Source organism: Hakea prostrata, chromosome 5, assembly GCF_041222555.1.
Source record: "Hakea prostrata isolate BN-2017 chromosome 5, UWA_Hpros_2, whole genome shotgun sequence".
Taxonomy (NCBI): Eukaryota; Viridiplantae; Streptophyta; class Magnoliopsida; order Proteales; family Proteaceae; genus Hakea; species Hakea prostrata.
In genome coordinates this window covers 51,560,309-51,704,487 of record NC_142604.1, presented here as the reverse complement: position 1 = coordinate 51,704,487, position 144,179 = coordinate 51,560,309, and the positions used below count along the sequence as shown (strand labels likewise).

The 144,179-nt window shown below is 37.6% G+C and overlaps 5 protein-coding genes and 4 pseudogenes across 16 annotated transcripts; 4 read left to right on the top strand and 5 right to left on the bottom strand.

Moving 5' to 3' along the window:
* Positions 1-304: 304 nt before the first annotated feature.
* Positions 305-2,551, bottom strand: LOC149016462 (L-type lectin-domain containing receptor kinase IX.1 pseudogene; annotated as a pseudogene).
* A 4,358-nt stretch (positions 2,552-6,909) lies between these two features.
* On the top strand, positions 6,910-7,452 carry LOC149016461 (uncharacterized). The gene has a single exon (XM_089156759.1). It carries the CDS (start codon positions 6,910-6,912, stop codon positions 7,450-7,452), a length of 543 nt encoding a protein of 180 aa, XP_089012885.1.
* Positions 7,453-23,738: 16,286 nt separating this feature from the next.
* LOC149016460 (L-type lectin-domain containing receptor kinase IX.1 pseudogene) lies at positions 23,739-32,127 on the bottom strand (annotated as a pseudogene).
* Positions 32,128-34,633: 2,506 nt separating this feature from the next.
* LOC149016459 (protein CURVATURE THYLAKOID 1D, chloroplastic-like) lies at positions 34,634-43,973 on the bottom strand. Its single transcript, XM_089154592.1, has 5 exons — positions 43,738-43,973; positions 41,682-41,905; positions 35,399-35,503; positions 35,229-35,300; positions 34,634-35,142 (listed from the first exon to the last, which is right to left on the bottom strand). The coding sequence occupies exons 1-5, from the start codon at positions 43,865-43,867 to the stop codon at positions 35,071-35,073; spliced, it is 603 nt and encodes a 200-aa protein (XP_089010718.1). The 5' UTR covers positions 43,868-43,973; the 3' UTR covers positions 34,634-35,070.
* A 585-nt stretch (positions 43,974-44,558) lies between these two features.
* LOC149016458 (NDR1/HIN1-like protein 13) lies at positions 44,559-60,125 on the bottom strand (annotated as a pseudogene).
* LOC149016457 (14-3-3 protein 1) lies at positions 59,975-64,951 on the top strand. The gene is made up of 4 exons (XM_089154591.1): positions 59,975-60,638; positions 60,851-60,973; positions 64,411-64,524; positions 64,699-64,951. The coding sequence occupies exons 1-4, from the start codon at positions 60,141-60,143 to the stop codon at positions 64,717-64,719; spliced, it is 756 nt and encodes a 251-aa protein (XP_089010717.1). The 5' UTR covers positions 59,975-60,140; the 3' UTR covers positions 64,720-64,951.
* Positions 64,952-66,663: 1,712 nt separating this feature from the next.
* Positions 66,664-73,244, bottom strand: CUTA (Nitrogen regulatory PII-like, alpha/beta). 2 transcript variants are annotated; one of them, XM_089154590.1, is made up of 6 exons: positions 72,939-73,244; positions 72,533-72,648; positions 71,824-71,886; positions 69,087-69,118; positions 68,683-68,777; positions 66,664-67,247 (listed from the first exon to the last, which is right to left on the bottom strand). In XM_089154590.1, exons 1-6 carry the CDS (start codon positions 73,097-73,099, stop codon positions 67,166-67,168), a joined length of 549 nt encoding a protein of 182 aa, XP_089010716.1. In that variant the 5' UTR covers positions 73,100-73,244; the 3' UTR covers positions 66,664-67,165. The 2 variants fall into 2 exon arrangements, with proteins under 2 accessions (XP_089010716.1, XP_089010715.1); XM_089154589.1 differs by having other exon boundaries at positions 66,665-67,247; positions 72,903-73,244.
* Positions 73,245-92,165: 18,921 nt separating this feature from the next.
* On the top strand, positions 92,166-102,557 carry LOC149016455 (putative disease resistance protein RGA3; annotated as a pseudogene). Its single transcript, XR_016173342.1, has 12 exons — positions 92,166-92,274; positions 92,449-96,450; positions 97,022-97,773; positions 98,327-98,529; positions 98,649-98,781; positions 98,887-99,252; positions 99,652-99,788; positions 100,120-100,275; positions 100,410-100,555; positions 101,114-101,271; positions 101,366-101,515; positions 101,730-102,557. The product of XR_016173342.1 is annotated as a putative disease resistance protein RGA3 (transcript).
* A 7,672-nt stretch (positions 102,558-110,229) lies between these two features.
* Positions 110,230-134,199, top strand: LOC149016454 (putative disease resistance protein RGA4). Of its 10 annotated transcripts, none has more exons than XM_089154585.1 (12): positions 110,230-110,313; positions 112,985-116,768; positions 118,056-119,023; positions 121,476-121,677; positions 121,799-121,918; positions 121,995-122,090; positions 122,185-122,249; positions 122,628-123,258; positions 123,392-123,539; positions 124,141-124,300; positions 124,395-124,513; positions 124,760-125,246. In XM_089154585.1, exons 1-3 carry the CDS (start codon positions 110,286-110,288, stop codon positions 118,060-118,062), a joined length of 3,819 nt encoding a protein of 1,272 aa, XP_089010711.1. In that variant the 5' UTR covers positions 110,230-110,285; the 3' UTR covers positions 118,063-119,023; positions 121,476-121,677; positions 121,799-121,918; positions 121,995-122,090; positions 122,185-122,249; positions 122,628-123,258; positions 123,392-123,539; positions 124,141-124,300; positions 124,395-124,513; positions 124,760-125,246. The 10 variants fall into 10 exon arrangements, 9 of the variants coding, with proteins under 9 accessions (XP_089010711.1, XP_089010708.1, XP_089010710.1 ...); XM_089154582.1 differs by having other exon boundaries at positions 121,799-122,090; positions 122,628-122,765; positions 123,099-123,258; XM_089154584.1 differs by having other exon boundaries at positions 121,799-122,090; positions 122,628-122,765; positions 123,095-123,258.
* Positions 134,200-144,179: the final 9,980 nt, after the last annotated feature.

Genomic DNA, 144,179 nt, shown 5'->3' with positions numbered 1-144,179 from the left:
GAATCCATAAAAATTGGATATTGGCAGGAGGATTCATCTTTTGGGTTAAGTCAATAGAAGGATCATGCCTTATTACTATGACTATCATAAGAATGTCATCTATTATGGGAATACTACACAAAGAAACTCAGTGGAGGGAATGGTACAAATACAATCACAATGTTACAACAATTAGAGTATCTACTAATAAAATGATATGCAAGGTTGTAAGAAAGAAACCTAAATGAGAAATGCAATACAAAAGTACATTGGAGAGTTTTTTTTTTTTTTTTTCTTTCCTTTTTTTAGGGGGCAGGGGGGAGGCTGCAATATTAATGAACATCAGACATTAGATATCTACTTAACGTGGATTACTCAAGAGTGATATAGCAGGAGAAGATGAATCAACTGATGACCTGTTCAATTTGAACGAACTAGTAGTGGTGCCCCTGCTGGATGAAGGTTGAGATGATGCAATTGCAAATGTAGACATATTGAAAGGAAGAGGGGGTATATTTGTGGGCACAGGCATCTCAGGTGGAAGAATGGGCAATGCAGCAGCAAATTGGAGAACATGATTGGCTTCTTTAATGGAAGGTCGGTGATTGGGGTCTGGATGAGCGCACCATAGGCCAACAACTATCAGACGCTCAACTTGTCTCTTATCAAAATCCATACATTGACTAGAGTCAACAGCTTCAAGATGCTTTTGTGCTCCATAGAACTTCCAAACCCAGTTTACCAAATTCACTTCATTCGGGTCTGCTCTAATCTCAATTGGCCTTCTCCCACAAGCAATTTCTAAGAGAACAATGCCAAAGCTATAGATATCAGATTCTTTGGTAGCCTTACCACTATTTAAATATTCCGGAGCCATGTATCCCATGGTACCAGCTATATTGGTCGTTTGTGTTTGTAGCACTGTAGTATTGTCTCCTGTGTTACCAACAGCAATTATTGTTGCTTGTGGGTACCCCTCCTCATGTTCCACAAGCCTAGCCAAACCGAAATCCCCAAGTTTAGCATTGAAATGGGAATCTAGAATTACATTGCTGGATTTGATATCCCTATGAACAACGCATTGTTCCCACTCTTCATGCAAATACTGCAATGCAGAGGCTAAGTCAAGAGATATTTTGTACCTTAGATCCCATGCCAAGGAACCCCTATTTCGGAATAGATGGAAATCCAAACTACCATTCGACAGGAACTCGTATACAAGTAGTAGCTCTTTCTTTTGGTGGCACCATCCAATAAGTTGCACAAGCTTCCTATGCCGCAATCGACTAATAATCTTCACTTCAGATGCATATTCCCTTGTCCCCTGTTTAGACCCTTTAGAGATCCTCTTCACAGCAATATCCTTGTTGATATCACTCAAGAAGCCTTTATAAACTCCTCCAAATCCTCCCTCTCCAAGCTTTTGTTCCTCATCAAAGTCCCTAGTTGCTCGAGCCAATTCAGCAAATGTGAACTCCCTAGGTCCCATCGGCAAATCCAATATTACATCATCATCATCATCTTCTTCTTCTTCAGCTTTGCTTTCTTGTTTCTTTCTTCGCCTGATAAACAAAATCAAACCCAATACAGTAACAATCACAGCAACACCTCCACCTACAGCCAATCCGACTGACGCTACCATCCCAATTTTTCGTTTCCGAGTAACTTCTATTTGTGGTGGGGGGAAGCCAGTCTCAATAATCTCCAAACTCGAACTGAATTCCCAGGAGTTGAGCTGATGTAGCTCAGAGGAAGACCCGGTGCTTGCAGAGAACCCAACTGTTACATTTTCTGGAAGATATTTCCTGAGATCAATAATATAATCGACGCTACAGGCCTCACAAGAAAGAGATTTGTTAGCACAAGTCAATACCACACTCAGGTTTTGGGAACTTGAATCATAACTAACCCATGCCTCCCAAGGTTCACTATTAGTTCTCATCCAAGTCCAGAGAGAATAATTACATGATTTATTACTTACAGATATGACGGAAGAGATGTCGATGCCTATGTGACTTGGATTTGGATCCCACTCCTCATTCCAAAAGGTATCGAACTCCACTGCAATGATAGAACTATTTCTTGGTGTTGTAGTAATTGTGTTGAAAAGACCAAAACCACCACCCTTGTATTCCCTATTGATTACGGAATTATTGGGAGCAATGAAGAAAGTAAGCCCATCTCCATAGCATTGATAACGAGATGTATCGCAGTCTGTTTTGGCATCTCTAAAGGTGAAGACGAAATGGCTAGTGAAATTGGTTTGGTTTCCTGTCTTCTTGTCCCAAATCTGAATTGAAGTATTATAAAATACCCCACCCACACTGTTAGTAACGACTTCATCCAGTCGATTTGTTGTGAGGTCAATTAATTGATTAGAGACCGCTGCATCTGCCACCGTGACAAGGTCATGAAGTTCTGATCCATTCAAACTGAAGCTCAGTGATGTTGCAGGAGGGACTATACTGACAACCAAAAGCAAGAAGTGAAGCGAACCCTGAAAGAGAGTGCGATACATCTTTGGAAATTCCAATAGTAGATATTTGCAATTCACCGATGGGATGAGAGCCATGATTTTGGTTTGAAGATTTTTGGAACTGAAGCTGTATACAAATTGTGTGGACGCTTGAGTTAGAGAGATGGTGGAGAACGTCAAGTCAAGAGCAGTGGTTTTGATTTTGAAAGCGTCTTGGCGGCTGAATTTGAAAGCGTATTGGCACCTTCTTCCACACGTTGGCTGAGAAAGGGTCAGAGAGATGAAGTGATTTTCACCTTCTTCCCGAGAAGCAAGCTGGTACCTTCTGGGTTGATTATTCTGAGTTGATAACCAAAGGTGAGAGGAATCTAAAAAAACAAACGATGGGAATTGACTAAGTTATAGATAGAAGGTGAATAACAGGGTTCTTGGTGTGGTAAAAGAAAATTCCTTGGGTGCTTCAACATTGGAGTTGTGACTCTGTTTAGATGATATACAATTAAAAATTTCTTACAACTGAAGGGAAGCAAATACACGCAGTCAGCTTTGGACAAAATTCAAAGGGCCTATGTAAAATTGCCCAGTCAAGGAAGAAAATTCCTTGAAAGGGATGTTCAAAGGCCATCGGAGTTTCAAACCTAGTAATGTTTTGGTGATTAAATGCCTAAATTGAGTGCAGATCCCCTCTCCTCAACCACATGTCCTCCCATCCCCCAATTCTCACACATGGGCTTTATCTCAAGCCTTATGTGATTGTGGGGGGATTGGAGGACGGCCTACCTTGGTGGAGAGAATCTCCACTCTATAAATATTCTCTTCGTTTTGATAGTAATATCATATTTATAAAAAAAAATAAAAATAAAAAAACACTACTTATTGGAGGAGACTGCTAACTAATTGTAGTTAGAAGGTTGTATTCTCCTGAAATTGTTTGGGTGCTGCGCAATTAATGAGCAACACCTGCAGCAAACGGTCAAGATCAAGATCGAGATTTCAATTTCGACCGTCCATTTTCAAAAAATGTGTGTTTTTACACTTTTGAGAAATGAATAGTCGAAATCTCACAGTACTAAAGTCAAGCTTTGTGCTCTCCTCACCTCCCCTTAGGATTCATTTAGACTATCAAGAAATGGGTTCTCTTCATAAATGCATAGTGAAAGTATCGAAAAAACACAATTTTCTACCGCGATCCTAATTTTGCTAGCCACTCATATTTAATTTTTGGAATAGCTCAAGCTGCAAAGAATTTGCTAACCACCTATGCTTATTATAATGAAATCATGTATTTGCATTTTGTACTTTATAGAATTACTATTTTCCTCCTCATTTCAAACCAAGTGGCTATTAATTGCTAGTGTACAATGACCATTTTGTCCTTTAAATTTAAGTATTAAAGTATTGTTGTGGAGAATAAAGGTCCCGACTACCCCCCCCCCCTCGGGAGAGATACACACCCCTCTCGGGAAGATGTATCTCTCCCTCCTCAAAGGTCCCGACTGCCTCACTTGAGAGAGATACACCCCCTTAGGCAGGCTCATTTCTTCGTTGGAGAAGGGTCCCGAGTGTCTCACTCGGGAAAGATATATATCCAACTCAAGCAGTTCTCAGAAGACTGTCTTGACCAAGTCAAAAAGAGTTAGTTACGCATAAACACCCAGCATTTCTGTTCCGAGAATGGGGGAGAAGAGTCAGCGAGATAATGGCTCTATCTGCGACAAAGGAGGAGCCATTATTCCACTACTCCACTCACTCCTCAACTATCGATCCGAAACTTAAGGAATCGCCGCCTCCAGGTAACCTCTATATAAACCCACATCCTACATGGAGAAAGGTACGAGAACTTCATCTGAGTAATTACTCATTACGTTCTTGAGAACTCTCTCAAGAACCATTATTGTTGTCTAGGCTGACTTGGGCGCCGGAGGTGGTTCCCTCGGCCAAAACTTGGCCGGACCGTTCTTGCTTTCTTTGTGTGTGCAGGCATCCCAGTTATTCCACTTGGCCAGAGAGCTCTTAAGAAGGTCATCTCAACATCCGGCCCTCGAAGAAGTTCTAGACGCAACAACTATAAAGCTCATTTTATCCATTATCTAAATGAGATATATGTACCACTTTGCCTTCATTGCAGAGCCATGAAATTGAGAAAAGATGAAATGGGTTACGTATACAACTATACAAGTGCTAATGAATGAAGGCTTCTGGGTGTCCCAGGTAATTGGCTAAGTTAACTTAGAAAGGATTCATTACTTAATGCAACTACACAGTCGTGTGGTGTGTTCTCTGCCTTTTATTTCTTTCTGAACCTTCATTAATGAAGTACAGTGGGTTTTGTACCAGTCGTCTTCCTCTCAGTCCTCATGGAACGCATGGCTCATAGGGAATTCAAATTGGAATTCGAAGATTTTGATTCCCATCCACTTTCTTGCTTTTCAATCACTATCTAGGGTTGCAACAAGACGGGATTGGGTTGGATATATCACTCTATCTGCAGGAGTGATGCACACTCACTACCAACTGAAACATCATTGAAAACAGTAATCATTTTCACCCAAGCATTAGTTTAGAAACCTATTCCTTTCTCCTCAATACAGAATATAATTACAAAAGTGTCTTGTTCATACAGAAATATGGGAAACAACTTCAAGCTCCAAAAGCGCAAATAAAACAAGACATGCAATCCAAATGTACATCAAAATTTTTAAACAGAATTTTTCTTTTTCTTTCAACTACACAATCGTGGTGTGTTCTCTCCGCCTTTTGTTTCTTTCTCAAGCTTCATTAATGAGATGCAGTCATTGCTGCATGCAGCCAATGGTGTAGATTACACCACGTAATCAAAATAAAATCGAACGGTGCAGAATCAAGGGGCCGGAGTTTAATTATAAATACTATTTTTATTTTTACCTTATAAGGTTTTAATAGTTTACTAATTTATAAAATCAAACCCCTCCATTTACCCGACTCTTAAATCTCTCTATTTCGTTTGATTCATTGGTTGCGGATGCCAAACCTGGAGGAGACCCTTTCTTCAATGGCAAGCTACCCGCTGCCACCTCCACCCTCATCTGCTCAATTCTATCTTCTCATTTTATTCTTATCACCATGTCACCTTAACCTCAGCCGTCATCCCTGTAAATCTCAATCATCACATCCCTAATTACATCCTCTTCACTTCCTTTGCCAAAATATACTCTTTCTTTGCATATTTGCCTGCTCTCATTGGTGTCAATCTCACTCTAAGAGATGAAATCAACATTCCCAAGATACCGACCCTACACAGAACATCTTTATCTTTGTTTCTTCTACCTAATCCCTTCACTCCCAGTCCATTCAAGATGATGAATTAATCGTGATATCAAATGGGATTCTCATCAACACGTTTGAGTCATTAGAGCCTTAGACAATGGCAGTGTTGAATGAGGGAAAGGTAAGAAAGAAATGGGCTACCGCTGGTGATCCCAATTGGGCCACTAATCCTATGAGAATGCAAGTCAAAGCTACGTGAATCATCATTGATAACAAAATTGTTGGATACGTAGGAGAAGGGTTCGGAGTGGTTGCGGATTCATTTGGGTGGTGAAGGACAGGAAAGTGGATAGAGAAGCGGAATACATAGTGGAAGAAGTGGTGGGAAAGGAGTTGATGCAGAGGATTCTCAAGGACACGAAGGGTTTGGTGGTGAAGAATTGGGTGGATCAAGAGGCGATACTAAATCTCGTTGAGGGACTTCGTGAGTCAGGTAAATAAAGGCTCCTAACCTTCTCCGTATTTGATAGATGTGGAGACCTGGTGACCCATATGAGTTGTTACCAGCAAATGATGGCGGTAGCTAGGAATTTGGATGAGATCTTGTTCAGGGTGTTCGGGTCTCACTAATAGGAGTAGCCCAAAAGTGGTTCTCGAACCTACCCTCGAGAAAGATAACTGATTTCCATGAGCTCGCCCAAAAATTCATCAGTCAATTCCAAAGTGGAAGACAAACTAAGAAAATCGAAGAAACTCTTTTCACTGTCAAACAAGTAAAGAATGAGTCCACTTGGGATTAGCTACAGAGACTCAATAAGGTGACAATGGAGATTGAGAATCTTGATGAACATGTAGCGAAAACAACCCTTTTTACAGGACTTTCTAACAGGCTTTTTTTTGAGTTGTTGCTACAGGACATGCCGACCACCTACATCGAACTCGTTCAAAGATGTCAAAAGCAGGCAAAAGTTATAGAAATTCTTGATGCCCGACAAGGAGAGGCAAAGGTGGCCCACCAAGGAGCAAAAGGCTCTTGAAAAAGGTCAGGGTTCGAGAGGACAAAGCAATGATCGAGAGAACAAGGGATGACCATGTTGGAGACAACATTCGCCCAATCACGTTGAATACACCCCCCCCCCCTAAATGTTCAACGATCAGATATTTTGATGCAGATCAAGGATCGGAACATATTAAGATGGCCGCCCAAAATGGCTTCCAAACCCAAAGAAAGAAACATTAACAAATACTTCCAATTCCACAGGGATTATGGACATTACATTGACGAATGCAAACATTTGAAGGCAGATATTGAGAGATTAATATCTCAAGGGCATTTGGCAAGTTATGTGAAGTGTAGAGAAGATGATCAGAAAAGGAAAATAGCTAGTGAGAAAAGAAGGGAACGGTCGGGAAGTAAAGATCATAGACCTGAAGCTTCCAACCCAAAGAAAGGAAAAGAGATGGTGGGGGCAAACCAATCCTCGATCCTCACGACATTTGGAGGATCAGAGCTTGAATCACTCAGAAAGCTAAAGATGAAGTCAAAGTTCATGGGATCAAGGGAAGTAATCAAGAATAAAAAAAGACCAAGCTTTAAGGGAACAATCACATTCAACAAGGGAGATGAAAAAGGAGTATGTACACCTAATGATGATGTGATCATGATAAAGGTGGAGATCGGTCGTCGGGAGGTGCACCAAGTGCTTGTGGACACAGGATCCTCGACAGATCTTTTATCCTATGAGGCATAGTATAAATACAACACTTGTACCGTGCTTGGATTTGTAACCAAATCCAACCTACATCCAAAACTGGATAGCCCTGTACACCCTCTCTCAACACACACTCTCAACCCTTGAAGAGTTTCAAACCCACTACTCCAACATAGACACACTTCACTCAGCTCTCAGAACTTTGAACTTGATGAGTTCTCTCGCTCATTTGCATTATCTTTAGGCAAACCCGGGGAGGAGAGCAATTAGAGAAATTTCTCTCATTAGTTGCATTTATCTCTTGCAATTACTTCTCCCCCTTCAGCCCACCTTTAACACATGGTTTTCCTCCTTGTCAACAAAGAGGGTTGAGAAGCAACAAATTTGGTGTATCTTCTTGTGAAGAGGACACAACAATTAGCTGGAGAGGCAACAGTTGGCAAGGACACGCTAGGAAAATTAGTTACAGATTTGCCACATATCGGTGATCTCTAACAGTTAGTTAGATCTAGATAAGGATTAGGTTTCTGATCATCGAAAGGACTGAAGGAGACTAATACCGGTGGCGAATCAACAGTGAGAATAGAAGCTGCTTGTTCAATCAATCTAGCAGAAGGAAACAGATGCACAAAGATTGGAACCAAATCAGACAAAAGGAAACAATTCACAGAGATAAGCATTAGAACAGCCATGATCGTGTTCTTGTTCATGATGAAGCTTATCCACATACTTCTGATCACATCTATGATCTTCATGATCTAGTAAACCATAGTAACAACAAAAGGAAGGTAATCTTTCATACTTCACCTGAATCATAAAGAGCACCGCACCATGTCGCCTAACCGGAATCTGATAAACCAAAGGTTGTGAGACATCAATCTCAACTCTACAGTGAAGATATTCATGGATCTCACCAAATTGAACTCCAAAAGTTAAAATTCCTTGACTAGGATTTCCAATCTGAGAAGCCATCTTCCGAGCAAAATCTTCAGAAAGAAGCTCATTAGGTATGCCGAGAAGCTAGATCCAAAAAACAGCAGAGGTTAAAGGTGGATCACCAACCACCTAGGGACCAAGAAGCAACATATTTCAGCAACAGTCCAAGGTTTCACATTCTGAAAATTAACATCGTGATAGAATTTAAAAGAAACTTATTATTCAAAAGTGGAGTAACATCAACTCCCTGCTTAGTGTTCCAGCATCGCAGCAAAGCCTCTAGAGCAAAGATGATGGAAGGCTAAACAATATGCTATTGTAAATTAAAGTAACAAAAACAACAATAATGGATTAAGCATTCAACAAACAAACCACAACATACACACAGGAATTTTGAAGGTGGAAAAACCTGCAAGGAAAAAAACTACGGGGACATTATCGGAGTCCACCAAACTTCCACTATCACCAAATGATAATAATAATGGGATACACAATCAATATCCCATTTCTAGATAACATTAGAGGAACACAAAGTCACAACTACATCATCAAAGAAATGGAAATCTGAGAGAATGGAGAAAAGTCACCATTTCCTTCAATCTGGGATAGAATGATATTCTGACCGTTGGATATGAAGAGCTAGATGCCATGACCATTCCCTTCAAATTTTATCTCATTCCAGCAATGTTTCACCGTCAGATTCGTCAGAGAAAACTAGAAACCCTTTTCTTCTTCCTCCCGTTTATGTTTCTATTTCTGTTTCAGAAAGAGAACGAAGAAGAAGAAGTTACATCTGGAAGAAAGAGAGCAAACTTCCATCTCTCTGGTATATCCCGATTAAAATTCGTTGTGATCTGGAAGCTAGATCTGGAGTCGCGAACTTGAAAAAGAAGAAGCTAGATCTAGAGTCGCGAACTTGAAAAAGAAGAAGCTATGTTGGGTTTAGTGATGAAAATCACTTTATCTTTGTTTGAATTCAAATTTGAATTTGGTGGGTCCCACTTAGTGTTAAACATGGGTAGGTGTTTGGTATCATTAAGAGGGCCTTGGGAGAGGTAAATGGTGAGAGAAAAAGTGAGTTTCTAGGGACTTCTAAAGTGGTTTTTGTCCAAAAACGGGATTGGCTTTGTTGGTCTTCTTCTTCTTGTGGTTTTGCAAGAAAAATGTTTCTTCTCTCTTATGTTCTTATCCATTGCAACTCCATTGAAGCTTGAGCTTGGATTGAAAGGTTTTCTTCAAGAGCTTAAGGTGGAAGGGTATTCTAAGGAGCTTTGAGAGGTTATGTGACCGGTTGAGGTAACATTGTATCACATTCAAATCTTGTACTATTTTGAAGATTAAAATAGTGAAATCCCTCCCCGTGGATGTAGCTAATCTCGAATATTTCGGATTAGTGAACCACGTAAAATTCTTGTGTGTTGTTTGCATTTTTTTTTCATTCTTGTGGTGGTTTGTTGTTTATTTACTTTGTGATTGTCTTTCAATTTATATTTGCACAAGATCCTTGGTTTATTTTGTTCATTTGGGTGATTTGTTTAATCATCGGTTCCATGGATTTGGTCTTGTCTTCTACAAGCTAGATCTAGAGTCATGAACTTGAAGATGCTCGATTTGGAGTCGAAAATTAATTTCTGGGGTGTTCAGGAAAACACACACCCAGAAATACAATTCGGGGACTCTTTTCCAATCTTTGCTTGTATAAATAATCAGTCTACTATAAAGATACTGGCACCAAAATTGGGGTCTTTGGCTTTTTTATATGGTATCGCATTTAGGTGAAGACAGTTATACCTCTCTAATGTCCGGTGAATCCTTCAAATAGAAAAATAAGAAAGATCTGAGTGATTACTTCTTTTCTTTCTTCTCCTCAGCTGGTAGTGATTAATCCTTTAGAGGATCTCGAAACTTTCTTCTATGTTTCAATTTTGGATTCTTTGGGTTTTGTTGTTTAAATCTCTTTAAGGCATATATGAGTACACATCTTTGTGTTTCCTCCATATTTCTCTCTCCTTTCTCTTAAATCAGCTATTGATAGGATTGTTAATCAGACCAGACATCTCAGATCTACTCCTTTGTTTTTGTTTAAGATCTCAAATCTACTCTATTGTTGACTCTGTAAAAAGAAAAAAGTAGTCTGATTATTGTATACCTATTCGGAAAAAACCATATACACTTCCCCCACTACCAACACCAAGAAAAAGAAAAGTAAAAAAACCAAAACCGAGCCAACGAGGTGCTGCCGACGGCCCTGATTTGGCCACGTCAGCGATGTGAGAATGAGTGGTTAAAATTTAAACATTCAGGATTATTTAAACATTCAGGATTGATGTGTAAATATTAATTTTTTTTTTTTACATTTTAAAGGATTTAATTTTATTAATTTACAAAACTAATTCTCTTATTCACTCGATACCCAAAACCGAGCCCACGAATCTCAGATGCTCTTCCTCTGTACCTTACCAATGGCAGCTTCTTCACACTCTTCTTCTCTGTTGCTTACTTCCTTCTCCACCATTGGGGTGACAAGATCAGCAGTTCCATCCCTCTCCATTTCGTAATCTTTGGTGAAATTGTAGCCATTTTCTGCCTCATTGCTTCCTTCATCTACTTGCTTGGTTTCTTCGGTATCATTTCGTTCAATCCTTTCAGTATCTTTCTGATCTCACGTCAATACGGTCCATGAGGGGAGGACACAACATTGGCAAAATCATAGCCAAGGAGCTTTCTAGCGGGCACCCCGCGTAGCAAAAATCCTGTCATTGATAGTAAAGCAGTTCTTCACCGAGGGGGGCCATACCCCCGGATTTTTTAAATTTTAAGCAGTTCTTCACCAAGGGGGGCCAAACCCCGGATTTTTTAAATTTTATACGAATTCCCTTAATTCTCTTGATTTTTCCTGTTTTTTTTCTTATGGTATGTGAAATGTCACTATTTGGCCCCTCAATATTGAGAACAATTTTTCAATTTTTTAAAGTAAAATAATGGATACAAATATCATTCCTAATTAAAAATTAATTCCTCAATCCCTATTTATTCTCCCCGCTCTTATCTCTCATCTTTTCTTCCTATTTATTCCCCGTTCTTCTCAATCCCTATTTATTCTCCCCGCTCTTATCTCTCATCTTTTCTTCCTATTTATTCCCCACTCTTCTCTCTATTTATTTTCTTCTGTTCTATAAACGTGGATAAATGAAATTCTAAAAAAATATCTTATTAGGTATTCAAAAATCAAAACGTCAATCGTAATTAGAAACTAACTCTTCAATCCCTATTTTTCGTCTCCTCTTTTCTTCCTATTCATTATCTTCCCTTTCTTTTTTCCTATTTATTTTCTTCCCTTTCTATAAGGGTGGTTTAAGAAAATTATCATTTCTTTTTTTTTTCTTTTCTATTTTATTATTCTTTTTATTTGATTTTAAAAAACCATTAGTTGTTCCCCAACAAGAATGTTATTTGGCTTTCATTCTTCGCCCCCCTCCCCCCCCAATATTACATCCTGGTTCTGCCCCTGATGTCAAGCATCTAACATTGTGGATTGAAATTTTCTCTTTTTATGTGGGTAAAGGATCCAAAGTGTGAGACTTGCAAAAAACGGATGCTTGGAAATTTAACAATTCCTCGAGCAAAGGAATGAAAACAGACCACTGTACTTGCAATCAACCAGGCATTCGTATTAGAATCAAAGGATTTACATTTACCATAGTAGAATCCACCATTAGATGATCAGCGATAAACAGAACAAGGGGTTTTTTTCCATTGGGTAGTAAGCCAATTGACCCCTGCATATCTTCTTTTAAATGGAAAAACAGTAGAGGACAACTTACCAAAATGGCATACGGATGAAGGTCTTAGAGATCAAATTAAAATAAATAAACAAACGTCAAGGTGAGTTGATAATAATACAATTTTTTTTTTTTTGGGTAATGATGATAATAATACAAATTGAATCATATCCATATGAAAAATAGGAAGGGGATCAGAAATGCGGATGAACTTTTATTAGGTTTTTATAAAATATGATATACATTACATAAAATCTACATATTATAATAAAATAAAATTTTATTTTATAAAAATTACTGAAAGAACGATGCCTAGGAATATTAGAGATGTTTCAATTAACAGAATATGTCTCCAAATGCATAAAGTCTTCGAATATTAGAGATGTTTCAATTAACAGAATATGTCTCCAAATGCATAAAGTCTTCAATTATGGTTTGGGCGTCTTGGGGGAGGGGGCTATTAGGTTTGTGAAGGATAAACCTCAGAGTCTAATACAACATCTAGACTATCCAACCCCTCTGTTGGCCGATATGACAACCATTGCTTCTCTGGTGAGGATATGCTTAAATGACTACTTTCTTCCAATGATCACATATTATAACACCCTTCAAGTAAAGAACACTCAGTCGATCTCATACACAAAAAACATGGCCGCTATCCGATCTCTAGTTCATGGATGTTTTTCATAGGAGTTTAACACATTGAATAAAGATGCTTGCTTCAGTTTGTACAAAGAAACAAAAATAGAAAAGGAATTTTCTTTATCAAGGTATATGTTTAAATTTATGGGTGGGTTTAAATAAAATTCAAATTTAGTTTAAATTAGATAACCTTTGGATTACTTAAATGCCACGTGGTACAATGGTACAATCCTATGAGGGAATTACAGGGAATTGTAGGGAAAGGAATTACAGAAGATGTGGATCCCAAAAAATGGCAAAATGGCATACGGTGGAAGGTGAGTTGATAATAATACAAATTTTTTTTTTGGGTAATGATGATAATAATACAAATTGAATCATATCCATATGAAAAATAGGAAGGGGTCATAAATGCGGATGAACTTTTATTAGGTTTTAAAAATATGATATACATTACATAAAATCTACATATTATAATAAAATAAAATTTTATTTTATAAAAATTACTGAAAGAACGATGCCTAGGAATATTAGAGATGTTTCAATTAACAGAATATGTCTCCAAATGCATAAAGTCTTCAATTATGGTTTGGGCGTCTTGGGGGAGGGGGCTATTAGGTTTGTGAAGGATCAACCTCAGAGTCTAATACAACATCTAGACTATCCAACCCCTCTGGTGGCCGATATGACAACCATTGCTTCTCTGGTGAGGATATGCTTAAATGACTATTTTCTTCCAATGATCACATATTATAACACCCTTCAAGTAAAGAACACTCAGTCGATCTCATGCACAAAAAACATGGCCGCTATCCGATCTCTAGTTCATGGATGTCATAGGAGTTTAACACATTGAATAAATCTCTAGTTCATGGATGTCACAGGAGTTTAACACATTGAATAAAGATGTTTGCTTCAGTATGTTCTACCTTGGATCTCAAGCAATGCCATTCATGGTTTTTGCTAGGGTAGCAAACTTCATATACAAACAAATTAGAACTCCAGGCCATTTATTATTATTTTTTTAAGGAAAGGTAACTCTATTAAATTAATAAAGAAACATTAGAAGTTAAAATGTCTTATCATTTGCATAAGACTGAAAAATATTCACTAATGTTTAAAGAAGAGCATTAGGACTTAAATAAATTTTCTACGTGAATTATACAAAGCAAGCCAAAAAATCAACATAATAGTTTACTTCCCTCACAAGATGTTCAAGAATGATTTTTATATAGACCAAGTAAGAATGAAAAATCATAACAAGAAGAACCCAAACGATTTATATTAAAATATTCATGAATACATTCATCCTTTTCTACCCAAAAATAAAAAATAAATAAAACACAGATAAATTTTTTTGACCTTAGTTCAACTAAACCCTAATGAAAGACGAAATTCCTTAATGATAAAGGTATATGAAATCTTCCTCCTCTATCTTGGATGACATGCCGGTAAGGATGATGTCTGCAACTAGTAATAGGACTAATAGTTGTTCCTCCTTATGTTCAGGACCGATTTTAATAGAACTCCTAATTGAACAATATAGGCTAGTAATAGAACAATAGTGATAATTGTTAATAAGACGAGTTTGACCGTCTTCAACGTTTGATCTTTTCTGGTAAACATCACATCTAGAGACCTGAGACAATTGGAGACGGAGGTCTTGATGGTGAAAAGTTTTGAGTCACGAGGACGAACACGACTTCTTCCCTTGTTGCTAGGGTTGAAGAAGTACCGGTTGATGAAGTACCAGTAGAAAACTGTGAATGCGAACAAAGTGAAGATCTGGGCACCTTTGGACTGCAAGATTGAAAACCAGCTTCCGATTCCAAACAAGCCACAGAGCTCAATCCAGCTTGGAATCAAGCGACAGAACTCAATCCAGCTTCTGATTCCAAAACAAGCCACAGATAAATCCAAAATAGCCAGAGACTATTCCTAAAAAGCCAAACAAGCAAGAGATTACCAACATATCCGGTATTTGTGGCTGGTTGCTCTCTTCCTTTGGTTTCATCTCTTCTTGCTCCTGCACTTCCTTTGATCAGAGAGAAGAGAGAGATCAGAGAGAAGATGAGAGACCGCTGTTCAAGTTTATATAGAGAAACCCTGTAGCGTTGAAGTGGTTCACGACTCCTCATGATTTGTGCTAGTAATTTGAAGTTGGTTATTAAACTAAATCATGTTTTGAACGGCTGGATTTAATAAAATTTAGGTAACGTGTATCCAACGGTGGATAGCAAAATCCAAATTTATGAGAACTCTCACGCTTAACTGTTTTGAGTTATTGTCTAACTGCAGGTTTGACTTTTTCAGGTATTGTGATCACATCTAAACTCTTTTGAAAAAGGGAGAACAAAAATAAACTCTAAAAAAAGATCCAAATTAGGTTTCCACCCGATGCCTAATTCTTTGCTAGTGGGAGATAAAGAGCCACAGTTTATTTATTCTATATTTTTATTAAGCTTCTTTTTCCAAAATAAATTTATTTAAGGGGCAATATCTTTGGATTTGCTACTTTCCTAGGAGGAAATTTCCACTTGAGTACCAAATCAAAGATGAGTTGCCACACGTAAACATTTTAATCTAAATGCATCTATTGATTTATCTAGCTTTTAAATTAAAATATTCCACATGGATATATCCTATTAAGACTCCTGTGATATTTCTTCAAGGGAGCTAGAGGATTCAAACTTGGCAAAATCCTCTCCTTACATGGAGAGGAAAATCTTCAATCTACATAGTTGGATGCTTGATGCACATTCTGATTTAAAAACAAAATCATCATTTTTACAAAAGAAGAGAGAAATTTTATCTCCAGTGTTTGACCCACTTGACATTAAGTTTAAATTTTGAATTCTTCAACAATTTGTGATCAAGTTGAATGCTAGATTTGAAGGTTTCCGTCTCTTTTTCACATCTTAGTAGGGATGTAAACAGATAATCGAAAATTCAAATAGTTGATTTATGTTTGTATCCGTTCAAAAGCATCAGACTTTGATTTTTTCAAATTTGAATTTGGATGACCCGAATTGGATGGGAATTCCATTTAAATTTGGATAATCGAACTAATATTCGAATATGTCAATTTCAAGTCGGATACCATCCGGATTTGATTTGACAAATATTATTTGTGATTCACAGGTTAAAGTTTAATTTTGGAGAATACATCATTATCCCTTCATTAATTTTCATTTATAAGCTACCAATAATTACTCTAATCGGATGTTGGATATTCAAACTACATCCGGATATTTTTATCCATCCGATTATTTTGAATTCGAATGGAATATTATCTAAAAATTTGATTATGGTTATAAATTTACATATATGACGGATATATCACATTTGAATTAGGATAATTTGTTTAATAATCAGATTCAGATTAAGATGTTACTATATTCATGCCGAATTCAAGCCCTTTACATCCCTACCTCTTAGCCAATGAGAGATAAGTCGCCACTTTAATAGAAAATTTTCTTGATTTATTGTATTTGATAAGGTTAGTTAGAAAATGTTCTACATAAGTAGAATTTGATTTTTAAAAGAATTAACTTAACCCATATTTTGATGCCTATCTTTGGGGCAAACAACAATTTGAAGAAAACTATATCTAAGTTTTCCCTAGCACTATTTGTTTGTTGGAATAAAGGTGGGTGGAAAAAAGTTTGAAATTTTTTTCCCCTCATGAAATCCCAAAGTGTGGTTTATTTGGTTTACAGGGGGTAAAAAAGTTGGCAGACAAACTTCTTTAAATTAAGAAAGCATGTCAGTTGAGGTAACATACTAACTAGGGGTGCAAGTTTGGCCCTGACCCGCCCTAAGCCCGAATAGGGCTTGGGCTAAAGATTTTGGCCCTAAGGGCGGGTTAGGGCCAAAATATTCTGGCCCTGAACTAGGGCCAAGGGCGGGCCTGGGATTACTCTCTGGCCCGCCCAGCCCGTCCCTGATTTTTGGCCCTGACCCAGGCCCTGATTTTGGCCCTGATCTTGGCCCTGACCCAAGCCCTGATCTTGGCCCTGACCCAAGCCCTGATCTAGGCCCTGACCCAGGCCCTGATCTTGGCCCTGATCCTGGCCCTGATTTTGGCCCTGATCCTGGCCCTGATTTTGGCCCTGATCCTGGCCCTGATCTTGGCCCTAATCTTGGCCTTAATCTTGGCCCTGATATTAGCTCTGATCCTGACCCTGATCCTGGCCCTGATTTGAGTCTAAAGACTCTAGACCCTCCACCCACATGGAGAAGAATTAATTGTAATACATATAGGTGAATACTTGACACATGTCAAATTTTAGAAACATGATCATGTTTTGTAGAAAATTAATAAAAATAAATTATAACCTCATTACCAATGTAATAAGCATCTATTTGATTTTGGCCATGATCCTGACTCTAATTTTGGCTCTAATCTTAATATTAATTTGACGATGATCATGTACTACAGTACTAGATTTTTACCCTGATCTTCATACTAACGTTGATATGAGTATTGATTTTGACATTTAGTCACTTTGATCATATTAGACTATAAATTCACTTTTTATATTATTTTTAAGGTAATTTTTATTTTCCAACAAAGTCATTTTTAGTTCAATAAAATATTGATTTTGTTTTTTGACTAAGGCGAGATAATAAATTATAAATAATAAAAATTATTACATAAAGAATTAATATCTAACAAATCTATACCCCAACTTCTCATCATGAATGTCTAACAAATCTACTGTGATATTTCAAAATTTTTTATTAAAAACATATAGCTATATTTGTAACTAAAACATCATTTTCTTTAACTATGAAAAAAATACTTTTTTTTTGTCGAATACTAAATTATCGTCGATTTACTTGTTAACAAGGTTTTGAATATGATTTTTTTTGTATTGAATAAAGATATCAATTTATTGAACAGTTGTAAATGAAAACATATCTACCTACGGCTTAAGTTCTTGACTTTGAAGATAAAATTTTCATTTATCAGATTCCTTTTGAATTCTGAATCTTTGATGTTTCTAAGTTTACAAAAAGAGTTTGTGTAACATTCTCTATAATTGACTTGACTTTCAAATATGCCTAAATTTAATTACAATTCTTCTCTCTATTTATTCTATTTCATGAATAATTTTAACTTTTTGCTGCTGCAGAAAAACCAAAGGAAAAAATAGAATAGAAAGAGAGAGAGAGAGAGAGAGAGAGAGAGAGAGAGAGAGAGAGAGAGAGAAACTTGGGGGAAAGACAAATTGGAAATTTGGAATGAAGTTTTACCATTGTCTTAGAAGCTAGAAATTAATTGAGAATTGAGATAAATCTTTTTTTTTTTCCTTCGAGCTTACATATAATAACCATAATTTTCATCGAATAGCAAATTAAAAAACCCTAGAAATTTGGATTTCTCTATTTCTCTAAAATCTAAATGGGTATAAATAGTTAAATACATATTGAATATAAGTTTTGGATTATTTGTTGACATCTTTACTATTTTATTTTTCAGAACTGAGTTTGGAATTTAAGTATTTAATTACTTTAATATGTATTTTAATTACTACCTGTCTTACATTTGATATTTACGACCAAAGATATGGCCAATTAAAGCTAGGGACAAGGCCAATTAGGGCCTGGGCCAATCAGGGCCAGGGACAAGGTCAATCAAGGCCAGGGACGAGGCCAATTAGGGCATAGGCCAATCAGGGCCAGGGACGAGGCCAATTAGGGCATGGGCCAATCAGGGCCTGGGACAGGGCCAATCAGGGCCAGGGACGGGGCCAATCAGGGCCAGGGACGGGGCCAATCAGGGCTAGGGACGGGGCCAATCAGGGCCAGGGACAGGGCCAATTAGAGCCAAGGACAGGGCCAATCAGGGCTAATCAAGGCCAATCAGAGTCAACCATCCCGACCCAACCCAACTAGGGCCAATTAGGGCGGGAATGGGCTTGGCTTGGCCCTGTAGGGCTTAGGGCCAGGGACAATAATCATTGGCCTTGAACTAGGGCCAGGGCGGGAATGGGCTCAAATTATACCATATAGGGCTCAGCTTGGGATTGCAAAAGCCCGGCCCAGTTGCAGCCCTAATACTAACTTTCCCACATCATGCATTTTCAAGATTCTACAAAATAGGTGAAATTTTATGGAAAAGTGTGTAAAACAATAAAATGTGACATATATTTAACATTTTTCCACAAAATCCTTTCTTTCATTTCCTTCTCCCTCACCCCATTACTTGTGGGCCCACATGTTTAATTTTTCCAGCCCACCTTTCCAAACAAATCCAGCCATAAGGTTACCAAAAAAAGGTTTTCCTAACTCAATTATGAAATTTAGAATAAGTTTACATATACAACCCTTAGGTTTCAATTAATTACGTTTCTATCACCTAAATTTATTCTATTACAAATGTCCTATCGTTAGCTTTAAATATTAAAAACATACTTTGCTACCAATGGGAGTTGGTCCAAGTGGTAAGCAGCTTGGTTCGCTTAAACAAGGTTCCGGTATAATATCCTTGTGGATGCAAAAAATCCCCGCTCGGAGACTCACCCACCACAGCCAGGCGTCGGGTCGAACACTGGTTTATAAAAAACCGGGTTTGGCAAACCACAAAAAAAAAAAAGAAAACATACTTTGCCCTTATTGAATGTTAGAAATTTGAAAACATTTGATTTCTATGGTGAATCGATTTTTTGTAATGCAAAATAGAAAAATAATTTGTCGTTGGATGTTAGGAATATCCTGAGCATAGGGCGAAAATTTAATGAATTTCGGTCCAAATAGTGCATAGTGCGAAACTTCAGCTGAAATATGGCCAGATTTCAACCCTCCATTTCAAGAGTATTCTAGGGCCTGTTTGGTTACATGAGTTTGGAGATTTCATATATCTAGATATTTCAAATCTATATATTTCAAATCTATGGAGTCATAATTTATAAAATTAACTGTTTGGTTAACCAAATATGTGGAATGAAATATGTGGATTCATCAGTGAATTTTGTGAATGCGCAAATGTTTAGCGTTTTTATTGTAGGAATGAAATCTCTGGATTTCACCCCATACCCATAAATCTACAGATTCATGTTTTTAGTGTAAAAATATGAATCTCTAGATTTCATGAATCTAGAGATTTTCACAACCAAACGGGTATAAATCTCACATTCATGAATCTAGAGATTTAAATTCATTTAGGCCCTTAAGTCATTTAGGCCCCAAATTTGATGTCTATCCTAATTTGATGCCAATAAACATATTAGAATTACTAGTTTTGCCTAAAACCTCACCTAAATTAGTGTTCTTAATTGGCACATATTCAATTGTATATAGGCAAAACTAGAATATTATTTGAAACAATTAAACCAAAATAAATATGCATAAGGACAATAGACATCATTGTAAAATACTAGTATACAAATACAACTAAGTATATACTTGAGCTGACACCACCAGTATCATGTCAATTCCAAGTACTATGCCTCAATGGATCCATCTGTTGTGAGTCATATGACTCAAATCTCATGCTAGAAAGCTCAAAAGCTATAGTTATGAGCTCTCCTCCATAATATTTTTAAAGTCAATCAATGACATTTCATACTGATTATTGCAAACAATGCTATACTAGTCAAAAATGAACCAAAACCAATTCTATATGTCAAAGATCGAAGAAAAATATAGCAAAAATGCAAGAAGTAGGAGAGAAAAGGTCTAGGGAGCTCTGGAGAAGAGAGAGAAAATCAGGAAAAATAGGTTTGAAATTCCATCAAAATTTCAGCGACTTTTTATCCGTGTCGATTTCGCTCTAAAAAAATCACTAAACGCCAAAATTTAGCGAATTTTGCCCAATGTTTGGTGAAATATTTTTCCTCCCTTGTGATAACTCCTTGACATTAATTGAATATGATATTTATTATTTGCTCATTGATTATGTTATTATGTAGAATGGTTATGATTGCACGGTAAGCTTGATCTTGTGACTGTGGTTCACTCTCATAGGTATTTGGGTAGATTTGATACCGGCTGAGTGAATGTTATAGATGAGCTGTTTCCAATAAGGTGTAGGAAGAAGATGGGTGATCCTTTCACCCACCTAAGGTTTGGGTAGGAGAGGAGAGTGTGATGAGAGTGATGGGGTCATTTTGGTCATTTCACCTAAAGGTAGAATTGTCATTCATTATAACTCACTAAAAGAATTATGGTTAAAAACTAACAGTGGGTTACAAGTAATATCGGATTTTGTTGAAGTGGGTCACAAGTAATTTTTCTCACTTAAGGGGGGAGACCAAAGTTTCACCTCCACTTAAGGTGGGCAACAGTAAAAACCTCAAATGAAAATTAGGGTAGCCTATCAGCTATTGAAAATAAAATCAGTTCCAAATTTGAAAACCATTTAGGGCCTGTTTGGTTACATGAGTCTAGAGATTTTAAATATCTAGATCTCAAATCTATAGATTTTAAATCTATGGAGTTATAATTCATAAAATTAATTGTTTGGTTAACCTGAATCAATGGAATGAAATCTATGGATGCATTTGTGATTTTTGTGAATGTACAAATGTCTAGCACTTTTATAATAGAGGTGAAATCTCTGGATTTAACCACATACCTATAAATCTTCAAATTCACATTTTTAGTGTAAAAAAATGAATCTCTAGATTTCATGAATCCAGAGATTTTCACAACCAAACGGGTATAAATCTCACATTCATGAATTCAAATATTTGAAATCTCTAGATTCATGTAACCAAACAGGCCCTTAAGGATTTTAGCTCTCCAATCAAATCCTCCACATCAACAAGCCAAAATAGGGTTTCTAGATTCCAACCAAATGAATGATAGCTTTAGAAAGTACACAATTTTAAATATAGGAACAGAAACTGGCTACAACCATGTTAATTCTTGAGGAAGAAATTAAAAGAGTTTAAGTCAGAATAATTGTTAGTGAGCATAAGTAGAGGGGAAACAAAGGGGAAAATAAAAACAATAAATTGATGCTAAAACGTATTGGTGATTGCAAAAATTGGTACAACATCACCTATGATTCGAGTCCAAATCCTTTCCACCCAGGCAAGTCGTCCTTGCGTCCTCCCACACTTGCATATGGCCTACACATGACATGGGCAAGCCCTGTGTTAGGCCTTATGTGAGTATAGGAGGATGGAAGGACTTTCCCTTGGGTAGAGAGGATCTCCACTTCTATGAGTCTGGGGCTTCTTTAGTTTTAAAAGTTTGGAAGCTAGAACAAAAACTATATAGGTGGTGGTCAGGTTTTTTGTAGTAGGTGAAGGAAGAATATGGATGAAGGGCTATAAAGGTTAAGGTATGGACGTAAACTTGTAATTTCATTTTTTTAATTTAAGATGACGGTACTATAGTCCTTTCATGTCTAACAATAACACCCATGTGACTATTAGCTTCAATAAGACCTAGACATAATTTTGGTAACAATAAAGATCCAACCCGAGTTTTACCCAAGAAGTAGGAACTCTGGCATAAAATTCTCTTTAGAAAAAAAAACATAAAGGTATGTTAGTCTATGATTGCGTGTCCTCCATTGAGGCAAATACAAGATGTCAATTTTTTTTAATGGTTTAAAAATGACTTGGGTCAAACTTTTGGTCCAAATGAAAGTTACCCAAAAGAAAAGATAATTTTACTCCATCAGAGCTATTCGCTTGGCAAAAACCATAACAAAGAAGAGGTCTGGAGCTTTAACCACGCGATTTTAATATCGAGTATCACATGGATCTGATTTAACAAGGGGGTGGAGACAAGTGCTGATAGCTTTCAGTAAGGGGCTTTTCACGAACAATTGGCTGGATTGAATAGAACATCTCATGGAGTTTGCAGGTCTCAAGACTCATCTGACAAAGAATTGCATTGACGGCGTTGAATTTCTTGGATAAACTAGCTTGTTAACGTTAGTGGAGTAAGTCAAGAGGTTTCATTGAAGCCCCTTTGAGTGGCCACCATGTTAAAGGTCTCTAAGGCTCCTTCTGGATCTTTGTCACGTTTGATCATCGAGATGGCGGTTTCATGGATATGAACTTGGGTTTTGTCTGCAATTCTTGTATTGGAGATTGTTGGGTAGGAGGGTCTATTTTTGGGGTAGTAGACTTGAGATACCACAGAGTAGAGATCCATAGAAGCAAAGACAAACATAATGAAGAAGAGAACTGACACTAATGATTGATCTTAACTTCCATTGAAGTAGGTGGGAAGTACTCAAAGCTTGAATGGGAGATACAAGTATAACCCAATTGATGGGGATTTTTTTTTTTTTTTTTTTTTTTGGAAGTTGAAGAGTTTATATATAGGGGGAGAATATTATTAATATAGGTGCCACCAAATGCGTGCGAACCCAGGACCTCCTTGTGGGAGGGTGGAGGGTGGGCTTTTAACTGCTCTACTAATCCACAGAGTAGAGAATTGATGGGGATTGCTAGCCATTAATATTAAGTTGCACAACAACTCTTCAATAATATGAGTAACAGGAGAAGCAGGTCCATAATCATTAAAGCGCAAAAAGCACTAATACCATACAATTCAAATTACATTGGATCAAATGGGTCAAGTCAATAACTTGGATCTCTCGCATATTCATTCGTTGTCCCAGTTACTCTCTCTCTCCAATGCTTCCCTATTTCTCATTCGGTATCCATAAAAATTGGATATTGGCAGGAGGATTCTTCTTTTGGGTTAAGTCAATAGAAGGATCACGCCTTATTACTATGACTATCATAAGAATGTCATCTACTATGGGAATACCTACACAAAGAAACTCAGTGGAGAGAATGGTAAAAAATCCAAAATACAATCACAATATTACAACAATTAGAGTATCCTACTAATAAAATGATATGCTAGGTTGTAAGAAAGAAACCTAAATGAGAAATGCAACACAAAAGTACATTGGAGAGAGTTATTTTCTACTTTTTTTTAGGGGGGGGAGGCTTCAATATTAATGAACATCAGACATTAGATATCGACTTAACGTGGATTATTCAAGAGTGATATAGCAGGAGAAGATGAATCAACTGATGACTTGTTCAACTTGGAAGAACTAGTGGTGCCGTTGCTGGATGAAGGTTGAGATGATGCAATTGCAAATGTAGACACATTGAAAGGAAGAGGGGGTATATTTGTGGGCACAGGCATCTTAGGTGGAAGAATGGGCAATGCAGCAGCAAATTGGAGAACATGATTAGCTTCTTTAATGGAAGGTCGGTGATTGGGGTCTAGATGAGCGCACCATGGGCCAACAACTATCAGACGTTCAACTTGTCTCTTATCAAAATCCATACATTGACTTGAGTCAGCAGCTTCAAGATGCTTTTGTGCTCCATAGAGCTCCCAAACCCAGTTTACCAAATTCACTTCATTTGGGTGTGTCTAATCTCAATTGGCCTTCTCCCACAAGCAATTTCTAAGAGAACAATGCCAAAGCTATAGATGTCAGATTCTTTGGTAGCCTTACCACTATTTAAATATTCCGGAGCCATGTGTCCCATGGTACCAGCTATATTGGTCGTTTGTGTTTGTAGCGCTGTAGTATTGTCTCCTGTGTTACCAACAGCAATTATTGTTGCTTGTGGGTACCCCTCATCATGTTCCACAAGCCTAGCCAAACCGAAATCCCCAAGCTTAGCATTGAAATGGGTATCTAGAATTACATTGCTAGATTTGATATCCCTATGAACAACGCATTGTTCCCACTCGTCATGCAAATACTGCAATGCAGAGGCCAAGTCAAGAGATATTTTGTACCTTAGATCCCATGCCAAGGAACCCCTGTTTCGGAATAGATGCAAATCCAAACTTCCATTGGACAAGAACTCATAGACAAGTAGTAGCTCTTTCTTTTGGTGGCACCATCCAATAAGTTGCACAAGCTTCCTATGCCGTAATCGGCTAATGATCTTCACTTCAGATGCATATTTCCTTTTCCCTTGTTTAGACACTTTTAGAGCTAGATCCTCTTCACAGCAATATCCTTGTTGATATCACTCAAGAAGCCCCTATAAACCCCTCCAAATCCTCCCTCTCCAAGCTTTTGTTCCTCATCAAAGTCCTTAGTTGCTCGAGCCAATTCAGCGAATGTAAACTCCCTAGGTCCCATCGGCAAATCTAATATCACATCATCATTTGCATTGTTTTCTTGTTTCTTTCTTCGCCTGATAAACAGAATCAAACCCAGTACAATAGCAATCACAACAAAACCTCCACCTATGGCGAATCTGACTAACGCTGCCATCCCAATTTTTCCTTTCTGAATAACTTCAATTGGTGGTGGCCCTGGTGGGGGAAGCCAACCGTTTCATTGGGTCCCCCATCCGTTACAAATGGTCCAGTATTATTGGAAGTCTCAATAATCTCCAAACTCGAACTAAATTCCCAGTAGTTGAGCTGATGTAGCTCAGAAAATTCTCCTGTGCTTGCAGAGAAGCCAACAAATACATTTTCTGGAAGATATCCCCTCAGATCAATGGTATAGTCGAGGCTACAGGTCTCACAATTAGAAAGAGATTTATTAGCACAAGTCAATACCACACTCAGGTTTTGGGAACTTGAATCATAACTAACCCATGCCTCTCAAGGTTCACTATTAGTTCTCATCCAAGTCCAAAGAGAATAATTACATGATTTATTACTTACAGATACGACGGAAGAGATGTCGATGCCTATGTGACTTGGATCTGGATCCCACTCACTTAGCACAAAAAGTATCGAACTCCACTGCAATGATAGAACTATTTCTTGGTGTTGTAGTATGACGGTTGAAAAGACCAAAACCACCACCCTTGTATTCCCTATTGATTACGGAATCATTGGGAAGAAAGTAAAGCCCATCTCCATAGCAGCGATTTTGGCATCTCCAATGGTGAAGACGAAATGGCTAGTGAAATTGGTCTGGTTTCCTGTCTTCTTGTCGCAAATTTGAATTGAAGTATTATAAAACACCCCACCCACACTATTAGTAACGACTTTATCCCGTCGATTTGTTGTGAGGTCGATTAATTGATCATAGACCGCTCCATCTGCCACCGTGACAAGGTCATGAAGTTATGATCCATTCAAACTGAAGCTCAGTGATGTTGCATGAGGGACTATACTGACAATCAAAAGTAAGAAGTGAAGCGAACCCTGAAAGAGAGTGCTGCGATACATCTTTGGAAATTCCAGTAGTAGATATTTGCAATTCACCGATGAGATGAGATGAGAGCCATGATTTTGGTTTGAAAATTTTTGGAACTGAAACTGTATACACTTCGTGTGGATGCTTGACTTGGAGACAGAGTGGACAGAGTCAACTCAAGGATACAAGGAAGTAAAGGAGACCGATCAGTGGTTCCTTGAATTTGAAAGCGTGCTGGAACGTTCTTCCACACGTTGGCTGAATTTAACGGGTCAGAAGAGAGATGAAGTGATTTTCACGTTCTCCCCGAGAAGCAAGCTGATACCTTCTGGGTTGATTATTCTGAATTGATAACCAAAGCTGGGAGGAATCAAAAAAAAAAGGGAAGGATGGGAATTGATAAATTATAGATGGAAGGTGAATAATAGTGTTCTTGGTGTGGTAAAAGAAAATTCCTTGGTGCTTCAACATTGGAATCGTCATGACTTTCTGTTTAGATGATATACCATGAAAAATCTCCTACAACTAAAGGGAAGCAAATACGTACGCAGTCAGGTTTCTAGATAAGAGCAGCTAGCAAATGACAAAATTCAAGGGCCTGTGTTGAATGGCCAGTCATTGTTAATTAAAACAGAGGTCGAAAGGGATGTTCAAGGCCATCTGAGTTTCAAACTTCAGTAATATTTTGGCAATTAAATGCCTAAATTGATTGCAGATCCTCCCCCCTCAACAACCCGTCCTCCTATCCTCCAACCTTCACACATGGGCCTGCATGCATCTGTACCACGAACAACCCAATCTCAAGCTTTATGTGAGTGTGGGGGATTGGGGACGGCCTACCTAGGTGGAGAGGATCTCCACTATATAAATATTATCTTCCTTTCGATAGTGATACCATATTTTTTTTTAAATAACTATTTATTGGGGGGGGGCTACTTATTGGGGGGGGGGGCTGTCAACTAATTGTAGGTAGAAGGTTGTGTTATCCTGAAATTGCTTGAGTATTGCGCATTAATTAATGCACAGCACCTATAGCGACCGGACGAGATCGAGATCAAGATCTCAATCGAGATTTCAATCTCAATCGTCCATTTCTCAAAAGATAGCTACTTTTAAAAAATAACTACTTTTGAGAAATGGACGATCTCGACCATTTGCAGCACTGAAGTCGAACTCTGTGTTGTCCTCACGTCCCCTTAGCATTCATCTAGATTGTCAAGAAATGGGTTCCCTTTGTTTGATCTCGACCATTCGCAGCACTAAAGTGAGCTATGTGTTGTCCTCACATTGCCTTAGCATTCGTCTAGATTGTCAAGAAATGGGTTCTCTTCGTAAATATATAGTGAAAATGTGGGAAAAACACAGTTTTCTACCAGCGATCCTAAATTTTGCTAGCCACTCAATTTAATTTTTGGAATAGCTCAAGCTGTACAGAATTTGCTAACCACCTATGTTTATTATAATGAAATCATGTATCGAATTTTGTACTCATTAGAATTACTATTGTCGTCCTCAATCCAGAACAAGTGGCTATTAATTGCTAGTGTACAATGACCATTTTGTCCTTTAAATTCTTGAAACTGAAAAAATATGAAGTGGGTTAAGCATACATGGTGCTAAAAAAAAAGAAACCAACAACAGAAGAAACGATCTTCAGCACTCTATCTTAGTCTCTGTTTTTCTTCAATTGGATCACCATTAAAATAACGACGCATGCTACGCCTAGCCGGAAGGCCCGCAACCACCATCACGAGCTTCAGCCTTCGTCTCTACGAGTCTGCAACCACCATGACGAAAGGATAAAAAACACCTCTAACAAAAAGTGAATTTCATTCTTCAACATTTTTTTTTTTTTTTGTCAACACATTTAATGCAACTCATGCATTTTGTTTGTTGTGTTCAGGTGAGACTGTCAGCTTTTGATTTTTAAATATTTAATGAGTAGAAAATTGAGTAATGAATTATGAATGTTCATCAAATTTGTAAAGAGTGTTATTTCAGTATTTAAATACTCAGTTTTCATTAATTGACAGGATATCAAGGATAACCACAGCAATTTTAAAATATTTAATGAATAACGAGATTGAGGATTTCAACTGTGGCCTTTTTTTCGTCGACGAATTTGGGCGGGTTCGTTTGGTTCTCCCAACTCCAGAGATTTCATTTCATATATTCCGTTGACAAAAGAGTTAATTTTATAAATTATAACCTCATAAATTTGAAATCTCTATATATATGAAATCTCTAAACTCATGTAATCAAACAGGTCCTAAATACTCTTAAAATGGAGGGTCGAAATTTGGCCATATTACGGCTGAAGTTTTGCACTATGCTCTATTTTGACTGAAATTCGTTGAAGTTTCGCACTATGCTCAAGATATTCTTAAGTTAATGATAGGACATTTCTTATAGAATAAATTGATGTGATAGAAACGTAATTAATTGAAAACCTAAGGATTGTATATGTAAATTAATTCTAAATTTCATAACTGAGTTAGAAAAACCATTTTTTGGTAACCTTATAGTTGCATTTATTTGGAAAGGTGGGGTGGAAAAATTAAACATGTGGGCCCACAAGTAATGGGGTGAGGAAGAAAGAAAAGAAATGAAATGATTTTGTGGAAAAATATTAAATGTAGGTCATTGTTTTCCACATTTTTCCACAAAATTTCACCTGTTTTGTAGAATTTTGAAAATGTATGATAGGGGAAAGTTAGTATGTTATTTCAACAGACAAGTTTTCTTAATTTAAAGAAGCTTGTCTGCCAACTTTTTTTTACCCCCAGTAAATCAAATAAATTACACTTTAGGGATATTTCATGAGGTGGGGGAAAAAATTTTCAAACATTCCCACCCACTTTTATTCCAACAAACAAACGGTGCTAGGGAAAACTTAGATATAGTTTTCATCAAATTGTTTGTTTGCCCCAAAGATAGACATCAAAATATGGGTTAATTTAATTCTTTTAAAAATCAAATTCTACTTGTGTAGAACATTTTCTAACTAACCGTATCAATACAATAAATCAAGAAAATTTTCTATTAAAGTTGCGACTTATCTCTCATTGGCTAAGAGGTAGGAATGTAAAGGGCTTGAATTTGGCATGAGTATAGTAACATCTTAGTTCAAATCGAATTATTAAACAAATTATCCTAATTTGAATCTGATATCCATCGTATACATAAATTTATAACAAAATTCGAATTTGTTTAGATAATCGAATTTTTAGATAATATTCTATCCGAATTCAAAGTAATCGGATGGATAAAAATATCCGGATGTAGTTTGAACTTTGAATATCCAACATCCGATTAGAGTAATTATTTGTAGCTTAATGTAATTAGTTACTATAAATGAAAATTAATGAAGGGATAATGATCTATTCCCCCAAATTAAACTTTAACCTGATACAGATAGTAATTGTTAGATTATCCAAATTCAAATTGAATTCCCATCCGATTATTAATCGGGTCATCTAAATTCAAATCCGAATTCAAAAAAATCAAAGTCTAATGCTCTTGAACGGATACAAATACAAATCAAATTCGAATTTTCAATTATCTGTTTAAATATCTACTAAGATGTGAAAAAGAGACGGAAACCGACATTATGAATCTTCTATGGAAACCTTCAAATTTAGCGTTCAACTAGGTCACAAATTATTGAAGAATTCAAAATTTAAACTTAATGCCAAGTGGATCAAACAGGGGAGATAAATTCCATCAACATAGTTGGATGTTTGACATGTGTTTATCTAAAAATAAGATCTAGGAAAAGAAAATAAATTTCTCTCGAAAGAGGAGTTAAACGAGTGAAGGAGAGGAGCAAGGAACCCTCTCTGAAGAAAACACAAAGAGCAATGAGTAGGGAAACCAGAGAAATGAACAAAGAGATAAACAAGGGGCTCGATAAAAGTTAGGGGGCTACTTATTTGATTTGGTACCCGGGAGATTCCCCTAGGAAGGTGCAAATTCAAAGATTTTGATTTTGCCCCTAAAATAAATTTACTTTTCCAAAAGAAAAGTTGCTAATAAAAATATAGATAAAGTAAAATCTTTTCCAAATCAGATTCTATTATATATTAACGTAAAACCTTCTCAAAGTAACCTTATCATTAATACAATAAATCAAAGAAATTTACAAATAAACTGCGGCTCTTTATCTCCCACTAGCAAAGAGTTAGGCATCAAAGTGGAAACCCAATTCTCGATTTCTTTTAGATTTTATTTTTGTTCTCCCTCTTTCTGAAGAGTTCAGATGTGATCACAATAACAGTTAGACAATAACTCGAAAAACGGTTAAGCATGAGAGTACTCCACCACCACCACCGTTGGATACAGCCATTGAAAACATGATTTAGTTTAATAACCAACCTCAAATTGCTAGCACAAATCATGAGGAGTCGTGAACCACCTCAACTCTATAGGGTCTATATATATAAACTTGGAAACGTCTCTCTGCTCACGTTAATTTCTCTTTGATCCTCTCTCAAATCCATGGAGATGGAAGCAAAGGAAGTGCAGGAACAAGAGGAGATGAAACCAACAATGCAGGAAGACCAGAAAGTGCAGATGGAAGCAAAGGAAGAGAGCAACCAGCCACAGGTATGCAAATATAATGTAGCGGATATGTTGGTAATCTGCTGTAGCTTGTTTGGGTTGTTTGGAATCCGAAGCTGGTTCTCATTATCAACCGTAATAACAAGGGAAAGAGTGCATTTAACCTTGGATTTCAAAGGCGGCTGGACTTTCACTTTGTTCACACTCACCGTTTTATACTGGTACTTCTTCCACCACCGTAGCAACAAGGGAAGAAGAAGTGGTGGTCGTCGTCGTGGTTCATGGCTTGCTCCGCTTGCTTGGATGCTTTCTTTGACGGTCAAACTCATTTTATTTGTAATTATAAATAAATTTCTAATGCACCTCATCAACATGCTCATTTACTTGGGCAAAATGATCGATTACTAGTTCTATTACTAGTTGCAGACATCATCATGTCCTCCAAGATAGAGGAAGAAGATTTTATATACCTTTATCATTACTTACGGAATTTCGTCTTTCATTTTTGTCTAGGGTTTAGTTGAGCCAAGGTAAAAAAAAAAAAAAAATGTTATTTGTGTTTTATTTCTTTTTGGATAGACAAGCAGTTTGGGCTCTTCTTGTTGTGATTTTTCATTCTTATTTTGTCTATATAAAAATCATTATTCTTGAACATCTTTTGTGGGGGAAGTAAACTATCATGCTGATTTCTTGGCTTGCTTGGTACAATCCACGAATAAAATTTATTTTAGTCCTAATGCTCCTAATGCTCTTCTTTTAACATTAGCAAATATTAATTATTCAGCCTGATGCAAATGGTAAGACATCCATGAACTAGAGATCAGATAGTGGCCGGCCATGTTTATTGTGCAGGTGACTGAGTCCTCTTTACTTGGGGGGTGTTATAATATGTGATCACTACAAGAAAGTAGTCATTTCAGTATATCCTCACCAGAGAAGCAATGGTTATCATATCGGCCACGTTGTTTGCTTTAGGAGAGGGGTTGGATAGTCTCAGAGTTTCAGAGTAGCTCGGTGGTCTCGGTTGATCCCTAAAGGTGTAAATGGATAACCGAAATCCACTTTCGTTCCTTGCGTATATCGTATATCGTATCGGTTGTATCCAATATATATAAGTATCAACTAGTATATATCATGTCATAGGATACTTTAAACCTTGATCATGTGGGAGGAGATCTTGATACCTATGCTACTAGCAAGGATCCCAGTGCTCATTTCAAAACGTATAGAACTTCACCTGATGGAATTATTGGTTGGTTTTGTACCAGTAGTTGTAGAACTGTTGTCCGGTAGTTTGCTGAAAAGACCAAAACCACCACCCTTGTATCCCCAGTGATTTCTGAATCATTGGGAGCAAGGGAGAAAGGAAGCCCATGCATCTCCAAAGCAATTCATAATAGTTGTCTATATTGCAGATTAATGTTATGGCATCACCAAATGCGAAGGAGAAATGAGTATTGAAATTAGTTGCAATTCCTGTCTTGTTGTCCCAGAGCTAAACTCGAGTATTATAAACCACACCACTCGATCACACTATCACTAGTGACAATACCATATATGAGATTCTGATCCACTAAAACTAGAAAAATTGAAGCACAGTGATGTTGCAGGAGGGACAATATTGACAGCCAAAAATAAGAAATAAAGTGAACCCTGAAAGAGACTGCAAAGACTGCAATACATTTTTGAAAATAAAAAATATTTGAAATTGAGAGTTGGGATGAGAGCCATGATTTTGATTAGAAGCTCTTTCGAACTGAAGCCTGTAAAATTGCAAAAAAGCTTGTATCTTGCACATTTAATGCGCAGGATCATCAAGCCAAAATTTCGGCCGGAGGATCCAAAATTTCGGTCGAGATTTCGATTTCGACCGTTGAATTTTAAAGGTCGAGATCGAAATTTCGACCGAAATTCTGATCCCACCGCCCAAAGTGCATGGTTTGATGGTCCTACGCATTTATGGCGCAGGACCCAAGCAAGGTCCGTAAAATTGTGGCTTGACTTGGGACTCCAATATTTTGACAGAAGAGACTTCGACTCTAAAAGAACATCAAGACCCAACTAACATCATTCCTTTCGTGAGCCTAGTCATGGTTCCAAATTTGAAAGCATGTATTTGTATAATCTTGCTTGGGTTATGCGCATTAATTGTCAAGTGAGATTTTGGACCATCAAATCCGAAATTTCAATCAAAATTTAATTTCAACCGTTGAATTTGAATGGTCGAGAAATTTCGCTCTCGAGGCCCGAAATTCTTTGCTTAATCGTCTTGGGCATTAAATGCACAGGACTGAAGCAAAGTCCGTTCTTCCACCTTCCACATAGGACTTTTCTTCAGTCCTATGCATTTAATGCGCAAGACGATTAAGAAAAGCATTTTGGATCGTTAGATCAAAATTTCGATCCTGGCCATTCAAAATCAACTGTTGAAATTTAATTTCGACAAAAATGTTGGATTTGATGGTCTGAAATCTTGCTTGACGGTAATGACCTAAGCAAAATTATTCCACATGTTGGCTTTAAAAGGGTAAGAGAGAAAAAGTGCCTTTCACCTTAGCAGCGAGCACAAGAAAGCAGATATATCGACCATCCTTTCCCAAGAAAGAAGCTCCTAACTTCTTGGTTAGGTAGAAAAGTGATAACCAAATTAAGGTTGGAGGAATCATAAAAAGCAAAGAATGGGAATTGATAAATTATAGATAGAAGCTGATGTATAATGTTATGTTGTTTCAACCAAAAAGTATAATGTTATGCTGTGACAGTGACAGGGCACAAATGTCTATAAAAGAAGATATGATCAATACGTTATAATCGTTATAATCCACGCTTTTGATCATACCAATACAAATAGATAGAATATTTATGCACCCCTTTTGGTGCGTTTGGTAACATTCTTAGAAAACATTTTTGGTGTTTGAAAATAGTAGAGTGGATTAGAGGCATTTGTTAAGGGCCTGTTTGGTTATATAAATCCAAATATTTCAAATCTCTAGATTCATGAATCTGAGAATTATACCCGTTTGGTTGTAAAAATCTCTAAATTCATGAAATCTAAAGATTCACCTTTTTACACTAAAAACGTGAATCTGTAGATTTATGGGTAAGGGGTGAAATCCAGAGATTTTGAAAAACCTATACATTTGCACATTCACAAAAATCATGTCGATCAAATAGTTTTTTAGGATGAATCCACATATTTCATTCCACAACCAAACATCTAATTTTATAAATTATAACTATATAGATTTTAAATCTATAGATTTGAAATCTCTAGATATTTAAAATCTTTAGACTCATGTAACCAAACAAACCCTAAAATAATTTGTTTTTCTGTTCTTTAAGAATAGATCAATCAGAAAAGTTGTGTGAAGAACATCTTTTGCAAAATATCAAAAAGATGTTTTTACTAAAGAACATAAACAAAGTGATAAAATTGATCCAATTGAAACCTTAGAACAAATTTATCAAACACCAACTTATTCTAAAAGTGCTTTGGAAATATTTCAAAATAGATTTATCAAACGCCCATTCCCCGCAAAGAACGTTCTTTAGCATAGAAACATTAAAAAATGATTTTACATAAAAATTGGTCTCTCATACTGAAAACGTTACCAACTGCATATTTTACTTCTTAAAATTCTCTTTCTATTAATTGCCATACTGCCCAAATGAGTCATGTTCAAATGAGTCCTGTTTGGATTGAGACAGTCACTCCCTTAACATTTCTTCACCACACAATAAAGCTAAAACTCACCTCTAAATGCTAACAAGATGACTTATAGGTGAAACCCAATAGACCCCATCTTTACTATATGATGAATTAATATCAAAACACAACCAGGAACCTTGACAAGTAGAGGATTCAAACTCCTACCAAACTTATCTTTTCATATAATTAAAGATTCTCTTTTTCTAATTACAAAAAGTTTTATATATTAAAAATAGAGGTAATACATAAAATAAGCTAGGAATTCGACCCTAGCCACGTGATATTCGAACTTTTTGACCTCCTACTTGGAGACGTTGATTTTCTATGGAGCCACCCCTCGGGGTTTACTAGAGATCTTTAAATATCCATTAATCAGATTCATCAAGTTGATGATTTTCATTTATTTATTTATATATCCATTAATCAGATTCATCAAGTTGATGATTTTCATTTATTTATTTATTTATTTATTTATTTATTTATTTATTTATTTATTTTCAATGCATCATCCCTGACGAATCCTAATTTAAACTTTTTTTTTTAAAATTTACAATACACTCAAATTTTACCCAACTGGGAGTTCTGTGACTTGGGGAAATAAAACGACCGTGTCCAAGCCCTGTCAAAGCATGAATGTCTTAAATCTCCGACTACACCAATTTCCCACCTATGGAGAGAAGTCATCCAACGACCAGGTGCAGCACTAATCACGACAGTCCTTGTTGCCAAGTCAAGATTTCTGCAAGGTCAGATGCTAACACAATTTTCTTTCTTTTACTACGGTAGCTAGTTGTTACTGTAAATAATATAAACTATGAAGAATTCTTTTCCATTTGACAAAAAAAAACAACTTAGCTCCTCCACAAAGCCAACAAAAGAGTGTATGAAAAGATGACTAACATCAAACTTCAGGTTGATCAATCGCTGGTTGATCCGAGAATCTCCTGCTTAAGTTCTTCAATTTTAGCAAAAAACTCATCCCTATTTTTCTGCACAAAGTAAAACAAACAAAAACTAATCAGTAGGACTTTTTCATTAATGGACAAGTTTAAAGTGATATTCACAAGGGTTTCACCTTAAAGATCAAATAGCGGGAACTGAACCAGACCGTGTAGCCAAGACCCACAACTTCCAACAGCTTTGGAAACTGTAACACAGGAAGATGAACATCTCAGCAGGGGAAGAAAAATCTCCACCACCAATACAGAAAATTGTAATTCCAACGAAAAGCCACAGAAATCTTACCAGAGGAATAGAATCAATGGCACCGATCAAAGCCGATAGTAACCACAGCACAACCAAAGCACCACTTCCATATAGGACTAGTGGGTATGCATCTTCCGAGTCCAACTGCAATAGTTTTTCACACAAGTAGATACCAATGAGATAACCTTGTAACTAAAGAGCACAAATGAGATTTTCAAAAACCTAATAGTTGAGACAGATACTGGTATGCATGATCACAAAAGAAACATACCCAGCAAGAAACTCAACAGAATAGGTGTTAGTAATGAAGTGTCGTAAGAACATCACATAAGTCTCTATCTTGACATAATGCATTTTGATGTCATTTTGGTATTTCAGAAACAGCACACAAGTTTTTAATGCTCTAAATACCATGATATAAACTAAAAAACTACAGATGGGGAGTACAAATATACCATGAAAAACTCATATAAATAAGCAGAACTCTAATCCTTTCTCATGGTGAATTCTACCTAAAATCGACCATGACATGTAATAATTAGATACCATCCATCAAACAGATCTATAGGCCCGAGAGAAGTCCTAAACTAATAAGTACAAATCTACACCGACTTGTCTCTCCCTCGCATGGAACAATGTCAAACTAATGCCAGTGGGGAAAAACGAAAATCTGGAAACAAGACCTTGAAGCAGAAAAAAAATACAAAACCCCTTCACTTCTAGCTGGGTTTGATAAGCAGTAGCCATTAACTCAATGGATAAACTGGACCAGTAAACACTTCCAAAGGTCTATTTTAAGAAAAATAATTGATGGATGCAAGCTAAAGTTCCCCATAGAGATGCATAAGATTAGGCTTTGAATTCCCCACAAGAATTTTGCCCAGAAACATTTCCATAAGATTGTAATGAGTAGCTCCTGAAAGCATTACGGTTGAAAACCCAAAGAACATGTAAGGTGGGTACCCTGACACTCCCTCCTCCAATATCTTGGTTACCTTCCAACAAGAACCCTTTAGTATGTGATTTGAATTAAAGAAGAAATCTTTTGGTATCTAATTGTGTAGTTCCGAACCAGGAAAAAAATTCATTCAAAATTCTCAAATCTTCACCATACCTGCACGAAGCCAACTCAAAAAGGGGCAAGAAACCAGTAAGTGGGATAGAACATCATGCTGTACAACAGTAGTCAACCATAAGGTAAACCTTATAAGGAAAATTTAAGAGACACCCCAAGATATATGGTAAAAAGCACAGGCATCCCAAAAGTATGTCAAATTGATATAGTCACCCAAAAATATAACATAAAATTATACAATAGTGCACTCTATTAGCATTTTATGTTAAGTCATGATTGGATAATTCATAATTCCGAACTATCCTTATTCTTATCTGAGTTTATCTTCTTAACCTTAGTAAAGAAGCATTAATATTTTCTCATTGAAAATAGCTGATGTTTTGGCATCAAGATCGTCACTTCCATCCTTCTTGATGTAGTTTGTTCTTACAATTAGGGAATATTTTAGGCATCAAGATCGTCACTTCTATCCTTCTTGCTGCATTTTGTTCTTGCAATTAGAGAATGTCATAGGCATCAAGATTGCCACTTCCATTCTTGCTGATGAGTCTAATAAAATATTTCAAGGTTTGAAGCTGCCGATTATCATCCCAGATCCTGGTTTCAACAAGCCCTAAAAGCTATGGTGCTCCGTTCAAGTTCATCCTACACCTGTTAGGATTTTGTGTAGATACGAAGTTTGTAAGAAATGGTTGGAAGCTTTGGAAGTTGCTAATTAGATTGCCAGTTCTAGGTTTCAAGAAGCCCTAAAAGCAAAGGTGTTTGCAAGATCTTTTCACATCCCCTCCTTCTCCTCCTTTGAATGCTCCACTTGTATCTCCTCGACAGTTCTATAAGATAATCAGTTCATTCTAGCTCCATTAGCAATGTTAAAAAATACAACAACAACAACAACAAGCTTTGTCCAACTACATGGATCATTTCCTTCCAATCAGCTTTGTTTGAGGCCATGCTAGATAAAAGGCTTAAGCTATGCATATTCTTCCTCACCACTTCTCTTAAGACTATATTAGGTCTGCCCTAGCTGTTTTAAGTCCTTCAATCTGGATGATACCGCTTCTCAGTATAATGACATTTACACTTTACAGGCCTCCGTTGAACATGACCATGCCACCTCATTACCCTTCATAATCCCTAAAATGGTTGAGATGATTTAAAAAAAGAGAGAAAAAAAATAAGCTTAAATGTGAGTTGGAAAAAGGATTAAGTAAAATAAAAATAAAAATAAGAAGGATAGAAAGGTCTTTTCATAATTAAACTTGACCATTCTAATAGAAAACGGGATGGTTGCCGGTATTACATACTTGTGGGGTGTCTACTTTTTACCATGTAAGTTCGGCATCACTGAGATTTTCCCAATTTTTTGAAACCCAACAAGTAGTTCAGAAAACTAGAACCAGCCAATAGCCTGCTTGAATTGGATTTATATCCTTTAACCTATACAATATGGATCACCAGTATACTATATAAACCTGGAACCAATGTGAACTGGATCTAGGACCACCCAAAGATGGCTCAAGGAGGTTGCTAGTACCCTACGGCCTAGTAAGTAACCCAGCAAAACTCAGCCATCATAGGGGCATTTTAGTCATTCCTAGCCCAACCCAGTTTGATCTTTAGCCCAAATCAGAATCTTGTTAAAAGTCCAAGCCTATCTTTATTTTATTATATGAGTCCTTTGTTAAGTTATGAAAGAGTCCTTAGTCTAGCTAGGAGTCCTAATTAGAGAGGGATTCCTCCAATAGTAGCCCAAATATTGGGAAAAAGGTTTTTTTTTTTTTTTTTTTTTTGGGGGGGGGGGGTACATTATTAAAGAGTCCTAGTCAACTTACAAGTCCCATTTAGAGAGGGATTCCCTTATTTGTATTCCAATTTCTACAAGTAGTGTAGTCCTACACATGTTTGTAATTTCATTCATCTTAGGAGGATAAATCAGAGTCCTTGTTAGAATGGAGTCCTAAAGTCCAATAAGAGTCCTAGTGTGAATCACCTTCTAATGTTGAGTCCCAGTATAAGTCTAGTCATGTAAGGCTACAAATATAGCCCCTATCTTGTAGAGAGGACAAATTTTGAATATTGAATAAACTTGATGATGGAAACCCAACCCAAATTTAGGTTAAAGGTTCCTAGATGGTCTCCCTAATATTAAGGGTTTGCCCAGAATCTTCTGGCAAATAAATCTAAAATTGTATAGGGTGTTTATGGGCTTCTAAGAAAGTTGTGGGAATCTCTCAAGAGTGATATGGATTGATGGGGATAAACTAAGGAAGTTACCAAATTTCCATGGGATGATTTGGAAGATAAGAATAAATCATCCTAAGAATAATGGGATTAATATGGGTAGGTGTAGAGAATATTGTGGGGATGATTCCTGGATGAACCAATAGAGAAGATTTTAGGGGTCTGGGAATGGATCTTGGGTAGGGTTTTCAAGATCTTGGGCAATCTTTCAATTCTTTATTTCCTATTCTTCTTTTCTTTCTTTCTCTTGTTTCTTTTTACTTTCTTCTTGTTTCTTGTTTTTACTTTCTTCAAGATCTTGAGCAATCTTTCAATTCTTCTTCTTCTTCTTCTTCTTCTTCAAGATCTTGGGCAATCTTTTCCTGATGATTGACAAGTCAGAAAGAGGGGTGGGAGGGGAGCTGACAGAGAAAAGAAGGGGAAAGAGTGAGCTGCAGGGGAGGGGAGAGGCAGGGGAGGGGCTGGAAAGGATTGCAGGGGGTAGGGGAAGGGTTCAGGCTGTTGGGTGTTGAGGAAGGTGCTGCCAGGGGTGTGACAGCAAGGGAGGAGGGACTCTGGGTTTGCGCAAGCAGGGGAAGAGGGGCTGGGGTTGGTGCGATGGTCTTAGGAGGTTGTGGGAGGGGATGGGGGCCTGCTGCACTTACTTGGAAGCTGCTTTAATGTCTTGTAGACTTGTAGTTGCTGGAGACTGGAAGAAGAGTGGTAGAAGCTTGAAGATGGTGCAGATCTTGAAGAAGAACTCTCAATTTCTACTCCACCGTGGCCTTCTTGATCCTTAACTCAAACTCAATTCTTATTCAATAATCAGACTTGACAATACAATGAAAAGACTAGGATTTTTTAGCCTTCTAAAGACTCAAATCTAATTGGGAATCATTTATAGTTTAGGATCTCCCTTACAACTAATTTCAGCCACACAAATAAAAGATTTTAACTTAAACTAAACAACTAATGGAATCTTCTTGAAAATAGATTTCCCTAAGACGCTAGGACTCCAACATAAAGAAAAGAACTCTTCTAGTAATAAAAAACTCACAAGAGTCCTTCTTTACAGAATTACTCCTAAGGACTCAAGAACTCAACCTCAAATCGAAACAAGACTTCTAAACTAAACAAGACTCTTGAAAATTAAGAAATAGATTCTGAAATTCAGTTCCAGCAGATATCAAGGGCTGGAATTGACCCAAATACCCCTTTAGGAGGGAGGGTCCAGCCAGCCCTGGGTGCGACACTTTGGAGTGGCCTTGGGGCCCACTCCAGGGTTTCAGCTAGGGGGAGCACTTGTTCACATCACTTGAGATTGAAGGTGAATTAATCGGAGTCATGGGTTTCCTTGCAATGGGAAGCCTGTGGCTGCAGTTGGTGCTCTGAATTGCTGCAAGTTTTCACTAAATGCAAACAAAACCCCAACCCCAGCCACTGCTATCTCCTTATCTTCTTCTCTCATAACCCTTCTTCTTCCTCATTCCCTGTAGCCTGCAGCAGCCATAATTTTTCCAAATCCTAAACTCTAGATCACCTCTCCTCCCTAAAAACCTTTTCCCCCTCCCTTTCCCTAGTTTTGGATCCCAACCTTAGGCCTAATCATCCCCTTAAACCCTAGAGAGGTTAATCTCTTCTTCTTCCCCTAAACCCTAATCCCATATCCTTTTTTGTTTTTCGTGAATTTTTCTGGAATTTTCGACTTCTCAAAAGACATAAAATTCAAGGTTAGATCTACGGCAATCTAACCATTAGATATGTCCCAAACTTAAAGAACCTCATCCCCCATCCCCAATGACCTTCCCTCTCAAATTCAGCCCAATCAGACCAAATAAACCCTAGTCTAAACCCTGATTTCTTTACTGCCCTAAATTCCCAAAATCCCTAGAAACCCTAGCCTCTTTTCACTTAGATCTTTCAAACCCATCAACCAAAACCTACGTCCTTTTAGAATTGTCATCCCCTACCCCTCGTTTACCTTCAGCCTTAACCCTAACCCTATCCACCCCATAGAAACTCTAATTTCAAACAAACCCTAAATTTCCAAAACCATAAACTTGGAGATTCAAATCTAAAATAACACAGCAAAGATCCGATTTGAATTTCTTTAAACCCTAGCCTCCAGCTTATACCCAAACCTTGAGTATCCTATCCCCAACCCTAGAATCAATCAAAAGCAGCCCTACCCCATAGACACAGGGTTGTAAAACCCTAACATTACTGCTGTCTCACTGAATTGTTCCTGAAGATTAACCCTAGATTCGGGGTTTACATTAGGAACCTGGAGAGCACATGAACTTGTTAAACATAACTTTAAGTAGTATTTGAATGCCAAACATTTCACTACTAACTGGCACTGATTTCATATCACAAACGAGGGATTTTATTCAAAATATCACGTACAAACTACAAAGACCCCAAAAGAAGACCATGCGTTTACAAAATACAAAGGTGTTTTCCCATATAAAAGGGGCACATGGAGTGACAACAATCAGCTCAGAGATGCCATATTTGCCAACATACAAGAATTTGAACGTGCATGATATACCAAAGACCATTTGAACAAACCCCAAGGGATTTACTCAGCTAAAAAAGACTGAACATTGCCATATCTACCATCCTATAGAATTTGAACCAAAGACCAATTCAACAAAACCCAAGGGCTTAGCTCAGATGCAAAAGACCACACCTTGTTCAAATCTCCTTGGGGCCTACCCATCTAAATGAGTAACATTGATTTCATAGCACAGACAGGTATAGACGTGACCATATTTACCAACAAAATGAACACTGCAAGTACATACAACAACCAATTCAACAGTGATGTACACAACCAGAATGATGTTCATGAGAATGCAACTGCACATTGCTTACAGAAAGGAAACCTGCACACTCTGGAAGCCTGCATGACTGTAAAATATATATATATATATATATATATATATGTAGAAGCCTGTATAGACTGTATATATATATATATATATATATATAAAGTTAAAATTTATAAATTTGAGTGAAATTTACATTAAGGTTGTCGAAAAGCTCAACAATCTGCATCTGTTCCCCAGTAGGTGCTTCTTCAGATGCTTCTGAAGGCATTGCTTCATAAGAACCTCTTCTTTCAGTTTCTGGAGCTTCTTCCATCGTTATTACTCCATCAGGTGTATCTCTTGACTTCTCATCTATGCTAGTTGAGGTTTCTTCAGAGGTTGTTGCTCTCGGCAGAGGGAAAGAGACAAGGTGCAAACCTGGGAAGATCCCAAAAAGACAAAAAAAGGAGGCTCATATCTAAGTAAAACTAGCAATAATTGATTACTATAGCATCCACAAAGCAAGCGTGGATTTTTTTTTAATCCTGAAAAAGACAGTTGTTGATGCATCGAAAATTCATTCTATTCGAAGTAAATATCCGCAAAATAATCATAAGAAGAAATGTTGGGCATTACATGTGATAAGAAAAGAAAACAGAAAACTAGAGAATATTTGGGAGTTAAATAGTCACTTTATGTGCTAAGTCAAAAAGATAGAAATAAATTTAGCTGATCCCAAGTGCCATCTCCACAACTGTAGGTTCTAGAGGTCAATACCATTAGCTCCTTTCCTTACAGAATTGAGAAGCAAATTATAATCAGATCTGAGTAGCATTCTTTTTCCAGTAAGTTCAATCTCTTTGGTCAAATTATAAAAGTAAAAGATGTATTAGCTATTGCAACTTCTTCTCCACAGATATTCTCCTCCTTTCCAGTAACAAACTCAGAGAAGAAACCCCCCCCCCCCCCAAATGCACACTAATCTTCATATATCGAGTCCAAATTTTGATGCACACACAAACTATCTACATAAACTGTTATAAAGCGGAATTGATGCAGTAGCCAAGGCCTAGCTGGCCCAACATGATCCACTTTAGAAACCCCGACCAAGAATTAGGTGTGTCAATAAAACCTATATGCCTCACTATCAATATGCTTCGAATGGATTATGAGCAAAAAACACTTTAGTGACACCCTATATAGGAAATACACAAATAGATCTATAGCCTTAAAAAGAACTTCTCAGGGATGCTGACCCAGCAAGAACCTGCTAATTTGTCATGACCAAGCAGTAACATAGATTAATGATTCAGATAGACTGACTCCTCCAGGACTCAATGCCTTCCGACATTCAGAACCAGCCCACTTATGCAAGCGATCAAATATTTATGACATCATACATAACTAACACACTTCTAAATTATTTAACAAATTATTACAGCTCACTAGGCAATTTCAATAGCATGGACCTACCTCGCCGATATGTCAATGTCAAGCATTGACTCAAGATAACTTGGCATGTTGCTAAGAGAGTCAGCTTCCACAATGAAACCGGTCTATCCCATTAAAAGGGATGCCACACCCTTATATGAACCAAACCTTGCCCTAAACAACAGAAACATAGCTTGATGGGGAAAACTGAGTCTCTTTTTAGTTTGAGCAAATTGCACTTGCACCCCAAAATGGGAGCCTTAAAGCACTGACACCCCATCTTATGTTTAAAAAGCACAGAGAACCCCAAAATTGGTTCTCGTTGAATATATTTGTCAAATATATCACTGAAAACAGTTAAATCACTGTTTATTTTTAAAAATATCCCTATAATAAACAGTGACAGAAAGGTTTTCAGTGACAAATTGGACGAATATATCCAATGAAAATCTAATTTTGGGGTCTATGTGCTTTTTAAACATCAAGTGGGGTGTCAGTGCTTTGAGGCCTCCATTTTGGGGTGCCCGTGCAATTTACTCTTTTAGTTTTACCCATATCAATTAATCTACAACCAAGTTTCCAAATCGTGTCCGTATTTTATAAGCCCAAACAACACTAAGACACTCTATTCAACTCCACATAACACATAACTCAAGCAACAGGATCAAAGAAAGCGATTTAGGAAGCAAACTAAGAAGAAGATGGCAACAAGGGTAACAGGATAAAGAATTCAAAGGAGACAAGAATAAGAAACCAAAATTCAAATTCGGAAACAAAAATCTAGGTTTCTGATAGAGTAGAATCTGTAGTTAAAAATGAGGATGGAATGGAAAGCAAACCTGAATTCCTGTATGAGATTGTGGTTTTCTTGGGAGGCAGAGAAGCCATAAAGGGTTGCGGAGAAGATCTCAGAGCAAATAATCTTCTCTGCGGAAGGTTGGAGATGGCGGAAGATGTACAGAGCTCCATTTGAAACAATTCAGCAGCTCAGGTGAAACGCGCTGATGAGACTGGAGCACCTCTCTCTGCTGTTCTTTACTCTCTAGTCTCTACTGCTAAAACCTCAACCGCAACGAACGATTTGCAGTCTTTATGCAGTGAGCGTCCGCCGTTGGATGTGTTCATTTTCCTGGTTCTCTGAATAGGCGGCATCTAACGGCTCAGACATCACGAGTAGTGTACACCGTATGGATTAAGAGACACATACCGGTGGTGGGAAATGAATGCATGTACGATTGACGCGTGTCATTGTTTGTGACATACTACTCAAATTCCATCAAAACTTTAAAATCACTGAAATTAAGGACTTAAAAAGAAATGTGGGGAATTTTTTAATTAAAATGAAAATTTGTTGGAGAACAATTACAAAGAGGGTAATTTTCATTTGGAACTGAGGTTTGATCCAAGTCACTTTTAGTCCAATTTAAGTTTTATTTTGCATCTGGCTCCCTATGGTTTGAAGAAATGATCAAATAAGAACAAGCCTAACAGAATCCATTAGTTTAAAATTTATTGTGACAAAAGTACCCCCTTTTTTTAATTTATTTGTTTTAGTTTTTTTTTTTCTTCCTTTTAATAAGTTTTTTTATTTTATTCAAAGAACAAATGTAAAACTGAATCTATCCGTCTTCTCCGTCGTCGGCCAAGAACCAGCCGTTGCTCAGCCCTGGTTGCTGCAGATGACTTCAAAGGCTTTGGAGAGGAAGCGGAAGAAGAGCCCCTTGTACCGATCTACCCTTTCGGTTTTTAGTCCCTGTTTCACATCACCACCGCCAAAGCCGGCCACTTCAGCACCACCACCAGAGCCGGCCCCTTCAACTCCATTGCTGCCTTCTGATGCCTCTCCTAAACTATTAGCCTACAATTAATGGGACAATGATGAAAAAACAGAGAAAAAGGGAAGAACATAACAATTTTGGTTCAAACTCAAACTTCAGATAGAATAATACAGTAAAAAGCAAAAAAAAGGAGAAAATCAAAACACGAGTGGAAAAGGGAAATACATGTTTTAAAGGGTCCTTTTCCAGATTTTCAAATTCGCAGGAGTTTTTCCTTTTGGAATAGTTGTTTTGAGCCCATGATAAACTTCGTCGTCTTCAGATTTCCTATCTGAACCTTCACCTTCGTATCCAACTGAATTACCATGGGTATCCCTCCCTTATTCAGATCCGATTTCAACCAAGCTACCGACGATGAGTCCAGATCTCCACCGTCGCTTGTTATCATTGACCTCAAAACAGTCGCATTCTTGGTTTCGTGGGTTACCGACGTTGACGCTGCCAAAGCTCATGGTGATAAGGGTTGGATCATGCAAGAAAACAAGCTTCTTGTTTGGGTTCCTAGAGGAGATTGTGAGATCGATCTTAGAGTTGAGTTGAGAGGAAGAACCGTCCTTGGGAAGTGGTGATGTTGAATTGCGAGATCCAAACTGTCGTCACAGAGAAAGTGGGTTGGTGAGAGCGGTAGAGAACCCATAGAACGGCGGCGGCGATGGCTACAGATGAAACCATGATGAAGAGAGTAGTCCAGAGACAACAGATGCAGCAGCAACTCCACCGACTGAGAAGACGGATAGAACGACGAGGAAATATGGAGGGTCTCACCGACCCACTTTCTTTTCATCATAAAAATGAAATTTTTACATATATTTTTTTATTAAAAAAAAAAAGAAACGAACAGAAAAAACAGGGTATTTTCGTCTTAAAAATTATTAAACTAATGGATTCTGTTAAACTTGTCTTTATTTGATCATTTCTTGAAACCACATGGGAGCCATATGCAAAAGAGAACTTAAACTGGACTAAAAGTGACTTGGACCAAACCTCAGGGGATCCAGATGAAAATTACCCTTACAAAGATTCTAAAATCAACAATAAAACACTGGCTGAATTATTGAACTCTTCAATGACAGACAGACTAATCTGGTCAAAGAATCTATCACAATAATGAAAGAAATTGAGATATATGCAAAACTACAAATATCAAATGACTTTTGAAACTCTAAATTAGCATGATATATTATTGCATATATTAATGATTTTTTTTATCCAAGTGATTAAAAGAATAAATAAGAAAATTATATGCCTAATTTGATTTCTTTTTGGTAAGGTATGCCTAATTTTACAATAATATTTCATCATGTATTTTATGAATATTTTTCTAAAAAATGATTGTGCATAAAAAATACATTTATTGTTTTTTTAGGAAAAAAATATTTATAATTTTTCTTAGAAACAAAAATTTGCGTGTATTGTCCTTTATATAAATTTACTTAAATTTTTCAGTAAAATAGGAATTTTACCAGTTAGGAAAGATACTTGCAATGACAAGACCATGGAGTCACAAAATGAATTTTGATCATTCTTGTAAACAATTTTCTCTAGAACTCCAAAAAAGCATTGAAAAGAAAAAACCCTCAAATGGTACAATCTCTTCGTCAACTCAAAATGAAATGATTAAACCTGTAATTCTTAGTCAGTGAAGATGTGTTGATAGGTGTCCTTCTTTCCACTGAAGTCAAACTTAAACCAGTGCTCGAGAGTTAACGACGCCTTTAGCCAATTGTGTTCTATAATATTAATATTTGCAGAGAAAACAAAAATGTTGGTAATACATCAAAAGTAATTCAATTCAATTAATTGATGGGGGAAAGATTCCTTACCTGGATTCGTTTTCCCTTACTTGAAATATTCGCAGCGGAAGTCTAGATCCACGTTCTCGTTCCACCACCAAAGATTTACCGGCGAGATTCCACAATCACTGGGAAAGGGAATAATATCCACAACCCAAATGCCGTGGATTAATGGAATGAAGATCAAAAACTAGGAAAGAAAATTTTCTAAGCCTGCGATTCTAAGAGAGAGGGAGAGAGAGATGGAGCCGCCGTTTCTCAGAGATTCGCTCATGCGAATGAATCACTCAGTTACTTACTCACTAATGCGGTGGTTACCAAAATATATAACCCTATTTTGTAACCGCCCTAATAGTGAGTTTCCAATATTGCCCTTGGGCATTTAATTTATTAATCAAATTAATAAATTCCAACACCTCCCACTTGCACAAGGGCAAGTGTTAATCTTTCAATGTGTCCCAGACACACTTGTATATCCCAGATATACACATTCAATCTCTCCGCTATGTATCCCGGATACATAGACCTCTTGTGTCCCGCACACATGTATATCCTAGATATACATATTCATTGATCTCTTCACTATGTATCCCGGATACATAGACCACCCGTGTCCCAGACACTATTATCCACAAGTCATACCGGCAAAATGGGTTGTGCGACCGGTGATATACCCGCACGCGTGAGCCCCAAACTAGAAACCTTCCCGAAGGCCGTAATGGCACATCACTCATAGAAACAAATTAAATAAGCATTAGTATAACACGGTGTCCTAGGTTTATTCAAACTCACCGGACTAAAGGTATCTCGATCCCTCTTAGAGATCACCTTCTTGTCCTTAAAATGTTCACTACTCGTAACACATACAGTTGGCGCCAAGAAACACTTTTTAGGTGCAGTTGAATCAAACCTTTCCTTTCGCCGCACCATCACTACACTTAGGATTGACTCCTTTCCCAAGTAGTGCCCCTTTATGTCGAATCAATCATGACCATAGGTAACACCCCAAAGTAGCCACATCAACCCTTCGTTTCATGATGTCGTCGAAAGTCACTAAGAACACTAATGGACCATAAGGTCCAGGACTCACACAATGAGAGGAGCAGGGATCCATCCTCTTATTTCCAATGATCGCTAAGCACACATAGTATGATATATGTGCTATGGTGGAGCATTCTATATACAATAGAACGTATGTCCATCTCAACACCATACAGGTCTTAGTCTAGTCGCAACCTCTTGCGCCTAACCCGAGTTTCTTTATTATCGCCACCCTAGCGCCACATAAAGTACTCGCACCTTGCTCCTATAGGCAACATGAATAGTGGGAATATTCATGTCGATTCTCTTCACAATAGAGAAACTCATCTTGATTCCAAATCAAGGCGACATCATGATTATGAATTGACCTACACAAAGTCATTCACAACTGCCTCATCTCTCGCCGCCTCCAAGGCGCCAAAGGCGAATGCTCGTGTGAGTGAGCCATTCTCTTGCCTATTGATATATCTTGTTTTATGCTAGCAAAAACACAATCACACAGAAAGTGAATAAAAAAAATGCTGGAATGAACTCATATTATTCATTAATAAGAAAGTCTCAGTACAAAAACAAGTCACAATCTACGCAAGCCCAAGGATTTTACATGAGAAATAAAAGCATCCTTGGCTATGGGTTTGGTAAGAGGGTCAGCTACCATCAAACTAGTAGATATGTGCTTAAGTGCAACTTTCTTCCTTGATGTAATGTCTCTAACAAAGTGATATCTCAACTGTATATGTTTGGTCTTCCCATGATACTTGGGGTCCTTGACATAGCTAAGAGCTGCCGTACTATCACAAGAGACAAGGGCAGCCTCTTTGGATGTCATCACAATCCCAAAGATGTCGAAGGAATCTCCTCAACAAAACAGCCTCTTGAACCGCAGCTGAGCATGCCACATACTCTGCTTCCATGGTCGAGAGGGATATACAAGCCTGCTTCTTGCTACACCACTAAATGGCCCCGCCATTCAGCAAGAAAGCATATCCAGAGGTTGATTTGCGCTCATCGATGTCTCCAGCCCAGTCGGCATCACTATACCCAACTAACCGCAAATCCGATCCTTGGTAACACAACATGTAGTTACTCGTTCCTCCGAGATATCTCAATATCCTCTTGACCGTTTCAGGTGTTCTATGCCCGGGTTTGATTGGTACCGACTAACCAAACCCACCGCATAACAAATATCCGGCCTAGTACACATCATAGCGTACATAAGGCTACCCACCGCACCGGAATATGGAACTCTTTCCATCTTGGTTTTCTCCTCTGAAGTCTTAGGACCCATATCAAGGCTCAAATGCAAACCCTTCTCCACCGGAGTATCAATTGGTTTGCAGTTGTGCATCCGGTATCTCGTCAAGACATTGTCAATATAGGTCTCTTGAGATAAACCCAAGAATTTCTTTTGCCTATTTCTGACAATCTTGACACCAAGCACATAGCTTGCTTCACCCATGTCCTTCATATCAAATACGGAGGACAACCATTTCTTAATGGTTTCCAATAGCTCCTAGCTATTGCTAGCCATAAGTATGTCATCTACGTACAAGTGTCGAATGACATAATTATTATCGATCTCTTGGTGTAAACACAGTGGTCTTCCTCAAGCATGGAAAAACCATTTTCCATCATAGCTTGGTGGAAGCGCACATTCCACTGTCTAGATGCTTGCTTAAAGCCATATATGGACTTCTTAAGCTTGCACACTTTGCGCTCAAGTCCATGTGGTTCAAAGCCTTGAGGTTGATCCATATAGATCTCTTCCTCAAGTTCTTCATTGAGAAAAGCAGTTTTTACATCCATCTGATAAAGCTCCAAGTCCAACTAAGCAACAATGGCTAGTATGAGGCGAATTGAGGCAAACCTAACCACAGGGGAAAAAGTTTCCTCATAATCAACGCCCTCTCGTTGGGTGTAGCCCTTAGCCACTAAACGAGCCTTGAATCTCTCAATAGATCCGTCCGCCTTTCTTTTGATCTTGAGAACCCACTTGTTCCCAATTGCCTTTCGGCCTGGCGGCAAGTCAACCAAGTCCCAGACATGATTAACTTTCATCGACTCCAACTCTTCCTTTATTGCTTTTAACCATTCCTTTGAGCTTGACCCCACAAGAGCTTCCCGCATGCTCTTTGGTTCATGCTCATCGACCGAAATCATCTCACGCCGATCTCTTTAGGAGTTACCATGTAGGCTTCATCCTCTATGTCGAAACGTCGACGAGGAACTAGCCCGCGCCCACTACGGCGCAAGTGCATGTCGATTGCTCACCGTCTAAGGTAGCTATCACATCCGCCTCCCACTCCCACTAGGATCTTCCGGATGAACCCCAAGTTCATTATCCGAATCCGAATCCTCGGAGTGACAAGACCACTATCTTGTATCTCAAAGAATTCCGATGATTCTTTGTTAACTCCCTGAAAGAGATGGAAAATCATTCTCCAAGAATGTTGCATCCCTAGACTCAAGTTCCGTTCTCCTCTCACTCTCATCTAGTCCAATGAAGACATGGCCCTTTGAGGGTTCGAATATCTCACAAAGATACACTTTCTTCCTCTCGGGTCCAAGCTTTCCATATTGGTGAGAAGTAGAGTGAACATATGCCGCACATCCCCATGCGCGCAAGTAACTCAAACTGCTTCCTTCCGGTCCACAACTCATATGGTGTGGAAGGAACCGATTTGGTTGGAACTCGTTGAGGATATAGGCGCAGCAAGCAAAGCATCTCCCCAATAAGAGATGGGTAGATTTGTCCGCGCCATCATGGATCTCACCATGTCTAGCAAGGTTCTATTCCTCCTCTCAGCAACCCCATTTTGCTGTAGAGTCCCTTGAATAGTAAGTTGTCTAGATATCCCCTTTTCATCACATAACCCTTTGAACATATCGGAGAGATACTCTCTTCCTCTATCCGTTCTAAGAGTTTTAATCCTTTTATCTAACCGATTCTCAACCAAGCTCATGAATTTCTTAAAACATTCCTGAGCTTCGACTTATGAGAAATTAGATAAATGTGACCATACCTTGTATAGTCATCTGTGAATGTGATGAAATAAGATTGTCCTTTTCTAGTATGCACATTCATGGGTCCACACACATCTGAATGGATAAGTTCTAAAGGAAGAGAGGCTCTCAATGCCTTTTTAAATGGTTTTCTAGTTGCTTTTCCCGCTAGACATGACTCACAAAGTTGGCAAATCGGATAGTGAACCTTGGCCTAAGAGACCTTCTCTTGCCAACCTGTTCATCCTATCTAAGCCAATATGTCTTAGTCTAGCATGCCACAAATTAGAAACAATACACACAAGATCTTGGCAAACAAAAGCACTACTAGAATTAAATGAATAATCAATTGTATCCAATACAATGAAACCATTCGAAGAAAACCATAACCATAAACCGTATCACCCGGATACAAAACCAAAGAATTGTTTTCAAATACAACTCTAAAACCATGTCTCATAAACCACTCTTGTTTCGTTCCCACCTCTATTACTTTGCCTAGACCACCGAGGTTGAGCTCTCTCCTTCTTGCGCTTGAAGCCTCGCACCCTTACGAGTGCTTGCTTCACAGCAGAACTATTTCAATGTGAGGGACATCGGCCAACATCCGATCCTCCTCTAGCTCAAGGTGCTTGGTAGCTTGATCAAATGTCTTGACCTCATCAACATGAGTCGAGAAGATCTTCATATGCTCCCAAGACTTAGGCAATGACCTAATGAATGTAGAGACTTGCTCCTCATCGCCTTTAGGCGCCCACATTCGCTCAACTCACTAATCGTGTTGGACATGATGGTTATATGCCGCCTCATGGTGTGACCCCGGCGCATCTTATAACCGTCAAAGGTGAGTCCGAGCCGGCAGCCTCTTGTGGTGGAAGTCCCTCCATACCGGAACTTCACAGCCTCCCACAAAGACTTTGCAGCCCTATGCTTCTCAAATCGAAGCATCAGGTCATCCTTCATGGAGCTCAGATTGTAATCCCGGCTACCCGGTCTTTCCTCTTCCGTGCATTGTAGAAGGTTCCCGCTATATCGTGCAGTGGTACCTTCCTCGGGTGGGGACATGGTCTAGTTTACGGTTTCAAAGATGTTCTATTCTTCTAGGGAGATACCGCACCTTTCGGTGCCAAAGGTCACAATACCCTCTCATTCAGCTTATCTCCTTTCGCTAAGTTAGCAACAATGCTCTTGGTAGCAGCCATTTATTCTAGAGACATTACATACTAGGATGAGTTCAACTATTCTAGCATAAAACACAACTCAAGCAACAACAAATCACACTAGCATAGTCAACCTATGGGATAAGTATTTAAACCAAAAGAGATGCTAACAAACATTCAATCAAATTCTCATGCAAACCCACATAGACTTATACACTAGTTTCATTCTGTGCTTGAAACATGATTGATAGACCCAAAATAAAATAGTTTTATTAAAATAAAACATGCAATCATGTTAAAGCTCATGGTGGTTCACACAGAACACTTCTACCTCATTAGCTCCCACTAGGCCCCAATAGGCCCTCAATGCCCAAACATCACACAGATTATCGGGCCATTGGTGTCCAAGAAGTTAGAAACACATTCGAATCGGACGGACCAATATCCAAAAAAATCCATCTCCCTGACGGACTGCCGTCTGCCAGACGGAATTCCGTCCGCCTTTTTATGCCTGAGACGGATGACCGTCTCGCAAGACGGAAATTCCGTCTGGCATTCTGTGACCAGACGGATGACCGTCTCCCAGACGGAAATTCCGTTTGGGTCACTGTGACTACTCTGATAATAGACCGGACGACCGCCTAGTCGACGGTCGTCCGTCCGGTCCACAAAGGACCAAAAACGGCGATTTTTCAATTTTTCTTGAACGAAATTTTTTTTCAAAAAAAACGGAAAACACCTTTTTTCACCCAAAAAATCATCCAAAAAATACATGAAAAAAATTCAGCATTAATTATTAAACAAAAATAATTATCATCATGGATTATCAATTCATGCAAATCTTTAATAGGGAAATTCACAAGGATCCTCCCACTCGGATTCGAACCCAAAATATAAAGGTTTCCAAAAACCCTATCAATTCTCCCATGGGTTTCGTATTAAACCCTTGATCCTCCCATTGGATCCATACAATAAAATTAAACAATGGGAGGAACAAAAAAACGTGGGAACCAATGGCTCTGATGCCAATGTTGGTAATACATCAAAAGTAATTCAATTCAATTAATTGATGGGGGAAAGATTCCTTACCCGGATTCGTTTCCCTTACTTGAAATATTCGCACTGAAGTCTAGATCCACGTTCTCGTTCCACCACCAAAGATTTACCGGCGAGATTCCACAATCACTGGGAAAGGGAATAATATCCACAACCCAAATGCCGTGGATTAATGGAATGAAGATCAAAAACTAGGAAAGAAAAATTTCTAAGCATGCGATTCTAAGAGAGAGGGAGAGAGAGATGGAGCCGCCGTTTCTCAGAGATTCGCTCGTGCGAATGAATCACTCAGTTACTTACTCACTAATGCGGTGGTTACCAAAATATATAACCCTATTTTGTAACCGCCCTAATAGTGAGTTTCCAATATTGCCCTTGGACATTTAATTTATTAATCAAATTAATAAATTCCAACAAAAAATTCAATACATTCAAATTTCTATAACAATTGCAACAATATCATCTATAAAGCAGTCTAAATGGGTCTACCCAAAAAAAAAAAAAATCTAAATGGGCTAGTTTTATGGATCACAATCCATGGGCCTTAGACTTATTGTGTAAAACCCGTACAACTATCATTACTTACCTTCTTAGAGGAAATCTCTGGGGGTGTCTCTTTCTCTTCTCTCAATTAAGAAGTAGATGATCATTAGGTTTTATTTTAGTTGATAATTGCCGCTGATTTCGATGATGGGTAGGGTCGTAGGGATAAGAATTTCATTTTTTTTTTCTTTTGAGTTTTTTGGTTAATATTTATATGTTGCAGGTGAACTTGGAATACTACAAGTCATCGACGGTTACTTTTGAGATTGAAATGACTATTTTGCCCAAGGATAAAAGGAAATATAAGTTTTTTTTTTTAATTTTACAAAATTAAAAAAAAAAATCTTATAGACCTTGTGGAGCAAAATAGAACCCAACCCATCGTCCCTGGCCTAAAAATACAATTCTAAGTCTACCTTCCATAGGTGCAGTGCTCCGTCAACGGTTTCCATTCTATAGCTTGTGGCCTTCACGAATTGCTGGAATCTTACCTCTCACTGTGCAAGTAACTTAGGCAGAATCAGAGTCTTGAAAAAATATGGAAACTTGATTAGATCTAGAAATTGTCCATGGAAGAGACACTCAATCCTTGCCTATGGCAGCACCATTGCTGCTTTAAATGTCAATGATATCACAAGAACATGGCGGAGGTACAGATAAAGAATCTAATCCAAACCTCATCCATTGAACACCCCAAAATGGAATGCCAAAATAAAGCTAGTCAAAGAATGTGAACTAGAGTCGTGGATCAATTGTTAGAGTCACATCTCAGTATGTTGACTTGTTCTCCTTCATGATGAACTTGAGCTGCTTTATGCAAATTTCACCGGAACTCAACAATCAAAAATACCTTTTGAAGAAGGGATAATTTCTTCTTGAGTTTTTGTCAAGTGGAATGGGATTTGGGGAAGAATCTGACCTATGACCCTGCAGGAGAAGGTTCAGCCAAACTAATTTATGAGTTTATTATCTTTTGAGAGAGTGAGAAATAAAGAAAAACAAAAGCAAGAGAAAAGAAAAAGAGAATGGCAACGCAACGTCGATGGTGATGACGATGATCATCTTCAAGGGAACCCATATTAGAACAAAACCAGCTTCAGTGATGGCATCTTGCTCACAAAAGGGGAAAGGTCTTAGACATTCTGCTAATTTAATAGCTCATGGACAACCCAAGAAGGCAATCAGTAAGTTCCATGAGGAAGATGAGGTGAATTACAAAAATTGAACAAATAGCCGAGCTTTAAAATCGGGATTTAATTTTTTATAAATTTCAAAAATTAACTGAGGTTTTTTAAAATAAAAAAATAATATTTTCTTTTATCCATGGTAAAATAGTCATTTCAATCTCAAAGTTAACATTAAAATAACAATGAATAAATTATAATATTTTAATTAATATATTGTTGCCTTAGCCCTAGGATTTTGCATTGAGTACTTGAAAGTTTGAGCTATCCAATGTCCCTTTGTGAGGAGGCGTTGGAGGGTTTTGACGCTTTTGAGACATGCATTATGGTGAATGTGGCAGTAGGAGCATTTATGGATGAATTCTGCAATGGGTGATATGAGGTTGTTTTTTTTTTTTTTTTTTGGTAATGAGATATGAGGTTGTTTCAGGTGATGTGTTGGCTGAAAATTAGGGTCGGCACTATGGAAATACAAACGCTTTCTCCAAACACAATATACGAAGAGTACCTGGTGATCAAATTCATGAACAATGCAACAGTAGCGGAAGTGAGAAATTCAGTCAATATTGACAACAGAGAGTCATCTCTGCCTCAAACTTCTTTATCTTTTTATCTTTCAAATATTAATCTCAATACTGATAATGATGCTTGGATACCTTTTCTTTTAAGCAATGGAGATTTTACTGTCAAATTGGCATGGAAATCACTATTTCGTTTGAGAACATTATTTCAAACCAATCCACTCACCAATTGGTGGAATTTCTTTTGGAAACTACCCTTACACCCAAAATTCAAGACGTTCTTTTAGCGTCTGATAAATACAGGACTTCCCATAAAGGAGACATTTGCCCAATGGACCTCTATGTCTCCAATATGTGAGTTGTGTTGTAACTGTGTTGAAACTCTTTGGCATATTTTTTTATCTTCTGAATGGACAAAAAGAAATTGGGCGGCAGAACCCTTAGGCCTCAGAACAGAGAGATTGACACATGCATCAATCACTGATCTGTGCAACTCTTTTATTTCTGACCCTAGGCAAGATAAAAATAATAAGAAATGGGTAGTATCAGTCTTTATTATCATTTGCTATTTCATCTGGAAAGAAAAAAACAATAAAATCTTTCAGAACCTCAATCCCAACCCAGAAAAAGTGTTGTTCAACACTTACAATTGGATCCAATTTCTAGAATCCAACACAAATAATCCTTTAGGGTCCACACCTAAAGAGACAATGGTTTCTAAACCACACACATGTTTATGCAAAACTACGACTAACTTAAGCTATTTACCAATGTTGATGTGTGCAGGGGTACATAATGCAGCATTAGATAGTATTGAATGGAGTGTGAGACTATTTTGGAAATGACACCTAAGGTATCTCAATGCAGGAGGACTGAAGAAGGGAAAAATCATGGAGGCTCTTCTAAGTGGAATGATGGACGGAATAGAAAAAGCACACTAGCTTACAACATACAAGTAGAAGAAATATGGAGCAATGAAAAGGAAGTGCTTGATCTACTCTCACCACAAAACCACATGAAATGGCCAATAGATTATGTCCCAATTTTGATAAATATATCTTGTAATATTAAAAAACCTAGTCTGAAACAATTCACCCAGACCACACTCCAAGAATGGCTTATATATATAGCATATATATCCTCCATAGAACATCAAGGAAAAATAGAAGTTATAGATGTTACTAGTCTGTGTACTTGTTCTCTTATTTAATACTAAGTTTTCTTTCAGTATAAAAAATAAAAAAATAAAAACATAAAAAAAAAATTCATGAACATTGCCAAAGGATGCAAGAAAGGCTTGCAGTCGGATGAGTCAATGATGATGGTGGTTGTGGTTGTCGTGGTGAGAAGAGAGGAGTGAAGTCAATCTCTTTGAATACCATATATAAACAGAGGCAGCAACGTGGGGATAATAAGGAATTTCATTTGTTACCTAGGAGCCAAGAGTTCATTTACACTTCTTCACTCTTGTAGCCGTTGGTTGGTATAATCCACATAGCAAACTCTCATGATCCATTGAGCATTTCTTGGAAGATTTCTTCTAAAGAGAAGCTGAATCCCTTGTAGCGTGTTTGTGTCTATGTTGGTGTCCACCTTTGTGGTATGTCTCTGCAAGCGTTGGTGGTGGATAAGTATATCATATCCATTGTGTTTTGCTGGCTTTGTAATTATTACAACCAGTATTCTAAAGGTTTATTGGGCTCGACCCATTCCTTAGATTTTATTTTTCTGCTTATGTTTGGTGGTTGTCTGTATTTTGTTTCAAGATTATGAATGAAGTGTTGAACTTTTGGAGAAAAAAAGAAGAAAAAAAAAAAAAACTGAACCCCTCGATAATACCGTGTAGGGCTGTACCTCCTTTTTTTTTTATATATTTTTTGGGATAAGAAACCCGAAACTTATATACTTAAATGGCTGAAACAATTGTATGTTTTATCTTCATTCCTTGGCTCAGAGAATTTTGTTCTACTGTCTTAATTTTTCTACTTTAATAAACTCTCTTTGCACCCAAAAAAAAAAATAATAATAATAATAACTTATTAGAGCTTGGGTGGCCATGTGATGTGAGAGACTCCACTTGCGAGGAGATGAGGAGCATGGTGGCAGTGCGTCCTCAACTCATTTTATTATTTGGAACTACTTTATCTTATTACATCGTCTACAGAATCTTTTTTGATTTTCAATGCAACAACAGCGGCAAGATCTGTCGTTTCTCATTATTTCCATGAACCTCAATAAATTATTTTTCTTTGTCACTGGCATTTCATTTGGTAACCGGCCTTACGAATTTTCAATAAAATACAACAAAATTTTCGTGAGATTCCATGAACAAGTGGTTTGTATGAAAATCCACCAATAAAATGAATAGGAGGACAAAGAGTTTGTTTTTTTTTGGGGAAAAGACTGAGAAAGAGTTTATTTGATTGAAAATGAAAAATAATTTTAATGAAAATATATAAAAAAATACAAATAAATAAAAAAACTCTACATCATGTAATTTAGTAGGCAAAAAGGAATTGAATGGCCGTTAATTAATTGGCTTAGAGAATCTTTTATATTGCTAAGAAATTTGTTTTGATTATATTGAATGAGATTGATTTTTGACACATCGGGTTGGGAGAGGAATGGTTGGTTCTGTTGGTAGGGTTGCTGTCGTAAAGGCTTTTTAGAATAGAGTTTATTCTGCCTTAAAGGGACACAAGATTTATCTGAAGTATTGTCTTAGAAAACCATGCAATGACAAAAAAACCTCTCACTTTAAATACCCAAACCCTAACTTGAGCTCTAGATGATCATATATATCATCACAATAAATAAGGTACGAGACAATGATAAAAAATTCTAATTGCAAGAAAATATTATTTGTTTATTTTTTCTGAGTAAAAAGAGGATTTACTGAAGAGCGCAAGGGGAGCTCACTACTTCACTTACATCAAGATCATGAAGCCATCAAACGATTTGCTAGCATAGTCACTTTCAATATAATTCCTATCTTCATATGGAACAAGAATGATGATATGTCTAGAAATTATTTTTTTGGTAAAAGACATGTCTATAATTAATGACTCATTGTCTTTATATATATATCAACATATGCAAGATGCATATGTGCAAATATAGAAAGATAACATTTGAAAGGTCAAGCATGGAGATAGTCTCTTAGAAAAAATTGCTATGTAAGGTTGTATAAGAAAATTACTCCATTTATGAGCTTAATTTGTTCTGTTAAGTAGTGAACATTACCTGATACACCTTAAATAACCTTTCTGGGATGTAACCTTAAAGGTTAAGCTGACTGATCTTGGGGTGAAGACACTGTAGAACCCATATTGCACAAATCGAGGTGTCTAAATACCTTAAAAAAAGTACATTTGATACGTTTCAACTTTCTAGCAGAATTGTAAAATCAAATGTATTTGCAGATTCCTCAACAATGTTTCAACACTATATAAGGCTGTATAAGAAAATTACTCCATTTTTGGGCTTGATTTGCTCAAAAGCTTTCGATATGAGACCCAAACATTGAATATCTATTCATGACTAATTTAGACGATAATGTTGTCAATCTCAATGGGAAGTGACATATCTATCAGTCGACCGGGAAAAATAAATGTTTTTTTTTATTTTTTTATAAACAAAAGGAAAATGAACATAAACATTTAATTTTCATGCCTAATTTGGAATTAATAATTTAATCGGAGCTGGTCTATAGTTTAGGTGAGATAGCCATTCGTTCATTGAACAATTCAAGTGAGGAAGCCATTCGTTCATTGAACAATATGGACTTTTAAGCAACATTTTCAGGCATCATTGTCGACTCATTAAAAGGCCCACAAGCAAATCGAGAGATACAAGGGTGGGATCATTTATTTTGGGAAATTTGTGGGCGCATCCTTGAGAGACCTACATATTATTGTTATCCACTGAGTTATTCAATTTATCAAACAGAACCCCTATTACTAATGTCACATTGTCACTTGGTTTTTACTTAACCATTTTTAATATTACCCCCGACAACTTAAGTTTCTAATGCTTTCCATGATATGTATTACCCAAACTTTATGAGGATTTATCATTGGAAGAACAAGAAGTCGCAGACGGTAGCTGGAGACCAAAAAAGAGTCCAGTGAAGGCTTTTTTGTTTAAGGTTATCATTGTCTTTTTAAAATGTTTAACTTGCTCACTATAGTAAGAAAACTCCACATTGAGAAAACTGGACAAACTCGACTAGTTTGCCCCAAGTGAAGGGTTAATCGGCAAAGAATGAAACCAAGGAATTGCTCGAGATGCAAGACCTGGTAGCATATTGACTAAGCTACTCGCGGGAGGCAGTTAAAGAAGGAACGGTCATTCTAGGCAAGGTGTAAAGTTAAGGCAAGAACCTAGCAAGTAATGGCTCTAATGGAGCCAATCTAGCCAATTGCCCAGGTAGGGGGGATCCCCGAAGGAAATGAGCCATGACCTCTAGCCAAGATATCAAGTAGGTAGGACACTCAGATTGATCGAATGGTCTAGATGGAGAAGCTAAGTTGTATATAAGCTCAATACCGAACAACCTACATGTATGTTTAATTGACCATTACAACCTTTTATGCCTTGAGTTATATTGCTCGGATCGTTCACTATTGTGTCCTGACTAACTTGATCACCGAAGACGACTCCTTAGTCAACCCTAGGGGGTAGGGTTGCTCGCAATGACCTTTTAGATGTAAGTCAACTAGTCACTTGGGTTAGGCAGACAGATTCTGGACGCAACACTTACATCAGCCCTTAAGTGCAAATTCCTAACGGCTGAGTGTGAATGCATATTTATGCTATAGACTATAGAGGGTTTCATTGATAAATAGTTAAACTTAGGGGGTGCCGCTGAAATTACCCTTTTCTTTCTAATAAAAAGTATTTTGGTCCAAAAATCTTTTTCGTAACTAAAAACCACAAAAGGCAATCTATTTCCCCGAATTACAAACCCTTCGTCCTTCCATTTCGATCAAAAAGCCCTATATCTCGGGGATTCCTCTCCGCCTTCTTCTCCATCTCATCCTTCTCGCTGTTTGTGTCAAAGCCGCTCGGAAGTCGCTGCAACTCCATCTTTTCAGTTCTTCAATGGCGATGGTCACTGCAGATAACCTAAGCAGAGAACAGTATGTTTACTTGGCCAAGCTCGCCGAGCAGGCCGAGCGATATGAAGAGATGGTGAATTTTATGGAAAAGCTTGTTGTCGGATCATCATCCGTTAGTGAGCTCACAGTCGAGGAGCGTAATCTTCTCTCGGTCGCTTACAAGAACGTGATTGGATCTCTGCGTGCGGCTTGGCGTATTGTTTCTTCGATCGAGCAAAAGGAAGAAGGACGTAAGAACGAAGAACATGTTGTTCTTGTCAAGGATTACAGATCTAAGGTTGAATCGGAGCTCTCCGATGTCTGTGCTGGAATCTTGAAGCTTTTGGATGCTCACCTCATCCCATCCGCCTCTGTTAGTGAGTCCAAGGTGTTTTATCTTAAGATGAAGGGTGATTATCATAGATACCTTGCTGAATTCAAGGTCGGAGCTGAACGTAAGGAAGCTGCTGAAGATACGATGCAAGCTTACAAGGCGGCTCAGGTATTCGATAGCTGGTTTTTTTTTCTTCTGGTGTATGGTATTGTCTTTTGTTGACTTTTAAACTATTAAAGTAGCCTAGAATGCTGGGGTTGCGGCTTAAAAAAAGTAACTTTGTGTAATTGGTTAGCTTCAAATGAGATCGGGCGTGTCCATGGATGTGAGGAACTGTGATTAAGATCTAATGGTCGCTTTTTTTATATTTTATTTTGAAGGATATCGCACTGGTTGATCTCGCTCCAACCCATCCTATCAGATTGGGTTTGGCACTCAATTTCTCTGTGTTTTACTTTGAGATTCTCAACTCTTCAGAGAAAGCTTGTAGCATGGCGAAACAGGTTTGGTTCATTTCCCTAACCTAGCAAGTCTTACCTTTGAATCGTCTTATCTTCGTTAATAGTGTGTACAATTATGTAAAGAATAGATTCAGTGGATACTTAGATCTTGCCATATATATGCTGGATGGGCGATTTATTATTTGGTCCATAAAAAGATGTAATCCAGTGCTGGAGCTTCAGTAACATATTCCATTCGCCCATTTGTTCTCTAGGATTTGTGATAACTGAAAGTCTGAGATGCTTATCCTTGTGATTTGTAATGTTTATTATTTGTATGATGTAATTTTGAATGTTTATTGAAGACTCAAATATGCTGTTTGTCCCATAGCGTAGATGGGCTGGTGCAGATATTTTTTTTTGTACGTGGTTATCTTTTCCTGTAGCTGTTGCAGTCATATATTTTTTTCCCGTTTCATTATTTCTTATCCTTGGTTGGTGGAAGTTGATAGGAATCCCCCTTCTTATGTCTCCATGTCCATCCCATGTAGCATGATGGGTATCACTTGTAAAAGGAAATAGAGCAATGGGGTTTCTCTTGCTTTTCCCATGGTGGGCCTCCCAGTAGTAGCCCATGCACCAGTTATTAGCTTACTGATAGATTACTTGGCCAATAATTGCATCATCATGCCTGGGTTGTGAGGGCTTCTAGTTAGTAGTTACATGGATGGTTCACTGTGCTATTAGGAGTTGACCTGGATATGTGTGTTGTCTAAGATACAGTAGCATGTTGTGCGCTTGTTTGGATTGATATGTTATTCTTCTTTTAATTTAATAGATGAATTGCTGAGAAATATTTATGCTTTAAGAGATATCTTGTTTTGTCCCACCCTGCTTGCCTGGATAATAAGTAGGAAGTAGTTCTCAGGAAGAATTTAGGTTTTCCTGATTCTTTTTCTTTTTGGGGTTTGGGGTTTTTCCCCCCTCCTTGGATTTGTCTGGGGGAAAAGCTTCTGGATTTGGTGCTCTATCCTCTTAATCTAGATGGTGCTATGTGTCTCAGTGGTGAGATTGACTAGGTAAGTATGATCTTAAAGAAAGCTTCAAGAAATAGGTGCATCATGTTTTATTCCATAACATGCCCCTCCAGAATTTCATATTATGTTGTCTTGAAGTGTCTTCAGCAATCATTCTTATGGAGCTATATCGGTGTATGGTATTAGTGTAATTTGCTGTGTTGGCATCCTAAAGTTAAACAGATTAGTATAATTATTGGGAAGTTTCGAATTGTGCATGTTGCATAATTATGTGTTATAGAAATGTGCATGGAACCTAATGGTCAAAGGTTCAAGCAATAATCAGTTACATGATTTATGGAATTGATTTCTTTGAAATAGAAAGAAAGATGATAAACTGGACTTGGATACAAAATAGGCATGAAGGAATGATGGGATTGATGATAAAGAGATATTGCATCCACTCCTAGTCTTAGTTTTTTGTCAGAATTGCCCTTAAGGACGGAGAAAGAAGAGTGTGTTGCCTGTAGAATTAGAGCAAGATGAAGTAGGGCAAAGCTGCTTCTAGAGTGTGGCAAACGTCATTATAATGGACAGTAAGGTCAGCCGTAATGCCATTGCGTGAGCTATGCTTTTGGATCAAACTGTAGGCAATAAACAAATAATGCATGTATGATGAGTCTGGTTGAGATCTGTCTCTGGTGTGGTTCAAGGATTCAGGATTGGAATGGTCAAATAGGCCGATTTGAAGCTGATTTTGATTCTGGGCGGTCTGAATCAGGTTCTCTAGGGCTTTTATGATGGATTCGTAGATAGTTGGGCTAGACTGGAATTGGCTCCTACTGGTTCTGTTGGTGACTCCACGAGATGTAAAGGTTAGACTGATAGGTATGGAAATAAGTCTGTTAAATCTGACTTGGAAGTCCAGATGTTCATTTGTTTTGCGCTTGGCTGAAATGAAACTAATGGTTGAAACCCAAGTTTCATCCCAGGGAGGCCCAGTGTCCAAACCTTTAAATGAGATCTGGCATGTTTTGGTTTCTGGCCTGATTGAAACCAGGTTGTAAACAGAGGTCTCCATCCTTGGGATTGGTACTTCAAATGATGCATTAAGAAAAAGCTGTGATTGCACCATTAGGTGACAAGATGAAGGACAGTGCGTTCTGATGTTTTGGATATGTACAACAGGAAAAGTGATCTCCACCGTAAATTGTGATATGATGCAAGTTCAGAGCATCTAAGAAAAGCAAAAGGTGAATTGTGGTGAGGAGAAGCATTGATTCTTGTGATTTCATGAAAGTTATGGCCCTTCACCGAGAAGACTGGTAAAAGAACACCTGTTTAGCTGACTCCTTGTAGATTAGATTATGGAGAAGCCTTGATTCAGTTGATTTAGAGGTGGAGCCATAAAACATGCACGGAAAACCATTCTCACGTCAAATGATTTGAATTTGACTGGATTGAGTTGTTCTGGTAAATGCACTTGGAAAGCAGATTATCTCTGCTTGCTTTGTGGAAAGCAGTAGGTTGTACTGAAAGCAAAGAGAGCAGAGGGCATGTATGTAACCAAGTTACAGTTCCCAGTCATGTATGTAACCAAGTTACAGTGACTGATGGTTGTATACTGATCTCAGTTCTGTACTTTCTGTGAATATAATAATTTTTCAATATGATTTATCTTTATGAAATGGATAATTAGGACTGAGAGAAACAATCAGGAGCCACTAAATTTTGTTAAGATTGAACTTTATGTTGTATTGGACATTTGGACTATGTACTAGGTACATGCCGTTGTCATTTTCTGGTTGTGTTCCCACATTGTGGAAGCTTTCTTGCTTATAAACACTTCTTGTGTCCTTATTCCTTGAGAAACAATAGGAAATGCTGGGTAAGGGATTAATAAAAAGCTCACTTGCTGAAAAAGTTAATTAAGTTATTTGTGAATATATATTAGCAGTTTAGTTTCTGACACAACCTGCCATATATGTGTCTTCCTTTTCATCCCAAATTTTGTAGGATAGCCATCCAGTTGACTCTTATGTGTCACACAGCAGCATATGTGTATGTCTTTGCATTATAAACCTATGTGCGTGGGATTTCTGGGTTGAGAAATCGATGAAAAATTATGTTTCCGAATCTGATGGCATAGAAGAGTCTACTTTAGCTTCTTTGTTTTTCTCCTGAAAAATTTTAATTATTTTTTGGATTAACAACACTGCTATTTGGCCAAAAATGAATTGTTGGTGAAAATGAAGTCTGTAATGTGACCGTGATAAATGAATAATTTCTTTTAGGGAAAGTTGCCTGACCAAGTTTCTTGAAGCTTTCACCTGCACGGTGGTATTGTGCTTCATGAGACTCGTTCTTAGGCAATGTTGACTTAATTGCCTCCTTTCCATGCACCCTACAGTTTGTGCAATGTTTCTTGTGCTCCTGCATGTCCGTATTTTCTTCTGATCACTTCAGTGTTGATTTATATGCCAGGCATTTGAGGAAGCCATAGCTGAGCTGGACACATTGGGTGAGGAGTCATACAAGGACAGCACTCTCATCATGCAACTCCTAAGGGACAATCTCACGCTCTGGACTTCAGATGTGGTAAATCTTATTTGTATTATTATCTCTATTGTTTGAGCTTCCTTAGTTGTGACCATGTTTAAGTCAGAGTACACTTCTGATGCCAACCAGAAATCTTCGATTATTTTTACTCCCAGTTGTATTAAGACCATTTTCACAGCAGTTGACAGGAGAGAAACTGTTTGATTTTTGCAGGAGCAGCTCGATGAAGCATAGTTGTTGGGTCGTTCTCCTTCTCAAGGGAGGTGAGCTTGAATGTTGTTTTCTGTGTTACTGCCTATATGACCAATCAATGTATTTTATACATTCAGCAAAAAACAACTCATGTTGTTTCTGGTAATTAAACTAGATTTGCTTTGAAATTTTGAAGATTCCAGATGAGTAGGACCTCCTGGTGGCATTGGGTTGATCCCAGTTTGAAATTTTTATGCCAACATTTTAGTGAGTATACGATTGTGCGCGCGGAACAATTCTAGGACTTTTGAGGATGGATAAAACTGTTAGTCCAGTGCCGAAAGTTTTTATCCTGCATGTTGTGTATTTCATTGAGCACAACAAAATCACGGAAATAAATAAACAACACAAGAAGTTATTACCTCATTGGGACATCTGCAAGGCCAAACTATTCCTCCAATTTAACCAAGGTTACTCTTCGTCACCATCCAAGTTCTTCAGAATTCTATAGGATTTTAGCCGTATGTCCGAATATAGATGCGACTATGGTTAACTTATATTATAATTCTAGACTTGGTTACGTCCTTGATTTGACCATCTGGTGACCTATATGATGGTTTCGCATGATGGGTTTTTACTTTAGTGTTGCATATTAAATGTATGGTAAATGTTTGGTGACAATCCCTTCGAGTAGTTTGGTATTTAAATCTTCCCAACTGGTTGAGGTAGAAATTTGGACTATTTATTTTGTGTTTTTTTGGTTATATGCAAATATAGTTAAAAAAAAAACTACAAATCGTGTGGTCGAGAGTTCACCTTAGACCATCTGTTCCATCCCTGCTTGTCTTCGAGCTCTCACTAGAACCTAGGTTCCAGGGATCAGAATTGCTATAGGACAGATATTATTTTATAATTACACGAACGATAAAAAAAAAATAAAAGAATTTTGGGGTGTGGGGTGTTGGAAGTTGGGATATTTTTTTAAACTTGTTACCAACTTGACATTGATTGGCAATCAGTATACTTTGTTGATTTTTATATTACAATTTCACTTGTCACAACTATTCGAAACCAATTTCTTCGAAATTGTTAACCTTTCGCTTGCTCAGTAAACTGGTCAGCTTTGGTTTGATCGTTCGTATGGACACCCTATTGGATGATTTTTTGATCGGTAGACGTGCCGCACTTTTTGCTTGTTTTGCCTAGTGTCGTTATCCTACCAAATTGCTTTGTACAGGGAAAAAGGCTTTTTTGGCCTTTTTTTCTTTTTGCATATACTTCTGACTAAAATGAGAGTTGATCTGGCCATTGAGCAACTTGACCTATGATCCTTGTTATCCGTTTAAGGAATTCTGGATCTCATTGTTTTTCTGTCGAGTAAAACTCTGTATCTCACTTTGCCCTCTGAAGGAACGGCTTGCTAGTGTCACTCGACGGTTCCTTCCCCAGCATGTTTACATGCAAGCAGAATTAACCTGTAACCTTTGTATGCGTTTGGTAACGTTTCTGTTCTGAGAAACCAATTCTTATGCAAAATCGTTTTTTAATGTTTTTGTGGTAAAATACCGTTCTTTACTTGAAAATGGGCGTTTGATAAATCCGTTCTGAAAATATTTTAAAACACTAAATAGAATATGTAAGTGTTTTTTTTTTTTGGGTTGAAAAATAAAATGGTGTTGATAAACTTGTTCTGAGGTTTTTCAATTTGAATTAATTTTATCACTTTCGTTTCTGTTCTTTGGTAAAAACATATTTTTAATGTTCTGCAAAAAATGTTCTTTAGAACACTTTTCTGACTGGTTCGTTTTTAAAGAACAGAAGAACGGACCGTTTTATCAAACGCCTCTAACTCATTCTTCCGTTCCCAAAGAACAGAAGAATGCCAGAAACATTTTTTAAGAACGTTATCAAACGCGCCCTTCACAACTTGACTTGAGTCCAGATCACTCTTTATGACCACAAATATAAAAAAAATCCGCAAGAAAAAAAATTAATATTAAATTCACATTATAATTCCTTTTAGTTTTTGTGGTTGTAAAATGATTCGGACTCTCACAACTTACGATAAATTTGGCATCAATCTGAAGTCCAAAAGTCAAAGCTTCAAATCATGTCCCTTGGCTAGTCCTCAGAAAACAGAACCTCCTGAATTAGGACCAGCGTACACCATGCTGGGATAATATCCCAATTGTATAATCCATACTCAATCTTAGGCCACTCCAGCCCTATCACACGAAGCGGTAGAGGATCTGTTTCCCCAATTTTTCACCCCTATCAGTAAATGTTTTATGCCATCTGTGCAATAGCAAAGCTGTTCTTTTGGTATCTTTTTGGTAACTTACAGATTCCTTCTTAATCCGGTTAACCAGCATACCGCCATACACAACCAAATATGCACTAACACAACTGAAGCTGCAAACCCCACAACGTCACTACCAAACTGTAGAATTAAAAAGCCTGCGCAGATCCTTGTCTCAGTATTACAGGATTACTCGCTTGTACTGTCTTTGACCCATTTCAGGTATTGAGGACTTCCCCCCTTGATGGGTAATGCAATGACTTCAGGAACACTGAAACAATACCAGGAAAATATTAGGAGTTAGGACAGAATGGCAAAAGTTGACATTTCAAATTCAAAGATTATTCAGGAACGATTACTAGAATGATAACAACATTCACAAAAACGAAGAAGAAAGGGGTACACAATACCTACACTGTTGGTACATGGGGAATTTCTGACTTTCCTATACTTAAACCATCCTACCACAAATTTCTTATATGACTTCACCCAAAAATAAACTTTCACCTCTGTTTCTCCCTTGCTAATTCAGAATCCGGAGAAACCCCTAATTCTCCTGCTGCAGCATTTATATGGCAGCACCCCTTTTCACACCCCCTCCTCTTTCTTTCTGGCGACACCCCTTACCCTTTGCATCTTCCCTTGACCGCAGGTTGAAAAGCCACTTCAGAGTAACCCTGACCTGGAATAGTGTTACTCTGAAGCCAAGATGTAACTAGGACAGTGAAAACTTTGGCAGTTTCTATCATCCTCTACTGCACCATTCAGTCACTCTGGTCTGCTTCAAATCATCCACTCAGCAACATCTCCAAACCTTTATATATATATATACGCATGCATGGGTCAGCAATTGAAAATATATACTTTATTATCATTCTCCTGCCTCCCCTAAATCACCAGCAAGTTAACAATACTTGATCTTTATCACCAAACTAATCTCTCTTGTTGGTATCCTACAACTCTACCTACGTTCTACATTTGAAATGGCTGACAGAATTCATGGAAGAGGATTCTTCTGATGAGATGATGAGACACTAGCTTCTGATTTACCTTCAGCGCAAACCAGCCTACGACCCTAAATTCCTCCCAGAAAGGTTAGATGATATTGCTACAGGCTTTAAGAGCTGTGTGAGGGTTGAATTCCAGATATACGGTTAATCCAAGATAAGAATCAAAATTTTTCAATGTCCAAGTTGACAACAATCAGCTCAGAAGGATCTTGATTTATGTCCTTCTAATGCACTCACCATTCAGCCTAAAATTTAGGAATTGAAATAGTGAATGGCAGTATCAGCACAAATTGGGTATGAAGAATAAAGCCACTAAAGTTCCCTACAAGTTTACATTTCATAACCTACTCTCTAGTGCAACCAGTATTTCGATGCATGAAAAGGTCAGAGCACAAAGGTGTCAAACAAGCCCAGAAATCTGCCTCCCACCACCGCCATTGGGTATGAAGAATAAAGGCATTAAAGTTTCCTACAAGCTTTATATTCCTAACCCAGTCTCTAGTGCAGCCAATATTTCCAGGCATGAAAAGGTCAGAAACACAAAGGTGCCCAAACAGCCCCAAGATCTGCCTTCCCCACCGCCAAAATAACAAAAAGCAAATACAGAAGAAAAAAAACTTCAGATTCTGCTGACTCAAGCATGAATACATTAGAAGCAGTTTCACTCAAGAGGAAGATGGAGGATATCAATCTTACTCGTATTCATGGTTGGCTTTGACATGTTCTGTCAGAGCTTCCAAAAGAGATTCCCGTGTCTTGATTATAAGTAGTTCTTCACTGTCTGTCTGGATCTGAAAGACAGCAATGCAATTGACGAAAGCGAATAGAGATCAAAACCAGAAACAGATAACTAGAAAAAATATAAAAACTATTTATTGACATCTGTTGAGTTTCCACATTCATTGACATCTGTTGAGTTTCCACAATGGATTCTCAGGGTCTTGTCAATCAATTAATAAATAGTTCACCCTGAACCCAAGTATAAGAAGATGATACATGTACACAAAGAGTACATTACTAACACTCTGTGAATGGCCATAACCACCATTACAGGAACATATATGTTGTACAAATTGATGTCTGAGTATGGAATCCTATACCTCACCCTTCCATTGGTAAATTGACTCTATTCCTGCATCAATGAACCAAAGATGTTTCTCAGAACTTCTACACATCCCAATTAGTTCAGAGCAGCAGGAACATGCAAGGAATGCAACAGAGAAGAATATTAAGATGAAATGATTTTTTCCACGAGTTATGACCTCATTAAACATTAGGCAAATCATCTCAAACATCATTTTCAAACTGGCAACTCACGAAATGCATAAAAAGCATCCCCAAAACAGTGAACTTCTTATAACTATTAGCAAATGAATGGTATAATTTTAAGGAACCTCCAACTAATTAAACCTGTCATCTACCCAGTGGACTGTTGCTCACATATTTTTGGCAGCATCATTCTCACAGTTCATCAGACTCACCAACAAACTAAAATTAAATTCAGCATCTTTTTGAATGTTTTCTAACTTGTACTTCCTCATTACTGGCAGGATTAATTCAATTTCTCAGGACTCAGTCCGACTGTTTTTTACATACAAAGGAGAGGATGGAGATAATAATATCAACTGTCTTCTTCTCTAAAATCTCCCCTTCTGTTTTCATAAGATATTAAAGCTTATGTTTTCATGAGGTAATAAGAAGCAGGTTCTCATAAGGTATTAAGGATGCTAAAACTTCAGATCTTAAGCCTGCATTGAGTTTGCAAACTCTATAATAGTGGCCACTAGTGTATATATTTTCTGATATTTTAAAATCAATCAATTGTCTCACTTTAACTGACGGGGCTTAAATTTATGTTGATAGTAAAGCTATTCAAATAATTGGAGCAATTCAACCCACCTATTTAGGATGGTTAACTAACTGATCTAGAAGCTGGCTTTTGATTTACTAGGCTGTGTGTGGATCAATTCTCACTTATTTCTCTAAAACCCAACTATAACTTGGGATTTGATCCCACATTGATATGAGGGAAATGTGGATTGATAGTTTTTAACAATCTCTACATGTAACTAGCGGCCAATCACAACCAGATGGTAGGAACCTTGGGGATTTATTTATTATTTATTTTCTTTTTGGGGTGTGTGTGTGTGTGGGGGGGGGGGGATCAGTGATAGATGATTGATGATAAATTGTGACTGAATATGGGCAAGCTGGGAATACCAACTGAAGGCAACTGAAGTCAATCGGTTACCTAATGCTTGATGACCTGGGGATGATAGTTAGAATGACAGGCAAGCAGTTGGCTGCAAATGTGATATGAGTGGACCCCCACACACAGGGTTTTAATATGAGAATCCAGTAGCAGATGTCAAAATGAAATTGGTAGCCACAGATTTTGAATCATGAATTTGAAACACTCAAGAGATTTGCAATCCTCTGTTTCCCCTCTCAAGAGCCAGACATGTGGCTTTCAACCAGTCAAGTCCCCTTTGATCCAGAGAGCTTTTGAGCATTACAAACAGTTATTCCAAAAAAGCTAATCTTCTCTCTAAAGTTTAAACCCTTGTACTAATTAGTAAGAAGAATTTGATAATACTAGGTGATATCTCACTTACCAGTTACCAGCTCAACACCTTTCCCCCCCCCCCCCCCCAAAAAAAAAAAAAAACTAATGCCACCAAAATCAGACCCAAATATCAAACCAACCCTGCACTAATAGGCTATTTTTTGAAAAAGATAAATGCCCCTCCAATGATGTGAAGTATTTATTATATCCCTTCAATTAAAATAACCAATCAAATGAACATGAAATCATGTTGCAAACAGATGGATCAAAGAATCATTGCCAAAATGTTACTTCCCTTAAGGATTAATGGTATTTACATTTGTATTTTCTTCTTGGTACAAAGAATTGGTTCTCTTAATTAGAAGGGTATAATAGAGGTTCTCTTAATTAAAAGGGTATAATAGATCCTTCACAGCATTAAAGCGGTATTCTGTCCCCTAAAAAAACTGTTCCTCACTGATTTTTTATTTGTTTTGCAGTGGCGTTAATATTAGGGCATAACTCAGGGTGTGGCACTGATAATTGGCCCCCAAAAATGAGAGTACATATGCTTTGGAACTTGAATGTCATTCATTGAGCTCTATAAAAAGCAGGCAAACCTGAAATTAATACATACAATTGTCTTCAGGAGTACCATCATTGCCTATAATGAAATGATGGGAGAGACTGTAATCACCATTTGGCCTCTTTTACACGTAGGACACCTTAAACCCAGGTATCCCCCATAACCTAGAAAATGTTTTTAAGTGGTCCTGAGATCCACGAGATCAAAGCAATGCCCTCCCAGGAATATCAATTTATCAAACTTCCTCTCCAAAATGACATCATCATCAGCCCACTACTTTCAACTCAACCCTAGGTTTTCTTTATTGTAGTTTTCAAGTTTTCAAGTCTTGCTATGCATCTAGGTGCTTTTCTGATGCCTAGATGTCTGGTATCCCCTTGGTTGCCTAGGTAATGCCTAGTTGTTGTTGGATTATCCACCTTCACTCCCCCCACCAATAAAGAAAAACAAGCCTTCTCAAATGCCTTGCATCACCAAGACACCATGACATCTATCTTTCTTATGCTATCATTATCCAACATTAAGGAAAAATTAATAGAAAAGAAAGATATCCTAATGCATGAAATGGTATTTCAAGATAATGAAAATGGAGATCAGTACATTGGTGATGATTACATGGACTCTAAACGGAGCAACATTTACTTCAGCATATGAAGGAAAAAGAATGGCAGTCTCTAAAGCACTGACAATGAGCTGAAGCACAGACCTGGTACAATGTTGACACATGCTGCAAGCTTTTCTTTAACTAAGCTCTGTGCCAATTTCCTTCCTGCAAAAAGATCGAGTTAATATGAACATGTAAAGTTGTAAACAGTCGTCAAAGAAAGGAAGACGAAAAATAGGGAATACAGAAATGGTAAGATATGCACACATCATTTAACTCAAGAAAACCAAATAAAGAGTATACAGAAACATTCAGGAGAAACAATATTGTGCTTGTATTACTTTTAATCCTCAAATACAACATGATATCGATTTTCAATAATATCAAGCCAAAATCTCTCATGGGTTACCACTGGGAAATGTAGCAAGAACGCTCAGCAGCTTTTGGAGTTGCATCTCTTTACAATAAATGCATACAATAAACACCCATCATTCAATCTCACAGGATTTTTAAGCAATAAAGTTGATCGGACAGTTGTAGTGTTAAAAACTTGAAAGGATGAGAATCATTGTGTTCGGGCTTTGTAGGTACGTTAGAGGCTTGGAATGATGCCTCAATGGAAAGAGATAAACAATTCAATCCAGTAGCGAAAAGAACTTGCAAAAACCAGACTCAGCTAGTTAACAGAGACAATTGCTTATTTCCGGATGGTAGGGTTCGACTTTGAAACGATATAACTTAAAACAATTAATAAATGAACTTTTTAACCTAGAGTCACAGTGAAGGAACAAAATTCTAAAAAGATGCAGACCTGCTTCTTTGTTTGGGACAGTAACATAAACCACGATACTTGGTACGGTGTTAGAAGTGCCTTCCATTCCAGTCGAGTGAATAGCTCTGGCTGACAATTGGCTTGCAGAGGTTGATCTGAGTAATCGAAATGCACATCAGAACAAGCAGCCATTGAGAATGAACACCATACAGAATCAATGCTTAGATATAATCCATTTCGAGACAATGGCGGATAGAAAACACCATTCTCGAATTCAAAAACAGTTTCCGGTTGGGTTACACCGGGTATAGGGTTAAGTTCGGTTTCAAATCATTCGAATTCAAGGAAAAATTTCTTTTTAAGCATCGATTTTATCACAGAAAACTATACTAGCAAAGCGAGAAGGTACCGGAGAAAAGGGAAGAAAGGAAGAGACTTTGCGCACCCCGTCTTGAAGGAAGATGAAATTGTTGGGCTGAGATTGGCGAGACCAAAACTCAGCACACACAAAGCTCCAACCAAGGGAAGACGACGACGAAGCAGAGCAGAAGCTGAAGAACCAGAGATGATCGATGAGGAAGCTCTGCACCACAATGTTGATGCCATGCCCCTCCACACTCCAAGTGATTCTTATACTAGTAGTTTCCACGGTCGATTCTATTGAACTGCAACGAAGCAAAAGGAAGCTCTGATTCCGTTTCTTGAAATTACACGTGTGCTGCAGCCACTCTAGCCACGACTTTACATCTTCTAAATGATTCCGGCTGCGTTTGTTGGGAAAGGTGGAGTGGGAAGAAATGGGTGAAAAAAAAATATATAGATCCATGTAGAGGAGTAAAAGAGAAAGAAATGAAATAGTTATGTAGAAAAATGTGTAATGGGTTTCACTTTTTTATTTTCCTAATTTTCTCACAAAAGTTTACCAACCATATAGTTTTAAAATGGCTTGGGATAGGAAAGTTGGGTTGTTACATCATCATTTTCTCACCCTAAGCAACTAAACAATCTACCATCTTAAGATTCAAGGAAAAAGTAAAACATTTATATTTTTTTCAAGAATTTTTCCACCCATTTTTTCCAACCCACCTTTATTCGAGAAAACAAACGCAACCTGAAAGAGAAATAATATGTTCTTTTGATGTTTTTCTACCTTTAACATTTATTTGTTTCACATATAAATATCGATAAAATAAATCACAATAGTTTGAACCGAATCCTTGACTTGAAGAATTTTTTTTGATAACCCTCAAAAAAGTAATTTTTGGTGTTCTGCTTTGAGAAGCAGAAAATTAGCATAAAATGGTTAGATAAAACCGTTTTACTTCACATGAATTTTATAACATAAGTTAAAATTTATGAAAAATTTTGTATTGAGAAACACTTTCGAAGCTATTTGTTGTTGCGATTGTTTTTCGAACCAAAAAAATGGAAAAAGGTTGGATTTAAGTAACACAATTTTAGAAAGGGTAATTAGGGAGTTTGATACTCTAAACATCACAATGACAATTTTTTAAAATTTTATTACAATTTAAAAATATATTTCAAGAAACAGATTTTATCAAACACCTAAGCTAAGCTACGTTTGTGTACAAAGATGGGGTAAGAGAAAAAACATGTGAGCCCCTTGTATGGTGGGTGAGGGAGAAAGAAAAGAAAATAAAGTGTGAAAAGTATTAATTGTGGGTCTCACATTTTATTTTAATACAATTTTTCACAAAATTCTACACATTTTATGAGGTGTGAATAGGCTTGAGGTGGAAAAGTTAGATTGCCATCTCACCAAACAATACTTTCTCACCCCAAACCACTAAACAATATACACTTATAGGATTTAAGGAAAAATAAGAAAAGTTTGTTTTTTTCAAGAATTTTTTCACCCTTTTTTTCCCACCCCACCAGCAAACAAACGCGGCCTATGAGCATTGTTTTTGCTTGCTGAAGCAAATTTTATCAAGCCCCTAAAAACAAGTCAAAATTTTTCTAGTGTTTCTCAAACAAAAACACTTTGGTGAATTATCAAACTGGCCTTTTCAACAAGAACGTAGCTTTAGATTGCCAGATTTCCTCTCCTTTGTTACTCTAATCCTCTGTATTTCCATATGCTATATATCCTTATTGTTTTTCTTTTGTTTCTTCATCATCGGCACCACACCTCAAGGGATGTTTTTCGGTGTTGAGGTATGGAATCAAGAGTAAAACATTTCACAGTATTCATAAGCAGCAATTTTTTTCTTCTTCTTTTAAGGTAGAACTATTCATAAGCTAGATGACACGATATCAAATTAAGCAATAAGATTAGCATTGCATATTACATCCTTAAATGAATATAATTGAAAGCAACCCAAGACATTTCACAGTATTCATGAGCAAGAACTTTATTCTTTTTGGGTAGAGACATTCATAAGCTAGTTGGGAAGTTATAAAATTAAGCAATAGGATTAGGGTTGCAAATTACATTCTTAAAAGAATCACAGTTGAAAGCAACCCAAATATTCCAAAGAGAATTTGCCATCACTCGTTGCAGTTTTTGCTTCACCAAACATGATCCTGACTCTTCTTATGGCTTTTAGGCTATATTATGAACATGATTTAATATTTTTCAACTCTTAGCTTTTAACAGTAAACTGAATGGCTACTAGCTGAGTGATAATAGCAAGAATTAGAGATCAGTTAGTACTCTAGAATGGCTAATATAGACTGAAATTAAGAGCAATGGAAAAAGCAGTAGCTGCGCAATGAAGATCTTCAGAGGCTAAGAAGCTGTTTCAGGAGTCTCAGACCAAATGGGCCTGTAGCTTCTTCAAAATGTCATACAGACAGAACTTTCTAGGTTCTATTTCATTGCATCTGGAGGAAACATGGATGAGCAAATTATGAGTGAATATCTACCAAGCTTCAGAATAAATATATTACATGAATATTAAACCAACACTCAAGATTTTCAAATACTTACAACAATGTACATAAGTTAATGAAACATAAAAAAGATAAAGAAGAAAAACCCAAGTAGAACACTAATTACTTTTCAAGATCATCAAATGAGTCAAATCATATATGAAACTTCCTTGTGTGAAATCCTGTTGAAAACATCAACAGTGTAGTTGACAAACAAACATCAAACTCTCCATGTGAACCTTTTCAAATTTGCTATCAACGTTATTCTTAAACATCAAATTCTGAACCCAAAGATTAACCATTCCTATAATAACCATAAATTTATGTATGTCCAGTTTCAACCTTTCCTCAACTGTATCAATATCTGTTCTCTGAACTATACTAACAGCCCATGCACCTCATCATTCCCTCAAATGGAACAGGTCAACTCCAGCAAATTACCTGGTTATGCATCATTGATCTAAAAGCCTTTTATAGTACATTGAGAATACTAAACATCAATAATAATTACTTGTAGGCCCAAATCATCTTAGTTTGAATATCAGAGGAGTGATTTCTGGATTTGAGAGTCGAAGGTAGATCCATATAATGAACTGAAGAGCTAATATTTAAATGGCCACTTCAGTCGTTCTGGACCTTCAGAGTAATTCCGAAAGAGATAAAAGCAGTCTTGGTCCAACTGGTGACAGGTCTGACTAATTCTATTTCTTGGTTGACACCTAAAATTGTCAACTGAACAAAGGAAATAGACTCGCCATATGGGAATGGTAATATGCTGAAAGGTCATAGAGAAGCATCAGAAGATTCAAACAACTAATGATGGGTATTCTAGCACCAATTTAATAATAATCTTTCATGCAAATTATGTTTTTATCTTGTCCAAAACAAATAATAGCATGTTATATGAAGCATGCGATGATACATTTCAATGTCCACAGGCACATTGCCAAGCATTTTCTTTTAATAATCAAAACATTTGATTGTGGCCATACAAGTTTCTAATAATTGAAACAAAAATGTAAATGGTAATTTTCATTTAGACCCCTGAGGTTCAACCCAAGTCATTTTTAATCCCACAAATTAAAATGACATTTTGCATTTGCCTTCCTGTGGTATCCAAAAAAACCCTAGGGCACACTCTCATTATTGTGACCAAAATGCCCTTGTGCTTTTTTGATTACCTTTATTCAATTAGTAGCATATTCAGTTAGAAGATTACCTCAATATTTAAGTGTTACTTCATACATTTATTCAAGATCTAAGTAAGTTGAAGAAAGGAAATCAAAAGGGCATCATGGCATTTTGGTTATAAAAATGACGAAATTTTCTTTGTTGGGGACACCAGGAGAGGTAAATGCAAAATGTCATTTTTCTTGGTTAAAATGACTTGGGTCAAACCTCAGGTGATCCAAATGAAAATTCCCGAGAAATGAAAAATAGAAACCCATTGAACTAATACTCTCATGGCTGGGTAACTCAAGTATCTCAGTTTCACTATTGTTTTGAAACACAAATCACAGACATACAGATTCTAGCTCCAATCCATCTATCCGCATTTAATATGTGATTCTCCATTTTACCTGACACGAGATATCTCAGTTATTTCAGCTCCAATATTGTTTATGGTTTTTCATTCACTGCACCACCATGACACAATTAATGATGATCTATCTTATGGCATGGAGACCATGGTGATGAAGAGGGTTTAAAAAGCAAGGTGGCAAGGCATCTGCCTAGGTGATAGGCAACACCTTGGTAACTATTGTTGGGTGCATGTCGCATACGAAACTAGGAAAATTAACACAGAGCCATACCTCAACATAAAGGCTATGGAAGTGCAGTAAACCACAGGGTTGATTATCTTTCTCTCCTGTCAACCAATTTGATTTTCCATTCGAGCAGCATTCCTGCAGTTGAAACTACAAATGAGTACTCCCACAACAAATCCTTATTCCCTCCACAAGTGCTGTTTTGAAATATTGGTACCTCTTGTTTGGAAGTCCACCTATTAACATAATAAACCTGGAAGATCAAACATAGACTACTACAAACAGAAAGAAGAGCTCCACTTTCAGACTGTCCTGTCAACCAAATTGATGTTATATTTGAGCAGCATCATATTGAAGCTCTTATGAAATATCCTCCTAATTTAAGAGATACATCATGGGAAATTAGAGAAAATCACCTTTGGCGCCGATTAACCAAACAAACAGCACTAAATGGCAACAAAAATCAAGAATTCAATGGAACCTATATGGTGATAGAAATACTCATTTCTTTCATCTCACAACTATGAAAAGAAGAGCTCGAAACAGAATCAAATGTCTTAATTTTCAAGGAAGCTCCCTTCATGATCAGAGTGAAATTGAAGAAGCCTTCATAAATCATTTCAAAGCAGTCTACTCATCATCCAATCCTGTCTTTGAAGACCCTACGAGCCCATCCAAAACAGAATCACTCGGATCATATTCAGCTCTTGTCCAAACCTTTCACTGAAAGTGAAATATTTGAAGCCTCAGAAGCATCTCTAGTCCGAAATCACCCGGCCCCGATGGCTTCTCCCCAGGGCTTCTTTCAATCCAGTTGGAGCTTGTGCAAATCTGATCTAATTGAGCATGTAAAACATTTCTTTGACACCGCTTCCTTCCCAGACAAATCAATCAAACATTCATTTCTCTTATCCCCAAAGTTGATGTTCCAACCACAATGAGATCAGGCCCATTAGCTTATGTAATGTTACATACAAAATCATTTCTAAGCTAATGGTGGGCAATCAAATTGATCTTGCCCCATCTCATTTCTTTCAATCAAAATGGTTTCATAAAAGGCCGACATATTCAAGACAACATTTTGATTGGCCATGAAATCATGCACAAGATAAATCAAAGGAAAAAAGGGAAGAAAGGCATAATGGCTATCAAGCTTGATATGAGTAAAGCTTTTGCGAGAATGGAATGGTCATTTGTGGAGAGAGTTCTTAAAGCTTATGGATTTCCTTTAAATTGGATTAAGTGGATCATGTTCGCATAACCACTCCTCAATTCTCCATCCTTATCAATGGTAAACCCTCTAGATTCTTTCACCCCTTTAGAGGTCTAAGACAAGGAGACCCTCTATCTTCTTATCTTTTTGTTCTATAGAACTACTCTCAAGTCACTAGACAAAGCGATTAAGCAAGAAGATTAGAGGTATTAAACTCTGCAAGGGAGGAGAAAGCATTTCACACTTAGCTTTCCTTGATGACCTCATTCTATTTGGTCAAGCAACTATCTCCGAAGCTAACCAATTCCCGAAGGTCATAAATAAATATTGTCTAGCTTCCGGTCAACAACTAAATAGACAAGCAGAGCTCATTACGGAAGAGCACTCCAAACCAAACTAGAAATCTTCTTGCTGAAAAGTTCAATATCATTCCTACTTCGATCTTGACATCTATCTCGGCATCCCATTGTTTAGTGGAAAGATCAAGCAACATCATTGTCAAAATCTTATTCAAAGAGTGAATCTTAGACTTGAGGATGGAAAGCAAAACTCTTAAGCTCGTGGCAAACCAGCTTCTTATTCAATCGGCCACACAAGCTCTACCCTCTCACTACATGTCATGTTTCATCTTACCAAAGAAAATCCTCAATGAGTTGGACTCTTCCAATAGAAATTTCTTTTGGTCAAATGGAGAAAAATCTCACTTTCACTCCATCAACTGGAACACAATTTGTAAACCTAAGAGATTGGGAGGTCTTAACATCAAAAATATGGAAATGTGGAATCTTGCTCTTATTGCTAAAAGAGCTTGGGAACTTATAATTGGTAAGCAATCACTTTGGTACAAATTAATGAAGGAAAAATACTTCAGAAATTGTAACTTTCTGCAAGCCACATCTCCTATTAATGCATCATGGGGATGGAGATCCATTATCAAAGTAAAAGACTTGATGCTACCGGCATTATGCATATGGTTGGCAATGGCAATAACATCAATCCATGGATGGATAGATGGATCCCGGATACTCCAGCTCTTCAAGCTCCATTGCCACTTCGGTGAGTCCCCTAACCTAGTATCTTCCTTTATAGATACTGAAACAACTAAATGGAATGAGGACAAGGTGGAGATTGGTGGCGAATGATTTGGCAGAAAAATTCTTAGCATTCCATTATCATTATTGAGTTGTCAAGACAAAATTATGTGGGAGAAAACATCAACCGGCATTTTTCAGTTGCTTCGGCTTATAGATTTTTTCGGAAAATCATAATCAAAGTCCTTCAATACCATGGCTCGTCTTATGGCACCTCCCACGCCTCCCAAAGTAATTCATTTTGTTTGGAAAGCGCTACATGGAAAGCTCCCCACACCCGCTCTTTTATCCGAAAGAGGGTGTAGAATCAATGATATTTGCTCACCGTTCACAAGAAAGGGCCACTACTAATCATATCTTTCTTCATTGTCACTTTGCCAAACGGTATGGTCAAAGCTCGGAATTTGTTGGTGGAATCAATCCACAAATCTTATAGATCAGATTTCTCGGTGGTTAACTTTAGCAAGAAGAAACAATTCAGCATTGGAGGAACTCATACAACACTTACTCATCTTTGTGGCACATTTGGATGGCTTTCAATAATGCTGTTTACTCTAGACCAGTGAGTAATCCATATCATATATGGAGATCTGCTCGATCAACAGCGTGAGCATCTAGCCCTTCATCAGCATAGCAAATCAAGAAAAGAGTTCAAAAGCATTAAATGGAGTGCACCTCCTTTGCATTACATCAAAATCAATGTTGATGGATCTGCAATCGCAAGGGTTCCAACGCTTCAGTCGGGATTTGGTGGTATTGCTCGTGATCACTTGGGTCACACTCTCTTCACCTTCCTCCGTAAAGGAGGAAACTCACAAGCCATTCAAATGGAAGCTGCTGCAATTCGAGAAGGTCTAAAGTGGCTATCTCTCTCAATCTAAAGCAAGTAATTATTGAAAGTGACAATGAAGCTGTTGTTAATCCGATTAACAGAAGTCGGAGACTCCACCTTGGAAGATCAGTCATTATATACATGATATCTTCAGCCTTTCCTCTCTGTTTGATGTTTTAATTGTAAATCATACTCATAGAGAAGGCAACCCGAGCTGATAGATTAGCTTCTTATGCGCTGCTTCTCGGGCATCTTATTTTTGCTCTCTCCCCCCTTTCGTTCTTTGGCTTTTGCACTTTGATGTAATTGGTACTTTGTATCCCGGGGGCTTCTCTTTTAAATGAATAAAGCTCTTCACCAAAAAAAAAAAAAAAAAAGGGGTTGATGGGGGGAGGGGACAAAAATGGGGTGATGGGGTGGGTGGGTGGTTTTTCTCTCACTAAGTATTGGTTGGTTGGTGGGGGGGGGGGGGGGGGGGGGGGGGGGGGGGGGGGGTGTAAATAATAAAAAAAATTAATTTGGTTGGGGGGTGGGTGGGGGGTGTAAGGGAAAGAAAATGAAAGGGGGGGGGGGGGGGGGGGGGGGGGGGGGGGGGGGGGGGGGGGGGGGGGGGGGGGGGGGGGGGGGGGTGGGGGGGGGGGGGGGGGGGGGGGGGGGAGGGGAGGTAAAAAAAAGAGGAAAAGGGGGGGGGGGAGGGGGGGGGGGGGAGGGGGAGGTTGGGGGTTTGGGTTTTTGTTGTAGGGATATACATAAATTGCTTGTGCTTCTCAAATATCTCACATTGAAGGGCAAGGACCCATATAGCTAACCCTTTTTAAGTGGAAGAAGAATGCTCACCGTCATTGGAAATTAGACCACCAGTGCAATAGGAAGCCCATATATTTCTCTACAGAGGCAGTAGACCAATGAGGTATATCTTTACCTTAAGCATGCGAAATCTGTCACCATACAATCCACTCATAGGAGAAGACTATTTTGAGGGTCTTAGTATTTTGTCAATGTGATGCTTTAGTAATTGACACCCATAAAACTCTATTGTTTACATTGAAATTTATGAAATTTAAGAGTCAGCAACAATGTGATTCATGTAGGACTCTAAAGTCTTTGAGAAAAGTTTAAAATAGGGTGAAGGTTGTATAGAGTCCACTAGGCAAGAATGGTAAAAGAGTATCCTGAATAGTATCTCTCGACAGGCACTGTGTTTAGCTCATAATGCATAAGATGTATCCCAATGTATTAGTATTTGCAAAATTCTTTTGATCAAATTACTCTGACACTCCAAAACAGAGGCCTTTAAACATTGGCACCCACTTTATCTTTGAAAAGCAAAAGCACCTCAAAGTTGGACTTTCATCTGAAACATTAGTCCAATCCGTTAATGAACGCCATTAACCATTATTTATTATTTTTCTAAAATTCCAAAACTACCCTTTGATTTATATGAGATTACCTAAAATCCCTTATAAAAACAAGGGAAAAGAAAGAGGATGGGGTGAGAGGGAACTTGAGAAGAGTTGTTTGAAAATGAAGGGTAGATGAGGTCTTTTCACCCCATCATACATAAGGGTATAATGGTCTTTACAACTTTGCCACCAGTCGTTCTAACTGAACTAGAGCTGTGAGCTTTTCAAAGATAAAGTGGCGAGTAAATTTTTAAAGGCCTCTATTTTGGGGTGCTGGAGGAACTAGCTCAAATTTTTTGTTTAACATTAATTTTAGAGGTTTAACCAACCATGTCTACAAGGCACTGGAGCTATACATAATTGAAGCCAGATTCCAGTTTCCTATCATACAGCCAAATATATGGAGAAGTTGAGAGGATAGAGATGCAAGGTTCCTATTGTAAAGCCTAATATATGGGACAAGGCTTAGTTTCAAGTCAGTCACCAGTCATAAGAAAATATCCTCTCAGGTCCAGACAGTATGTGTGTGCAGCATGCTTGTCAAAGTCTAGCAACCCAGGGTGTTGGATTTTGGATGACATTGCAAAGACAAGACGGAAGAGAGATGAAGCTTACTGGTCCTCAACTACAGCAACAGAAGGGGGAAGGAGAGTCAGTACTTACCAGGATGAAGCATGCCTTTAACTTGCAGATCTCAGCCTCTCCCAAATCCCAGCTTCTCCTACTGTTCGAGGACATAGTTTTGGGACAGCAATTCTAGGGGGCAACTCAAGCAGTGGTGCTCAAGAGTATTCAATACTAGTACATTGTGGATGTCCATCATCTTATACACCGCATCAGGGCATCATATGCAGAAGCTATGTTTATGTTGTACTAATGTGCTGCTGACACCATCATTTCAATTGAGCTGCCTATCAGCAATCAAGTAAGCATATAAAATTAAATCAGAGAAAAATGCCCATCTTGTACCAATAGTCCCCACAAGAACAATGCTGTTAGGTTTTTTTTTTATTAAAATCTATATTATCTATATATTAAGTTTCAAAATTAGTTTTTGCATTTCTTCTATTTAATTGTTTTGTTTGTGTATGGGACCCTTGTGGTAAAGGTGGTAATGAGGCACCATGAGTAAAGAAGGCCCTTCATGACCTTGATTATGAGGCTCTTCATGACATTGGTCATGGGTCTTAAAGGTCTTGATCATGGTGATGAGGTGGACTTACTTGAATGGTGGAATTACTCAAATTCTAACTCTTGACCTTAATTTTTCATTTCAACTTCATGACCATTCATGGCCATTACCATGAGTGGGGGTTAAGGTCTTTGAATGGGTTAAAGCCTATTCATTCCAAAGAAGTGAATATGAGAGTTACTTCCCCAAGTAGTGGGGAGGTTAGGTCAAGGGGGTTTATTCACATTAGTGGAGGAGGGACAAGCCATTGATTCTCCATTAGTGGAGAATTGATTCTCCCCTTGTGAGGAGGTGTGGTTTGGGTCTATATAAACCCAACCCTTCCTTGCATGTGGTGTGCAATAGAGACACTCCTCATTCACATTGTTTGTTTTACAAAGTTCATTTCTTTCTTGAGTTGTCAAGTGTTGTGCTCTAGCTTTTGGCTCCTTGAAGGGACTAGAAGAACTACCTCATCTTCTAGTTGGAGGTTGCTTTATCTTGGAGGTGGTGGTGCGAAGAACCCTTGGTAGTAGGGTGCATCAATTACCTTAAAGACAGCATCAAGGTGTGACTCAACCTCATCGATCGGTGGTTCGTTCGGTTGCAACTACAAGCTTTTCGGATTTGCTAAAGATCTTCATCTCTCAATTGTATTACAATTTCATTCTTGTATGTTTGAAGAATTTGTAATACAATTACCCCAACAAATGCCCATCTTCAAAATGGTGGTAGCGGACAGATCCTTGATCACAATATGTCTACTCTCAACCATGGAGACAAGTTTCGCAAAGGCATGGTAATCACCATAGATTCTGAGATTCTTCATGATCCTCACGGGCTTCTCCCTTGATAAACTCATTAGACCGAATGCAATGGCTAATTTCTCACTGTGGAAACCAAGTGAATCTTGTTTCTGTTCCACCTCTAGATCATGCATCACAAAATTGGTGTCTGGAAAATAACCCACTTCCATTAATTTCAACTGTTTTCAAGGTCGTTCTCTATGTTAACAGATCCATTTTTGCCTTAAAATTTCATTTTCGTTTTTCTGTTTGGGTTTTCAATTTCATTTAATGGGCATAAGGGATTAAATGAATGGTAAATTCACAGAAAGGACACCAAAATTCACTAGAGAAGATGCATGTGCTGTTTGTATTGTTGTCCTTGGAGAGCTTAAGTACCCTGCAGTCGCAGCCGGGCTTGACCTTCTTTACACTCTTGGTCGATACTTTTACTTCAGTGGCTATTCTTCTAGCCCAATTAAAGCACCATATGCATAGTTAACCAACTTAAGTGAAACAAAATCTTTTTTCTTTTAATTTTTTTTAAATGAACAGAACCATGTTTTAAGCAATTGGAATTTAATGAAATCCACCTGGCGGCGTCCATTCAACAGTGGGCACCACAAGCACCAACACACCAAATGCATCACACAAGAAAGATCCAAATAGTTACTACCAAAAGAAAAAAAGAAGTAAGATCCGAATAGTCCTCACCTCTTTAATATAAAGCTCTACCAATTCCAAAAAAACATGGAAACCCATTGATCTCAAGAGTGACATATGATTTATCATGTTCGTTGGCTAAGTCAGCAAAAAGTAATACTTCATAAGTAGAGCCGTAGATGTTAAGATTCGAAATCTCCATAGGCCTCTCCCTTATATATACAAACTACAATAAAAAAGATAAAAATACTAATTAAGGAAAATCGCACCACTTGGGTATGTAAGAATTACACCAATAGAATACAATGGTCCTAAATTAATTTCCCCGTTTATTCTTACTTTTAAGTTGAGGGAACATAGGCCTGAGTGATGAAAGGGGGGAGGGTTGGTTTGAAGGGATAGAGGTTTGAACCCTACACTTCTTTGGTCTGCCCTTAAAAACTTGCATCACCTTGCAGCTGGGAATCCTTTTGAATAGCATGCAAGGGATGCTTGATATGTTGCATCCTAGGATAGAGACACAATTGAAATCATGGGTTCTTGCATCCTTGATGGTACAAATGTTGTATCTGGGGAACGTTCGCCTTAGTGAAGTGGCTGTGATTTCATTTTCATAATTTTTCCATGTTGGACATAATGTGCCCATCACCCATGTACATGTCTAGAAATGATTAGCTTTGGTTTTAGGATCCTGATAGGTTTTTAGAGCCAGTTCTGTGTTATTTGTCTCACCATGCTTATAACTATGTCAAGTAATGAGGTATGGTCGATGCTCTGCAAGTATGCTCCGAACCATAAGGACAATAATTTCTACTGGTAATTCTATCAAACATCATGTACAAAGGGACCAAAAAGAGTAATAAAGTTCAAATTCATGGTTGAAGAACCCACAAAGGATTTTTTTTTTTTTGCGTGTTGCAACCTGCAAATTGATTAGAAAGAGTTACAAAATTTAGCAACCTTCGCATATGCGTTCTTATTACAGCACATTCGAACAGTGGTTTTGTCCAAGACTGTAGGCCCAAGTTGATACATGGTAAAGCTAATTCACGGAAGTTTATAATTATATAAAGGGTAATTTTCATCTAGACCCCTTGAGGTTTGGTCTATGTCATTTTTAGTCATAAAAAAATGAGACTTTGCATCTATCTCCCCTATACTATAGATTAAGTCAATTTAAGGACAAATTATCACTTCCATGATGGATTTGCCCTTATTATTTTTTAATTTAAACAAAAAACATGGGAAATTATAAAAAAAAAAAAATTAAGTCGATATTCAATCCTCGAAATCCCGTTCTTCAAAGCTGTAGCTAAACACCACCAAGCAACCGTTTAAGAACATCAAGCACTTGAATGCTTCGTCATTCAACTCGTCATTCAACTCATCTGACTTTGAATCCCTGGCATAAAGCTCTCTTGCTTCATGAGCTACTTTGGAAAACTCAGGTGAAGATTCAAGGCTTTGAAAAAGGTAAATTTTCATTCTAAGGGACGAGAAATCCGAAGAGAAATAAAAAGGGCAAAAACCCTAGTTTTGAAAAAAAAAATATCTAAAAATTGCAGAAAGGTAGATGGAGCGTCAGATATGAAAAACCATCTCTTTTGATTTCGAGTGCTAATAATCGTATTTCTCTTGTGTATGGTTCAAAGATCTGAATTTGCAGTCATCCAAGGAATTCGCTTCACATCTCCTGAATCGTGATTTGTGGACCAATGTGACGGTGGCTGAGACGATAAAGAGCAACTTCCTATTCTGGGAAGCACATGATGATACGGAAAGAAGGAAGAAAGGTTTGTAGTTTTTATAATTTGGATTCGTTTCCTGTGATTCTAGTGATCGATCCTATCACAGGTCAGAAGATGCGTTGCTTGAAGGGAATGGTTGATCCGTTTCCTGTGATTCTAGTGATCGATCCTATCACAAGTCAGAAGATGCGTTGCTTTGAAGGGAATGGTTGATCGTTTCTTGTGATTCTAGGGATCGATCCTATCCACAGTCAGAAGATGCCTTGCTTGAAGGGAATGGTTGAACCAGAGTGTTTGTTGATGGATCTTCTCCCTTGCTTCATGGAGAATGGTCCTAAGTATTATCTTAAACATCCCTTTATGCCTAAACGCTTGTGAAACTCCGGAAGAGGAGGAGAAGAAGGAAGATAACGAAAAACCCTGCGAACCCATTGAAGAAAAAATGCAAGAGATGGTGAACCCACAGTTGCCTGAAGAGCAGACTAGCTTCAGGTGGAGGGTTGCTGTTGAGAGTACCTGATGGCAGAAGATATATAAGGAATTTCAATAGTTAGGATTCGATACAATTGCTGTGGTCCTTTTGTTAAATTTTTTTTTTTTTTAATAATTTTTATTTCCCATGTTTTTTGTTTAAATTAAAAAATAATAAGGGCAATTTCGTCATAAAAGTGATAATTTGTCCTTAAATTGACTTAATCTATAGTACAGGGAGGTAAATGCAAAGTCTTAGTTTTTCTGGACTAAAAATGACATACACCAAACCTCAGGGGGTCCAGGTGAAAATTACCCTTATATAAATATATAGTGCAACGTATTGAAAATAATCTATCTGCATTTTCTTCCATCACTTCTTGTAGTGATACCAGTTTTTTAATTGTATTGAGCTCTTTGCCACAAGTTGCAAGTTTTTACGGAATTATAGAAATCATATTTAGGATTATTGCTCCAATTTGTCTGAGGCATTTCCATATTTACAATTCCAATACAACATGGTTAAGTTGTTACAGATACAAAATGCAGGGGCACTTAGCATGTTCGGGGCTACATTGAAAATTTTAGTGATGGAAAATTTTATTGAATCCTATTGGTGAATTAATAAAAAGTTGTAACTTCGACTTTTTGCATGATCCATTTTCCCCAAGTGGATTTAAATAATTAACTAATTTTGCAGAATCTACAAATTCACTTGTGGGTCGAAATTTTATGCATGACTTCCTTTAAAAGCTAAACACAAGATCCTCTTTTGATTGAGCAAGAGAGAAGATTTGAATTCCTATAATTTCAGAATTTTCTTAATAAAAAGGACCTTGTGTTTAGATTGGACATGTATCATGAATCTAATCATGCGAATTGAAGATTTTCTTTTTACGTTGGTGAAATATCCTAACTTTATATTCATATGCAAGGATTTGTTTGGTAATGCTTATATTTTAATACATTTGGTACTCACTGAAAACATTCTATCCTTTCTTGGACCGTCAAATATTTAGTAAACCTATTCCAAAATCTTTATTCAAAGGTAGAGCTTGAAGATGGGATAACTAGAGTGTATACTCTTCTTTGTTCTTACTTTTCTAAAGCAAATTGCAGGGGCATAAAAAAATGGAGGCTTAAAAGCAGTGATGCCCCCCTTATGTTTGAAAAATAAAGACACCCCAAAGTTGGATTTCTATTGGATGCATAAGTCCAAGTCGTTAGTGAAAACCACTAAACCACTGTTTATGTTTTTTCAACTCCCGAAATACCCTTATCAAAATCTGAAAATGCGGGGGGGGGGGGGGCAACAACACAATTGTCTTCATCGAATACCTTTCACCGGCTAGATAGAAATCTGTTCACATCTACAATTGTCTTCATCGAAGGCCCTATCTTGCTTCTTCATTGATCTACACGTTTTCTAGTAACTGCGCCCAATAGTTATCTTGATCGTTTTCTAAGAACCCCTTTTGAATTTCATGTACTTTCATTTCAGTCCCTCTCTTCCTTGTATTTCCATTCTGAGTTTGGAATGCTCTACAATGGCTTTGATCTTTTAGATGGGCTTCTTTGTTGAAAAGTTTCCTTTTCCGGGTGTTGGGCAACGAGCATTAGTACCCTTGTACTTGGCATAGTTAGTTATTGTGTTGGTAATGTTCAATGAAAAATCCAAAATTTTGTCCCCAATTTTATTTATGTATAATGTGCTATTCACCGATTTGGTTTTCTGGTGAATTTGTTTTCTTAATGGCCTATGTTATGCTGAACAAACCTTATTGCCCCTATAGAACCCTGAAAAAAATAAGATTTAGCAAAGAGGAGTAGATGACCAGATACTATGTTATTGATGTATAACGTGCTATTCGCCAATTTGGTTTTCTGGTGAATTTATTTTCTTAATGGCCTGTGTTGTGCAGAACAAGCCTTATTTCCCCTACAAAACCCGGAAACAATAAGATTTAGCAAAGAGGAGTAGAGGACCAAATACTATAGCGTGAGTCGTTAGGTTAACATACCAGAGGAACAAGAGGGAAAAATGGGAATTGTGCATAATGGCGAAAATAAGTCTGATAAAGAAGGGTGGATGAAGTCTTTTCACTCCATCATACATAAGGGGATAATGGTCTTTACAGTTTTACAAGTAACCATTTTGATGAAATAGGACCTGTGTGTTTTTCAAACATAAAGTGGGGTGTCAGTGCTTTTAGGGCTCCATTTTGGGGTGCTTGTACAATTCGCTCTGTTTTTTTAGCCCTTTTTTTAATTTATTTATTTAAAAAATATTTTGAAATTAAGGAAAATAAGATTTTTGTTTTAGAAATGGACACTAAAAAAGGTCAATCTATTTGTTTGCTATACAAACATAGTAGTGTAGATCTTTTCCACTTAGCCTGCCCAACCATCTTCCTACACTCATATGAGTGTGGGTTCCATACTGCCTTGTCTAATGTGGGCAAACCATGTGAGTGTAGGTTTCACTACCTCATGTGATTGTGAACAGATGGTTTGACAGACATGCTGGGTGGAGATGATCTGGACTTTAAAAATAAAGGATAAATCCAAATGGATGTCATAAATAATGAACAAAAACATTACCAAGCGGACTTGTTTATTCTTTATTCTTGATTTTTTTTTAAAATTTATTTTGCTTGAAATAGTTTAGATGGTGTCATGTGTTTATTAAACAACTTCTATTTGTCATGAAATTTAAATTTGAGATTTATATTAAATGCACGAAACTTTCAAAGAAGTTGTAGACCACGGGTCCATAAGATCACCTACCCATCACCATTTTCTATTGTTTTGAACTGTGAGAGTCACTTTCACCCAAGAATTGGAGTCTCGTGAACTACGTGGAGGAAAACCCGTTGATCTCAAGAGTGACATGCGGTTGTTTATGTGTGTTGGTTCAGTTGATAAAGATGAACAATTCATAAGGGGTGAAGAATTATCTTCTAGGACCTAGCGCTTCTCCCTTGTATAACAAACTAGAGTTAAAAAAAAAAAATTTAAAAAAAAGGATTACTAATTCTTACCAAGAAAAAGTTGCTAATTCTAGGAAAATCACACCACTTGGGTAGTAAGAGTTATACCAATAGAATAGAATGGTCTAAAAGTAATTAACAGCCACTTATTCTTACTTTTGGACTAGGGCCTCTAGGCCCATAGGCCCAAGGGATCGTGTTAGGCGAGGGTCATTAATGCGGTGGTGCTTGTGGAGCTAGGTTAGTGCCACTGAGGTGGTGGTGCTTGTGGTGCCCAAATTTTGATGGTCGTCACATGGTTTCCGTTAAATCTTGGATGCTTAAAACATGGTCGGTTCTTTTAAAAAAGAAAACTGATTTTTTTTCTTCTTTCACTTGAGTTGATTATATGTGCACTTGGTGTTTTGAGTAGTAAGGATTTAATTGCAATGCTAGGCACCACCACGACAGTGCTAACCCAAGTGATAGGAAGGTGGGGGAGGGGAAGGTGTGGAGGGACAGAAGACCTCTTTGCTTTGCGTCTACATATGAAGGTGCCACCTTCGTGGTAGAAGCACATCTACCATTTGTTCTTAGTCAAAAATATTTCTCCTCTTTGATCGTTGGCAAGGGTAGGGGTGTAAACGGACCGGATTCGGATCGGATAGTGGTATATCCATATCCGCATCCTATTATATTCGGACGGATTCGGATAATATCCTATTGGTTCTCGGACGGATTCTGTTGGATTTGGATAATTATTTTCTTAAGTAGATTCTTCTAAATGGGTACAAATATAGATTGAATACAAGTTTTCGATTACCTGATTACATCATTATCTTTTTATTTGTGAGGGCTAGATTTGAAATTTAAGAATTTAACAACTTTGGTAGCTATTTTAGTATAAAATCTAAAAAAATAGTTGCATAGGTAAAATTTATAAAAATAAGAATAATAAATTTAAATAAGTAACTTAATCGGATAATTTTATCGGACGGATAATAATCGGTAAGAAAGGGGTATACCATATCCGCATCCTATTAATAATCGGACGGATTCGAATACCCCTAAACGGATGCGGATGTGAATTCGGAAGCGGATTTCGGTTATCCATTTACACCCCTAGGCAAGGGCGGACCCACTAACCCCCCTCCGGATTTTTAAATTTTTTTATAATTTTCTTAGCTATTTCATTTTTTATATTAATTTCCTTCATTTTTTTGGTTTTTTTCTCTTCTCACATGTGAAATATCACTATTTGACCCCCTCAAAATTTGAAAACAGATTTTAAAGGTAAAATAATGGATATAAATGTCATCCCTATTTAAAAAACAACTCCTCAATCCCTATTTATTCTCCCCTCTCTTCTCTCTCACATCTTTTCTTCCTAATTATTCTCCTTATATAAACGTGGGTTAAGGGAAATTTTTAAAAAATATATATTATCAAATATTCAAAATGTCTTTTCTAATGGAAACTAACTCTCAATCCCTATTTATTTTTTCATATTTCATATTTTCTTTCTATTTATTCTCTTCCGTTTCTTTCTTTCTATTTAATCTATAAGCGTGGATTAAGGAAAATTTGGGGAAAAAAACTTCTCCACAATTAGGTTCTCTTTCTCTTTTTCAATTTCTTTATTTCTTCTACAATTTTTGTTATTTGATTTTATATTGTAGATAAAATATCTATAGTTAGTAAGGTAACTAACTACCATTGGTTTGCATCTCTTACCTTAAAAATTTTTTTTGGTTTGCAACTGACTTTTTAGGGTTGAAGTTATGTGTATTTTCTTTGAACTGATGCTTTAATTTACCTATATCTTGTTGAAAAAAAAAAAAATACCATTACCAGTAATTTACGTATTTTTGTCAAATATATGTTGGCCCCACAAAATATATCTAGGCGTATTCCTTAATATAATAAAATAATTCATAGGTAAGACCCTAATGGGTCTTATAAGGGCCCACACAATATGTGTGGCAAAAAAACATTGGTGCTTCCCTAATCTGAATATTTATTATTCGCCCCCCCCCCACTATTGAATCCTGGTTCCGCCCCTAATCGTTGGCAAGCATGAATGCTTGGCCCATTGCCACTCCGCAGTTGTAGGACTGTAAAGTACTCCTCTTCAATGATTTGTTTGCTTGCTTTCTTTAATGAAGTCTCTTTACCCAAAAGGGGGGGGGGAATATGGTGTTTCTTGTAGTTCTAAAGTACATAGATCTTGTAATTCTCATGGCAATAAGGATTGCTTGTTAAAGACTATGGTGTGTATAACAATTATTCTTCTTTGATTGCATGAGTGCTTGATTTACTCCATCAAGTATCTTTATATCTTTTAGCAAAACAAGTCATGATACATTCAATTCTCTTCTTTAACTACACGGACAAGTAAAGAATAATGAAAGCCATTTCTTTGAATGTGCTTTACTTTAATTATTCTTTTCTTATAACCAAAATTCAAGAATTGCTTGCTGCTACTTTGATGTGCTTTACTTTAATTATTCTTTTCTTATAACCAAACTTTAAGAATTGCTTGCTGCTACTTTAATGTGCTTTACTTTTAATTATTCTTTTCTTATAACCAAACTTCAAGAATTGCTTGCTGCTACTTTAGCTTTATTCTTTCTTTGTGTCATTGCAAGGAAAGGTTGAAATATATGCATTTATCGTCTGGCCTGGGAGAGCGCTGTAGCTTGTGTCTTCTTTTGAATTTCTTGTTCTTGTTCACCCAGGAAGGATGGCTCTAAGAGGTTATTATGAAGTTGGTAATTAAAGACTTGTTCAATCTCTTCCATTGTCGATAATTTTCTGCAATTTAATTATATTTGCTTAATATCTTGAGTTCTTGATGAATTCATATCTTGTAGTTTTAACAATAAACAAACCAATATTCAACCAAAACTCATCTTAACAAATTATTTTGTTCCTTGTTTATATAGGAAAAATTGCAATAAGAAATTATCATGTAGTTGGTAAAGAGTTGATCTCTACGGCATTGGGACGACGAGGAGATATTCAGGATGAGTACAAAAAGCTTCAAGGTATTGTAAGAGAAGCCAAAACAATGCTTATGGATCTAGAATGGATAGTTTTGCTGAATAAAGGAGATGAAAAAGCGTCGCAGTTGTGGGAAAAATTCACAAGATTTTATCGCGAAGCTGAGAATGCGTTAGATGAGTTGTCATATGAAGCCATGAGAATTCATCAAATGGAGGAGGAGAAGGAGGAGATCCAAATGTACTGCATGATGACCAAAAAGGTTAGCATTAAGTCCTCCTTATCATTCCACTACCCGCCTTTATTCCTTAGCAAAATGTCCCTTAGAATCAAGGAGTTCCAACATACAATCGATGAGGTGAAAGGAGAAATGAAATCCCTCGATGCTACAAGTAGTACTGGGGTTGAGAACCATGATACTGACTCATCACTGTCTGACCCTGAAAAGAAATCCCTTGATGCTACGAGTAGTACTGGGGTTGAGAGCCATGATTCCGACTCATCACTGTCTAACCCTGAAAAGAAACCCGAGCACGAGTAGTACTGGGGTTGAGAGCCATGATTCCGACTCATCACTGTCTAACCCTGAAAAGAAATCCCTCGATGCTACGAGTAGTACTGGGGTTGAGAGCCATGATTCCGACTCATCACTGTCTGATGTTGAGGAAACAGTTTTGGACGATTTAGGCAGGCTCTTTAGACTGTTGATTGATCCGAACAACCAAGAAAAGTTCTTCGTCATTCCCATCATACTGGGATGGTTGGATTTCATGTGGCCTTTAGGTGGAGTAGCAATTATAGAGATCCTCTTCAAACATGAATTAATACAGGAACATTTTGATCTGACAATTCATGTTGATGTGGCTTCAAGTTTTGATGTGAAATGTATTGTAAAAGAAATAATTCAACAGTCACTTGGAAGAAACATAGATTACTCAAAAAATTGGGACAATTTACAGCGTATGTTGGAAGAGGTTTTGAGTGGTAAGAGGTTTGTACTTGCACTGTATAGTAGTACTTGTAGAAATTTTGTAGATCCAGATACAGAAATATGGGATAATTTGATAACTTTGTTAAGAGTTGGCTCCACAGGGAGCAAGATAATTATTGTAACAGCACATGAATATCAGCATGATAGGGTCAGTACACTTGCAAGTGATAGGGTCGGGACACTTGCTCCATATTTTTTAAAGGAACCAGCACTAGGAGAAAAATGGGAGGCTTTCAATATAAGAGCATTTGAGGGAGTAGGAGGCACACATGGGAAGAGTAAAGAGCTAGAAAAAATAGGGATGAAACTAGTTAAGGAATACGGATATAGTTTGACGATATTAGAAACTTTAGCTTCCATGATGAGCTTCAAGACAAACATACAAGAGTGGAAAAATGTTCTTAATACTTGGAAACTACCTAGTCATCCTAATTCAGCATTGTTGACTTGTTACCATGACATGGAGCCATATTTGAGAAGATGCTTTGTCTATAGTTGCTCGGCATTTGGTTCGGGTTCTACATTTCAGAAGAAGAAATTTATTCAGATATGGATGGCTGAAGGTTTGTTGGAAGAAGCAGTAACATCGTCTTCCATGTCTGATAATAATACTACTGGAGGAGGAGGGGACAATGTAATACCATTAGCGGAGGATGTAGGTAATACATATTTTAAGTTGCTCTGGAGAAGATGCTTCCTTCAACAAGGCAAATTGAATGATAAGAACCCACTAGAAGTCCAGATAACACACAACTTAGTTGATTTTGCAGAAACATTGCCATCTAGGCATCTTTTTTTGGCAAAATCATCTTCAACTCAGGGGGGGTTGAGAAATCTACGTGTGCTAGAATGTACACATGTCAGAGAAGAGTACCCGTCATTCTCAATTATTGGGGAGAATAGGTTGAAGCACTTGAGGTATCTCGATCTTTCTTACGGTCGGTTTAAAGCATTGCCCGACTCCATTTGCAAACTCTACCATTTGCAAACTCTCAAGCTGTTACACTGTAGATCACTTCAGAGATTGCCTCAAGGAATGACAAGACTGATTAACCTGAGGCATCTGGAAATTGAGAGAACTCTGCTGAACTTTCCAAGAGGTTTAAGCCAACTGAGCAATCTTCAAACCCTAACTTGGTTCAGGATGGGCAACATTAATGATGCTACCAAAGAAGATAATGCTGCTACTGCTGGTATTGAAGAGCTGGGATGTTTACAGCAACTCGGTGGAAGTTTGGGTTTGATTGGCCTCAACAATGTGAAAGGTGGAGAAGATGCTAAAGCGGCAAAATTGAATGAGAAAAGCAGGCTCCAAGAGTTGACATTGGAATGGGAATCAGCTACTGGCGGTGACAAGGAACAACAAGACGTTGTATTGGAGAAGCTCCAACCTCATCAAAATCTGTTGCTTCTGAGGATACTTTTTTTCAGTGGCACCCGTTTACCTAAATGGTTGGATAATGATAATCATCTCTCGAAGTTACGGGAACTCTGTATCTACTCATGTCTCCGTGTGAAGTTTTTAGATTTGACAGGTTTGATATCCCTTCAAAAACTACAGATTTCATATTGTGAAAATCTGGAGTATGCTGGAATCAAGGGTCTCGAGAAGTTAGAGCTCTTAGAATTCAAGGGATGTCATCAGCTGAAATCCCTAATTGGAGGGAGCCAATCAGAAGTCGTTCGTGAAGAGCACACGCATGCCAATCTTCCTAGTCTTGCAAAGTTGCGGATCGAAAGCTGCGATCATCTCACAAATTTGCCCGAAAAGGAGACGTTGTTCCTGTGGTCACTGAAGTCATTGCATATACAAAGTTGCGGGAATCAAATGGTTTTAATGAATAACCTTTCGTCGCTTCAGGACTTGCAGATACAAGATTGTCCAAATCTAGAGTTGTTAGATGGCGCAAGACAGCTCGAATCCCTGCAACACTTTTCGATCGGTGGATGCCCTAAGCTCAAGTTCTTATCAGAAGAGATGCGCCACTGGAGTAATCTGCAGACACTCACTATTTCTGCTTGTGCAAATTTAAGGGATCTTCCAAGGGGAATTGGTATGCTTACATCACTTAAGAAACTGGAGATCAGCGGATGTGATTGCTTAATCTTTTTTCCGGACGAAATTCAAGGATTGAAGTCGTTGAAGACTCTGAAGATTGAGCAGTGTCCAGACTTGAGATCTATACCAACCGCCCTGTTAAAGCTCTCGTCGCTTGTATTTTTGGAAATTTCAAGCTGCAAAAGGTTGATGTCTTTGCCAGGAGGGTTTCAGGAGTTGACATCACTAGAGATTCTGAAGATAAAAGGCTGTGATGACTTGGAAAAATTACCAGAGGAAATTGGGGATCCCTTAACCCTTCGTGTGTTGGATATAACTGGTTGTCCAATATTGACACTTCTTCCTGATGGCCTGGGAAAGTCCCAAACCCTCAGACGGTTAGAAATAAGTGATTGTCGTAACCTAAAGGCTCTACCGACGACTCTCGGAGGACTCTCGTCACTTCAATCTCTGTACATTCAGAGATGCCGTATCTTGGCTTCAATCCCCAACGCCCTGCCACACATGAAATCCTTACGGGTACTTTGGTTGATCGACTGTGCCAGTCTAGCAGATATCTCCAGCGGGCTGCGATGCCTCTCATCACTTGAGAAGTTGACCATATGGGGATGTCATGAGCTCGTCGAGCTTCTGCCTCCGCCTCAGGGGATTCAACACATGAAATCGTTGAAGGAGCTTACCATTTCAAATTGTTCGAAATTAGAAACGCTGCCGGACGGATTGGAGGAGCTCTGGTCACTTGAGAAGCTGGTTATTTGGAGTTGCCCCAAATTGAAATCTTCAGAAGAAAAAAAGCTGCGACTGCGGAGACGAAAACTGAATATAAAAGACTGTGGTTGTCTGAAGGACGTAATTGATCCCCAGTAACATCGACCATGCTACTCCAGGCTACAGGTTTGTTTTCTTCTACATTCTAATCATTTCTTTCATTTGAATTTTCATTTTTAACCGACGCTTGGAAAAATCTGTCAGTGTTAGTTAACTATTAATTTCTTCTCCCCTAACAATTTTTCATAGAGTTTACTTGTTTGTTTATTGTTGGAGTCTTGATTGAGGTTAAGTTGTTCTGAGACATTGGCGAATTCTTCTCTGGTGTTGAGTACTAACATGGCTATTATTTTCCCTCTGCACACCTGCTGCTGTTAACTTTTAGCGGACTTGGCTCACCATATGAAACTCCAAATCCTACCCTCTCCAGCTTCCCCTGCTACCTCCTTTTTGAGGAATCCTCCTCTCCTATACGAGGCCCTTTCTGTTTCGAACCCTTGCATTTCCCAAATAAATTATGGTGTTTTCAACAAGTATACTTCTTATTAGTGTACCTTCTCTGTCAATTCTTGTGAATCAGTTACCGGGCTTCCATTCAAAGATGAGTAGGATCAAACTTGAGCAGAGGGGACGGGAATAAATCATCGCTTCTTATCCTCTAAATATTTGGTAATAATTAAGATCCCTTCCTTGGCAGGTTGAATGCGTTGGCTTGTTGGTCTGAGTGCTGGATGAGCGGTAGCTTTTTTCTGATTCAATGTGTCGTTGCAACTCAAATCTGACACTCTTTCTACTAATTTTTATGAAATTTTTGACTGAGCAGGTTATTCTTTACCCAAAAAAGAATAAAGACAGAGCAGGTGGAGAGTTCCAGGTTCATCAATCCATGAGTAACAATTAAGTTAGTGTCCATCACCTGGGCTGGAACCAGTTACCTTAATCCCACCAACAGTTTTTGTATTTGAAAGCTTGTGCCCTGTGCCGTGGCTGCTGAAACCGGAATCCTGTTTCCCACCAGAGTCTGAGCATTTGTGTACTTGTGGCTGGCATCACGGCTGGAACCGGGATTCTTTCTCCCTCCAAGAGTTTCTGTGCTTGCCTGCCTGTGTCCTGCAGCACCGGAGCTTCAACTTGCTGTCTTGAAAGCTCCAAAAAACAAAACATCCAACAACCTAGCTTCTGCCTCCACCTGAGGGGATTCAAAAAATGAAATCATTGAAAGAGCTTACCATTTCAAATTGTTTGAAATTATAAATGCTGCCGAACGGATTGGAGAAGCTCTCGTCACTCATGAAGCTGGTTGTTTGGGAATGCTCCAAATTGAAATCTTCAGAATTTATGATATACGAGCTGCGTTCACAGGGAATAGAATTGGAGATAAAAGACTGCCGTTTTCTGGAGGATGTAATCCATCCCCTGTAACATCGCTCATGCTATTCCAGGCTGCAGGTTTGTTTTCTTCTACATTCTAATCATATCTTTCCTTTGAATTTTCATTTCCAACCAATGCTCGGGAAAATCTATCCAGTGTGTGTTAGCTGTTTATTTGTTTATTGTTGGAGTCTTGAACTCGATTGAGGTTGATTTGTTCTAAGACATTGGTGAATTCCTCTCTTATATTGAAGTACAAACTTGGGTATTATTCTCCCTCCACATGGCACCTGCTACTGTAACTTAGCTTTTACTAACTTGACTCACCATATGAAACTCCAAATCCTACCCTCTCCAGCTTCCATTCTACCTAGTTTTTGAAGAATCCACCTCCATACGAGGTCCTTTTTGTTTCAAACTGATGCATTTCCCAAATAAATTAAGGTCTTTTCAACAAATGTTACTTCCTATTAGTGTACTTCTCTGTCATTTCTTGTGAATCGGCTACTGGATTTTCATTCAAAGATGAGTAGGATCAAAGTTTAGCAGAGGGGGTGCGAATAAATCATGGCTTCTTAACCTCTGGTTTCTCTAAAATGTTTGGTAATAATTAAGATCCCTTCCTTGGCAGGTTAGATACATTGGCTTTTGTCTGACTATCAGAGTTGTCTGAATGCTGGATGAGTATTCTTTGTTCAGCATTCTCCTTCTCAGGTCGAGATCTGATTTCTTTCCTTAACTGCTGCTCACCAAATCCAGCCCTCTTCTTGTGCTTGCCAGAATACACACGAGAGATAAGGGGCCTATCAGAAGGCATGTTATCACAGTGGCATTGTGAGGATCTTTTCCCCTATATTTATTTATTGGGAAAATCTTCGTGTAACAATGTTGGTGAAAAAGAATGCAACTTGCTCTATTGTCGTTTGAATATAATCCATTTCTTTTTTCTACAGGATGAATCTTGTCATTTGACATGCACAATGACTCGTGAAAAATACAAAAGGATAAGCCACTTACATGAATTGAAAATCCAGTTGATCCGTTACTTGAAAGACCTATGGAATAAAACATGGGTACAATCAACGGGTGATTACAACTTGCAATTTCTTTTCTTCACCACACTGTCTTTTTACTTACCAATTACCAAAAAGAGTTTGTAATATGTATGTCTTTTTTTACCTTTTCTTGCAGTTTTATAGACCTCCAAATATTTCATCTTCCATATATAGTGTGGTGCTTGCAATAGATTGCGTGCATTCCTTGTTGCATGGCCTCCGACTGGCCCATTGCCTCCTGTTGCAGATCTTGTAATTGCAACTGCATTTTTTCAAAGGGATCTTGCCAGCTGGACATTAAGTATTTACTCTTGACTTTTACTCAATATGAAGGCTCAGTCAAATCTTTACCAGTCATTCCTTTCCATGACGTCTTCTCTTACAATTATCCTTCAGTCCTGTCAAAGGAGGTGTTGATGCAAAAGAGTTGTTCCACTTGTATATTATTATCTGGAATTAAGATAAGCGTCTTTCCTTGCTTGGATCATGCAAGTTAGATTAGGTAAGATGTTTTTCCTTTGTATTATAAATATTACAGTTTGACTTCTAACCGAACTGGAGGTACATGTAATGCTATCGGTATTTTTCTGCTTAAAGAATTTACTTCTCTTGGGCTTTTCTTTTGTAATTGATGAAATTCACTTTGATTCTGAGGCAATTCATCCAGGCACTAAACATATCGGCCTGTTTTAGTTTTTATCATCCTGTTTTAGTTTTTGTGCCTTCTTACTATTTGGAAGAATTGCACAAAAATATAGGCCTGTTTTGGAACTCTTTGTTCCTGTTTTATTATGTGTATGGAAGCATTTTATTACTGTTCTGTGGACAGTTTAAATGTGAAGCTATTAACTTATCCAGATATTTTTATTTACTCTGTTCTCTTCAAAAATTTTCCTTGCAGATAAAATGTTCAGGTGTAAATACTCAAACACTCCACGACTCCATTTGTTGATGATATATGACAGGTTGAAGGAGACCATGAATGAATATGAGGTCATCATTTTTCGATGGCCAGAAAATACCTTTGTTTTGGAAAATGTAAGTCCAAATATCTTTCTCCTCTTCATTTATACAATATGACAAATCTGAAGGGCATGAGTCATGTGGATTTGACCTTCCAATCTGGTCAAATTCTGCTTCACTTGCTTCCTCCTTTACTTTGTCTTTTTCCATTACGGACCAAAAAAGAGGGGAAGAGAGAGGGAGACTGATTAGTGAGAGTTTGATTATCTCTTTTATGTTTCAATTCTATGCTAGATTAGATGCTTTATCCGGCTTGAATACTGTATGTTATTCTCATTTGATTACGTTATGTTGGAAGTGAGATTGCAAGAATTTATTGATCTGTCAAATATTTAATTGTGTAAAGGCAGTAGCGGATGTTGAGAAGTTGAGGGTGGAGACTTTGGAAAGCGGCATGCTGATGTTTTAACATCAGACACTCTTGACACCTAAGAAATTTGGCCTCAAGTATGTTCAGAAACTGGCTAAGTGTTCTGTAAACAGTTGTACTGTACGTGACAAGGTTAGCTATTCTATCTTGAATTCTAGAGTCTCCCATATTATATGCATTTTCTGCCCTTAAAAACTGGCATCAACTTGCGGCTGGGAATCCTTTTTGAATATCATGAAGTTGATGCTTGATGTGTTGCGTTTTAGGATGGAGACACAATTGAAATCTTGGGGTTCTTGAATCCCTGATGCTGTAAATGCTCTCTGGAGAACGCCCCAGTGAAGTGACTATGATGCTGAGAGCCAAGTTCAGAAATTACATGCAAGCAGTTGTGGAGAAGCTTACTGAGAATGTAGATCCTCCTTTCAAGAGCTGTACACTTATTTTCAACACTGTTTCTTCACTTCTGGGTTTTTTTTATCCCCTCCTGACGGAACTTGCTGTTTCTTTGTTTAAAATTTTAGAATCAACTTGTCTTAGTTGAAACCACGATAGTTACTTAGGAAGTAGATCTTAGAGAAGATTTTTTAACTTCTAGGCTACATAATACATAAACTCATTTTCATAATTTTGCCATGTTGGACGTAATGTGCCATTGCCTATGTACATGTCTAGAAATGAATAACTTTGTTTTTAGGATCCTGATAAGTTTTTATAGTTGGTTCTGTGTTATTTGTCTCACCATGCTTATAACTATGTGAAGTTACGGTTGTACCTTGTTTGTAAGAGGGAATATTATCGTATTTATGATACATATGAGGTAAAACAGATACCTAATTTTTTTGAGTGTCCACACACATGCATGGTTTGAGCTTGCAGGAAATTACCACATTTCATTTCTTTCCACCCAGAATTGGTTCAATTATCTATTATTTTCTAATTATGGTGATTTGTTTCCTTTTATCCTCAGACAAGAGTTCAAAGATCATCCAAGACTCGAAAGAGACTGTGGTTGAATCAGATGTTAGGAGCAGAATGCTACCCCTGCAGGATCTGCTGACAAAGACAATAGATCACCTACACACTCTCTTTGAGACTTGTGTTTGTAGCAATTTGTCGAGGCTATTGGTACCGAATGGGACATGTATATTTGAAGCTTTAGCATGAGGCTGTTCCATCTTTATACTGCTTAATGTATCAAATGTTCTCTGTTTTCTTGCAGGATATTATGACACAAAGGAAAACAGGACGTGGTACAAGGGGCATTGCAGTGGCTGTATGTTGTCTTTGACTTTTAAGTTCATACTAGTCTTTATATGTGGAAGAATGTGAGGAGTAAGGCGAATCAGAGAGTTCTACGGAAAACCTTCTGGTAGGCTTTTACTATGAGTGATGCATGAATGAAAGTTGATGATAATTAGATCAATAGATCTAGGAAGTGACCAAATGAGCAGTCATTTGATTTTCTGATAACATACAAAATGAGCAGGCCTTCGAGGCCTACGTCATAAAATTGGTGAAAATTCTCCTAATTTGTCTTGATAGGATGTTGCCTTCAGTTGTATGACATGTTGTGGAATGTGCAGGTATTGGATGACACCGTTGCATCAGATGCAACAGTTGCTTGGGAATGCACTTCGAGAGAAAGACCTAGAGCCTCCTAGATCAGTAATGCAGGTTTGGTTGATGCTCTGCAAGGATGCTTTGAACTATAAGGACAGTAACTTCTACTATTAATTCTAGCAAACATGTACATACACATTGGAAGAGCAAAATACTGTTCAAATTCATGGTTGAAGAACCCACAAAGGATTGCTTTTTTGTCCTGTTGCAAATGGATAAGAAAATTTTACTGAGTTTAGCAACCTTTGCATCTGTGTGCTTAACAGCGCATCCCAGATGGTGGTTTTGTCCAAGACTGTACAGAGATCAACTCGGCCAAGTTGATACAAGGTATTGCTGTTCTTGGAGTTTTACAACTATATAAATGTAGTGTAAAGTACTGAAGATAATCTTTCTACATTTTCTTCCCATCACATCTTGCAGTGATACCAACTTTGTAATATTGGTGAACTTTGGGCCACAGGGTGAAAGTTTTTATGGTACTATACAAATCGTATTTGAGATTATTGCTCCGATATATCATAAGGCTTTTCCCTATGTTGGCTATATATGGATTGATGGTTGCAGTCAGGAACATTCAGTGTTGGTAATCTCATGTTAGAAACCATGTCTCCTATAGGCATTGTTTGATCTATTCAAAATGCCGGTCAACATATGTTGATGGATTTAGGTTGTGACCGAGGGATGAGTACTTAGAATGAGGTGGGTTGGCTCCAAATGATTCAGTAGAACATTTTTACTGGATTGTAATACAAAATGATTTAAATGGTTATAGATACGCAATGTAGGGCACCTAGCATGTTCAGGCTGCAGCTACATGGGAAATTCTAGTGATTGGAAAATTTTTATTGAATCCTAGTGGTGGATTAATAAAAAATTATCAGTTTGATTTTTTGCATGACCCATTTTACCTTGGTAATCTAAATAATTAAATAATTTTGGGAATTTTGTAGAATCCGTAAATTCACCCGTGGGTTAACATATCATGCATGAGACTGTTCAATCTAAACATAAGATCTTCTTTTGCATGAGGGAGAGAAGATTTGGATTCCTACAATTTTGGAACTTTTCGAGAAAGGAGGATCATGTGTTTAGATTGGATATATGTTATGAATTCAACCATGTGATTTGGAAGGTTTCCTCTTCGTGTAGGTAGATGATTTAGATTCTATGATTTATATGCACCGTCTTCTTTTCAAAATAATTGGTTCATTTTTTTAGGTAAATTCAAAATAACTAGTTATTAATTTTCTCTGAGTCTTAGGGTTTTTATATCACACCAATCGAAAAGGGAGTTGCCGCATACAAGGATTCTATGAACATGAACTATGCATAGCAAGTTCTTACCAAAAAAAACAAAAAAAAACTATGCATAGCAAGTTATTTCCTCCCTCTAGTTTTATTCAGCACCTGATCCCTACATGGATCAAGTTTCTGTAGCACACTATTTATGCTTCTCCAAAGCTAATATTTTTCTAAATTGAGAAGCAAGAGACCTGAAACTTTCCAGTCCTTTCCAGATTAGATAGTCGAGTAAATCATGCCATGGCTCTTCAGTGCTTCATTTGAGAAGACTACCGCTGGCAATGTTTATCTGATAGAAGTCTTGAGCTGGGGATTTAGAATCATTTGGACCAGAGCCAGATCAGCTAAATCATTTCAATCTTGAGCCCCTGAATCAAGATGAAGCTCAAGATTCCTGGAGTTGCATGTCTCCAACAGCCTTCAATGCTTCAGCTAGATATCAGGGCACATTATCTTTGGATAAGCGCCTTGTTGCTGTCACCTCAGTTTTTGAACCTCAACCAACTTGGTTTGCCTGGGAGCCATGACAACTATGGTACCCATGTTTGAATTTGGATGTATATATCTATAGGGTACTGCACTGGTGTATGTGTTGGGTTTTTTTATTTTTTTTTATTTTTAGCCCAATGGATTTGTAATAAGATTCTTCATCCCTGGAGATGCTAATGGTATTAATTGGTTGAGTTAACGGCTGTGGTGAAAGAAAGGTTAGGTTGGAATTATCAAGATATACTATCATCTGGAATCAAGATAAACGTATTTCTTTGCTTGAGTCATGCAAATTAGACAAGGTAAGATGTTTATCCTTTGTATTATAGATATTACACTCTGATTTCTAACCAAAGTGGAGGTACATGTAATGGAATCCGTATTTTTCTGCTTAAAGAACTTACTTCTCTTGGATCTAACAGATTCATACTCCCTTGGGCTTGTCTTTTGTAATTGATGAAATTCGCTGCTTTGGAACTTCATTTGTTGATGATATGTATGACAGGTTGAAGGAGATCATCATTATGCTTCTTAACATCTCATGTGTTCCTCTGTTTTGTTGTAGCATACTAATGAGTTTTTTGGAGAACAGGAAGAAAAACATAACTAGAGCAATGGTGAAATATCAAAATTTTAGCCATCTCTTTCGACTCTATAAAAGGGCCCAAAGATTAGTGAACGGTGAAATATCAAAATTTTCTTTTTCAAAATTCCAAAGAAGAATTTTGATATTTCATCAATCAAGCAAAGCCATTTAATTTCCAATGATGTTTAAATGTATATCCCTATAACCTTCCTTATCCAGCTGTATACGACTGAACCATTGAACAAGGATGACCATCTCTTCAACTGTTTTCAAGGTCCATCTCTATAATAACACATCCATTTGCCTTAAATTTCATTTTCATTTTCACTTTTCGGTTTGGGTTTGGATTTTCAATTTCATTTAATGGGCATTGGGGATTAAGGCTCTTTTTGGTATCAATTTTCATTGTCTATTATGACTATTTAAAAGAAATAAGTATAAGAATCCATTATTGGTCAAGAATGACAAATGATTTGGTGACATTTGTCGACAATAAATTATGGAATGAAAAATAAGTTTGGTATGTCAAAATGAAAATTTTCTAGAAATTAATAATGAAAATTAAAAAAAAAAAATCCTATTAATTTTAATATTAACAATTAACTAATTACCAAAAATATACATGAAATAAAATATTAGTTTAACAATCTGTTTAACAATCTGTGAATTCTGGTTTTCCTTGCATCACCTCCGCAAATATGGCTGACAGCACTTCCGCAAGGACGGCTAGGATGTTAGTTTCGAAAAGGACCATAGATGCCAAACCGGAACCCACAGCTGTACCGTTGACGAGGGTTAGACCTTCCTTGGGTCCCAGCTCGAAGAATCCTAACCGTTCCAGTCCAGCAGCAAGGCTTCAACAGCATCGAGCCATTTACCATCTGGGCCCTTTGCTTCGGAGTTGGGACGGCCTGTTAGCAGCCCTGCGATGTAAGATAGAGGGACCAGATCTCCTGAAGCAGTGATGGTTCCACGGAGTGGCAAGCATGGAGTGATGTTATGGTTTAGGAACTTGGTTATGGCTTCCATTATTTCGAACCGTATACCCGAGTAGCATTGAAGGAGGGTGTTGATCCGAACCAGCATGGCTGCTCTTGTAAGTTGTGGCCGAGTGTGGCAATGTGTGGCTTGACTCTAACCCGTTTCCAAACACTCCAGCATTCAAGAATATAGAAAACCCAGTAGAATTACCACATCTGGAACAGCTTTAACTATCCCCAAGAGCCAAATATGTTTCACAGGCTCAAGGGAGGCAGCAAGCAAGCTAGCTAATCTTGGAAGTTGAAACAAGTAATAGATAGACGACCCACCCAGAATTGTCTGTCATGGACTCTGGGGAAAGAAAAAGGGGTAGAAGAAAACAAGAAATAGAAAGAGAAAAAGGATTGAGATTTCCAACGGCTAGGGTTTCACTCTCAGGGGTGAGATTAACCAACTCTCTTCCTTTTCCAATCCAACTCAAGGCCCCATTTAGATAAAAAGCTTTTCTGCAACTCTATCATTTCCCACAAGAAACTTAGCACAGCGGGATACAATCCCACCGAAATCCATGTGATGGTCAATAACGATGGGTGCCTACCAAAATTATCGTTCAGGAAGATGGTCAGCTGGTTGAGCAGATAAAGAACTTAAGCTAAGTTAGTTAGCCATGGGTAGCATTAAAGGAATCTCTACTGATCATTATTGGTCCTCAAGCAAATGCGAGAAGAAATGAACACACACCTTAAGAAGAAAAAGAGAAGTAAAAGTAGCGAGAAGCCTTGAAGGAGAGCAAGTTTGAGCAGCCGCAGTTTGCAGGAGCGAGAAGCCTTGAAGGAGAGCAAGTTTGAGCAGCCGCAGTTTGCAGTAGCGAGAAGCCTTGAAGGAGAGCGAGTTTGAGCAGCCGCAGTTTGCGAGAGCGAGTTCGAGCAGCCTCCGTTTAAACTTGAGAGTTGAGAAGAAGTGAGAGCTTGCTTTAGGGTTTGAGAGGGTTTGGGAGGAGCTTTTATAAAATAATGCGTTTTTACCGTTATAACCCCATCTTGATTTTAAAATTTCAAGTTTGCCACCGCATAAATGAAGAGAATGAATTGTCCCCATAATCTACAATGAGAATTGATACCAAAAAGAGCCTAAATGAATTGGTGACGGTGGTAAATTCTCAGAAAGGGCACCAGAATTCACTAGAGAACATGCATGTGTTGTTTGTATTGTCGTCCTTGGAGAGCTTAAGTACCCTGTAATCGCACCCATGCGTGTCCTTCTTTACACTCTTGGTCGATACTTTTACTTTAGTGGCTACTCTTCTAGTATGGCCAAGAAACGCTTGAGAGGTGACTTAATTGTGAGGATATAGATTACAACGTAAGAGCTTGAGAGAATGCATTTGCATCTCACTTTTCCAAATTCTTTGTTCCACACGCCAAAATGAGAGAATGCATCTCCATCCACATCGGTCGGGGGGTATAATCGTTTTTTTTTTTTTTAATTTTTTATTTTAATCTTAATTCTTTTGTAGAAAGGTATAATAGACTTTTTCTCTCTAATACTAACTATTCTAACAGAGAAGGGGACACAGATGCTTTTGAAACTTAAAATGGGGTGCTAGCGCATTAAGGCCTCTGTTTTGGAGTATTGGAGCAAATTGTTTTGAAGATCTCACAAAGGATTTATTTTTTCACCTGTTTCAACTTGCAATTGATTAGAAAGAGTTACAAAATTTAGCAACCTTCGCATATGGGTGCTTATTACAGTGGCCAAGTTGATACATGGTAAAGCTGTTCACGGAAGTTAATTTATAATTATAGAAATTTATAGTTTAACGTATTGAAAATAATCTATCTGCATTTTCTTCCATCACTTCTTGTAGTGATACCAGTTTTTTTAATTGTATTGAGCTCTTTGCCACAAGTTGCAAGTTTTTATGGTATTATAGAAATCATATTTACGATTATTGCTTCAATTTGTCTGAGGCTTTTCCATATTTACGATTGCAATACAACATGGTTAAGTTGTTACAGATAGAAAATGCAGGGCACTTAGCATGTTCAGGGCTACATTGAGAATTTTAGTGATGGAAATTTTTTATTGAATCCTATTGGTGAATTAATAAAAAGTTGTAACTTTGATTTTTTGCATGACCCATTTCTCCCTGTGGATTTAAATAATCAACTAATTTGGGGAATTTTGAAAAATCTACAAATTCACCTATGGGTTGAAATTTTTATGCATGACGTGGTTTAATCTAAACACAAGATCCTCTTTTTGAATCTAATTATGCGTATTGAAAATTTTCTTTTTACGTGGGCGAAATATCCAAACACTATATTTATATGCAATTAAGGCTTATGTTTTAATACATTTGGTACTCATTGAAAATATTCTATCCTTTCTTGAATCCTAAAATATTTAGTAAACTAGTTCTAGAATCTTTATTCAAAGGCAGAGGTTGAAGATGGGATAACTAGAGTGCATACTCTTCTTTGTTCTTATTTTTAGAGCAAATTACAGGGGCACCCGAAAATGGAGGCCTAAAAGCATTGATACCCCCACCTTATGTTAAAAAAACAAAGACACCTCAAAGTTGGATTTCCATTGGACGCATAAGTCCAAATCGTTAGTGAAAACCACTTACCATTGTTTATATTTTTTCAGATCTCGAAATACCCTTATCAAAATCAGAAAAGCGGGGGGAGGAACCAACAACAATTGTCTTCATCGAATACCTTTCACTGGCTGGATAGAAACGTGTTCACATCTACAATCATCTTCATTGAAGGCCCTATCTACGTTCTTCATTGATCTACATTTTTTCTAGTAGTTGCACCCAATAGTTATCTTGATTGTTTTCTTAGAACCCCTTTTGGATTTCTTGTACTTCCGTTTCTCTCTCTCTTTCTTCCTTGTATTTCCATTTTGAGTTTGGAATGCACTGCAATGGTTTTGATCTTTTAGATGGGCTTCTTTGTTGAAAAGTTTCCTTTTTCGGGTGTTGGGCCAACGAGCACTAGTACCCTTGTTCTTGGCATAGTTAGTTATTGTGTTGGTAATGTTCAATGAAAAATCCAAATTTTTGTCTCCAATTTTATTGATGTATAATGTGCTATTCGCCGATTTGGTTTTCTGGTGAATTTATTTTCTTAATGGCCTGTGTTGTGCAGAACAAACCTTATTGCCCCTACAAAACCCAGAAACAATAAGATTTAGCAAAGAGGAGTAGAGGACCATATACTACAGCGTGAGTCGTTAGGTTAACATACCATAGGAACAAGAGGGAAAAATGGAAATTGTGGCTCAGGGCATAATGGCGAAAATAAGTCTGATAAAGAAGGGTAGATAAAGTCTTTTCACTCCATTATACATAAGGGTATAATGGTCTTTACAGTTGTACAATACTACAATTAACCATTCTAATGAAATAAGACCTATGTGTTTTTCAAACATAAAGGGGGAGGGGGGGTGTCAGTGCTTTTAAGCCTCCATTTTGGGGTGCTTGTACAATTCGCTCTGTTTCTTAAACTTTTCTTTTTATTTACTTAGACTCAATTTTTGTATTTAAATAATATTTTAAAAAATAGGGAAATAAGTTTTTGTGTTTTAGAAATGGACACTGAAAAAGCGGACTTGTTTATTCTATATTCTTTTTCTTTTTTTTTTTTTTAAATTTATTTTGCTTGAAATAGTTTTGATGGTGTCATGTGTTTATAAACAACTTCTATTTGTCATGAAATTTAAATTTAAGATTTATATTAAATGCATGACACTTTCTAAGAAGTTGTTGACCACGGGTTCATGTCACTTACCCATCACCATTTTCAATTGTTTTGAATTGTGAGAGTCACATTCACCTAAGAATTTGAGGAAATCCACTGACATGTGGTTGATCATGTGCGTTGGCTCAGTTGATAAAGATGAACAATTCATAAAGGGTGAAGAATTGTCTTCTTGGACCTAGCCCTTCTCCCTTGTATAACAAACTATTAGCAAGAAAAAGTTACTAATTCTAGGAAAATCACACCACTTGGGTAGTAAGAGTTATACCAACAGAATAGAATGGTCTAAAAGTAATTTACCCAACTTATTCTTACTTTTTGGACCGGGGCCTGTAGGCCCATAGGCCCAAGGGATCTTGTTAGGTGAGTGTCATTAATGCGATGGTGCTTGTGGAGCTAGGTTAATGCCGCGGAAGTGGTGATGCTTGTGGATCTAGGTTTGTGCCACTGAGGTGGTGGTGCTTGTGGAGCTAGGTTTGTACCATTGAGTTGTTGGTGCTTGTGGTGCCCAAATTTTGATGGTCGTCACATGGTTTCCGTTAAATCTTAGTTGCTCAAAATATGGTCGGTTCTTTTAAAAAAGAAAATTGATTTCTTTTTTCACTTGAGTTGATTATATGTGCACTTGGTGTTTTTAGCAGCTAGGATTTAATTGCAATGCTAGGCACCACCATGTTGGCGCTAGCTTAGTAAAATTCAAGCCCAAGTGATAGGAAGGTGTGGAGGGACAGAAGACATCTTTGCTCTGCGTCTACAAAGAAGGTGCCACCTTCATGGTAGAAGCACATCTACCATTTTTCTTAGTCAAAAATATTTCTCCTCTTTGATCGTTGGCAAGCACATATGCTTGGCCCATTGCCACTCCACATGTGTAGGGACTGTAAAGTACTCATCTTCTTCCATGAGTTGTTTGCTTGTTTTCTTTAATGAAGTCTCTTTACGCAAAAGAAGAAAGGGAGGGGGGGAATTATGGTGTTTCTTGTAGTTCTAGAGTACATAGATTTTGTAATTCTCATGGCGATAAGGATTGCTTGTTAAAGACTATGGTGTGTATAGCAATTATTCTTCTTTGATAGCACGAGTGCTTGATTTACTCCATCAAGTATCTTTATATCTTTTAGCAAACCGAACCATGATACATTCAATTCTCTTCTTTAACTACACGGACAAGTAATGAATAATGAAAGCCATTTCTTTGGATGTGCTTTACTTTAATTATTCTTTTCTTATAACCAAACTTCAAGAATTGCTTGCTGCTACTTTAGCTTTATTCTTTCTTTGTGTCACTGCAAGGGAAGGTTGAAATATATGCATTCATTGTCTGGCCTGGGAGAGTGTTGTAGCTTGTGTCTTCTTCTGAATTTATTGTTCTTGTTCACCCAAGAAGGATGGCTTTAAGAGTTTATTATGAAGCTGGTAATGAAAGACTTGTTCAATCTCTTCCATTGTTGATAATTTTCTGCAATTTAATTAGAGCCTCATTTAATTATATATGCTTAATATCCTGAGTTCTTGATGAATTAATTTACGATATTATTGTGTATATCTTGCAGTTTTGATAATTTGCTTATTATAATTTTCTAACCTAGATGTATCTCTTGTTGTAATATTCTAATTTAAGTAAATCTTATTGTAGTCTTTTATTATAGGTTTTTTTTCTTCCTTATTATAATTTTTTATTATAGGTAAATCACTCATTTACTGTAATCTTCTATTCTAGGTTGGTCATTCTCCTTATGGAGAAAGTCTCTCTCATTCATGTATGTATATGTGTCAGTTTCTCACTAATAAACATACTAATATCCAACAAAATCTAAACTTAACATATTATCAGTCTAACATTTGATCATGTCTTTTTGCTCATGGCAACCAAACCTTCATTCTCAACAACTACTGTAGTAGTTGCTAATCAATATTCTCCTTATTTTGTTCATAATTCCACATCCTAATCATAATTCTAAACTTCCCCAAGATCGAATCCTAATCCTAAACTTTCCCAAGTCCAAATCCTAATCCTAAAACTTTCTCGAGTTTTAATCCTAATTGTAAGTTTCATTCCTTATTCTAAATAAGTACACCTTAGACCAACACCCCCATTTTCTCAATGCTAAACCTAAACTTTTTTCTTTGGTAGAATGCTAAACCTAAACTATGAAGTATGAACATTAAAACTTGATCCAAATCTCTCTACCAAAGCCCAAATCTAAAATCCTAAACCCTAAATCAGAAATTTTAAACCCCAAACTCAAATCTTAAACTAAAAATTCATAATCTAAATCCTAAATCCTGAACTCAAATCCTAAACCCTAAATTCAAAATCTTAAATCCTAAACCCTATTCTTCGGTCCAAATAAGATTGTTTCATTTGAACAGCTTCCTTATTTATTTGTCATGTCTCTTGATCATGTGTCGTTCCATCATCTTCAATTCAAACTGGGCATTCATGATCTTCATGCTTGACCTTGAGGGGGAGTATTACGATATTAATTGTGTATCTTGTAGTTTTGGTAGTGTGCTTGCTGTAATTTTCTAATCTAGCTATATCTCTTTTTGTAATCTTGTAATTTAAGTAGATCTTCGGGTAATCGTCTATTGTAGGTATTTCTCTTATGGTAATTTTTTTTTCTAAGTTATTGTAATATTCTATTCTAGGTATTCTACCAAAATTTAAAAAATTAAAAAAAAATTAAAAAAGTGGAAAAATAGAAGAAGGGGTAAATTGCATATAGAGTCATAAACCCCATGGATCTGCAACAAATATATACTACCCTTGAAAAAATCAATTACGAATACCCGCTCATAGTTAAATATTAAAATTAAATGATGATGTTTTCACTAAATAAGTATTGAAAAACAAAATTTATCCTTTATTATAAAAATATATTTTAAAATACCATTTGCCCTCATCCCTCTATTCTATTCTCTCTTCTCTTCTCTTGACTTCTCCACTCCGATGGCACCAGCCTCTTCCTTTCTCTCTGACAGTCCTCCTCTGGTCTATTTAGAGGCATGTAGGTTTTCAGTTTTTTCATCATGCCAACTCTTGAAAATCCTCCCAAAACCACCCTCTCCAGCATTGAATCATGTTTGAAGTTCCTCGTGGTAGACTTGAGCTTAGCATAGCTGAAAATTCTCAAAACTTATGTGTGTTTGTATGCGCAAGACGTGACTATTTGCGAACAATTCATCCAAGCTTGCATAGGGAGAGAATAGGCTCTATTAGCGATGCTGGTCGAAGACCCACTATCATTGTTGCTGCTATTGTTTGATATAAATGTTCGAGAAAACAAGAAAAGAGAAATCCAAAATCATTTTAAGCTACAAGTCCACAAATAAAAAATTGTGTTTGTTGAATTGGGTGTGTGAAATTTGAGAAAAAAAGCATCCTTTTGAGACAACAATCAAATTTTAAAAACATAACATTCAAATACTAAAAAGTGGGGAAACCCATCTACAAAGGAGGAAACCCAGAGCTCAAAAGTTTCCAAGGCCTCAAAAAACACGAATAATTCATGAACTTACAAAGGGTAAAAGCTCTGATTGTGCTTGAGTTGCGGTTCTCTCTCTCTCTCTCTCTCTCTAGAGAGAGCGAGAGAGAAAGAGAGAGAGAGTTATTTAACTAAAGAGAAATAAAATCAAAGAAAGATACCAAAACCTGAGGGAGCAAAGGAGGATGGGACAGGGATGAGGGAGAGTGGGGAAGATTCAGAGAGTAGAGATGGATTGCCTAAGGAGAGGTCAACAGAAGAGAGAGAATATAATTGACGAATGAGGGTAAAAATGGTATTGTAAAAAAACTATCTTCAATAAAGGGAAAATCTAGTATTTCACATACTTGTTTATTGATGATATCATTATTTAACTTTAATCGCAATTGTAAGGGAGGATTTGTAATTATTCTTTTAGGAGTAATAGATGTAATTGATTGTGAAGATCTAGGAGTCTACATGTAATTTTCCCAAAAAAAAACCTATTCTAGGTTGGTTATTTTTCTTCTGGAGAAAATATATCTCATTCATGTAATAAACAAACCAATATTCAACCAAATCTCATCCTAACAAATTATTTTTGCTCCTTGTTTATATAGGAAAAATTGCAATAAGAAATTATCGTGCAGTTGGTAAAGAGTTGATCTCTACGGCATTGGGTCAACGAGTAGATATACAGGATGAGTACAAAAAACTTCAGGGTATTGTAAGAGAAGCCAAAGCAATGCTTACGGATCTAGAATGGATAATTTTGCTTAATAAAGGAGATGAAAAAGCGTCACGGTTGTGGGAAAAGTTCACAAGATTGTATCGTGAAGCTGAGGATGCGTTAGATGAGTTGTCATATGAAGCCACGAGAATTCTTCAAATGGAGGAGAAGGAGGAGATACAAAAGTGCTGCATGAAGACCAAAAAGGTTAGCATCAAGTCCTCCTTGTCATTCCACTACCCGCTTTTATTCCTTAGCAAAATGTCCCTTGGAGTCAAGGAGTTCCAACGTACAATAGATGAGGTGAAAGAAGAAATGAAATCCTTTGATGCTACAAGTAGTACTAGGGTTGAGAACCATGATATCAACTCATCACTGTCTGACCCTGAAATTAGTGTTGTGGGAAACGAATCAATATTTGAAAGACTTGAGACGGATGTCAACAAGATCTTTGGAATGTTGATGAGTCCAAACAATCAAGAAAAGCTCTATGTCATCCCCATCATAATAGGATGGTGGGATTTTAGGGGGAATGTAAATGAAACAGTATTTATAACGGAGCTCTTCAGTGAGGAATCAATAAAGGTACATTTTGATATGAGAATTTATGTCGATGTGGCTTCAGGTTTTGATGTGAAATGTATTGTAAAAGGAATTATTGAGCAGTCACTTGAAAGAAACATAGATTATTCAAAAAATTGGGACAATTTACAGCATATGTTGGAAGAGGTTTTGAGTGGTAAGAGGTTACTACTTGCACTGTATAATAGTACCTGTAGAACTTTTGCAGATCCAGATGCAGAAATATGGGATAATTTGATAACTTTGTTAAGAATTGGCTCCATGGGGAGCAAGATAATTATTGTAACAACAAATGAATATTGCAGTGATAGGGTTGAGACACTTGCTCCATATTCTTTAGAGGAACCAACCCTAGGAGAAAAATGGGAGTTGTTCAGCAAAATAGCATTTGAGGGAGTAGAAAGCACACATGGTAAGAGTGAAGAGCTAGCGAGAATAGGGATGAAACTAGTTAAGGAATGCGGATATAGTTATTTGATGTTAACAATTTTAGCTTTCATGATGAGCTTCAAGACAAACATGCAAGAGTGGAAAAATGTTGTTAATACTTGGAAATCACTAGCTAGTCATCCTAATTCAGCATCGATGATTTATTACCATGAGATGGAGCCATTTCTGAAAAGATGCTTTGTATATAGTTACTTAAAACTTGATTTGGATTCTACATTTCAGAAGAAGAAATTGATTCAGCTATGGATGGCTGAAGGTTTGTTGGAAGAAGCAGCAACATCGTCTTCCATGTCTGACAATAATACTACTGGAGGAGGGGACGATGTAATACCATTAGCGGAGGATGTAGGTGATGCATATTTTAATTTGCTCTATCAAATATTGTTCTTCAAAGGTGTCAAATTTGACGACTTGGAAGGCGACCCATTAGAGTACAGGATAGCAAACGAGTTAGCTGATCTTGCAGAAACATTGCCGTCTATGCATCTGTTTTTGGCAAAATCATCTTCAACTCAGGGGTTGAGAAATCTACGTGTGCTAGAATGTACACATGTCAAAGATGAGTACCCGTCATTCTCAATTCTTAGGGAGCATAGGTTGAAGCACTTGAGGTATCTCGATCTTTCTTACGGTTGGTTTAAAGCATTGCCTGACTCCATTTGCAAACTCTACCATTTGCAAACTCTCAAGCTGTTACACTGTAGATTTCTTCAAAGATTGCCTCAAGGAATGACAAAATTGATCAACCTGAGGCATCTGGAAATTGAGAGAACTCTGCTGAACATTCCAAGAGGTTTAAGGCAACTGAGCAACCTTCAAACCCTAGCTTGGCTCAGGATGGGCAACAAAGAAGATGCTGCTACTGCTGGTATTCAAGAGCTGGGATGTCTACAACAACTTGGTGGACATTTGGGTTTGATTGGCCTCAACAATGTGAAAGGCGGAGAAGATGCTAAGGAGGCAAAATTGAATGAAAAAAGCAGACTCAAAAAGTTGACATTGGAATGGGAATCAACTACTGGCGGCGAGAAGGAACAACAAGACGTTGTATTGGAGAAGCTCCAACCTCATCAAAATCTGGTACTTCTGAGGATACTTTTTTTCAGTGGCACTCGTTTTCCTAAATGGTTGGATAATGATAATCATCTCTCGAAGTTACGGGAACTCTGTGTCTACTCATGTCTCCGTGTGAAGTCTTTAGATTTGACAGGTTTGAGGTCCCTTCAAAAACTACAGATTTCATATTGTGAAAATTTGGAGTATACTGGAATCAAGGGTCTCGAGAAATTAGAGCTCTTAGAATTCAAGGGATGTCATCAGCTGAAATCCCTAATTGGAGACCAATCAGAAGTCGTTCGTGAAGAGCACACGCATGCCAATCTTCCAAGTCTTGCAAAGCTGCGGATCGAAAGCTGCGATCATCTCACAAATTTGTTGCTCGTAAAGGAGACGTTGCTCCTGCGGTCACTGAAGTCATTGCATGTACAAAGTTGCGGGAATCAAATGGTTTTAATGAATAACCTTTCTTCGCTTCAGGACTTGCAGATACAAGATTGTCCAAATCTAGAGTTGTTAGATGGCGCAGGACAGCTCAAATCCCTACAACACTTTTCGATTAGTGGATGCCCTAAGCTCATGTTCTTACCAAAAGAGATGCAACGCTGGAGTAATCTGCGGACACTAACTATTTCTGCTTGTGCAAATTTAAGGGATCTTCCAAGGGAAATTGGTATGCTTACATCACTTAAGAAACTGGAGATCAGCGGATGTGATTGCTTAATCTTTTTTCCGGACGAAATTCAAGGATTGAAGTCGTTGAAGACTCTGAAGATTGAGCAGTGTCCAGACTTGAGATCTATACCACCCACCCTATTAAAGCTCTCGTCGCTTGCATTTGTGGAAATTTCGAGTTGCAAAAGGTTGATGACTTTGCCAAGAGGGTTTCAGGAGTTGAAATCACTGGAGATTCTGAAGATAAAAGGTTGTGATGACTTGGAAAAATTACCAGACGAAATGGGGAATCTCTCAACCCTTCGTGTGTTGGATATAACTGCTTGTCAAAAACTAACACTTCTTCCTGATGGCCTGGGAAAGCTCCAAACCCTCAGACGGTTAGAAATATGTGATTGTCATAACCTAAAAGCTCTACCAGAGAGCTTGGGAGAACTCTCTTCGCTTCAATCTCTCTACATCCAAAAATGCTTTAATTTGACATCATTCCCCAACCGTCTGCAACAAATGACATCCTTACGGGTACTTTGGTTGATCGAGTGTCATGAACTACGAGATTTTCCTGATGGGTTGAGATCTCTCTTAGCACTTGAGAAGTTGGCCATCTGGGGATGTCATAATCTCATCCAACTTTTGTCAAAGCAGGGGATTGAAAGTCTGAAATCATTACGGGAGTTGACCATTTCAAATTGTTCGAAATTAGAAAGCCTTCCAGAAGGACTGGAGATCCTCCCATCACTTAAAGAGTTGGTTATTTGGAGCTGCCCCAAATTGAAGTACTCAAAGTCAAAGATACAACAGCTAACATGGAGAAAGTTGCGTAAGCTGAGAATAAGAGACTGTCCTTACCTGGAGACCATAGATGATGAATCTGATCCTGATTACGTTTTCATTTTTCCTCCACTCAAAAGGTTCATTTTCTTATACCTTCTACTTGTTGCTTACTTTTGAATTTTCATTTCTAACCAATGCTTGAAAATCTATTCCTTTTGTTTAGCTAAGTTTTTTCTTCTTTCCCCTAATTTTTTTCTATAAATTTACATAAATCTATATTTTTAGTTGATGAGAATTAAAGAATGGTGCTTGTTCTGAAAAAAAGTCATTGTTCATTGCAGTGGCTGTCATTGACTGTTGGTCTTGAGTGTGGTCTTGGTAATTTTCTTTTCATACATTGACATATAGAGACATACATCGTTTTTCTTATTTTCTTATTTTCGTATTATTGATGCATTCCATTCGAACCTATAAATTTGTGTATCTTGTTGTTTCCTATTTGTCGTCAATTTTTCTTACTATAAGTTCGACTTCAAAGGCAGTAAATTCTCCTTTCTTTCTTCTATTTTCTTTTGAAAGATAAAAGGAATTTTATTCAAGACATGGGCAGTGAAACACAGAACCATGGAAAGGTCTAAACATGATAAACCTTCATTGTATATGAGAATCTGAGTTTCTATTCCTTGGCAAGCCCAACCATTATCCACCAGTAGTAATGTTGAAGCAAAAGGAGCTTTCCATGTGTTAGAACAGAACCTTCAAAACTGGTTGAAATGTCAAAAAAAGACAGGGTAATTTAATTTCCGAAGCACAAAGGAAATTCAGAAAATAAAGTGGATGTATTGTTGAATTGGACTCGAACAGTCTTATGCCCAACCCGAGATGCACTTCTCTATATATATGTAATGGTCCAGGTTGGATATATCATCCCTCTACATGACCTAAACTGGATTCCTTTCTATTTTTTTTATTGACCTACCCTGTTCTTCTCATAACTTCCTAATTTTCTGTTTTCTAGTTTTGCTTTTGTAAGGTCATTGAATTTCACTTGTTGATCTGCTATCTTTTTTCTTTTTTCTTTTTACTGTGATTATATTTTGTTGATTGTATGAGTTCATGTTCATACATTCTTTTATGTGTGCTTGTGTTTTAGCTAATTGGAAATTTACTCTCCACACAAGTGACTCACTTTTGTGTTTATTGTGCTTTTTTATTCTAGTCTGGACTGATATAATGTATGTCAATTAAATGTCTTACACTTCTCTTGTTTTTGAAAGTGTCTATTAAAGAAAAACATAGTAGTAAAAGATGATCTCAAGAAATATAAATTTTGCAGATATTCATAAACTGTTTCTATTGCATTTCTGTATTAGATATGATGGAATATTGAGCTGCTTTTGTATTTTGTGTCCGATTCTGTGCAGTTCCTGAGAATCAGGGTTTACAACTTTACGCAGCTCCAAATTTGTGGAGATAGTGAAACCATTGATGTCGCACTCAGTCTAGAATGGAGAGACTCTGATTGATGATTTACAATTCCAATCCGGAAAGTTCTGATTCCTTGGATGCTTCACAATCTGCAACTGTTGCAGCAGGATTTACCTTCACCCCTGCTATTGGTTCTTGATCGATACAGATGTATCCCTGCTACTGCTGTTGGTTTCCTGAGTTAGTTTTGGTTCTGAAACTGTTCTGTTGGACATGTATTCTTGCTTATTTTGCAAAACCTTGTTCAAGGCTGTGATTACTCTGGAATAATTACCAGACGAAATGGGGAACCACTCAACCCTTCGTGTGTTGGATATAACTGCTTGTCCAAGTCTTAACACTTCTTCCTAATGGCCTGGGAAATCTCAAAACCCTAGTCGGCTCGAAATAAGTGATTGTCATACGCTAAAAACTCTACCGACAATTCTCCGAGAACTCTCGTCACTTCAATCTCTGTACATTCAGAGATGCCGTAGCTTGGCTTCAATCCCCAACGACCTACCACACATGAAATCCTTACGGGTACTTTGGTTGATCGACTGTGCAAGTCTAGCAGGTGTCTCCAGCGGGCTGCGATGCCTCTCAACACTTCAGAAGTTGACCATATGGGGATGTCATAACCTTGTCAAGTTTCTGCCTCCGCCTGAGGGGATTCAAAAAATAAAATCATTGAAAGAGTTTATCATTTCAAATTGTTCGAAATTAGAAATGCTGCCGAACGGATTGGAGAAGCTCTCGTCACTTATGAAGCTGGTTGTTTGGGAATGCCCCAGATTGAAATCTTCAGAATTTATGATACACGAGCTGCGTTCGCGGGGAATAGAACTGGAGATAAAAGACTGCTCTTTTTCTGAAGCACGTAATCCATCCCCTGTAAAATCGCCCATGCTACTCCAGGCTACAGGTTTGTTTTCTTCTACATTCTAATCATTTCTTTCCTTTTTGAATTTTCATTTTCAACCAATGCTCGGAAAATCTACCCATGTTAGTTAGCTTTTTATTTCTTCTTCCCATTACAATTTTTCCAGAGTTTACTTGTTTGTTTATTGTTGGAGTCTTGAACTCGATTGAGGTTGATTTGTTCTAAGACATTGGTGAATTCTTCTCTTATAATCTAGTACAAACATTGGTATTATTCTCCCTCCATGTTGCACCTACTATTGTAGCTTTTAGCTTACGTGACTCACCATATGAAACTCCAAATCCTAACCTCTCCAGCTTCCGTTCTACCTAGTTTTTGAGGAATCCACCTCCGTAAAACTGATGTATTTCCCAAATAAATCAAACCGATGCATTTCCCAAATAAATTAAGGTCTTTTCAACAAATATTACTTCCTATTAGTGTACTTCTCTGTCAATTCTTGTGAATCTGCTACTGGATTTTCATTCAAAGATGAGTAGGATCAAAGTTTAGCAGAGGGGATGGAAATAAATCATGGCCGGAGAAAAAACAAAAAGACAAGACAAAACAAAGAAAGACCACGAAAAGGACAAGGGGAAGGAGGAGGGAGGAGGCCCGGCAACAACAAGAGCGCCCGGGGAGCAACAACCGGGGGAGGGAAAAGCAGAAAAGAGGAACACAAAAAAAAGCACCAAAAGCACAAGGAGGGAAGAAGCCAGCGCCGAAGGCGCCCCACCACAGAGGGGGAGGCCCCAAAACAAGCCCGCCTACGGCACAAAAGAGGTACCCGAGAAGACCAAACCCAAGACCAGCCCAAGAACCCAAAGACGACGACAGGGGCCAAAGAAGAAGGGCCCCAAAGAGCCGGAGAAAGGGCAAGAGAAAACAAGGCGAGCCCGGGGCATCCAGAAAGAAGCAAAGGCACGGGGAGGGCGGGAGCAAGGAAGACGGGGGAAGGCGGGAGGGCCCCAAAGGGAAGAGAGGGCGAGGGAAGACCGAACCAAACCAAGGGGGCCAAAGAGGGGGAGGGGAGGGAGAACGAACAAACCAAGCGGCCGAGTGGGAAAGGAAGAAGAGGGACCAAAAACCACGGGGAAAGGAAAGGAAGGGGGGAGAGAGCCAAACGCGGAGACAAGGTGAGGGGAAGGACCCAGGAACCACAGAGAAAAAGAGAGGCGGGAGGGAAGCGAGTCCGATACCGACGGGGAGAAAAGAGAGAGAAGGAACCCACGGAGCCAAGGACAAGCGGAAAGAAGAGAGGAACCGAGGAGAGGATGGGAGGCGGGGAGAGCAAGAGGTCCGAGGAGAAGCAACCCCGACCGGAAGGAGGAGGAAAGGGACAGCCGAAAGAGCGAGAGAAGAAAGAGAACCCAAACCCGAAGAGTCAGGGGACAACCAAAGAGGAGCACGCAGCAGAAGAACGGATCACGGACCAAGACCCCCGAGGGCACAAAGTGGCCCAGCGAGGGGCGGACCGGCCCCAAGGAAAGCACGAAGAGAGACCAGCGAGAGGCGGGGACGGGAAAAGCCACACCAAAAAGGAGGAAGAGGAGCACGACGAAGAGCAACCGCCGGCAAACGAGAGAGCGGCCCGAGGGAGGCAACGGAAGACCAACAAGGCAAGCAAGAGCGGGAGAGCCACCCGGGAAAGAGGGAGACCAGGAAGCACGGGAAGGAGCCGCCAAACCCGAAGAAAGGAGAGACCGCGAGGCCCACACCCGAAGGAAGAGGGAAGAAGAGGGACCGAGGCCGAGAAGACAAAGAAGGAGAGAGCGGAGAGATGGAAGAAGGAAGAGGACGCAGCGAAGACGAGACACGAAAGCAGAGAGGAGGGAAGCACACAGGGAGGGAGAAAGAAGGACGCGGCGGAGAAACGGGAGAGCACCCGAGCCAAGAGAAAGGAAAGGAGAAAGGGGCAACCGCAACCAACCCGAGAGGGAAAGAACGGGCGAGCCAGGAAACGAGAACGAGAGAGACGACCCAACCAAGGAGAAGGAAGGAGGGAACCCAAGGGAGAGAACACAGAAAAGCCCGGACGAACAAACGCGGGAGGCAACGAGGAGGGCCGCGGGGAAGAGAGGACAAACCCCAACAACCCGGCACAAGGAGAAAACGGAACCGACCGAGAAAAGCGAGGGGGACACCGGGGAGACCGAGCCACGCAGGATTTGGCAGAAGGAGAAGAACAAAGGAGAGGGGGAAAAGAAAGAAGAGGCCCAACGGGGAAAGCAGAGGAAAGTGGGATGGAAGAGAGCCGAGAGGGAAGAAGCAACGCGAGGGGCGAGGTCCCGGCACGAGAAGCCCACCACGGGGCCGGGGCACGGATGTGGGAACGGAGGCGAGAATCCATCAGGGAAGGTTGGAAAAGAGAGGGGGAGGGGGTCACAAATCATGGCTTCTTATCCCCTGCTTTCTCAGAAATGTTTGGTAATAATTAAGATCCCTTCCTTGGCAGGTCGGATACATTGGCTTTTGTTTGACTATCAGAGTTGTTTGAATGCTGGATGAGTATTCTTTGTTCAGCAACCTCCTTCTCAGGTCCATATCTGATTTCTTTCCTTAACTGTTGCTCCAAATCCAGCCCTCTTCTTGTGCTTGCCAGAATACAAACTAGATATGAGGGGCCTATCAGAGGGCATGTTATATATAGTGGCATTGTGAGGATCTTTTCCCCTATATTTATTTATTGGGAAAATTTTTGTGTAACAATGTTGGTGAAAAAGAAAATGCAACTTGCTTTATTGTCTTTTGAATATAATCCATTTCCTTTTTCTACAGGATGAATCTTGTCATTTGACATGCACAATGTCTCGTGAAAAATACACAAGGATAAGCCACTTACATGTATAAAAAATCCAGTTGATCCATTACTTGAAAGAGCTATGGAATAAAACATGGGTACAATCAAGAGCTGATTACAACTTGCAACTTCTTTTCTTCACCTCTCTGTCTCTCTTTTTTAACCTTCTTGCAGTTTTATAGACCTCCAAATATTTCGTCTTCCATATCTTGTGTGGAGCTTGAGATAGATTGCGTGCATTCAAAGGGATCTTGCCAGCTGGAACATTAAGTATTTACTCTTGACTTTACTCAATATAAAGGCTTAGTCAAATTTTTATTAGTCATTCCTTTCCATGACATCTTCTCTTACAATTATCCTTCAGTCCTGTCAAAGGAGGTGTTGATGCAAAAGAGTTGTTCCTTGCTTGGATCATGCAAATTAGATTAGGTAAGATGTTTTTCTTTTGTATTATAAATATTACACTTTGACTTCTAACCGAACTAGAGGTACACGTAATGCTATCGGTATTTTTCTGCTTAAGAATTTACTTCTCTTGGGCTTTTCTTTTGTAATAGATGAAATGCACTTTGATTCTGAGGCAATTCATCAAGGCACTAAACATATCAGCCTGTTTTAATTTTTGTGCCTTCTTGCTATTTGGAAGAAATGCAGAAAAATATAGGCCTGTTTTGGAACTCTTTGTTCCGGGTTTATTATGTGTATGGAAGCATTTTATAACTGTTCTGTGGACAGTTTAAATGTGAAGCTATTAACTCATCTAGATATTTTTATTTACTCTGTTCTCTTCAAAAATTTTCCTTGCAGATAAATGTTCAGGTGTAAATACTCAAACACTCCTCGACTCCATTTGTTGATGATATGTAAGACAGGTTGACGGAGACCATGAATGAATATGAGGTCATCATTTTTCGATGGCCAGAAAATACGTTTGTTTTGGAAAATGTAAGTCCAAATTTTTTCACCTCTTTCATTTATATAATATGACAAATCTGAAGGGCATGAGTCATGTGGATTTGACCTTCCAATCTGGTCAATTTCTGTTTCACTTGTTTACTCTTTTACTTTGTCTTTTTCCATTACGGACCAAATAAGAGAGGAAAAGAGAGACTGATTAGTGAGAGAGTGATTATCTCTTTTATGTTTCAATTCTATGCTAGATTAAATGCTTTTTCGGACTTGAATACTGTATCTTATTCTCATTTGATTATTTTATGTTAGAACTGAGATTGCAAGAATTTTTTGATCTGTCAAATATATCTAATTGTGTAAAGGCAGTTGTGGATGTTGAGAAGTTGCGGGTGGAGACTTTGGACAAGCAGTATGCTGATGTTTTAACACCATTGAATGACACTCTTGACACCTAAGAAATTTGGCCTCAAAGTATGTTCAGAAACTGGCTAAGTGTTCTGTAAACAGTTTTACTGTACATGATGAGGTTAGCTGTTCTATCTTCAATTCTAGAGTCTCCCATATTATATGCATTTTCTGCCCTTAAAAACTGGCATCAACTTGCGACTGTGAATCCTTTTGAATATCATGAAGATGATGCTTGATGTGTTGCGTTTTAGGATAGAGACAGAATTGAAATCATGGGGTTCTTGAATCCCTGATGCTGCAAATGCTGTCTCTGGAGAACGCCTCAGTGAACTGACCATGATGCTGAGAGCCAAGTTCAGAAATTAAATGCAAGCAGTTGCGGAGAAGCTTACTGAGAATGTAGATCCTCCTTTCAAGAGCTGTATACTTTTTTTCAGCACTGTTTCTTCACTTTCTGCCCCCCCCTCCTGACGGAGCTTGCTGTTTCTTTGTTTAAAATTTTAGAATCAACTTGTCTTAGTTGAAACCATGATAGTTATGCAGGAAGTAGATCTTAGAGAAGATTTTTTAACTTCTAAGCTACATAATACATAAACTCATTTTCATAATTTTGCCATGTTGGACATAATGTGCCATTGCCCATGTACATCTCTAGAAATGAATAGCTTTGCTTTTAGTATCTCCCTACTGATTTTGTAGTTTTGACTCTAGCAGATAAAAACACAGGTTTGTCATGTCATCTCAATTTGAGTTTTTCAGACTACTGATATTTGGATTTTGATACACATCCTGATTAAGTTTTTATAGTTGGTTCTGTGTTATTTGTCTCACCATGCTTATTACTATGTGAAGTTATGGTTGTACCTTGTCTGTAAGAGGGAATTCTTGTATGCATGGTTTAATCTTGTCAGGAAATTACCACATTTCATTTCTTTCCACCCAGAATAGGTTCAATTATTTATTATTTCTAATATGGTGATTTGTTTCCTTGTATATTCAGACAAGAGTTCAAAGATCATCCAAGGCTCGAAAGAGACTGGCTGAATCAGATGTTAGGAGCAGAATGCAACCCCTGGAGGATCTCTGCTGACAAAGACACTAGATCACCTACACACTCTCTTTGAGACTCATGTGTTTGTAGCAATTTGTCGAGGCTATTGGTACCTAATGGGACATGTATATTTGAAGCTTTAGCATGCGGTTGTTCCATCTTTATACTGCTTAACATCTCAAATGTTCTCTGTTTTCTTGCAGGATATTCTGAGTTTTTTGGAAAACAGGAAGGAAAACTGGACCTGGTACAAGGGGCGTTGTAGCTAGTCTTCGACTTTTAAAGTTGATACTAATCAGAGAGATCCATGGAAAACCTTTCGGTAGGCTTTTACTAAAAGTGATGCATGAATGAAAGTTGATGATAATTAGATCAATAGTTCTAGGAAGTGAACCAGACAACCAATTAAAATCAATCCTTTTATGGTCAAAACTATCTGACTGAGCAGTCATTTGGTTTTCTGATAACATACAAAATGAGCCACATCATAAAATTGGTCAAAATTCTCCTAATTGTCTTGATAGGATGTTGTTGCCTTCAGTTGTATGACATGTTGTGGAATTTGCAGGTATTGGATGACACCTTTGCATCACAGATGAGACAGTTGCTTGGGAATGCACTTGGAGAGAAAGACCTAGAGCCTCCTTGATCAGTAGTGGATGTTTGGTCGATGCTCTGCAAGGATGCTTTGAACAATAACGGCAGTAACTTCGACTATTAATTCTAGCAAACATGTACGTACACATTGGAAGAGCAATAGAGTTCAAATTCGTGGTTGAAGAACCCACAAAGGATTTCTTTTTGTCCTGTTTCAAATGGATAAGTAAAATTTAGAGAGTTTAGCAACCTTTGCATCTATGTGCTTAAAAGCTCATCCCAGACAGTGGTTTTGTCCTAGACTGTATAAAGATCATTTAGGCCTAAGTTGATAAAAGGTAAAGCTATTCTGGAGGTTTACAACTATATCAATATTGTGTAAAGTACTGAAAATAATCTTTCAGCATTTTGTTCCCATCACATTTTGCAGTGATACCAGCTTTGTAATTGTGGTGACCTCTGGGCCACAAGTTAAATATGGTACTATAGAAATCATATTTAAGATTATTGCTTCAATATATCATTGGGTTTTCCCTATGTTGGCTATGTAATGTATATATATGGGTTGATGGTTGCGATCAGGAACATCGAGTGCTGGTAATCTCATGTTATAAACCATATCTCCTATTGGCATTGTTTGATCCATTAAAAATGTTGGTCGACACATGATGATGGATTTAGGTTTTGACCATGGGATGAGTACTTAGAATGAGGTGGTTTGGCTCCAAATGATTCAGCAGAACATTTTTACTAGATTGCAATACAAAATGATTTAAATGGTTATAGATACGCAATGTAGGGCACCTACCATGTTCAGGTTGTGGCAGCATGAAAAATTCAAGTGATTGGAAAATTTTATTGAATCCTATGGTGAAATTAATAAAAGGTCAAAACTTCGATATTTTGCATTACCTATTTCACAGTGGTTAATCTAAATACTTAAGGGCCTGTTTGGTTACTTGAGTCTGTAGATTTCAAAAATTTAGAGATTTCAAATCTACAGACTTCAAATCTCTAGAGTCACGGTTCGTAAAATTAACTGTTTGGTTAGTTTGAATTTTTGGAATGAAATTTCTAGATTTATCCTAAAAAAATATTTATTGAATTATGATTCAAATCTTTAATGCTTTGATAGTATGGGTGAAATCTCTGGATTTCACCTCATACCCATAAATCTACAGATTCACGTTTTTAGTTTTTAGTGTAAAAATGTAAATTTCTAGATTTCATAAATTTAGGGATTCACACAACCAAACAGGTAAAAATCTCCCATTTGTGATTCCAGAGATTTGAAATCTCTGGATTCGCTTTAACAAACAGGCCCTAAAATAATTTTGGGAATTTTGCAATTTCTAGACATAAGATCTTTTGAGTGAGCGAGAGAGGAGATTTGGATTCCTACAATTTTGGAATTTCTGTAAAAAATGAGGACTTATGTTTAGATTGGACACATGTCATGAATTCAACATGTGATTTTGAAAAGTTTCCTCCTCATTAGGTAGGTGAAGGATTTGAATTCTATGATTTATATGCATAGTCTTCCTTTCAAAATAATTGGTTCATTTTTTAAGTAAATTCACAATAACTAGTGATTAAAAAAATGGTATTTAATGAATTTTTTCCAAAACCCTTTATTCGAAGGCAAAGGTGCAAGTATTTGCTCTTCTTTTTTCTTTTCTTTTTTCTTTAGTTAAATTTTTTTTAAAAATTTTAATCCAGAGTCAATTTTTTGTTTTAGAGACATTTAAAAATTAAGGAAATAAGCTTTTTGGTATTTCAAAAATTGGCACTAAAAAATGTATATCTCTTTCTTTGATATAAAAGTAGAAGATAAATCCAAATGGACGTCAGAAATAAAGAGAAAAACATTACCAAACGGGTCTTAAACCTTAGCTAATCCTTATTTTTTATTTATTTATTTATTTATTCTGGGTATATATATATATATATATATTTTTTTTTTTAAAATTTTCTGGGTATAATTCAGATGGTGTAATATGTTTTATTACCAACTAAAAAGGAAAAATGTATTTATACTTTATTGACCAATGTATATTTGTCATGAAATTCATTATTCTAAATGCATGACATACTAATTGGTTGTTGCTGCCGGCAGCACCATCCACCACCATTTTCAATTGTTTTAAATTGTGGGTCACTTTCACCAAAGAATGGGGAGTCTTGTGGATTACTTGGGGAAAAAGGGTTGTTACTTTGGAGAAAGAATTGTTTAGTTATGCTCTTCAATTCTCTATGCTTAACTTATTTCTCGGTTCAAAATTCTTTCCCAAAGATCAAGTCTCTTCCATGTCAGCTCAAGAGGACCATAGAAATCCGTTATCATTGAAGGGTTGTTCAGTTAATTGAAGTGAAAAGGTCATGCTTTCGGTAGTATACGTAAATTGGCAAGAATGCTTGATTTACCCCACATATCTTTATATCTTTTAGCAACACGGATCGAAAGCTGCGATCATCTCACAAATTTGCCCGAAAAGGAGACGTTGCTCCTGTTGTCACTGAAGTCATTGCATATACAAAGTTGCGGGAATCAAATGGTTTTAATGAATAACCTTTCGTCGCTTCAGGACTTGCAGATACAAGATTGTCCAAATCTAGAGTTGTTAGATGGCGCAAGACAGCTCGAATCCCTGCAACACTTTTCTATCGGTGGATGCCCTAAGCTCAAGTTCTTATCAGAAGAGATGCGCGACTGGAGTAATCTGCAGACACTCACTATTTCTGCTTGTGCAAATTTAAGGGATCTTCCAAGGGGCATTGGTAAGCTTACAACACTTAAAGAAACTGGAGATCAGCGGATGTGGTTGCTTATTCACTTTTCCGGACGAAATTCAAGGATTGACGTCGTTAAAGACTCTGAGGATTGAGCAATGTCCATATTTGACAGCCATACCCGCCGCCATGGTAAAGCTCTCGTCGCTTGCATTTTTGGAAATTTCGAGCTGCAAAAGGTTGATGTCTTTGCCAGGAGGGTTGCAGGAGTTGAAATCACTGGAGATTCTGAAGATAAAAGGCTGTGATGACTTGGAAAAATTACCAGACGAAATGAGGAATCTCTCAACCCTTCGTGTGTTGGATATAACTGGTTGTCCAAAAATAACACTTCTTCCTGATGGCCTGGGAAATCTCAAAACCCTCAATCGGCTAGAGATAAGTGATTGTCGTAACCTAGAGGCTCTACCGATGACTCTCGGAAGCCTCTCATCACTTCAATTTCTATACATTCGGAGATGTCGTAGCTTGGCTTCAATCCCCAACACTCTGCCACACATGAAATCCTTACGGGTACTTTGGTTGATCGACTGTCTCAAGTTAGCAGATATCTCCAACGGGCTGCGATGCCTCTCATCACTTGAGAAGTTGGCCATATGGGGATGTCATAACCTTGTCAAGCTTCTGCCTCAGCCTCAGGGGATTCAACACATGAAATCGTTGAAAGAGCTTACCATTTCAAATTGTTCGAAATTAGAAATGCTGCCGGACGGATTGGAGGAGCTCTGGTCACTTGAGAAGCTGGTTATTTGGAGTTGCCCCAAATTGAAATCTTCAGAAGAAAAAAAGCTGCTACCGCGGGGACGAAAACTGAATATAAAAAACTGTGGTTGTCTGAACGACGTAATTGATCCCCTGTAAGATCGACCATGCTACTCCAGGCTGCAGGTTTGTTTTCTTCTACATTCTAGTCATTTCTTTCATTTGAAATTTCATTTTTAACTGATGCTTGGAAAAATCTGTCAGTGTTAGTTAACTATCAATTTCTTCTCCCCTTACAATTTTTCATAGAGTTTACTTGTTTGTTTATTGTTGGAGTCTTGATTGAGGTTAAGTTGTTCCGAGACATTGGTGAATTCTTCTCTGGTATTGAGTACTAACATGGCTATTGTTTTCCCTCTGCACACCGGCTGCTGTAACTTTTAGCGTACTTGGCTCACCATATGAAACTCTAAATCCTACCCTCTCCAGCTTCCCCTGCTACCTCCTTTTTGAGGAATACTCCTCTCCTATACGAGGCCCTTTCTGTTTCGAACCCTTGCATTTCCCAAATAAATTATGGTGTTTTCAATAAGTTTACTTCTTATTAGTGTACCTTCTCTGTCAGTTCTTGTGAATCTGTTGCCGGGCTTTCATTCAAAGATGAGTAGGATCAAACTTGAGCAGAGGGGACCGGAATAAATCATCGCTTCTTATCCTCTGAATTCTCAGAAATATTTGGTAACAATTAAGATCCCTTCCTTGGCAGGTTGAATACGTTGGCTTGTTGATCTGAGTGCTGGATGAGTGGTAGCATTTTTCTGATTCAATGTGTCGTTACAACTCAAATCTGACACCCTTTCTACTAATTTTTATGAAATTTTAGACAGAGCAGGTTATTCTTTACCCAAAAAAGAATAAAGACAGAGCAGGTGGAGAGTTCCAAGTTCATCAATCCGTGAGTAACAATTAAGTTAGTGTCCATCACCTGGGCTGGAAGCAGTTACCTTAATTCCACCAACAGTTTTTGTATTTGAAAGCTTGTGCTCTGCACCGTGTCTGCTGAAACCGGAATCCTGTTTCCCACCCAGAGTCTGAGCATTTGTGAACTTGTGGCCGTGGGATCCTTCTCCCTCCAAGAGTTTTTGTGCTTACCTGCCTGTGTCCTGCAGCATCGGAGCTTCAACTCTAAAAACAAAACATCCAACAACATAGCTTCTGCCTCCGCCTGAGGGGATTCAAAAAATGAAATCATTGAAAGAGCTTACCATTTCAAATTGTTCGAAATTAGAAATGCTGCCGAACGGATTGGAGAAGCTCTTGTCACTCATGAAGCTGGTTGTTTGGGAATGTCCCAAATTGAACTCTTCAGAATTTATGATACGCGAGCTGCGTTCACGGGGAATAGAACTGGAGATAAAAGACTGCCCTTTTCTGGAGGATGTAATCCGTCCCTGTAACATTGCTCATGCTACTCCAGGCTGCAGGTTTGTTTTCTTCTACATTCTAATCATATCTTTCCTTTGAATTTTCATTTCCAACCAATGCTCGGGAAAATCTATCCAGTGTTAGTTAGCTGTATATTTTTTTATTGTTGGACTCTTGAACTCGATTGAGGTCGATTTGTTCCAAGACATTGTTGAATTCCTCTCTTATATTCAAGTACAAACATGGGTATTATTCTCCCTCCACATTGCACCTGCTACTGTAACTTAGCTTTTACTCACTTGATTCACCATACGAAACTCCAAATCCTACCCTCTCCAGCTTTTGTTCTACCTCGTTTTGAAGAATCCATCTCCATACAAGGTCCTTTCTGTTTCAAACCGATGCATTTCCCAAATAAATTAAGGTCTTCTCAACAAATATTACTTCCTATTAGTGTATTTCTCTGTCAATTCTTGTGAATCTGCTACTGGATTTTCATTCAAAGATGAGTAGGATCAAAGTTTAGCAGAGGGGATGGGAATAAATCGTGGCTTCTTAACCTCTGGTTCCTCAGAAATGTTTGGCAATAATTAAGATCCCTTCCTTGGCAGGTTAGATACGTTGGCTTTTGTCTGACTATCAGAGTGGTCTGAATGCTGGATGAGTATTCTTTGTTCAGCAACCTCCTTCTCAGGTCCATATCTGATTTCTTTCCTTAACTGTTGCTCCAAATCCAGCCCTCTTCTTATGCATGCTAGAATACAAATGAGATATGAGGGGCCTATCAGAGGGCATGTTACGTACAGTGGCATTGTGAGGATCTTTTCCCCTATATTTATTTATTGGGAAAATTTTTGTGTAACAATGTTGGTGAAAAAGAAAATGCAACTTGCTTTATTGTCTTTTGAATATAATCCATTTCCTTTTTCTACAGGATGAATCTTGTCATTTGACATGCACTATGTCTCGTGAAAAATACACAAGGATAAGCCACTTACATGTATCAAAAATCCAGTTGATCCATTACTTGAAAGAGCTCTGGAATAAAACATGGGTACAATCAAGAGCTGATTACTACTTGCAACTTCTTTTCTTCACCACTCTGTCTCTTTACTTACCAATTACCGAAAAGAGTTTGTAATATGTAAGTCTTTTTTACCTCCAAATATTTTGTCTTCCATATATAGTGTGGAGCTTGCAATAAATTGCGTGCATTCCTTGTTGCATGCCCTCCGACTGGCGCATCACCAACTGTCGCAGATCTTGTAATTGCAACTGCATATTTTCAAAGGGATCTTGCCAGCTGAAACATTAAGTAATTTACTCAGTCAAATCTTTATTAGTCATTCCTTTCTGTGACGTCTTCTCTTACAATTATCCTTCAGTCCTGTCAAAGGAGGTGTTGATGCAAAACGGTTGTTCCACTTGTGTATTATTATCTGGATTCAAGATAAGCGTCTTCCTTGCTTGGATCATGCTAATTAGATTAGGTAAGATGTTTTTCCTTTTTATTGTAAATATTACACTTTGACTTCTAACCGAACTAGAGGTACATGTAATGCTATCGGTATTTTTCTGCTTAAAGAATTTACTTCTCTTGGGCTTTTCTTTTGTAATTGATGAAATTCACTTTGATTCTGAGGGAATTCGTCAAGGCACTAAACATATCAGCCTGTTTTAGTTTTTGTGCCTTCTTACTATTTGGAAGAATTGCACAAAAATATAGACCTGTTTTGGAACTCTTCGTTTGGGTTTTATTATGTGTATGGAAGCATTTTATTACTGTTCTGTGGACAGTTTAGATGTGAAGCTATTAACTTATCCAGATATATTTTTATTTACTCTGTTCTCTTCAAAAAAATTTCCTTGCAGATAAAATGTTCAGGTGTAAAAACTCAAACACTCCTCGACTCCATTTGCTGATGATATGTATGACAGGTTGAAGGAGACCATGAATGAATATGAGGTCATCATTTTTCGATGGCCGGAAAATACCTTTGTTTTGGAAAATGTAAGTCCCAATTCTTTCTCCTCTTCATTTATACAATATGACAAATCTGAAGGGCATGAGTCATGTGGATTTGACCTTCCAATCTTGTCAATTTCTGTTTCACTTGCTTACACTTTTACTTTGTCTTTTTCCATTACGGACCAAAAAAGAGGGGAAGAGAGAGAGAGACTGATTAGTGAGAAGGTGATTGCCTCCTTTATGTTTCAATTCTGTGCTAGATTAAATGCTTTATTGGACTTGAATACTGTATGTTATTCTCATTTGATTACTTTATGTTAGAAGTGAGATTGCAAGAATTTATTTTGATCTATCAAATATTTAATTGTGTAAAGGCAGTTGTGGATGTTGAGAAGTTGGGGGTGGAGACTTTGGACAAGCATTATGCTGATGTTTTAACACCATTGAATGACACTCTTGACACTTAAGAAATTTGGCCTCAAGTATGTTCAGAAACTGGCTAAGCGTTCTGTAAACAGTTTTACTGTACATGACGAGGTTAGCTGTTCTGTCTTGAATTCTAGAGTCTCCCATATTATATGCATTTTCTGCCCTTAAAAACTGGCATCAACTTGCAGCTGGGAATTCTTTTGAATATCATGAAGATGATACTTGATGTGTTGCGTTTTAGGATAGAGACACAATTGAAATCATGGGGTTCTTGAATCCCTGATGCTGCAAATGCTGTCTTTGGAGAACGCCTCAGTGAACTGACCGTGATGCTGAGAGCCGAGTTCAGAAATTACATGCAAGCAGTTGTGGAGAAGCTTACTGAGAATGTAGATCCTCCTTTCAAGAGCTGTTTTTCAGCACTCCCTCCAGACAGAACTTGCTGTTTCTTTGTTTAAAATTTTAGAATCAACTTGTCTTAGTTGAAACCATGATAGTTATTCAGAAAGTAGATCTTAGAGAAGTTTTTTTAGCTTCTAAGCTGCATAATACATAAACTCATTTTCATAATTTAGCCATGTTGGACATAATGTGCCATTGCCCATGTACATCTCTAGAAATTAATAGCTTTGCTTTTAGTATCTCCCTACTGATTTTGTAGTTTTGACTCTAGCAGATAAAAACACAGGTTTGTCATGTCATCTCAATTTGAGTTTTTCAGACTACTGATATTTGGATTTTGATACACATCCTGATTAAGTTTTTATAGTTGGTTCTGTGTTATTTGTCTCACCATGCTTATTACTATGTGAAGTTATGGTTGTACCTTGTCTGTAAGAGGGAATTCTTGTATGCATGGTTTAAGCTTGTCAGGAAATTACCACATTTCATTTCTTTCCACCCAGAATAGGTTCAATTATCTATTATTTCTAATATGGTGATTTGTTTCCTTGTATCTTCAGACAAGAGTTCAAAGATCATCCAAGGCTCGAAAGAGACTGGCTGAATCAGATGTTAGGAGCAGAATGCAACCCCTGGAGGATCTCTGCTGACAAAGACACTAGATCACCTACACTCTCTTTGAGACTCATGTGATTGTAGCAATTTGTCGAGGCTATTGGTACCTAATGGGACATGTATATTTGAAGCTTTAGCATGCGGTTGTTCCATCTTTATACTGCTTAACATCTCAAATGTTCTCTGTTTTCTTGCAGGATATTCAGAGTTTTTTGGAAAACAGGAAGGAAAACTGGACCTGGTACAAGGGGCGTTGTAGTGGTTTTATGTAGTATCTTCGACTTTTAAGTTGATACTAATCAGAGACTTCTGCGGAAAACCTTTTGGTAGGCTTTTACTAAAAGTGATACATGAATGAAAGTTGATGATAGTTAGATCAATAGTTCTAGGAAGTGGACTAGACAGCCTACTAAATCAATCCTTTTATGGCCAAAACTATCTGACTGAGCAGTCATTTGGTTTTCTGATAACATACAAATTGAGCAGACCCTGGAGACCCACCTCATAAAATTGGTCAAATTCTCCTAATTGTCTTGATAGGATGTTGTTGCCTTCAGTTGTATGACATGTTGTGGAATGTGCAGGTATTGGATGACACCTTTGCATCACAGATGAGACAGTTGCTTGGGAATGCACTTCGAGAGAAAGACCTAGAGCCTCCTTGATCAGTAGTGGATGTTTGGTCGATGCTCTGCAAGGATGCTTTGAACAATAACGGCAGTAACTTCGACTATTAATTCTAGCAAACATGTACGTACACATTGGAAGAGCAATAGAGTTCAAATTCGTGGTTGAAGAACCCACAAAGGATTTCTTTTTTGTCCTGTTGCAAGTGGACAAGAAAATTTTAGATAGTTTAGCAACCTTTGCATCTATCTGTGGTTTTGTCCAAGACTGTACAGGGCTAAACTTCGCCCAAGTTGATACAAGGTAGAGCTGTTCTTGGAGTTTTACAACTATATAAATATAGTGTAAAGTACTGAAGATTATCTTTCAGCATTTTCTTCCCATCACATCTTGCAGTGAAACCAGCTTTGTAATTTTTTTTTTGGTAGAAAAACCAGCTTTGTAATTGTGGTGACCTATAGGCCACAAGTTAAACGTTTTTATGGTATATCTTAGGCTTTTCCCTATGTTGGCTACACATTGATTGGTGGTTGTGATCAGGAACATCCAGTGCTGGTAATCTCATGTTAGAAACCATGTCTCCTATAGGCATTATTTGATCTATTAAAAATGCGGGTCAACAACCAACGGGGGTTGGTCCACGTGGTAAGCAGCTTGATCCGCTTAAGCAAGGTTTCGGTATCAAAACTTTGTGGATGCAAAAAATTCCTGCTGTGGTAGGCTCACCCGCCACAGCCAGGTGTGCGACCCAGGTCGAACACCGGATTAGTCAGAGCACAGCCTTGGAAACTGGGGTTGGCAAACCGAAAAAAAAATGCAGGTCAATACATCATGATGGATTTAGGTTGTGACTATGTGATGAATACTTAGAATGAGGTGGTTTGGCTCCAAATGATTCAGCAGAACATTTTTACTAGATTGCAATACAAAATGATTTAAATGGTTATTGATACGCAATGTAGGGCACCTAGCATGTTCAAGTTGTGGCAGCATGAAAAGTTCTAGTAATTGGAAATTTTTATTGAATCCTATTGAAATTAATAAAAGGTCATAACTTCGATTTTTTGCATTACCTATTTCACCCTGGTTAATCTAAATAATTAAATAATTTTGGGAATTTGCAGATTCTAGACATAAGATCTTCTTTTGAGTGAGCGAGAGAGGAGATTTGAATTCCTACTATTTTGATAATTTCCTAAAAATGACTACTCATGTTTAGATTGGACACATGTCATGAATTCAACTACATGATTTTGGAAAGTTTCCTCTTCATGTAGGTGAAGGATTTGAATTTTATGATTTATATGCACCGTCTTCCTTTCAAAATAATTGGTTCATTTTTTTGGGTAAATTCAAAATAACTAGTTATTAATGGTTTGAGGTAATGCTTATGTGGGACCCGCAGATAAGAATGAAGTTTGTGGTTCAACAAATACATGTGAATTTCAAAAAGTCCTTGATCAAGTAAGAGTTCTACTCACATTAGTAACCTTCATTTGGGGAGTTCTCATGTGGGCCCCGGCGATGAATTTGAGGTTAGTGGTTCATCCAACATTTTTTAATTTCAAAAATCCTTAGATGCAGCTAAGAATTTTAAATCAGTTGGTGACTTTCCTTTGGGGAATTCACTAGTGGAACCTGCAGATAAGAATGAAGTTTGTGGTTCGACCAAATCATTTGAATTTCAAAAAGTCCTTGCTTTGGGGTAAGAGTTGTTATCAAATTGGAAACCTTTCTTTGGGGTGTTCATTGGTGGGACCCGAAGCTGAGAAGGTAATTAGAAATTCGGCCAATGAAGGAAAATGTTTAAGAGGGAGCTCAATGGGGGCTGATGTGGCAACTAAGGAGGATGATTTGGAATCTAGTGGGACCCATCAGAGTTCGGCCAAGCTAGAAAGTGATGGAACGCTGCAATTGGAAGTAGTTGTTCCTTGTCGAAAGCCTGATCGTCCTAAGAAGGCTCATGCAGTGAAGAAAGTGTTAACAAGTAAAAAGGGTTCTATAGCAAAGGAATTCAAGAAAGTAGATGCAGCTTTAGAAAAAGTATCTACAGTAAATAAGAGCCTCTAATTGGGAGAGGACAGTGTTGCTATGTAACTGTTACTTGCGTTGGAACAGAAATGCTTTTAAACTTTTGTTAATGACTCATCAACTAGACATTTTGTTTGTCACTGAACCAAGGATGTCAGTGAGTGCCCAATGCTAGTGGGTTAATTGTTATCAAATGTAAGTAGGAACCAATGAGAAAATGTGTATTGGGGGCAACTGTTGTTGCGGGTGAGCGAGGTTGGTTCCTCTTAAGGTTCTAATTGTTGTATATTTTTTTTCTTTTTCTTCTTCGCTTTATAAAATGACCCTTTTAGCTGAAAAAATTAGTAATGCTTATGTTTTGATAGATATATGTTTTTCAGCTAAAACATTCACATAAAAATATTTTTGAACCAAAAAATGTTATTTAGTGAATTTGTTCCAAAACCCTTTATTCAAAGGCAGGTATTTGAATTTACCCAAAAAAAAAATTGAAAAACATCTTAATCTAGAGTCAATTTTTTGCTTTAGAGACATTTTAAAAATCAAGAAAATAAGCTTTTTGGTATTTCAAAAATTGGCACTAAAAAACGGTGTATCTATTTCTTTGATACAAAAGTAGGGGATTAAATCCTCTGCGGCCATCAAAGGAGCGGCCAAAAAAAAAAATGTATTTATACTTTACTGGATCAACGTTTATTTGTCATGAAATTCATTATTTTAAATGCATGACATTGATGAATTGGTTGTTGCCGACCGGCAGCACCATCCACCACCATTTTCAATTGTTTTAAATTGTGAGTCACTTTCACCAAAGAATGGGGAGTCTTGTGGATTACATGGGGAAAAGGGTTGTCACCTTAGAGAAAGAAATGTTTAGTTGTGCTCTTGGATTCTCTTTGGTTCACTTATTTCTCGGTTCAAAATTCTTCCCCAAAGATCGAGTCTCTTCCATGTCAGCTCAAGAGGACCATGGAAATCCGTTATCATTGAAGGGCTGTTTAGTTGATAAATGATCGGCTCTTCTTAGTAAAAAAGTCATGTTTCGGTGGTATACGTAATAGTCTCGGATTGTGTTTCAGTGGTGCGTCTGACATGGTAGTGCTTATGGTGCCCCTTATTGAACACACGTCACCTAGATTTTATTAAATCTTAGCCGTTCAAAACACCATATTGCATATTTAACCAACTTAAGTGAGACCCAAAATCAAGTTTTTTTTTTTTTTTAAATGAATCAAATGATGTTTTTAGTAATTGAGATTTAATAGAATCCACGTGACATGCATCCAACGGTGGGCACCATTACATCAATGCACTACACAAGTAAGAACTGAATAGTCTCCACCTCTTAATATAAAGCTTTACCAATTCCAAAAATAAAAACAAGAAAACCCATTGATTTCAAGAGTGATATATGGTTTATCATGTTTGTTGGCTGAGTTAGCAAAAACCAATACTTCATAAATATATGTCAAGGGTTGAAAATCTCTTTGGGCAGCTCCTTTATATATACAAACTAGAATTAGAAGAAGAAGAAGAAAAAAAATACTACTTATAGGAAAATCACACCACTTGGGTATCTAAGAATTATACAATTAGAATAGAATGCTCCTAAAGTAATATTTCCCATCTATTCCCATTGATGAGGAAAGAATAAATAAACTTGAACCAGTTCGGATTGAGCCTAGTCCGACCAGTTCGGATTAAGTTAGACCGACCAAGTCAAGGTCGGTCGAATAAGTACAAAGGCTGAATAGCAAGACGAATCTAAATAAGACTTGTAGCCAAAGAAACGGTATTCAGTTGAAACTCAACTACTCATACTTGAGTAGGATTCAAGTACTGAGATTCTTATTGCAGATTGGCTAATATTTGAGTCCCAGTCAAACTCATACAGAAAAAAGCTATAAAAAGATATGAGAACACAAGAGAAAAGGACGCTGAATAGAACTATCATTATTTGAATTTTTATTGTTCATTACTTTCTTGTCTTCTTTAGTCGAATTCCTAACTAGATTGTCGGAAGTGCCCCCCCCCCCCCCCCCCCCGGGCCCCCGATTCCTAACTAGATTGTCAAATTGGGGTGAAGATTTGAAGTTTGAACCCCACATTCCAAAAACCACTTTCTTTGGTCTTAGTGCAACACATTCACCATTTAATCTTGCTCAAAAATATTTCTCTTAAAGATAGAGGTGAAATTACTTGATGATTCCTAGGCTGGATCTTACTTGTGTGGTGTCTTTGACATAGTGGTGCCCACCGTTAGATGCAAGTCACATAGTAGTTCCTTTTAAAGAAAAACTAATTTTGTTTTATTTAAGTTGGTTAAATATGCAAATAGTGTTTTGAGTGGTTGTGATTTACTGAAATCTACATGACATACATCCAATGGTGGGTATCACAAGCACACCACACAAGCAAAATCCCAAGAAAGAGGCCTCAGTCAACCATTTACAGTTACACGTTACAGCATTGAAATACTAGTTACGTGAAATGCATAAGCACATCTCATCTCAGTCAAAAGACCAAAAACCAAAGGAAGAGAGAGAAACAGAACGAGAGCTCATATAATAATGATTCAAATATTCTTCTGTTACGAGAACTCTGTAAGAACTAAGACACAATAGACCTGCAAATGAATAAACAATTGATTCCTATCGATCTCACTATCTACTATTGTATACATATCTTAATTATGATCATATATATATGGCACTTATGTATTTGAATAAATGAAACAATCAAAATGAAGATGACAGAGCAGGTTATATTCAGAATCATGAGTTGAGAGGCCTTGGTGCATCAACCCACTAATTAGTGTCCATCACCTGGGCTTGAACCAGTTACCTTAATCACAACATGAGTTTTCATGTCTGAAAGCTTGTGTCCTGCTCCATGGCTGCTGCTGGAACCAGAATCCTTTCTTCCACCCCAAGATTCTACGGTGGACTTCTTGTGTCCTTCACCACCGGAGCTTGGACTTGTGATCTTCATACCTTCAAGAAACAAATCGTCCAACAACAACAACCCAGAAGTACTCTTTTCACTATGATAACTGCTACCAGCAGCTTTCAATATTTTGAGTGGGCGTGCAGCTTCGGTGAAGGAGAAGACAAAGCAACTCAGACCCAAGAAGAGGAGTAGAAGAAAGAATCCAAAAAATTCGAGCTTTCTGACCATGCTTGATGGATGTCTCCGCGCGGTGAATGTGTTTTTGGGTGCTTAAGTGGTTTGCAGAGTTCACTTGGGTCTCCCTCCCCAGTTATTATATAACACACAAGGACGCGTAGACTCACGATTTCTGGTTTGTTACGAGGAAGCATCGTCTCAAATTCTCATTTTAATGAATGGAAAAATCCTCTTCTCTTTGGAACCAACAGTGAAATTTCCTGTTTAAGGAAGATGGAAAGTTCGGTCACCACCAACATCCGATTAAATAGTATATTTTTTAAATTTAAATTCTTCCTTTTATGGAAATAATCCAAGTGGTTTTTATTTGCTGACTCTGATCCAACACAATAGGACTATAAATTTTAATTTCTATTCAACATTGTAATAGGTGAGTAATGTGACAATTAATTATCCTAAGGTTAGAATTGGAATTCAATTAAGAATTGAATTAATCTAATAAATTTTCTAAAATTAAAATTCAAAAAAATTAAAGATTTATTAGATTCTTGGGTTCTAATTCTAACTCTTGGATAATTAACTACCGCATGTTACAATTATAGATAGAATTCACAAAAAATTACGAGGGAGAGAATTGTAGAATATGCGAACTCATCTATATTGTTATCATCTTTTATCCATGTTTCTATAGAATATTGAGTTTTACCATCAAAGTAATAACTAACATCTTTTAATGAAGAACTAATAGGTTTAACTCTTCCTAAAGTATATATATAATAGTTCTCTACCCTTAATATAAAAAAATTCTAATGAATTTATTTTCCTTGAGATACGAAATTTTATTATACTCCATATAAAAAAAAAAAAAACTACTGAAAGATAGCTTGAATGATGTGAGACGATTTAGCTTTGTTACCATGATTTACTTTCTGTGGCAGAAAAAGAATAATTGTACCTTTGAGCAGGGTTCTCAGATTGGCATTGACATCTTTTACTTAGTGCTAAGATGACCCGATTACGGTTTCGGTTTGCAAAGCTAGTGGTGGAGGATTGCCCAAGACAAAAACAGTTCTTCTCTAGTTGGGGTATTTCGGTTTCTTTTGCTCAGGTCAAGAGTTGTGTCCATTATTGGCTACCACCGCCATGGGGTCGGATCCTGATCAACTATAACGGTTCCCTCCGGGAACATATGGAGGGTATGGTGCTATGGCTCGAAATTGTAGAGGTGATGTTATTTTTGCTTGTTCTGGTGGCTATATTAATGTGGGTGTTTTTCATGCTGAAATGCTTGCAATTCGGTGTGGTTTGCAATTTGCGCGGCAATACTGCTGTAATAAGGTTTTGATGCATTGAAACTCCCAAGTAGCAATTAAGACTTTACTGAGTAATTACCGCCCACATTGGGGGATATTACACATTGTTTAGGATATTCTTCACCTGAGATCTTTGTTTCAGGAGTGTATTTTGGACATGGAGTTAAGGAGACTAATAGGACCCTTTTTGCCGCTTAGCTTTCTCAATATGTTGTAAAAAAACAGGAGGGTCGTAGGTTCTTTAGAACATAATCCTGTATTATTGTATGTGTTCTATTTATTTTATTAATATAAAGTCATATTTTTTAAAAAAAAAATTAAAAATATATACATAAATAAAATATAAACAAATAGATTAAAAAACAAATTTAGTGGGTTTATCGTTTCTATGGTTACGCGTTCCCAAAAAAAATGCTGAGTTTCCTTTTTAGAGAAAATTTCTCCCAAATCCATGAGGTCTCTCTTAAAATTAATGGCATGCACCCTGAAGTTTCTTTGTTCGTCGTTTCCATGGTTACGCGTTCCCAAAAAATTGTTGAGTTTCCCCTTTCGGGAAAATTTCACCGTTACTCCCATGGGTTCTCTTTTAAAATAAATGTCATGCACCTCGAGGTTTTTTCCTCCACAGCTCCACAACCTTGTCAGAGGAGCAAACACATTTTCCATCAATTGTGATAATATTTTAGTTGACAACTAACATCAATTGAAAATGTTCCCATTCATTAATGGGAACAGTACAAACCAATTCATACTTGAAGATTTGTTGAAAAATGTTTAAACCTTATGTATAGTATTTTAATTTAATATATGTTTTATTTATGTGATTTTGTCTTAAGATTTCTATTAATTTCACATCGGGCAAAAATGAGCTGATTATTAAGTTTATATATAGTAAGAATTTATATAATATATATTTGGGGTTAAGGATCGCACTCACGATAACTAAGCCAAAACCCTAGTATAATCCAACCATGGTTAAAGATCTTTGGGGTTAAGGATCGCACTCACGGTAACTAAGCCAGAACCCTAGTATAATCCAACCATTGTTATATAGTTATATATTACTTATTAATAAAATATTTAATAATTATATATGACTTGGGATGTGGGTCTTGGGTCATAACCTTTGATCCGAAAAGTCCATTTTATCATAGTCCCCAATCTGAAAAGTCCACTGGGTGCATCTGTGAAAATGTCATTAAGAGGCACTTTCCTATATGGATTGAGCTAAATAGGTATCCTCACAAAGAGAGATGACTTTACCATTTCACCCACAGCTTTTGGGGCTCACCCATTTTTTACATTGAATTTCCTCCTCTCTTTTTTCTTTTATATCTCTCTCTCCCTATTGTTATTTTGTTAGGCAGTGAACATAACCTGATTACACCTGAAGTAACCTTTCTGGAGTGCAACCTTAAAAGTTTGAGCTGATTGATTTTGGAAGTAAAGACACATTTGATATCCGGATTGCACAAATTGGGGTGTCTAAATACCTTAATGAAAGTACCTAAGATACGTTTCAGCTTTGACGAAGTATCGTGATTACGACAACCTTTCAAATGTTCTTGAAAATTCCTCAACGAAGTTTCCAACACCTTCTCAATATTAATTTGCAAGAGATTTTCTTAATTATTAAGTGGAACAACTCTGCCGTCCGAGCGACTAAACCCTAAATGTCGAAATTGAGAGAGATGTTCGAACTCATAGTAATTCGTGAACATTGCTGCAATTGGTTTTTTGTCATAGGAGTTCACTGAAATCCTTTGGTCGATTAATTAAGGGAAAAATTCACATATGGTTAGCTTTTAAAAAAATTTATTCAATGACATTTTTAAAAATAGTTTACTGAGATGGATACCTTCTCAGTAAAACTATTTTTAAAAATAATTACCAAATCTTATATTTTGTGATAATTTTTCCCGCTCAACTTCATAAACCATCAAAATTAGCCTCAAAATTTTGGATAGCTCATGGTAGAATATTAGTTGGTCAAAAATAATTATTATAAAATTTGAGATTTAATAATTATTTTAAAAATAAATCTATTTGAATAAAAATTTTAAAATTAAATATTTTTCAAATCTAATTATCTGGAGATGCAAACTGAAAGAGGAACTCTCCAAATCTGATGATTCTTGAAGAAGATGAATGGGAGAATGTTTGATTTTGAAGAATCAAATTCTAGAGAAGATCCAGTAGCGCAAAACAAAATAAAAGACTTTAGAATCAAGTAGAGCTAAGGGTTTTGAACTACTAAGCCCTTAGAATGTAAAGGGAAAAAGTCGTATTTACAACTGAACTCTACCATTTGATTTTACACCAGTAATTATTTTAGAGTACATGGCAAAATCGTGACCCTTGGCTACAGTCAATAAGAACCCGACTTTAGGTTCATAAGTTCGTACGCCATTCACTATCCTTCTGTTGGCGTCACCAATTCTTCTCAAGGCAGTCTTTTTCTCAGTTAGGTTTTTAATTGATTTACTTCGAGTCGCCTCAAAGGGATTACCAAATTGTATAAAATGCTTGGGTAGCTCTGGGTAGATGAGACGGATTTTTATTTGCAGCAACCGCTACTGCCAGCTTCCAGCGGTTGCAATCAAGCCAAGTGCGCGAATGAGAATCCAACAACTGTGAATAAAAGTGTCAGGATGTAAATATACATATAAAATTTTATTTTACAAAATCTCAACTAATTTTTTAAAATTTAGAAAAACAACCCCTAGTGTTCACCTGACTAAGATGCACTCGATTTAGGACTTTTCGATCTTGCTTTCTTCTTCCTCTCTTCCTTTTGTTTGATTGATATATTCATTAGTGTTTTCAGGTAGTAGAAGAAGCCGAGATCATGAGATTTGGAACGTGTTTAACATGAGATCTTGCTTCTTCCTATTTTAATTCCTTTATTTATCTTCCACCATCTTTCTCGAAATTCGCAGTTCTATCTCATTGTTTACGCATTATTGTTTGAAACGAGATTCATATTCTTAATTAGGGTCCAAGTTTCATGTGGGATATTTCGTATTTTTCATGTTTTAGGGTTTTCGAGCGAGTTTCAAATCAGAAATTCATCTCGATTTGTACTTATGTTAGGGTTTTCTACCCCGAATACAGTACTCTCTACCCATTTTTTCACGAATGAGCTCTGTGGGTTTAGGCTTGGATATTTAAATCACCCACATTTCAGTTTTTGCTTATCTATCAGATTTTAGATTTGAACGAATTTATTGGCTAAGAGATTTGGTTTCAGTTATTTATTCCTTTCAAGTTCTTGTTTTCTTCCATGCATGGAGTCTGAAGCTTGTTTGGACGACAAGGAACAAGAAAGATACATCATAGGAAAAAGCTCCACTGGCGATGATTAGGGTTCTGTGAACTTTGAGCGAATCGCCGATGGCAAAGCAATTGTTGGGCCTATTATGCTTGAAAAATCCAGATGAAACATGGAAGCAGTGGAGAAGAAGATGATTAAGAAACACGATGTAGAAAATTGATGAGCCATCATCGGCTGTTTCAGTCAGAAGATGTTCTGATTACTTTGCTTTCAAAGTTACCTGTGCGTCTGTAAACGATGGCGTTATCTGATCTCTAAAGATCCTTATTTCTTTCAACTTCATTCTTAGCATTCCAAATCAAACCACTTTTCTTATCCTCACCATGCACACCCGATCAAAGGAATAAGTGTCCTCCTTACATGTTCGTAGAATCCAAGGACAAAAAAAGGGAATCATGAAAGCAGCTCTAAGATCAAGTTAAAAGACTCATTACCCAGTGGTTATACGTAATGTAAGTATGTTTATATTTGTAATCCCAGTACACATGAAATCATAAAATTGCCAAAATCTCATTGTTAGCTTTATGCACTTTTGTGGGCTTGGGATGTGTTCAGTCAACTGATGAATATAACCTCTCTGTGTTCAAGACAAAATGTCAAGTCTTTAATTTGGGAACAGAAAGAAGGG

Excerpts from the sequence above, each read along its gene's own strand:
- LOC149016461 (XM_089156759.1), top strand. The coding sequence starts at position 6,910 with ATGGCTTCCAAACCCAAAGAAAGAAACATTAACAAATACTTCCAATTC.
- LOC149016459 (XM_089154592.1), bottom strand. The coding sequence starts at position 43,867 with ATGGAGCTCTGTACATCTTCCGCCATCTCCAACCTTCCGCAGAGAAGA. Across the intron at positions 41,906-43,737 it reads AATCTCATACAGGAATTCAG|GTTTGCACCTTGTCTCTTTC; the intron begins GTTTGCTTTCCA and ends GGATCTTCCCAG. Across the intron at positions 35,504-41,681 it reads AGCTTTTCGACAACCTTAAT|TTGGACTCGGAAGATGCATA; the intron begins GTAAATTTCACT and ends AAACTATTGCAG.
- LOC149016457 (XM_089154591.1), top strand. The coding sequence starts at position 60,141 with ATGGCGATGGTCACTGCAGATAACCTAAGCAGAGAACAGTATGTTTAC. Across the intron at positions 60,974-64,410 it reads CTTGTAGCATGGCGAAACAG|GCATTTGAGGAAGCCATAGC; the intron begins GTTTGGTTCATT and ends TTTATATGCCAG. Across the intron at positions 64,525-64,698 it reads CGCTCTGGACTTCAGATGTG|GAGCAGCTCGATGAAGCATA; the intron begins GTAAATCTTATT and ends TGATTTTTGCAG.
- CUTA (XM_089154589.1), bottom strand. The coding sequence starts at position 73,099 with ATGGCATCAACATTGTGGTGCAGAGCTTCCTCATCGATCATCTCTGGT. Across the intron at positions 71,887-72,532 it reads TGTCCCAAACAAAGAAGCAG|GAAGGAAATTGGCACAGAGC; the intron begins GTCTGCATCTTT and ends ATCTTTTTGCAG. Across the intron at positions 67,248-68,682 it reads AAAGCCAACCATGAATACGA|TGTTCCTGAAGTCATTGCAT; the intron begins GTAAGATTGATA and ends GTATTGTTTCAG.
- LOC149016454 (XM_089154579.1), top strand. The coding sequence starts at position 110,286 with ATGGCTTTAAGAGTTTATTATGAAGCTG. Across the intron at positions 110,314-112,984 it reads AAGAGTTTATTATGAAGCTG|GAAAAATTGCAATAAGAAAT; the intron begins GTAATGAAAGAC and ends TTGTTTATATAG.